Consider the following 144179-nt stretch of genomic DNA (forward strand, 5'->3'; position numbering starts at 1 on the left):
GACCTTTTGGATCAACTATGAAGTTATTGTCACGATAATACATATGACTGTATCAATTTATAATAGGTAGGAAATCTAGAACTGTTATAACATCTGCGTGGATTTGTAATATTCATTATTCCTTAAATATGAATTAAATCTCAAATCTATACAATTTTATCTTAAGTGAGAAAAAAATGCGAATGGTTTATCATAATGACAAAGATGTAAAAATATGGAACGCCTCAACTGCCTTATGTAGATAATCTTCATAGTATGATGATACTTCAACATTACATGCTGATACTTTAACATTACATGCTGATACTTTAACATTACGTGATGGTACTTTAACATTACATGCCGATACTTCAACATTACATGCTGATACTTTAACATTGCATGATGGTACTTTAACATTACGTGCTGATACTTCAACATTACATGCTGATACTTTAACATTACATGATGGTACTTTAACATTACATGCTGATACTTCAACATTACATGCTGATACTTTAACATTGCATGATGGTACTTTAACATTACGTGCTGATACTTCAACATTACATGCTGATACTTTAACATTACATGCTGATACTTTAACATTACATGCTGATACTTCATTATATGATGGTACTTCACTATGCGGTAGTTCTAAAAATAGGGTTAGGGAAGCGTCGCCTAGGGAACGAAATACGCTAAAACTCAGAACACGTGGATGCCTGTAAAGTTTTTAACACTGGGCTGTTTCTCTGTTTCGGAGATTGATCAGATTGGACTAAGGTCCACTAAAACTTGTTTAGAACGAGATACTCAACAAATGCTACTATTTGATTAAGTGTTGTCTTTTAAATGGGTCATTTTAAATTTTAAAGAATGGCTGCATTGTGAGTTCATTGGGGCTCAGCGCATAAAAATCAGGGGGTACCAAAAGTCCTTCAGGGAATTTTGGTCTAAAAATGTGCATTCAGAACCCAATCTTTTGGCGCTTAGTCAGAGCGAACAGCTAATTTTAAAAAAAAAAAAGCACCTAAACAAATACTTCTGTCATTCATGTTACATGTAGATTGGACTTATGGGGATTAATGGGTTCTCTCTGGAGATCCTCGTGAAAGAGTGGGCAATGAAAGCACTGATTTGTTCAACAGTACAGTTACTGCTAAAATCGGATTCAACAGCAATGCAATGCTTTATCCTTTGCATGATCTTATAAGTTGCATGTGTGGTTGTCGTTTGCCTAAATACATTGCACCAAAACAAATCATATGTTTCGACAATATTTTTATTCAGTAGAGATCCTCTCTCATGAGCTGTAGTGTATTGTGTACTTCTTCAGTTCCAGCTTTTTTATTTTTATTTTTTTTTTTTTGTTCACACATAAATCCACATACACACATATTTCAGACATATTTCATACATTTTAAGATTCTACATATTGTAATATCTTATTAATCTAATGGAAATAGATTATCCGTGTAGTGTGAAAACGTGTTTCTTGCAAACAAAAAATATATAGATAAAAAAAAATAGCAGTAAATGAAAAGAGAAAAAGAGAGAAATAGAAGATTAAAAAAAAATACAATAGAAAAGGGGGTACATGTATCAAAATATTTGTTCACAAGTCAATATAATTAAAAAAAAGAGAGAATAGTTTAAGCAATCACATATGTCATAAAACTTGTTATAATTTCTCACAAATTGTTTGCCAGTGGTTTTCATAATCTGAGTATCTACAGTTTTTCAATAACATATATTTTCCAAGCAGAATCCTGTTTTTTATTATTTTTAGTTCCAGCTTTTTGACATGATCCAAACTAGTCTCAGTGGACATTAGTCCTATATGATCAATCTCTGAAACAGAGAAACGGCCCGAAGTTTAAAACTTCCCTATTTTTAGAACCACCACATAGTGAAGTACCATCATATAATGAAGTATCAGCATGTAATGTTGAACTATCAGCACGTAATGTTAACGTACCATCATGTAATGTTAAAGTATCAGCATGTAATGTTAAAGTACATGTATCAGCACGTAATGTTAAAGTACCATCACGTAATGTTAAGGTACCATCACGTAATGTTGAAGTATCAGCATGTAATGTTAAAGTACCATCATGTAATGTTGAAGTATCATCATATTATGAAGATTACCTACATGAGGCAGTTGAGGCGTTCCATATAAAAAGCTTACGACGATGCAGTATGAATTACAGAGCTAGTCTAGCAGCTCTATTAAGCGGCAGACAAAAAGAGGACTTAACTCAGTCAACAGCTACAATAGTTAGATAAGTTATAAAAATTCGATAAATAATGCAGATCCGTGTACTTTCCAAATTATTTGGTATTTAAAGCATTCGACCACAGGGGCTCGTCACGAAGTTTTTTCAACCTTTTATATATACCACCTCTATACTATAAAATACACAAGGGAGGAATCAAAACTCGGAAAAATCGCTACCTCCCGATTTCGGTCGCCTCGTATTAATTCTTCTCGGACGTTAAATCCTGCACTCTAGGTATCATTAGATCGGGAAAGGACCATAGTTTTTAGGAATACCTGCAAAATTTAAACATCGGCAACAATTTCAGAAGTTTTCACGCATTTTCTTCCAGTTTACTCTCCGGTGACACTTTCTTCGATCAGATGTTGCGCACCAAATTTATTCATGCGCTCTCATTGGTTAATTTTGTTGATCAAGATAAATCGTACGTTGACTCGTATTTTAGAGGGATATTCAAATGGTGAGTGAAGAAGTTCTTATTGCGTGGTGAGTATATGTATTAATTTTTATATTTATGTAGAAATATTTTAACCATACATCGGACATTCGGTAGGACGTGACTATGTATTTCTTGCATCAAAGCAAGTTTGAATATCGTTTGAAAATCCCTCTAAAATACAAGTCCGCGTACGAGTTATCTTGAGCAACATTGAATTGACCAATGAGAGCGCAACATCTGATCGAAGAAAGTGTCACCGGAGAGTAAACTGGAAGAAAATGCGTGAAAACTTCTAAAATTGTTGCCGATGTTTAAATTTTACATGTATTCCTAAAAACTATGGTCCTTTCCCGATCTAATGATACCTAGAGTGCAGGGTTTAACGTCCGAGAAGAATTAATACGAGGCGACCGAAATCGGGAGGTAGCGATTTTTCCGAGTTTTGATTCCTCCCTTGTGTATTTTATAGTATAGAGGTGGTATATATAAAAGGTTGAAAAAACTTCGTGACGAGCCCCTGTGATTCGACGTTAAAAAAAAAATAAACGGTTCAACGCATTTGAAATCAACAATGCGGTTAGTATTCAGCACTCAGCAAGCACAATGGGGGTTTACGTCAAATAAAGCCTTTCCCCCACTGCTCATTATTTTGTCGGGCGAAGACCCACACGCCATACTTCATGTTTTAGTTGGCATACTTTGACGAGGGACCGGGGATTTTCTGTGTCAGGTAAAGGATTTTTTTGCAGATGCTTTTGTACGTATCGCCTTACGACAATCTTAATAGTTGTATATGATTGTGGATAAGGGTTACCTCAATACTTCAGCAGCAACATAAAAAACTGAATTGGAAATAGAATCGAATTTCTGCCTCTAGGACATGTTGTTATTATTTGTCAAGTCCAAAACTGGCGAAATGGTAAGATTATCAATTAATATATCAATCTATTAATCAATTCATGAATCGGTCAATGAAATAAATAAGTCCACAATAATAAGTGATACAGTAAGTATACATCTGTGATATGCTATGCATGTGACTATTGGCGCTTTATTGAATAAGTAATGGGGACGACACAAAATACAAAACAAATTGCTCTGAAAAAATCTCTCTCGAGATCGAAACATCATGCACAGAGAAAACTTAATGTATTTTCCGTCGCTACCTCAGATCGGAATGCAACACTCTAGCTAGCTCACCCCCATAAACCCAAGGGACCATTAGCATTCATCTATGTGTATCACTGTGTCCAATGCAAACTCGATTCGGGTCAACATAATTAACATTCATGATATTTTCCATAATATTGGCAGACGGAATTGATTTATTTTGTACGTTACGAAACTAGGGTTCATAAGCTTACGTTAAAATCCGTTGCGTAAACTTTTGAAAACGTTTGCTACTTTAAACTTTTCTTCACCTGAACAAGCTACCTGTCAGGTAAATCCATCAGTGTGGGCCCTTTCCCTTTTACATTATACGAACGTGATGATATAGCAAAGTAGTCAATAGAACTATGTACGAGAAACTGGTACAAAAAGACACGTGACGAGCGCTACACGTGATGATAAATAAGTCATTTACTCCTGAGCCTCCTATTTTTTGTTGCTTAAATTCTGTCCGGAATCCGATTAATGCCAGTTTTTCTTTCACGTTTTGTCAACAAATCGCAGTGTTTATAGAGTGTGACATAACACCCCCCCCCCCCTTTCTCCTATTTTTGTGTGTTACACAACTAACTCCCCAGCTAAATACATATTGCTTATATAACTTCATAACGGCGCCGAGTCCTGGGGCATGTTCTTCTGTTGCAGACGGAGCAAACACACGTGCATTTGATACACGGTAAGTGTATAGTATTTACCTACAGATGTGAATGAATGACCAGATATTCGCTCAGTATAGTCGAATTACCTTCGGCATTGTTGTGCTACGGTCTAAAAACGTTTAAGAATGCAAAAGACAAGAGATGTTCTTTTTTAAAACTTTTTTTTGGCAGTTACATAATTTTTTTAAAAAATCAATACCTTGATAAACAACTCAAAAAAAAATTATTTTGATATCATAGATATCATGTTTTACTTTGTACAAACAATTGTCGAAGCATTTAACCAGCTAAGGCTGTGTGTTGTTAGCCTCCTATTGTTTGTTTGTTTATTTGGTTTATTTATAAAGCGGTTTTTTTTTTGGAGGAGGTAGGTCATGTTATGTATTCAAAAGGCTATAGAACCAGTGACCAATTGCCAGCTGAGTTTTTTCGTTTCCATGAATGAGCCTGGGTTTTTGTTTTTCAATCTTCAAAGCAATTAGGTGCGGTATGATGGTAGTGTTAATTTTTCCAGCTGGGACGTAGTTGTGTTAAATATATATATGTACTAGTAGCATAAATGTATAAATCCCTGCTTCTTGTTGAATGCAACTTAATTGTCATGAAAATATATTTTTCTACAATTATTTCAATAACCTATTACGAAATAAAAAAAAACCCATTAAAATATGATATTTTTTAGAAAATATTATATTTAACAAAGTACAGGAATACAAATTTAACTTGATTATCATGCCTATGTTATAATTCGATTAATTTAATTTGTATAGGCCTAATATTTCCCCCCAGACAACGTTCTTCACCTTCCCTAGGATACAGGTTTTCAGATCTATGATTTGATTGGTAAATTTAGAGATATAGAATCTCGAATTTCGAAATTTGAATTTTGTATTTCGAATCTCGAATGAGCCATCCGGGCTTTCGTATCTTACACTCTTCAACTCGTCATGAAGTCTATACGGGGGCACCGAACACAAGTGTCCTTCATCAGTGCACAATCCGCGAAGCGAGCGTCTGTGTTTCGTGCAGACGTTTATATTAATATAGTGTGACATATTAAGTTACATACATGTACATGTTTATAATATTATAGGCTTAATCAAGCATCAACGGGTTTTTTTTAACGGGTCGACCATTATTTTTAACGTTTAGCAACGCTTATCACGAGTTCTTTCTTGTTATTGATTTCAACGTTACACATTAGCTCCGAACTCACAATAGTGTTAGGCCGGGAAGGACAGGGAATGGAGGGGGGGGGGGCTTTTATTTAATCGCTGTCCTTTCGGTGAACTCGGATCCACACTGTTAGTTGTGCTCTGCTCATTGAACCAAAAAAATCGTTTTGACCCTCAATTTACTAAAAAACACCCTCCTAAATAGATTTACAAATGAAAAAGCAGAAATAGGGATATCAAGGCGCCTCGACAATACAGTAGTGTCTATATCATTAGTTTGATAATTTATGCGTCGCTTGCATTCAAAAATGTGGCTCGCATAAATGTGATAGTAACAGAAACAATGCGTAGATGACATTTACCCTTTGTGTATACTATATGTTTCAAATAACTGTGTAACAGCTTGGGCATTTACACCAAATCAATTCAACATCATCTGAGAAGTCCTCCATCAATATTTAGTGTCATACGCCTGTTCTTGATGGCTACATTTTAAGGGCCATACTCTAAAACCTGGCGTGGCTTGGCCTAGGCTCATTGGCTTGGCCTGGCCCTAAGATTTGTCTGGCCTCACTTTTTGGTCTCAAATTTGGCTTGGCCCCAAATTTTTGCCTGGCCTCAAAACACTCTCACCAAAATAAGGTGTCATTTGAGAGCAAATATCGTATCTAGCTAAATCTCATCTATTCCAAGTTCAGATTTAGGATCACCCGAATTAAAAAAAAATGTACTTATATAACTCATCAGTGAGTGGGTAGTAATATATAGATCGAGTTTCTTTAAAGTTGAATGGTAAAATCAACATTCTTTTTCTTCTTTAGCGGCAACTAATTTTTAGTGTCTTTTATTCGTACCTGAAATCCTGTTGAAAATTATTTCGAGCTTGGTCGGTTCAAAGTCTGATAAAGCCATGCAATCCCGTTTTAATATTTAATTTGTTTAGCAAGTAGAAAACTGTAACTCTGCTAGAATTTCTCTTATTTCACTTTATTTTTCTAAAACATAACAAATTTCCCAGACAAGTATTATAGCGATAAATTTTCAGTCGTGAAATCTACATAAGATTCAGGACCTGTATCAATGTATGCAAACGAAAAAGAGTTCTTGAAAGCAGACAGATCAATTTTTAGAAAAAAATCTTTTTATTTTTTAATCACGTTATTTAACTCGAGCGTATAGGCACAAAGAAAACATGGAATTTGCATGCGTTAAAACACTGAATTAAATTCTTATCAGGGACGAATTCTAAAAGCCCACTAAATGCTAAGTTGTATGCTGGAGCATATATTACACTTATCTTAAACGATATCATCTAATGTTCTTTTTTTTTAATTTACGGTGACGTTTGAACCTTTATTCCTTAACTCAAAGTTTGTAACACGATGTTCACATAAAAACTGCATAGTTAATTTCGTCGTTCCTAAATCCATCGAAACATAAAATCCTAATCCAATGATTAAATTAAAGTACACTTCATAAAAACAATGAAAGATTACAGAGACAATGCATTGACAGGTGTTGAAATGAGACTCAAAAGTTCACCAACATTTCCCATCCACACCGAAGTAGTATTTAATTAAATTTAAATTTATTGAAAGTTCATTCCAGCATGAAATGCTTACTTACACAACTTCATTTCAAAACTTTGTTCTTTGAAACTTCCCAAGGACGAATTTTATAGGCGATCAAAGGTTGAACTTCAGGTATTTATCGTGTCAAAATTATAACAATTATTTAATTATAAAATATCTCCTAATCTACCTAAAGAACATCTTGATCCTGTCAGCATAAAAAGCAAGTGAAAATTGACATTTTAATCCTTTAATTCAAATGAAGAAAAACAATTCACACGTTATCCATTTAAATAACGCAAATGTCGCTTAAAACCAATGCTTTAACCCCATAGCTGTTTAATCGCTTTAAAATAACTGTTTGATAATTACCGCTTGTTTAATAATCGGTTACTCAAATAATGTTTCGATAATTCACAACCCACCAGTTTGATAATCGATTACTCAATAACTTTTTCAAAACTCATTGAGTCTATTTGTTTGATACTCTAATACGAATTAACTTATTGATAGTTGATTAATTAACGATAAATTGATAAATAAATACTCATAATAACGCTCAAAGGTAAATGATTTCTGTTAACCCTGAATGGTTTTGGAATGACAATGAATGTTCTTGCTAGTCACACACAGTGACTATAGGAATTTAACCAGTGCTGGTCTCTGAACTCAGGTTCTAGTGATAGAACAGTGTATGAAGTTTATTGCTGCTGGGTGCAACAGTTAATAAGTTAGTACTACATCATCAGTGTAGTGCCGTGTAACACATCCTGGTGGTTTCCAAATAACTTTTTAGGTCCAGGTATGCTAAGGTGTCATCAAAATACAAGTTACTAGTAAATAAGGTGGTAAGGGACAGATATCGATATTAATTAATGTGGATTAAAGTACATGAAAATATCTTGGCCGATTTAGAATTTAAATAAATATAAACAGAATACGTATTTAATTTTTTGGTAAAGGTAAAAATCTTGAAACCCTCAAGCGGGATTCGAACCCATGACTTACAGATTCGCCGAGAAACCTCTAGCCCACAGCGCTACGATAATAGCTAACAGTTTTGGAAAGAAACTATTTATAAAACTATATTTGATTGTATTGACAAGGTTATTTTGATAAATAACACGTCATAACATGGAGATGTTCCATTCCACCTTAATCTATATGCGGAGAAAGAATGTCAAAACAAAGCAGCAGTACCATTATGGGAACAAATATTTTGAGATGTCAGTTTGGTGAATAATAATGCAATTTGAATATTTACAGTGGATGTCAAACAACTTAATGTAAATCTACTATGCATAAATTCCAGAGTTAGCCAGACGAGTGGTGCTTTTTTCGCAAGAACATGTTGAAATTCTACTATTTATTGACTACTTGTGCTATGTAAAACCAAAGGGCCAAGGATAAGCGTACAAAATTTATTGTTTAAACATTCCAAATTACAAGACTGGGAATTGAACCAACATTCCTCTGCTTAATGGGCGGACCACATCCCCAATCAAGTATATTTTCGTTTCAATCTTTTTTGGTCATCCGAGCTGAAAGCTCACTTTTTGTCCGGCGTCCATCTGTCTATCTGTCCGTCCGTTATTCCGCCCGTCCGTCTGTAAACTTTTTACCACAGGGCCAATTTTGATCAAACTTGGCACAAAGCATCATTCGATGAAGGGGATTCAAGTTTGTTAAAACGGGAAATACATGTAACAATTTACTCATTGATTGAATTTTTATGTTGAAAGGATCTTTATAAGTACATTTGTATATATCTCAATGTTTTTGGCAGATTGATCCCGACATGAAGACGACAAGTGACTACCTGGAGGAAGTGATTGAGGAGATCGGGGGGTTCGGGAAGTTCCAGGTCCTCCTCCACGGCAGCATCCTCCTCAGCAAGGTCTCCATCACCTGGAGCCTCCTCATCATGGCCTTCGCGGGGGCGGCGCCGGATTGGTGGTGTGTGTACCCTAACACCACATATACCCCCGCCAGCGGCGCTATCAACTACAACACCACCGTATTACCTTCTTCTTTTCCCAACGTCACGGTCCCGGAGATGACGAAGTCGTTCCAAACTTGTACCCCTCCGTCCAATGAATCCTCTGTCTGTCAGTCCTTCGTGTTTGATGACAGTATGAGAACTATCATCAACGAGGTTAATGTCTGATTTTTTATTGAAATCAATGCTTTAACTGCTGCATGTCTTTAGCCACCATCTTAAACGGCGTAACTCTGGCTCTCGAGGTTGGAGATGATCGTTGATATTGTCCGTGGTTTGCATACATGCTTACTTGTATTTAATGATAATTTTTTGAGTAAAATGTGTTTTATGTACTGAATAAAACTGAGACAGATCCCAAAATTTAATTGAGCTTTTAACCTTACAAACGAGTTTGGTCCCTTTCTTTAGCATCTTCACCTAGGTGATGTCGTCTTTTGCAGTGGGGGTTAATTTGTGACGACAAGTGGGTCACGGCAACAGTCTCCTCGGTGCAGATGGCGGGTCTCCTGATTTCCGGTCTGCTGGGGGGACAGCTCGCCGACGTGATTGGCCGGAAGCCGACTTTCTACGTCTCCATCCTCATCCTCTCCGTCTCCAACATCGTCGCTGGATTCTCCACCTCATGGATCATGTTCGCCGTCACTCGATTTATCATTGGGCTCGGGTGCGGGGCCTACCTGACCGTGTTCTACACCTTCTCTGTGGAGTTTACGCCCACTAAATTCCGGCCGATTCAAATCGCCGTTCCTGATTGGTCCATATGGGCCGCACTCTTGGGCTTCTTTTCTTACATACTGAAGGACTGGAAAAGCCTTCACATCTTGACAGGGGGCCTAACTGGACTAAGCCTCTTTACCTGGTGGTAAGTTAGCAATCGAAAATTGATTCATAAAAAGCAAGAGGTCATTTTGAAGGAACATACAAGTGTTGTATACTTGCTTTTTCTCATGTTTTTATTTAAAACTACTTGAACCCTTTTTAAATCAAGCTGTATGGTCACTTCTCCTGGAAAATCCTGATTATGTATCGTTTACCCACTGAATTGACTGATTTGTGATAAAATGGTTCGCGATGTCACTTATTCGTAATTTCAAGTCTATGTTTGAAATCATATATAAAACAAAGAAGACATTTTTAAAGAGACTGGCTCACGAGAAATATTCACTACAACCCTTGCAAAAATTTCTTGCACGCGAATTAATTTACAGAACAACGTTTGAATATATTCTTTCTAGAATTTAGGTTTTATTATGAACATTCGACCCGGAAGTCTCATGTTGCCGTTTAATATTGTTAGGAAGGGATGATTGTAATAAAGACATCCTTCTACATTTATTTGAGAGGTTCCCCCTTTTCTTATCTTACATGTACATGTACATTTATGTATTTGCTCATTCGGTTAAGATAAACGTTTTTCTCATGAAATGACTTAGCCGCAAAATTGAAACAACTCTACATGTACTTTGCTCAATTACGACTGTTATATCTGACATGCACGTAAAATAACATCTTGTTGCAATTATGAGGATATCATCTTTCTTTTCGTACAGAATTTAATTTTCCTCAGCTTAAATTAACAGAACAATTTTTTATCCCCAAACTGCAATTTTTTCGCTTATTTGGCATATGTACATGTATAGTTTATTTATCATTATAACTTTCATAATCAAATAAATTACTGTTAATTTGAGTGACTTTCCAGATGTGTTATTCCACCTTAATTACAATAGTGATTTGTGTTTTTCACGTAATTAAGGGGCGAGGACATGATATTAGCTTACAATTTTCAAAGTTTAAGATTTTTTTTTTTGCAGGATTGTCCCAGAGAGCTTCCGATGGTTGGTTTCCCATGACAAATTGGCGGAAGCAGATAAAGTCATCAAGAAAATAGCTCGAATGAATAATCATCCCAAACCCGATCTAAATAAGCTACGGACTGTCGTCGATTCGGACCCCTCGTTCCAAGGGAGCCGCCAATACACCTTCCTGGAACTGATCCGGGACAGATCACTGCTCAAAACCACGGCACTGGCTGGTGTTGGTTGGTAATATCATTACAGAGGGACTTTCACAATTGAACTACTTCGTATAATGAAATTCTAAGGGTTTTTTTTTTGACTTTGTTGCAATTATTGCCTCAAATTGTATATTAATATCTGTCTACGGAACTTGCATAAGAAACAAAAAAAATATTTCGCATCGTTAACATGACTCTGGTGATATGACTTTACAAGAAACAGTTTTGTACTAATAAACTGACACCTGTATGCACATAAACCCCCAAAAATTAGAAATAACGATATTAATTATATATTTTTTAGAACCTTCTTATGAACGTGTATATTTCAAGTTACACATGCGTTATGCTTCCCGTGTTATACAGTGTTGTTTCGTTTTCCTCATAGGCTGTTAGTGTGTTTTTGTGTCTTACTCTATACCATAGCATTCCATGTATAACATCAAATCTTATTTATATATCACGTGTATCATATATTTAATTTTGATATGATTCTGCGTATAACGTCAGATCTATTTTCCCTAGGTTTTCGTGTGGTTACGCGTATTACGCCATTTCGTACAGCGTGGATCAACTCTCAGGAGACCTCTACCTCAACATGTTTCTACTCAGTGTTATAGACATACCGGCTCTGATGAGCATCTGGTACCTCAGTAACCGGTAAGTACTAAACCTGTTGAACAGTAAACCGGTAAGTTCTAAAGCTGTTGAACAGTAACCAGTAAGTTCTAAAGCTGTTGAACAGTAACCGGTAAATGCTGAAGCTGTTGAATAGTAACCGGTAAATATTAAAACTGTTGAACAGTACCCAGTAAATAAATACTAAAGCTACTGAACAGTAACCAGTATTAAGTTCTGTTACTACTGAACAGTAACCAGTAAGTTCTGTTACTACTGAACAGTAACCAATAAGTTCTGTTACTACTTAACAGTAACCAGTAAGTTCTGTCACTACTGAACAGTAACCGGTTAGTTCTGTCACTACTGAACAGTAACCGGTAGGTTCTGTCACTACTGAACGGTAGCCGGTAAGTTCTGTTACTACTGAACAGTAACCAGTATAAGTTCTGTAACTACTGAACAGTAACCACTTTAAGTTCTGTTACTACTGAACAGTAACCAGTAAGTTCTGTTACTACTGAACAGTAACCAGTAAGTTCTGTTCCTACTGAACCGTAACCAGTAAGTTCTAAAGCTGTTGAACAGTAACTGGGCCACTGGTAAGTTCTGTCACTACTGAACAGTAACTGGTAAGTTCTGTTACTACTTAACCGTAACCAGTATAAGTTCTGTTACTACTGAACAGTAACCGGTATAAGTTCTGTTACTACTGAACAGTAGCTGGTAAGTTCTGTTACTACTGAACAGTAACCAGTAAGTTCTGTTACTACTGAACAGTAACCACTATAAGTTCTGTTACTCCTGAATAGTAGCTGGTAAGTTCTGTTACTACTTAACAGTAACCAATAAGTTCTGTTACTACTGAACAGTAACCAGTATAAGTTCTGTGACTACTGAACAGTAACCACTATAAGTTCTGTTACTACTGAACAGTAGCTTGTAAGTTCTGTTACTACTGAACAGTAACCAGTAAGTTTTGTTACTACTGAAAAGTAACCAGTAAGTTCTGTCACTACTGAACAGTAACCACTATAAGTTCTGTTACTACTGAACAGTAACCGGTAAGTTCTGTTACTACTGAAGAGTAACCAGTAAGTTCTGTTACTACTGAAAAGTAACCAGTAAGTTCTGTCACTTCTGAACAGTAACCACTATAAGTTCTGTTACAACTGAACAGTAACCGGTATAAGTTCTGTTACTGCTGAACAGTAACTGGTAAGTTCTGTTACAACTAAACAGTAACCGGTATAAGTTCTGTTACTACTGAACAGTAACCGGTAAGTTCTGTTACTACTTAACCGTAACCAGTATAAGTTCTGTTACTACTGAACAGTAACCGGTATAAGTTCTGTTACTACTGAACAGTAACCAGTAAGTTCTGTCACTACTGAAGAGTAATCGCTAAGTTCTGTTACTACTGAACAGTTTACGGTATAAGTTCTGTTACTACTTAACCGTAACCAATATAAGTTTTGTCATTACTGAACAGTAATCGGTAAGTTCTGTTACTTCTGAACAGTAACCAGTAAGTTCTGTCACTACTGAACAGTAACCAGTAATTTCTGTTACTACTGAACAGTAACCAGTAAGTTCTGTTACTACTGAAGAGTAACCAGTATCAATTCTGTTACTTCTGAACAGTAACCGGTAAGTTCTGTTACTACTGAACAGTAACCAGTAAGTTCTACTCCTATACCGATTTGTATGTAACTTGTAAAGTTCTATCAGCTACCGAAAAGTAACCGATAATTGCTTTTCTGTAGGTTGGGGCGGCGCTGGACTTGCCTGGGGTATTTTATGATTGGATCGGCGGCCTGTCTCGGAGTTGCTGTATCTCAGATGATTGGTGAGATAGCTCACTAACCCTTGTATGTACTAAAACAACACTATGTGCTTACATGTATAATCTGGTACGCATTTACTATATATGTATTTAACAAAAAGCCCGATAATGGAATATGAAAAGCTAAGTTATGATCATAATCTCCTGCAATGTCTAAATGAGATGGGAGATAATTTTCACGCATGTTTTGCGATTTCAGTTTCGTGCTGTATTGCAAACAATGCGCGTTTATTCCATGAAGTTACGCTTTTCTGCGTGAACGATTTGCGTTTTATCACGAAAGTTTGGCATTTATTCGTGACCGTTTGGCGGTTGTTCTCAAAGTTATATCGTGAAAGTTTTGCATAATATCGCCATAATTTCATTTTTTTTACCTACGTAAATGAACTCAATTGGTTTAGTAGAATATAAAAAAGGAGGAGAGTTTTTGAAATTTTTAATCGGCGAACCCTTGGTTCGAACCCGCCTACTAAAAAAAAAGAAAAAAAAGGACTGATGTGCATGGCAATTGCTATCATGTAACAGAAATTATTACGAACATAAATGTATCTTTAAACAAAGTTGCCGACTTCTGTAATTATACTACACACTAAAACTTCCTGAGGATCGGAAAACATTTGATATAATAATCATATTCTGTTCTTACATAAATCTGTCATCATGTAACGTTTATATTGTGTATGACTTTTTTGCATGTTTTGTAGATGTGGACTCTGGCCTTCAAAAAACTTTGATTAATGGCTTCGCGCTCGCCGCTAAGTTTGGAGTTTCCGCCTCATGGGCTGCCATTATGGCTTTTACAACGGAAGTATATCCAACTGTCGTAAGGTACAATGTACATGTACATTCACTGAAATATTTATAATTGTCGATGCACTAGTTCGTACATGTATAGTCTACGGTAGTTTTCCGCTTTTAATAAAAGTTACATTCAATTTTCAATTTACTTTCTAAATTCTGCAGCGTTTAATTTTTTATTTCTGAACAGGAACATCGGCTATGGAACTCAGAACTCCATTTCAAGAATCGGTGCTCTCATAGCACCTCAGCTTGTTTTGGTGGTTAGTGAAAGAATCTCTCTCTCTCTCTCTCTCTCTCTCTCTCTCTCTCATAATTGTACTTACAAGAAAAGATACATGTACGCATGCGTTGCAACGCAAAATAACAGTCTTTTGCTTGTCTGCATTTCAGAACAAAGTAACACCAGGAGTGATGTACATCATCTGCTTTGTTGTGACCTTAACCTCAGCCATCACGTGCCTTCTACTGAAAGAAACTAAAGACAAAACAATTTCTGACAACCTGGAGGTTCGTGTTGCGGGGAACCGAAAGTGATCAAGGCAGCTGCATGGCTTTATATACCTTAGTATCCCAAATGGGTGACCATAGATATTAGTAGAAAAAGTATTAGAATATATAGTATTTTAATAAATATATTTTGGAAAAAAAAAATTGAAATGTCGATGTTATATATACATCCAGTGAATCAGATCCAGTGGCGTTGGCATGTTCTTCAAGTGCTTGACCAGTAAAGTTCGATGGTTGACAGCGAATCTCCACAATGCCTGATGCATCACATACCTAAAGGCCCTTTAACAATTATATTTGCACACAAGCAGAAGCGACAAAATATTCGTGCGATCGAAAAATTTAGATTTGGATCGTAAGGTGCATGATTATTATTGCACGATTTATTAGTTTCAATTTGCCATGCTTTGCCACTATAGTATATATACACTAGCTGAATAAGCATCTCTGTTTCAGACCACAATTGACCATGGATATACATAATTATGTATATACCCAATCTGGCTCTCACGAGCATTCGTACGTCAATCACATTGGTGAACGTTCAATCGTCCGATCACCTGATCACTGGTGCGATCCAATCGCATTCATTGTACAACTGTCCGTCGCATATGGACGCAAGATACCGTATATCGCAAGATTTAGCGTTTTGATTGCACAACGGTTGCTTTAGATCGTGCGAATTTCATACGAACACTTTTTCATATGTGCTTATTTTGGCAACAATTTACGATCGAATTTTTCAGCCGCACGAATATTTTATAGCTTCTGCTCGTGCACCACTTGTGAAAGGGCCTTTACGAAGATATTCAACATTTAAAATAAAGATGCAAGGTGAATGATTGGTTCCTATATTTGAAAAACGAGACAGTAATTATGTAAGGTCCACGAATCTCTCAAAAGCTGTGTTTGCTTTGCAAACGAAAGAGTGTTGTGTTTTATATTCTATTTATACTGGAATGAAAAAAAAAAACTCAACATTTAATTATTGAGAAGATTAAATTTACTTGACTCACTTTCAACAATTGAAAGTTTTTATAGCACTCTAAAAAAAGAGAACTTAATATAATAAAGTTAAGCTTATTTGAATGGAGAAACCAAACTTGGTCTTGTCTAATATACACAAAACTTGAACAATAATTTACAAATTATTTATATTGTATTTTATTTTGCACAAGAAAAAAAATTCTCTAGGAAACGATAGGTCCATGGGCCGTATCACTCACCTGAACAACGAACGTATAACTTCGACACCAGAGACTATTATGCTTTGACACAAGTTAAAGACTATACATGTAGCTTTACTATTTATATATCAAAAATATGTAATAGTGCTGTCTTTGTTTAATTATTTAATACTCGTTTAGTACCTAACTCATGTACTCATTTCACATTTCATATCCCCATGTTTTATTAGAAGATAGTCTCCAACATAAATACCGATATCCGTTTTGAATTATTGAATTACATGTACAAATATGGACAATTTAGGTTCTACACAGGCCATGGTACAAAGTATGCGTTAAGTGGATACTTAGTACATCTTTATACTAGTTTGCTGTCATTTTATTTTCACAAACTTAGAGCTTAAGTTTTCCTCATATAATAATTCTTAGCATATGAACGTTACAAATTTTGGTCACAATTTTTCTTTATCATAATTTTCTGTATGCATATCTCAAAAGGAACTGATTCAAAATAGTGATTAAACAAGTTGTTAATAACGTTTGACACAAGTGGTAAATTTAGAGGAGAATTAAGACAAATATTATAGACTATGATCTTAAAATAATTAGCCAACTAAACAAAAATTCAAAAACATCACTTATATTTTTCTTAGAAACTTTATTTTTAAAAGAATTAGCTTTAATGCCATGAACATTGAAATATGCAAAAAAAAATTAATTCATAATTTTGATCATGCCCAAAAAGGTTGTTAAAAATTTGCATTTATTGACCTTCTTTCATCTACGAACTCGCCATGGAGTTAATATGAAAAAAAAATACATATATTCATTTTAACACACATTAATTTTGTTCATCATCTACCAAGTAAAATCATTCATTCAAGCCCAATGATCACTGTCCAATCAGAATAGCCGTCACAGAATTATTGTGTAAAGCCTTTGTGTGCTTTGTTTCACATATCATGATTGGCTAGAATCATTGGGGGAATCAAAGATGGAATTATGATTGTCTTGAATGATGTCATTATCTACAGGATGTGATAAATGCATTTACAATAATGAATTAACATAATCCCAGTGCATCGCCACATCTCCCATTCACACATTTGTCTGAGCAGAAAAAGAAACAGAGATTCCTGACAGAAATTGAGTATTACATCATCACTATTTTTAGTAATTGAAGCAAAGCGCAAGAAACAGTGACAGGCATAAAACTGCTACAATTTTAAAATTCATCCCTTCTCTTCGGTGCCTGTAATATTTCTTATCTGATAATACTTAATTTGATATATATAAAAGCAGTTCATAAAACAAAATACAGAAAAAAACATGGATTCCATACAACCTCTTGTATATATAGACACACAAGGACATGAAACGGTGCAATCATTTACATCCTAGACAGGAGACAGATACAAAGATACATAATTATATATATAAAAAACATTTATCATTGCATAGTAAACATGGCTTAATTGCACAGTTCTGTATAAGGCACTTTGTGGTTAGCCAATGCTTGTTAATTCTACAACATAACTTTTTTCATTGCACACTTAACATGACCCTTAAAAATCAGGTCAAAAAAAGAGATTACAACAAAGCTGCTCATAAAATGTCATCATGAGAAAAAAAAATTGATAAAATAAAGGTTTTTTTAAAATTCGTTAGAGAGTTTGTATTGAGAATTAAGGTCTTGTGGTCTTCATGCAGACCTGGCATCTAGACACTCTCGTCCTCTGGTTGCCAGCCTTCAGTGTTTCTTGAACCGGAGTTGCAAACTGGTTCTGGCTCTGATCAATGGTAGTCAGCCAGAAGCTGTACTTGTTGGCATAGAAGTGGCAGGTACCGCCACTGCCGTTGCACTCAATGAAGGGTGTGGCCCTGAAGTCTTCCAGACAGCTTCCAGGGCTGGACAGGGACTGTCCCCCACCGCTTGGACCAGCACCGGTATGCTAAAAATAGACACAGCAAGAATTATTATATTAAATTAATACTTTAAACGTACTTAGTAGGTTTAGTATTTGGCTGAAAATGATTTTTCAACAGGTTTCCATGGATTTTATTTAGTGCATTCCTGAATGTACCTATTTATCAATATGTGTGTTTGATATTTGGCAATGTACTTGGTTTAGCCAAAGCTGCATTCTGCCAAAAACGCTAATAAGAATACACAGCCAAATGTAATAAGAAAATCTCAAAAGGTAATGAATAAAAATGTCATATATGTATTTGAAGTTTTGAATATTCTTGCTGTAAATATAAGTGCTGATATCAAGAAAAATTCTCTACAAATACACCAATATTAAGATTCAGTGGCCATGCACTCGTAGTCCAAGATATAATTCTTTCTCTACAGTCCAACAGATTTTGATAAGTAATATTTTTAATAATAATTATTTATGCAGTAACTGACCATAGCAAAACTGTATCCAATCCAGAGTCCCTTCCAGCCAATCGGACACTCAGGGATAGACATTTCCTGACTGTGGACAGCGATGACATTAGCTGGGGCATCGCAGACCACACAACGACTGATGAATCGCCTCAGTTCTGGGTCGCGGACTGGCATCATGGGCATGGGTTCGTTGGTGGAGAGCCAATAGGATTTGTCGTTTCGACTTGCGTAATTACAAACATTGTTGGAGTTACAGAAGAGGAATGGCATTGTACTAAATCTCTGCATACAGGAGCCAGCCCAGCCTAAAACATGGAATGTAAATGTCAAACCTGACCTGTTGGTAATAACTACAACTGCCTCATCTGCTGGTAATTTGAGTTTACGGGGGTGAGGTGGGGGGGAAGACATATTTTTGGTAATTTTATAAAGTACAGCTTTTCCATTTTTTTTTTTATATGGTGCAATTCTTTTAATAAAATTAATTAAATCTATAGGATTTCATATGTCAGTTTTGTGATTTTGAAAAAAATGATATTGCACACACACACACAAAAAAAAACACCAGAATTTTTGCATTATTAATTGGGACATAAATTGATCTTCTAAAAAAATGTGACAAATATATCATTGTGAAAAATACCAGATACGCATCATATTTATTGTCTGAAATGAGCAACCTTACCCAAGTCTTGATGGTGAGATCTCTCATTTCCTTCAATATACAGCAAGCTGTAACCAGTCCAGAGGCGACTTGTACTGTCAGGGCACTCTGGTTCCGACTCGGTCTGACTGTGGCGCACGACCAAGAAACCTGAGGGTGGGGTCCTGCCTGGGGGCCCGGGGAATCCTGGGTCTCCAGTAGCTCCCTGGGCACCTGGAAAATAAGTCCTTTGTTTAAAACAGGATACAGGTGTCTTACAGTTGTTTAGTTTAACTGAAATTCTGCCATCATCTTTAAGCTGAGTTTGTATATCAAAAAAGTCATACAAATTGCCTGGATTTTAAAGGAGCAATTTTTTATATACACTGTACTGGTACATGTACTACATGTAAATAAATCAATACAAGTCAAAGCGAGTTGCTGAAATAAATGCATCTTTTATTCAGCTATCTCTTACTCAGCTTGCATATATTTTACTTAGTCACAGTGGTGCAAATTCACCTTGCTATATCCATAAATGTCAATCAAAATTGTTATACACGTATTACTTTAAATCTAGACAATTTTCACAAAAATCTGAACTGTTTTTGCATAATTTTCTGCTAAAATCATCTAAAAAAAACACAACTTGAATTTAACCTTTCAAATGAAAAATAACATCAGCATTTTGAAATTAGAATGTTACCTGGGAAACCATCTTCTCCGGGAATGCCTGGCTGTCCGGGGAATCCTGACTCTCCCTTCATTCCTGGGAATCCTTGCACACCCCTCTCTCCAGGAATACCAGGGAAACCCTTAGGACCTAGAATTCATTTAATGTTATTAAAATTATGAAATGCTAGTTATATACCTGATTTTATTTTCTTTTCTATCTAACCAGCACAAAAGTAATACAACTAAACATTTACATTTTAAATGCCAATTTTACATTTGAGAATATTGTTCAGTCTCTTGAACCGTTGAATGAACCCAAATCAACAGTCTGATCCATTAACCACAATTGGCCTACAGACTGTTTGCTTTGATTTCATTGGCTAATGCAAGTCATGTGTTCTTTTGTAATATTATTAACTGTTTATATTGAAGATATTTTTAACATAAAAGCAATAAATTGCCTTCAGCTGGCTTCCAGCAATAGATTCATTCTCTTTCAATCAAAACATCCTCTGACTAAGCCAGTAACTGTATAGTGTTAAACATAAGTTTTCTGATGCACCTTTTTTTCTTCTCAATAACTGTGCTTAAATAAAAATGATCATTTTATACAGCTGACTGTAGGAAATATCTACCTGGGAAACCTGCATCACCCTTGCTTCCAGGAAGTCCGGGGAATCCCGCTCTGCCTCTATCCCCAGTCTCGCCCTTCTCTCCCTTTATTCTCATGCCCTCAGTGCTTGCTTGTGGTCCAGTTGAACCTTTCTCTCCAGGGAAACCTCTATCACCTACAAACAAAACAAAACTGTGTGAAATTTCTTTGAAGATTTTCTGTTTTATATAAAATACTTGGCTGGCTGTTTTATTTATCTGTAACTGATCATTGAACAAATTGACCAATATAATTATTCTTTATAATGGATGGGGGCAAAGATATTAAGACTAGAGTTGTAGGACTATCAACAGGCTCAGCTAGGCCTTAAATTTTCTGCCCGACAGGATAATTCCCATAATCCATGACTATATGTTAAACATCAGTGTCACTTGTTGGAGATTATTTACAAAAACTCAATCAGAAATTTAGTCATGGTGAATCAGTTTATTGCCTTTTAATTGTAAACTAAAGTTGGAGTTGGTTAACCAGTGTGCTCCACAACTGGAATTCATTCTTACCTTTAAATCCCATTGCTCCAGGTAATCCAGATGGTCCTCTCTCTCCCTTTATTCCCTCAAATCCATCACGTCCTGGGAGTCCAGCATCTCCCTTAAGACCTGGCAATCCAGGTGATCCTGGGACGCCTGGCTCACCTGAAAATCATGTCAAAATTGTAAAAAAAATTTAAAAGCCTTCACACTTAAAGAAAACAGATATGTTACTCAATACTCAATGTTTATAAAATTCCCAGTATTCATTTATTCTTCATTTTTCACTGTCTAATTCAATTTTCAAGTTTTGAGATAGTCCCTGAAGTACACACCTGGAGGTCCTTCAGGACCTGGCATGCCTTGTAATCCTGGAAGACCGGGCACACCTCTATCTCCAGAATCTCCCTTTAGACCAGGGAATCCAGGTTGTCCTGGTTCTCCAGGAACACCAGTCAATCCCTGTTCACCTGGAAACAAATAGATATCAAAGTCAGGAAATCATTCAAAAGTATGACTCATACATGTAGCAGTACAAAACATACTGCATGAAACGAACATGCAAGATCAATCTTCATAGATTTTGCACTTCCCATGCATTTGACTAAAGAAAGGTAAATTTATTTCCACTATTAACATAATTGCTTTTGGTTTTACCTGGGATTCCGTTAAATCCACTGTCTCCCTTTGGACCCTGAGGCCCAGGGTATCCTAGTCCTTGGTCTCCTTTCATTCCTGGTAATCCTGGCTGTCCAGGCAAACCAGCATTTCCCTTCATTCCTGGGAATCCATCCCGACCCTGTTCTCCAGGTATTCCTGGTTCTCCCTTGATTCCTTGAATGGAACGACCTGGCTCTCCCTTCACTCCAAATGGTCCCTCAGGTCCTGAAATTGACAGGGTATAAAACTTTTTTTAAGTCATGGCTATTAATTTTAACTGACAACTTTTTCAACGTTTTCCAAAATTTTGAAAAATAACTTTTGACACTGAAATAATGTACAATTGTAAATACTAGTACCAGGTAAATACTGTACATTCCTTTTGTTTTTTTAGAGCTGAATCTTTCAAACATTCATATTAACTTTTCATGTGAGCCAATGAAATATTGGTACAAACTCTGTAAAGAAAAAAAACTGACCTCTTTCTCCTTTCATGCCCGGCAAGCCCTCTCTTCCCTCTGGGCCTGGGAAACCAGGGGATCCCCGTTCACCTAAAAAGAAAAACAAGAGGATGTGATCTCCACAAATTATAAATAAAAAAGATTTATGAAAGCTAGCTAGAAATGAAGTTTTTGTTCTGTGGAATAAAAAAAATAGTATAAAAAAAGTATGTTACCCTTAATGCCGCCTCTTCCAGGCAATCCAGAATCTCCCTTAGGTCCAGGTAAGCCGTTCACTCCATCCCTGCCACGATCTCCCTTCATTCCAGGTAATCCAGCTACGCCTATAATAGAAATAGCATACATGTTTAGGTGAAAAAAGAGGAAGATTTAGGAACCAAAAGAAGAAGTATTGCGCAACCCCCTTTTTTTGCGTTTAATGTTAAGGCACACATTTTTTATATATACTCTACATGTAGATTGGGTTTCAAACAGAAAAAAGATCATGATTATTCCCCAGATGGATTGAGCCTGTAATGGTACATGTATAATGATAATGATTAATTCTGTCATAGTCGAATGATCATGATTTAGCCGGTTATGGTATAATGATCATGACTTCCCAAATTGCAGCCATGTAATCATAATTATGCTGGTCACAGTCAAATGATCATGATCACCCCCAGCTGTTGCTGTCTATGCATGATTACACAACCCAGTATACCCTGTAGGTTTTTACTTACCGGGTGAGCCTGGCAGGCCATTGAGACCTGGTTCTCCCTTCAGACCCTCAAGGCCGCGTTCACCGGGCACACCAGGTAACCCTGCCTCACCCTTAGGCCCTTCACGGCCCGGGATTCCATTAAGACCCGGTTCACCCTTCAATCCAGCTCTACCTGGATTACCATTAAAACCAGGATTTCCTGAAAGACAAAAAGGAATTTTATCAAGAGCAAAGCAATGATAGTTAATGACTCATCTCTCTTTCTGCTATGTAAAAAAAATTTGCATTCCTCTGCTTAAATCAAAAGAAAATATACTGCTAACATCCTAATATTAAATCTTTACCCAACTGAATACAATTAGACATCAGGGCAATAACAATTTAAAAAGCTATAAAATACATTTTAACAGTTAATTCCCCTTATTGTGGCTCATTGTATTTGTCTGAAGACCCTCTCCTCTTTTTTTGTTTAAAGAACCCAGGATAGATTTTTAGGTCAATATAACAAAGGCAGGTTTTATTATAGAAAAAACAAAAATCCTTCAATATCGTAAAAAAAAAAATTTTTCAATACATTGCTTGATTGTTTTTTTTTCTTCAAATGATTCACAATAGATTAACATTGAATTTTTAGGAGGGGTGGAGGTGGTTAAAGAGTTAATAATACAAACCTTTCATTCCTGGGAGTCCGTCATTTCCTGGAATACCATTCTGTCCTGCAGGTCCAGGGAAACCCTAGGAAGATGAAAAAATACACCAAAATCAGACATCGCACTGTATTCAATCACCTTATGTTTCAGAATTTTTTTAATTATTGAATTTTGAGACATACCCTCTCTCCCTTCATGCCAGGGAATCCTGGGAGTCCTTGCTGTCCTAGTTCTCCCTTCATTCCAGGTAAACCAGGGGCTCCATCACGTCCTCTCTCACCTGGGATACCTGACTCACCGGGGATACCCACACCTGTGGGCCCTTGATCTCCCTTCATTCCAGGTAGTCCAGGGAGTCCTGTATATAAAAAAAGACAACATTACATTCTTTAAATCAAAATTACTTATTGTTCCCTATGCAATATTAGGAATTTTTAAAATATCCACAATCTGAGAAGCAAATCTCGTAGATTTTAAAATTTTAATTTAATTTTTCCTGACAGTTGGGAATGATATGAAATTACAATAAAAGTTTAGTGCTCTCAATATTATATATTTTCACAGTGATCAAATTATCAAAACGGTAGAACTGCTGAAGTAAGTACTTGTGTAAAATAAGTGATCGTAGTTCAGTACACAATGTCTCTAATTTCATATCTATTGTGGTAGTTGCTACTGATTATACCATATATATCTGTTGTTTTCTCTGTGTCACAAAATTTGCGAAAAAGTGGTGTAAAATTGTTACCTTTTTCATTTATATCAATCATTTTTTGTGATTTTAAAAGTTTCTTATCGCAAACTATGCCGTTTAACATTTCATCATATTGTATATTTTGTAATGTAAAAATGATAAAAAAAAAAATAAGAAGCAATATAAAAATTAGATTATCATATAAATAACCAGATACTAGTACTGTGGTTTCATCAATATTCCATGAATACCAATTTTTTGTGGATTTCGTTATTAAGTTGATCCACAATTTAAAGTGTTCATTGAAGTGCAATTTCTATTAACATTTTGTATTGATAGGATCATTGGCCACGAATTTACATATCCTTGAAACTGTGATTTTCACTTTATCCACAAAAATTGATACCCTTGAATATTAATAAAACCACAGTATACAGTAATACCAGTAATGGAGTAGACTCACCGTCCTGTCCTGGTTGTCCTGGAGATCCTGGTGATCCCGGGCGACCAGACTCTCCTTTAACTCCGGGAAGTCCGTCATTTCCGGGGACACCTTGTAATCCAGGCAGACCGCTGGGGCCAGTGTCACCCTTTTGTCCTAAATAATCCAAAGTACAGAGCTGAGTATCTCTGGTCTCACAATGTGTTTTTTTTTTTTGTGCAAACTATTCCCCTTTTATTTCATGAATTTATTTTCATCAAAGTCAAACACTGCTTCACGTATTGAATACACATGTACTTGAATAAACCGAAGAATTCTATGGAATCAGCACAATTATTTGTTACAATTTTCCTACTGACCTGGTTCACCACTACGTCCCTGCTCGCCAGGGATCCCTGGGAATCCCCTCTCACCCTTCATTCCTTGCAGCCCAGGAAGTCCATCATTTCCATCTCGTCCAGGCTCTCCTGGAATTCCCACAAAGCCTGGTTCTCCCTTAGGACCTGAAATGTTTATAAAATTAAGATGAGAAAACATAAAAAAAACCAACATATTCTTAATGGTACATAATTATTAATAAAGTGAATAAGCCATAAATTTTACAGAAAACTTCCAGTACAGTAGTATCAGAATATCTCAACCTGCGTAAACTAACTCTGTGAGTTTTTGGCGACTTTGGTAGGGATTTACAATTTTAGGAATATTCAAGCAGCTGGTCCGCTCCAACACAACGTTTCCTTCCCAAACGATAAAGGAATGGAAAGGTTTCACAGTGATAGCCCATAACTTTCCACAGAGAACACCTTGACCTACCTGGGGATCCGTCTCTGCCTCGCTCCCCTGGGAGTCCGGGAGGTCCCTGGGGACCGTCCAGTCCAGGGGCACCGGGTTGTCCGGGGAAGCCTGCCTCTCCTCTCTCTCCTGGAATACCTGATAAGCCATCTGCTCCAGGGAGCCCAGGTGTTCCTTTAGCTCCAACCACACCTTTTAAAGGAAAGAAGATAGTTTACAATGTTCAAATTTATAATGGAAGACAGTTATTGGTTCAAAATTTTATTTTTACATGCTTTTAGTGTACGAAAACATGTATATGTATATGAGGAGCATTGTATAAATGTAAAAACCAAAGAAAAACATACTTATTAAAATCTTTCAGAGAGACACTGTGTTAAAAAGGTTATTTGGGATTTCAAGTCAGATTAAGGTGTCTCTCTACCTATTTTCCTGTCTAACTTTCTCTTACTTTATTTGTTTGATCTAATCAGGTCTGCTAGACTGATTCAGGTTTCCCTGTTGTCTTCATTGTCAAAGATAGTTAAATATGTGCAAAGGATAATTTTAACTAACTTATGTCAGTACCAATATATCATTACCAATTTTATTCTATACGATTGATCTAAATTATGTAAGTTTAGTATAGACAAAGTGATAAAATGGAAAAAAAACCAATCTTTTAAAATTCTAAATATGCCAAAGATGACAACAACTTTTGAAGAAAATAAGGATTGATGCTTATTTTTAAAATTCTTGTCAACACGATAACCTTTGACTCTTTACCTGGTAGTCCGGGACGACCGTCCTCTCCAGGGGCTCCCCTGGTTCCTTCAGGTCCCTCAACTCCTGGTTCACCCTTTAATCCTGGGGATCCAGGCAGGCCTGGAAGTCCAGAGGGACCAGTGTCTCCCTTCATTCCTGGCAGACCATCTTGTCCGGGAACCCCATCCTGTCCGGGGAGACCTGGCTGACCTTGAAGTCCGGGGCGCCCAGGTAATCCTGAATCTCCTTTCTCTCCACGTGAAGAACGTCCGTCTCTTCCTGGCTGTCCAGACTCTCCTGCAATCAGTATTATAGTCATGTTCTGAATTAAATTCTGGGTTTTTTTAAAGTGCAAAAAAATTTTGTCTTAAAGTTTGGATCAAAAACGACAATTTATGAATTAGCAGACTGGCCTTTTTATTTCAAATTCATTGCATTATTTGCTATTGCAAATAACTCAATTTAAAGTGTATAACTTATTTAACTAAAATTTAGTTATATCCTATAATTTTAAAGAGAGAGAGAACAAAAATTAAAATGTGGTAGCATTTGACCTCTTCTGCAGTGCCTGATCATGAGAAACAAAACATTAATTTTTACTGTCCTATGAAGATAATATTTGTTCATTATAAAGAATCCTTCCACTTCTTTGGTTGCATGGCTGTGTACCTTTGACTCCAGGTAATCCTTGAGGTCCTGGTTCTCCAGGTCGTCCGTCAAACCCTGGAGATCCTGATGGTCCGTCAGAGCCTCTATCACCTCTCGGACCAGGAAGTCCTGCAAATCATTCAAAAATATAATTAAGTGACAAAAACATATATATTAATATTCAAATATAAAAGCTAAAATATTTTGATTTTCTCTTTACTTAATATTTTATGGCTAGAGAAATCATTTCTAAAATTTTAAAGTACTGCTCTGATGGATACTTTGTTGACCTTTCAGGAACCTTAAAGTTCACTCTTTTTTTTTGGAGGGGGGGGGGGGTAAAACAAAATAATGTGGAGGCTTATATTGATCTTCATAATATATAATGATTAACAAATATTGATATTTGTTGATAATGTTAATGTAGGTATGAGAGTACTTTCAATAATGAGGTTCTTATTTATCAATTTGTTGATAATACTATTGCTGGTAATAAGTACCTCTTGGTCCTGCCTCCCCAGGAATACCATCAAATCCTCGCTCGCCCTTCATTCCAGGTAGACCATTAACTCCTGGTAGGCCAGGCTCACCTGTTGAGAGAAAAAAAATCTCTTGAGAACAACAAACCAAGCAACCATGAGTTCATGCTTATAGTGAATTCAGCTTCATTACCCCTAGTTCTAAAACATTTTATTTAATATGGTATTGAAGGATATGATAAATAACGTTTACAATGAATCAATTGAAAATGGTTCATCCCTTGCACTTCGTTGTACATATTTTTATTTGGTGTGTACGATATTTGGCAGAAATTAGTTTTTAAACAAGTTGGCGTAGATTTGAATTAGCGTATTCCTGAATATGACTATTCTTATACATATATCAATGCATGGGATTTAGCGATGTACATGTACTTGATTTAGCGGAAGCTGTATTCTGCCAAAAGCACTAAATAGAATACACAGCCATATGTAGTGCCTTTACAGTATGTAAGAGTGTTTTATTGTGCAGCAAAGACAGAAAAAATTCTCTTACAGAATTTGAATGAAAAAGTCAAACTGTGTACAACACTCTGAATACAATTTTTTTGTTGGATTGCTGAGATGTCAATATTTTTTACCTCTGTCTCCTTTAAGTCCAGGTAGTCCGTCTCTTCCAGGAATTCCGGGGTTTCCAGGGAATCCAGGCTCACCCTTGGTTCCCTTCAGAAGATCGACATTAACGTTGATGGTCTCACCTGTGGAAAGAAACAAGTCATGAAAAATAAATGTAGGGCTATAAGCCCTCTATAGGGGATATCACCTTTAATTCAATTCCATTTTGAAAATATCTTTCCAATTCCTGGCTTTTCAGTTTTCAAGAAGTTTACAGGAAAGAGTCTTCCAAAACTTATTACTGGTAACCTTATACAACAGAATTCAAGTCAAACTCTAAACAAGAGGTCATTTAATGTTGAAAGCATACAGAAGTATTTGTCAAGAATTTGATTTTGTTGATTTTTAAACAAACATTTATTTCTGCAATTCCTGATTTTTTTTTTTGATTTATGGTTAGAGTCTTCCAAAAATTCTAAATAAGATGTCATTTAATGTTGATAGAAAACAGAAAAATTTAATTTGATTTTGCTGACAAAGAAGAAAACCCTTAGCTTACCAGGTATACCCTTATCTCCCTTCATGCCGTTCAATCCAGGAAGTCCATTATCTCCAGGTATGCCTCTTTCTCCAGGAATTCCAGGAAGACCAATTCCTGGGTTTCCTTTGGGACCAATGAGTCCCGGGAGTCCAGGGTTTCCAGGGAGTCCGTCTCTTCCGTCAACACCTCTGTCTCCCTAAAATAAGATTTAAAAAAAAAACTTTATTAATCCGGCCTTTCATGTTAAGCACTCTACATTAAGAATACATTGTCAGTAGTTATAATTTTATTATGTTCCGTGCTGGGATCATTTCCTTAAAATTTCAACACTGTTATTCATTAAATAATGTATCGACTTGTGTTAAACTAGTGGGTATTGTTTTTTTTACAAAAAAACACATGTCTCCCCTTCTCCCCAAGGATTGTAATATGGGGCAAATTTAACAATTGAAAAAGAATGATGTCAGCTATATGTTACCCAGACCCAGACAAAATTTTATTATCTTTTTCTTAATTTGACCTTGAGGAAAACAAGGTCAAGGTCATATATAAATCAGTAGTACACCTAAGTGTATTATTATTGTTCTTTGTTTAAAGTTTGAAGTCCTTTTGTCAAAGTTTATTCAGGAGTTGAACAATGAAGTTTTTTCTAATTTGACCTTGAAATAACATTTTTAGGTCAAGGTCAAAAATTTTGGTAAGGTTCAACTAGGTTATATACCATCTATCTATGATACAAGTTAAAAGTCTGTATGATAAAGGAGTCTTGTGTTATGGTCCGGACAATATTTTTTATGAAAAGCTTGACCTTGAAGAACAAAATAAGTCAAGGTCAAAACTTTTGGTGGCGTGCACTCCTTCTGAATACATCTACCTATGTTCCAAGTTTGAAGTCTTAATGTCAAAGGGTATTTAAGTTACGGCCTGGACAAATTTGGATGAAAAAGAATAAGATAAGAAAGTCGACAAAAACAATATGTCTCCACTTTGAAAGGGGAGACATAATAAATATAGATTTGAATAAATTTATAATCCCTGTGACCTTCTTTTAAGTTTAACAAAAAATTGTGACTGAAATTGTGAAATAAACCAATTCTGTATCTCTGTCAAAAAAATTGTCATAATTAACGGATTGTTATAATGTCAATGCTTGGAACCAATGTGACCTTATTAGTTTATCAAGAAACTGTAATAGTGGTTCAAAAATGTAGAATTTAAGAGAGCTGGGTGGTCGTGACCATTTTTAGACAATATTTATCCCCTTTAGATGAAGAGCTCTTATATAAATAAAAGTAGAAAAACATTCAAATTCTATATCTAAAATATTTGGATTTTTTTTTATAAATTATTCATACTTTATGGTAAAAATATAACATTCTAAAATTTGAAAAATCTGATGGATAATTTTATAACCATACAGCCTCCCTATCCAATATCAGTAACTAACGTAAAGAATAGTCAAAATCAAACTCAATGTCTACCTTTTGTCCTGGTAGTCCTGGTGAACCATCTATTCCACGAGGTCCCTGGGGACCTGGAAGTCCGTTAAGGCCCTGCTCACCTGCAGGTCCAGGTAGACCTGGCTCACCTTTCCTACCTGTGCAGGAGATATATAAATACATGTACTTATTTATTTTTGATCAGAGAGTTTTCTTTAAAATTTAAAAATTCTTTAAAATTAAGTGTGTTATAATCACAATTTTCTCACGTATCATATAAATTATGCTAGTTTAGATGATATTAGTTTACCAAGTTTACACATGTATGGTATAACGTGAAAGTTGATGTCTCCAATTTACACCTTGTTCATAATACTGATCTGCACATCAGCAATGCAAAATAACATCAGCAAATTCAACCCTTCATAAATTTTTGCACACAAAACCTAAAACCATATACTTTATTTCAGCGTAATCATGTAAATAAACATGTTTAATCATTGTACATATTACATACAGATAGCTGGGTCAGATACATGTATATTTCTAAAGTTGGCTAAATTTATTCAATCAAGTTACAAAATATTATCAGTTATAATTACTATAAGTACCCCTTTAAAATCAAAGCTACCTGATACCTGATACAGATTTATAGGGAGAAAATTATCCCAAATGACAGTTCACACCTTCTCACGTGGCGGTGTGTACACTCGCAAGAATCGGATGGTTGCGTGTTAAACAAATGATGCTTTTCAGTGTCTCACGAGCGAGAATTAGGGGAAAATGGCGTCATTTAGGAAGAAATTCAAAATACTGTACAAATTTTCATATTCAGTAAATTTAAGCTTCCCGTTGGGACTCCATGAATGGGGATGAAAACCTGTACATTTTGTGTACTGCCGGTACATATAACATGTATGGTATTTATAAGGTTCAAAACACCAAACAATGCACAGTTTAAGTAAAAGCAATTATATCACTTACACATATCTTTAATATTTTGGGACTCCAGCTTGTATGGTTCTCCCTTGTCTCCTTTAAATCCATCACGACCGGGTACACCAGGAAGACCCTGATATTAAAACAAAAGGACACTTTAAATTCAAGTCTTTTAAAAAAATATTATCCTGTTTCCTCCTGAGAAATGAATAAAAGTTACCAGTATTTATCCAGGTGAATGGCTTGGCCAAAATGTTTCGTAAATACCGTTAATTTATACTGAGCACAATCGATTGCCGTAATATGATGTCAATGTAGTACATCTAGGCCCCGTCGTCACCAAGTTTCCTCAAGTGAATTCTCAGTCTCAAGTCTGAGTTTTGATCTCAAGTATGTGTACATGTTTTTTGAGAATTTAAGTTGAGGACTGAGTTGAGGAATTGGAAAATTTGGTGACGGTGGCACCTGTTAACAAATATTCTCAAGCTACAGTTTACAGTAATTCAGACTGTTGGTTTTCAGTGCAGCCATTAGTCTTGAATTTGCCCAGGTTCTTACCGGTTCTCCTCGCTGTCCACTGAATCCAGGTATACCATCGTCTCCACGAAGTCCGGGTTCACCCTTAGCCCCAGTGCGCCCAATCTCCCCAGGGATTCCAGGGGTACCGGGCTGTCCAGATGTTCCTTTCTCTCCTTTGAGTCCAGGTAAACAATCCCTACAGGAGCCTCCTCTATCACCTGTATCATCATGAAATCATTCAAAATTTGTGGACGGGGGGGGGGGGGGGGGGTAGAGGGCAATTTTCATTTTTTTTAAAGCTTTTCTGGGATGCGAGTTCTTTGCTTATATGAGCAATGAATCAAAATCGACTATGTCTCATAATTCTCTTGGGATGTCAATTCATGGGCTAGGAGCACAAAAAAATGAGCTGCAGCCACAGCCAGGTTAGAATTTAAGATTCAACAGTGTAAGAGAAACTGACTTACCGGTAATTCAAGTAAAACAAAAAATAAAATTCACTCCAAAAAACTTGCCTTTCGCTCCAGGAAGACCTGGGAGACCCTCACGACCGCTCACCCCAGGAAATCCAGGATTCCCTTTACTTCCTTTTGGTCCAGGAAGTCCAGGGCGCCCCCTGGTGGAGTTTCCTGGAATTCCAGGAAGTCCTGTAAATCCGGTCTCTCCTTTCCTTCCGGGTAATCCATCACGACCAGGCAGACCATTAGCTCCTTTTACACCTGGGATTGACACTCCAGCGTTTCCTTTCGGTCCGGGATTACCCTTTTCTCCAGGTAAGCCAGGCTGGCCTGATAAGCCATCAATTCCAGGTAAACCTTGAGTTTAAACCAAAGGCTGATATCACACATTTGTTCAGACTCTTTATCAAATAGTTATTTCATGAATTTTACTAAAATAATTCTGACCAAAGAATGTTATTTCTTAAAGTTTTATCTCTTGTAGTTTTGAACTCAGCAAAAATCTTATTTCCTTTTTGAAACCAGTGTTTTGGAAACTCAACTTCAAAAAATAAAGTTATTCCTCAACAACATAAAGTACAATGAAGATTCCACCTATAAAAAGAGAATTTAACAAACTTTGCAGTTGATCTTTCTTCTTCTTTTTTTTCATGTTGAAAATATATACTGCAATATACTTTAGTGATCAGCAACAAAAATTCCTACCAGAATTTCCTTTATCTCCTTTGTTTCCCTTGGGTCCGGGTGGTCCTTCCGGTCCAGGAAGTCCCTGAGTTCCTGGACCTCCTTGAGGTCCGGGTCGTCCAGGGGATCCAGGCAATCCCATAAGTCCATCCAGCCCAGGGTAACCTCTTTCTCCGGAGGGACCTCGTTCACCCTTGGGACCTTCAGGACCATCTCCACCTTCTCCCTGCATGAGAAAAAGACACCATGCAATATTTCATTCCTACAGCTCTACCAGACCATGGCTTTTTAAAATCACTACTTTCTCAGTTTAAACAAAAATCAAAATACATGTGTTTTGCCTATTAACACATAGATACTGAGTAATATATTGATGAATGCATTTGACATGTTTTAATTGGGCTTACCCCACTAGGTCCCGGGGGGCCTTGGTATCCCTTCTCTCCTTTCACACCAGGTACACCAGGGTTGCCCTTTTCACCTTGAATTCCATTTAATCCAGGTAGCCCATCCATTCCACGGTCACCCTGAAAGAACCAATCAAGAGAGATGTTTAAAATGAACAAATCTTTGTTATCTCATTGTCATTTATTTAAAAATTCAATAAGGCATAAATGATTGTAAATTTATGATCCAGACAGCCTCTCACCTTTAATCCAGGTAATCCAGGTAGACCAGGTAATCCTTGTTTTCCCTAAATCACAAAGTTGTATTCAAAGCAAAGTCATTTTCATGTATAATTTCTACTGAAGAAAAACAAATAAACCCCAATTAAGTACACTGAGGAACCATTGGCTAACTGCATAAGGAGTTTATTGTTATTGTTAGTTTATTGGTACAAGTTTTCACAGATTTATGGGGCTTATTATTTTATGGATTTACATCATATGTTTGATAATTTATTAAGGATGTATATTTGTTAGTAAGGGAGGGAGCACAAAAATATACAAATTTTCAGCCATTATGAATTCTATAAATTTCAGAGAGATAGTTTTTTTTTTCCTGGTCGGATTTGAGGTTTATATACAGAAATAGTACATACTCTTGGACCAGCGATACCAGGCACACCCTTCTCTCCATCCATTCCTGGGGGTCCTTTCATACCCTGTAAGTGGTTAGACACAGAATCAAGACCAGAAACAATTGAAACTAATACAATGTATATGTATGTCATAATCACAGTTCAAAGAAGGCAGATTTTATTTCTGTTATATATATGTAAAAAAATATTTCACATCTTGAACCACCATACAGTAAAACTCGGTTGTAGCAAAGTCCTAGGGACTAATGGAATTACTTCATTTTATCTGTAATTTGTTATATCCGTATAACGAATTCATAATAAAATCTACTGCGAATTCACTGTATACATGTTTTCTTTCACCAGACTATATTTTTTGCTAACTGAAGCTTCAAATAAAAATACATTACTTTGATACCAATAAAAATCAGATTGTGAATTGGAAAAATTATATGAAAAATAAATTCATTCAAACTATTTTGTTAATGGTAGTACAAACTTTTTAAACTGTAAAGAAATTCGCTATAAAGGTGTTAAATTTCGTTATTATTCACCTCTCCGGGACTGAAAATCAGTTCCCTATATCTGCGAATTCGTTATATCCGAATTCATTATAACAGTAAAATTTTGCAAAGTTTTGTTAAGAATTTAACTGGGAACTAAAAAAAACTTCGCTATATCCGAGAATTCGCTATATTCGGTTGTTGCTATGGCAATATTTTTTTTAAGACTCACAGGAAATCCTTGCTCTCCCTTTTGACCTTCGGATCCTGGTAATCCATCTCGTCCCTGCAAAATGAAAACATGTGAACAATTTTGGACATGGTAAACCAACATTTATCCACCTTTCAAGAAAATTTCCCTGGACTTCTTATAAATGAGAAAGCAGAAGTTTCAAATATTTCTCACAAAAAACCCATCCTTTAAATACTGTTGATTCCTGATTAAAAGTGAAGAATTAATATCCGCGTAAAATCGCAAAAAGCATATCTTGTGAATTTTAAAATCTTGCTTTTATTTTTCGGACATATGTAAACTAAATTAGAGGAAAGCTGACAATGTGACAGGAAACCAGGTTTTTTGTTGTTGTGTGAACAGTATCCATAATCCAGTCAACCCTAAATTGATAAACACTACCTATCCAGAGAAATGGAGTACTCTGTATGGAATATTTTGCCAAAAATTACTTAGTTCAACAGGTGGTATTTTTTTCATAAATTATAAAAAATCAAAATCTAAGTAATAAGTCCATCTCTGCTATATGTACAATTAATCTGCAAAACAATTTCCAGTCTTGAAAACTGTGGGAGAAGTTATCAATACAATAGGGGTACTTTTTTGGCATCCACTCGCCCGCCCACCCGACTACACTACTTTAAATAAGGAATCTACCGTAAATGCATCTTGTATTTGTTAAGTTCATCTACATTAAGGCTCTGTCATAAAAATCAGTAGCCACATATGAATGAGAAATAAAGTTGCCCTAAAGTTATCGACAAATTCGCTAGAACATTTGGAGGGTCATTTTCAAACCCCCCCCCAATAATTGATGTATTTTTCTAATGCATTTTACTTTGTGATTAAGAAAGATAAGTATCATCTTCGCTAGCCAAGAGTTTTCGGTCCACTTTGCTCCCCATAAACAAAGTGGACCAAAAACCCTTGGCTAGCGAAGATGGATATGTATAGATATCTTACAGAATAACCCCTCTCTCCTTTGTTTCCTTTGGGTCCTGTTTGGGTCAAGTTGCCTTGTTGCAGCTCCTCCTTGGTAGAATCACAGGGGGGGCCGGGGGGACCTGGACTTCCTATTTCACCTTGGTCTCCTTTTTGTCCGTTTTTGCCAAGACCAGGATTTCCTGCCTCTCCCTTCATACCAATCAGTCCATCGTATCCCTAGAAAATGGAGGTTGCTCAAGATTTTTAATAATGGAAAAGACAAAAAGAAATGAAAACTACTGCATAGGTTAAGCCCGAAATGGACAAATTAATGGTTAGGTTAAGAAAGTATGTTCTTACCCTTGGGCCTTCAGGACCAGTTAGTCCAGGTAATCCAGATGGTCCATCTCTTCCAGGGGGACCCTTAAAGACAGAAATTATTTTTTTTATATTAACGTTATATCCTTCAGCAATGTGGCTTTATTATCCACTTAATCAATTTCTAAAGGTTATATTTTTAGTGCAATCTTACCTGCAAACCTTGAAATCCTTCAATTCCAGGTTCTCCCTACAGAAATTAAAAAAATAAATAGAAAGCAAATCATAAGATAACTTTGAAAACAAATTGAAGGGAAAAAATTAGACTGTGGAGTATGCTGTATAATCCTGACCTTTTGACCTTTGATGGCGACTCCTACAGAGGGTTCTCCTTTTTCACCTTTGGTACCGGGGAGACCAGGAGGTCCTATTGCACCAGGCTGACCGTTAAACCCAGAAATACCGGGTTCTCCCTGTAAATAGCAGAAACAAGCATCAGTCAGTTATCAATATGACCTCTTCAAATTGATTCTTCAATGTTTATGAATTAAATCTATAATACATGTAAGTAAGGACAGTAATTAAACTATGTCATATAGATTTCCTATGACCTTTGAAATCTTAATGCACTTAATATAAATTTTAGTTAATTTTAACATCCAAATAGCAAAAAAAAAATATATATATAATGTTATAAATTCACAATAATGGCTTTTTTAATCAAAGATTCTGAATTTGCGCATATATGTAAACTAAATAAGTTTCACACTAGTTTGAAATATATATTTCTTTTTATTTTCTTCATGATATATATAAAGTTAATTTTAACATCCAAATTTAATAGCAAAAAAAAAAATCTATATAATGTTAATTCACAATGAATGGCTTTTTTAATCAAAGATTCTGAATTTGCACATATACGTAAACTAAATAAGTTATGGTAGTTGGAAACTTTTCTTTATATTTTCTTCATGATACATGTATATAACTTAATTAAATTAAATGAAATTGGGCCATGCACATCAATAAATCTAATTTAATATTTTTTCTTGTGAAATTAGAATATGTATGCCATAATTATAGTTATGTAGAAACATTTGTAATACATGTATAACAGTATATTCCATATATTTCAGGGATGGAAAATGGACAAATCTTTCAATACTAGCAAAAATAATGTGATGGGCAGATGCCCATCAAATCATATCTACACATTGAAGAGTTCTCTTTCTTTGGTACTGATCTAGATCACACAGCATCTGTCAGCAGTGGCAGTGTTATGCTGTGTGAGTGGGTCAGCAGCTAGCAGAAGCTGGGCAATGTGGGAAAGATTGTTTGAAAGATGTGGCATACCACTCATGTATGTAGGTCAGTTTGGAATGGAGGCTCGATCTGCCAGACTTCCGAGCCCCTGACTGCATGATATTCCTTTCTAAATATGCTTGAGGGCATGTGAATTTGATAATTATTATTCTTTACATTTAAAATCAAATTTTTGGTGATCTAACAGACATAGGTCAAAGGTCACAAGCACCTTAAAATTCTCTCATAGCCATCCTTTTTTTGTTGGGGTGGGGGGGGGGGGGTGGGAGCAGGGGGCCCAGAGGGTTTTGTTCTTGAAATTCATGTTCAGGTAATATAGGAGGGTGACAAAGCTGAAGTCTCTACCAACAGAAAAAGTAGCAACCAACAGAAGTATATAAGTACTTTGAATGGTGTCAAAACCCCTGCTGTGATAAGTAATGGAGTTTATCAGACCCCATAATAGGAACCTATCACCCAGCCTCCCTCATGTGTGTGGGTGAACACAGAATCCCTGCCGAGTCTTTAGTAATGAGATTATCTTATCTGACCAGATAAAGCAGCTCTACCCCCTCTAAGTGTTCCTGCTCTGGACTTATCTCAGCATGATGCCCCCCAAAATTTGCACACTGTTAAACAATAAATGTGTCTTCTGACCTAAAGATAATCAGTCATTTTGTTCAGGCATTTTGGATCAGCCATTCTCCGGAAGCATCAATTGAATTTTATACATATACTAAGAGTTGCTTTTTTACAATTTTACACAGATATTAATTCCTTGCATTTAATTAATAAGGAATTTACAGTATATCTTTAAATGAATATTTTTTTTAGAATTTTACAACATGAGATTGTCAAAAGGAGATTCAAAATCGTGGGAATAAAATTCTGAAACTGATGGTGATTATAAAGAACAGAAAATTAAGCTAGCAGCATTATGTTAAAAAATCAAATCCCAACAATTTATCATCCTAAATGTGTAAATGAAAATTTTTTTAAACAATTTGTCTAAAAGTTCGTTTAAACTAGCAAATGACAATCATGTGTTTTGTGCGTAGTAATTGCATTTACGTCAGATATTTTATTGAGATATCTCGATCTCTGCAAGTCTGAGATGGGGTTATTTTTGAAATTCCCAGACAACAAAACATAAAAACTTGCTAAGTATATAACACTCGCAGAAAAACATAAAAATGATAACATTATTGGTTTCAAATGTTTTTTCAACATTTCTGCTTTAATATAATTATAAACATGTGCCTATCATATCTCCTTTCATGAATTTGATCTCGCTTCATGTGTACTATCATTATATGCATCAGTGTATTTCTAGCAGACCTTTGATTTTCACAAGATAATAGTATGAAAGGGAGGTCATGGATAGTCTCTTACAATAGTTTTTTTCAGTTTATCATGGTTCATGTTCAGGATTAATTAATTTCAGTGATAAACTGCTCCCTAATTGCACAGTAAAACATATTTGCAATGGTAGTAAGAAATGTACATATATATTAATGTGTCACTTATATAGATCTTATCTGTAGATGAGTCAACCTATACAGTTCACAGAACAAGTCAGAGTTTGACATTATAAGAAACAGAAGACAAGACAGGTCGGTTTTCTTTGTCAGCAGACCGAGAGACTTATAACTTTGGAACCTCAGCTTGTGCACTGCCAGCCACTGATCCTCGGTTATTTTCTTCTCATAGAAATGAAGTATGACAGGACAGGAGGCTGTGAATCATTATCTCAAGTGATTCATTCAGAAAAGATATAAGGTTTTTGGTATTTTGAAAGAGCTTGCGAAAAACACACATACCGTACAAAAAAAAAAAATCAGAAAAAAACAGTGTGGATCATTAAAACTGCTCTTATCACATGAAAATGAAGACGCTGTATTTAAATATTGGTTTTAGTTGGGCTAGCTGACAATGTTCAGCTGTTTCTAGGAATTTCTAGGCTGTTCTGTCTACTGCGTAAATATACTGGTAAATAAAGATTGCTGAAGGTTGCTACATACAATAAAACCCAGACCAAGGCAATTTTTCTACTTATTTGACCTGCAAGGGACTTTCTTGTAGACATGTGCACAGGTGTAGTTTAATTGACCAAGGCACTTTTTTGTAGACATATGTACAGGTGTAGATATATACCAAGGCACTTTTCTGTACACATATGTTGACCAAGGCACTTTTTGTAGACATATGTACAGGTGTATAGGTATGGACCAAGGTACTTTTTTGTAGACATACGATATATGGACTAAGGCACTTTTTGTAGACATATATATGGACCAAGGCACTTTTTGTAGACATATGTACAGGTATAGATACGGACCAATTAAGGCACTTTTTGTGTAGAGATACTCGTATTTGTTGGAAACTTTGAGCTTATATACAACCACAGCACTTTCTGCTAATTTGTTTGAATGGATATGTTTTTGTAGGTATACGCACTGTTTGAATATTGAGGTACATATATCAATATAATTACCTGTGTTCCATTGCATCCATCCATACCAGCAGGTCCTCTAGGTCCAGCGGGTCCAGGGATACCCTACAAGCAAATAACACTCATTTACTGACAACACTAACCTAAATATTATTTTTATGATACAGTTAAATTTGAGAAAGCTTAAGGTTTTTGAACATAAGTCCATGAAACTTTTCTAAAAATCTAAAAAAAAAAATAAAAAAATAATAAAATTCTTACCGGAATTCCATTGATACCAGGAAACCCAGGCATTCCCATTTTTCCCTAAAGAAAGAAAAGACACATTTCATGTTTTACATGTATAATCTTGATTTTTAGTACAATTTTCTCTTATGACTGTAGATGATACTGAATCAAAATATCTTTCAAAATACTGACACATGATTTTTCAAAAAAATTAGAAATGGATAAGCAAATGGTTTTGTTATTTAACTGTAAAAGAAGTTCTTTCCATTGAAAGATTTCAATTTAGGTCAAACAGTAAATTCAGCGAATTATTTATCATATAACCTAGAGGGTTGGTGATGAGTCAATGGACAGGTATTCATGAAACCACTTACTCTGTCTCCCTTTGGTCCAAGAGGTCCTAATGGGCCTGATTCACCTTTCTGACCTTTTTGTCCGGGAAGTCCTTCCATGCCGGGGTAACCCCTGAGACCCTGAGGTCCTGGGGGTCCCAGTGCTCCGGGAACACCCTACAAAAGTAAGTGAGTGATTATAGCATGCCTTGACATGACGCTAAAGAATTAGTTTGACAGCAAAACAAGGTTAATGCCATTGCACTTATATTAAGGAATTCATGCTTTAAAGTGACATCAGTTTCATTTTGCCCAAGTCTTGAAATGTATTTAAAAAAAGCTGAAATTGCCACACATTTTAAGTTGTTGATCTTAACCTATCTTATCAATTTAATCATCTAGGGATGCTGATTTCACAATTTGACACTTTTTTATTTATTGGGTTGAAGAGAACCTCTTTTTGGCTTGTCATGCATTTTTGGTTGGTAATTTTTAGCTCACATTTCATCTCACTTTTGAGTAAAAGTTGTGATTACACTACTCATCTATTTATATGAATATATGAATGCTAACTGTATTTCATATTTTACTTAGGTTCTATAAAAATGTATATACTACAATGACCATTTCAACTAACTCTCTGTCTCTCTCTGTCTCTCTCTCTGAGGGTTTCACAGCAATAAGTTTTTTCCCTGGGAAAGTCTTCTTGCATGATTCTGAGGTGGTGCCTGCAAGGCTAATACTGGTTTTCCAAACATCTTTTGATGAAACCACAGCATCTAAAAGCAGTTGTTTATTTCCCTAAGTCGTATCTCATCTACCACAACCTAATCAAATCTGCTGAGAGAAAAAGCTCCCTAAAACATCCCTTGCTGTCTCTGTTTTGGCTTGTCTTGGGTCGGATGGTTGGATGCAGTGGGTATTTGATGATGACGGTGATGACTTTTACAGAAGTTATTGCTAGGTAGTTGCTCACAATTGCAGAGAGTTTATGATAGATACAGTTCTTGGAGAGGAATTCAACAGGTTTCTGTGGAGGTCAATGACCACGGCCTCTATCTACTTCTACCCACATACCTCCTGCTTACATCAGCAATAATAGGGCAACGTTTTCTTTATTCGAATTTAATGAGTGCTTTGCTCTGGAGAAAAGATTTTCTGTTCGGTCACCATGATTGTGATGAGCTGTTAATTTTTCAAGAACTATACCCTGTATTATCAGCACTTATCACTAAGATTGGGAAAATTAAGAACTAAAGAGAATGCTTTCTGTTGATTCAAATCAAAATCAAATGTTTGGTAGCTTTTAAGATTTTGTAGATGTGAATAAATTTTCATCCATGCACACATCACACATGGGAAAGAGTGCCCTCATGGATTTTTACTTGCTATGCTTGTTCTTTTTAACTCTACTTTTCCAAAATCTAAACTCCAAGTCGTTTTTTTTTTTAATTTTCCTCTTCTTTATCAGATATTTAATTGGTTTTCAACTCCCTTTTGCTTTTTTTTGTTCCTTCGAATTCTCATTCTCAACTCTTAACAAAAACATACTAAAGACCGATTTTTTACCCTCACATTTACATTCATTATTATTTGTATTCCCAAGGTCTCTATCAAAGATTTGAGTCTAATGGACTCCCTTTTTCTTTAATGTTTTATCTTTTCTTATTCTCTACAGTGAACATGCAATATACTTACCCTAGACCCCTTTTCACCCACACATTTACATCCATTATTTGTCTGGCAGTTGGCTCCACATTCTTTTAAGTCTTGCTGCAAAAAAGAATAAAGAGTCTATGAATATGGATATTGATATACAATATACACATGTATATAAAAGTTGTTGCTATACATGAACTATTATGCACACTGAATGAACTTTACACAGGGAAATATTCACCCCCGGTTCAAACCGTTTTATTCTCCTCTTTTTGCCCTTATTGTCAGCGGGCAAACCTTAGACTGGCCGAAATCAGAACAGTTTTTTAAATAACTGTTTTAATTTGAAAGAATACGGTAGCTATCATATACTAGTACATGTACATGTATTTCACTTTCTGTGCGAGTTCAAGACTGAACAAAACTGTTCGTCAAATTAGAAGGCCAAGAAAAAAGAAAACTCAATATACAGTAAATATTGGTTTAAATTTTGAAGGAGTTAGACAAAGATATTGCAAAAACACATACCGGTAATTATAAGTTGCCTGAATTATATATACTGTGGTTTCATATCAATATTCGTTAATAACAATTTTCGTGGATTTCGTTGTTAAGTTGATCCACAAAATTATATGTTCATCGAAGTGCAATTTGTTTTTTGTATTGATATGGTCATATAGGCCATGAATTTACGCATCCTGTTTTTTTTTTATTGAATTCACAAAAATTGACACTCTTTAATATTAATGAAACCACAGTAACAATCTCTCTTTCCTTCTTTCTCTGTTTCTTTCTCTCATTTTCATCTCAATCACAATGAATCTCTCTCTCTCTCTCTCTCTCTCTCTCTCTCTCCCTCTCTCTCTTTCATTAGTCACTAGAAGAATCAATTGACGGATTCTCTCTGAATCATCGCATTTTGCTTTGTTCAGCAAAATTTGAAGAAAAAAAAAGGTAGCGTGATTAAAGAGTAAACACAGACCAGATATATCAGACCCTAAAGAAATATTTATGTAAAATCTCCATGGAAACTTGTACAAAGTGCAAGTGGTGTTTACAGAATTGTAATGGATGGAGTTTTTCTTATCTGGTGAAGTATCTAGGAAAATAGCCACTCAGCAAAGTTCTCCCCCTGGTCTGGCTAGTTTCTGATCTCTGCCATGTTTATTCCACAGCCCTAATGACCTCCTAAAAACTATTTATAAAAACTGCACAAATCAGATAGAAAATTGGCAACTCTGTGGTTGGAGGAATTTAGCCTACTTTCTTTTTTTTGTTTAAACTGTGTTAATCTCCATTAAACATAGATCCTACATTATCTACCTAAGGTAAGGAAAGGATATCTGTTGGCAAGGGCCCATAGTACTATACAGAATAACAAAATATACCCATTTTGACAGTCAGATTTTAAGAGACTTCAAGAAAATTGTAGATCTAGCCAAGGAAATTTTGAAATTTCCTGAGACAGGTGTCCTTGATTAGCATGTTGAAATGTCAGAAGAGAACTTTTCATGTAAGCATGCAAGAAATGTGCTCTAGTGGGCTTGTCTACAGTTCTTATTTCCTCATTCTACAGTGAACTAGAAAGACCCTTGTGAACCTTTAGTGAGTTCCAGACCCCTTTATCAGACATTTTCTGCTCATCACACACATGGAGTTGTGAGTTTTGCAATCTATGCGTCAGTTTCTTTGTTACAGCTTCCAGAATTACACAAGAGGGGGGTTGCGTAGTTAACCCCCCACTGTTCTCCGACTCTCTCCCTCAGTAGTCTGACTTTTATGTTGATCAACCCTGACATTTGAGTTCATAACGATGTAGTGAGCTTGTAGTGAGCTGGTAGTCTGTTGACAACCCCCGAGTCCTAAAAGCAATGTAACTGTTGATGTATGCATAGTGTTTGGTAGCGTGGACCTCTTGTGTAATAAGAATTGCCCTACTTATATATACACTCAGAACTCCACTTCGTCTGAAGAGGATTAAGACAATGAGCTGTATTATTGCCTGTTTTATTCACAATGAAGTATTGCATTCAACGCATGCACTGATAGATTTTTTGTGACTCATTGCAACAGAACGTATGTCAACATTCATATATGCTGATTATTTTTTTTCCGAATTGATGCCAGTATAATATTATTTTTGCTTTCGGAAAAAAACCTAGAATATATAGTTTGGTAATAAATTTTTATGCTGAAGATCATTCCATGCGATATTTGAAAGACAAAGATCCTATTGTAAAATCCACCGCAGTAGCGTAACAGCTGACAACTTATCAAACAATGGTTACACAGCCAACAGCTATCTTTCCATCTGAAGTAGGTTATAATTTCACCTTCTGGATAGCAGTAATTGACCTCAGGGAAACCATCATTAACTGTAGGTAATTAACCCAGCTTTCACCCTCTCTACCATTGCTCTCTTATCATTGTGTGTGTGGTGGGGGGGGGGGGGGGGGGATGGAGGGTTTACAAAATATACAGTTTTCATATCATATACCATGTCTATTAACAGTGTTCAACATGCACCCCCTTATTTATAATTTTTTGATATATTATATATGATAATGTCAGAATATACATATATATGGGCTTGTATATAAGTCTCTGCCAATAAATTGCAGTAAATTTCGGTAAAACTGAGCCCAAGACATCGATTTATTTTTTTGCTGTATCCTTTACCCCTGTTGCTCTGGGCCAGGAAGGATTTCCTGAGAACTGCTGGTGATGGGTAAATGGGGGTGACCTATATAAATTGAGAGAAACCTGTCTGTTAAACCATCCTGCCACGAAATGAATGGCAAACATCTGTACCCATTTACCATTCATGTCTGCAAACCATCAAACAAAAAGTCTCTAGTACACTTAAAAGCATTTCTTAGTTTATCATTTTGACTGAATGGACCGGACGTTATAAGCATACTATATGTATGGGTACTGATTTATGATTTTTTTAACATTAACAATTTTTAAATTCATTGGCTGATTTTAAACAAGACCAAAAAAGCAAAGTAATAATTCTTCATTACATAATGCAAACAAACAAAAAAAATATACAGCTCATCAGTTGTGAAATGTTTTTCTTAAAATTTCAAAATTACAGTGGAATCAGAACCCTGAATCATTCTTCAATATATTTTGCGTATTACTCAATGAATGCAGCCAAAATAACTTCCCTATGTTCATGTACTTTTTTTTGACATCTGCTTGTTGATTATTTGTGTGTTTTTCCAGACAGTCAGTCAGAATTGGTTGAAATAAAACCCCCACCAAAAAAGATAAGTGGTAATTAATCACCCACTAGTACCCAGGCACCTCCTGCTTGAGGAATTGGCCATCTCTGTCAGGTGGTACTTTGCCAACTCAGCATCAAAAGCTGGATATACTTCTCGTCTGTATGACACATAATGCTGGTATAACCAGAAGGGGTGTGGCTCCAATAGCAACAACACGATGCTAATTATATCCCAAATCAAACATCTTCATGAGCATACGCGCCATCTTTTCCAAACATGAATAATGACCATCGATACTGGTAAATCATGAAAAGGCAAAAATTATTTAGAAAAAATTTCTAGTCTGAATCTCATTTATATTTGACTATAATACAGATGATGTTGAAGACAGACCCATAAAACACTGTACAGCTGTGAAATGACCCAATGTTACAGAATGATTATAACCAGTTGCACCCTACAAATAGGTCATCTGGTCTGTTTCCAGGATAAAGCAACTATACTGAGAGATACCTTGTTTAAAAAAACTTAAAGTTTGTAGGTATTTGTCTCAGAGAGAGAGAGAGAGAGAGAGAGAGAGAGAGAGAGATGAGTCATCCTGTGTAGGAGTTTAGATATGAAAGACATTTCAAACTACTTGAAAGCATTAAAAGCCACATTGAGCATGAAAGAGCCTTCCTTAATGCACCAAAGTGAACACACACATTCCTCCTAGAGCATGTAAATGCGCATCAAATGTGTTCAATCCAAAAAAACCCACAAGTGCCCTAGCTTATTTCCTTTTGCAATTTATCAAAATCAAGTTTCAGAATTTTATATATTTTTTGTCTACATGTACAACCATCTTGCTTTACAGATAATGCTGAAGCAATTAATTTTGAAATCTCCTCCAATCTGCTTAGGTTGGGTCTGCAAGAAGACAGTGTATATTTATGTGTGTATATACTGACTTTCACTCTACTCTTGTCATCATCGAGATTATCATGAAAAATCATCAGAAAACATTATCAGATGCTGGAAAACTCTGACTTGAATGAATGCCAAACTATATATCCAGAAAGGAGGGGCTATGTGTTTCTGGGTTTTGAAAACAAGCACACAAAAAAACCCACCAACCTGTTATGTCCAGTAAGTAGGAATACATGTATACAGAACTGAACCATCAATGTCTCAGTAAACTAAAATGGGTAACTAACTTTCAGGAAATATTTTTTTTTACGGAACTTTTTCATGAATTTTAAAGATTACCGGTATGCCGAATTCTTTATCATTTTCAGTTCCTGCTTAGACTTCCAAATGATCAAATATAGATTCCAAAAGCAGAGCAGTTTTATAATACTTCAGTTGTTACAGGATGGGAGAAATAACGACAAACTAGACCAGGATTCAAACCTGGGCCCCCTGAATCTATAGTCAGGTGCTTTACCAATTGAGCTATCTAGCACTGGTATTTTAACTGGTCTGACCATCACTTTCCTCCCCTTTAAATGATCTTCCCCTTCAAAGATCACCCCAGGCTCTTCCCCTGGCAGGAGTTAAACTGTCCACTCCAGGGGATGGTCATGGCACCAAATGTAATGGGATGGGAGAAATAGTGACGGATCATACCGGATTCGAACCTGGGCCCCCTGAATCTCTAGTCAGGTGCTCTACCAACAAAGCTACTGATATTCAAACAGGCCTGACAGTCAGACAGTAAACAAAATTCGGAAACATCATTGGTAAGAATCACTTTCTGAGGCCATTGTTAGTAAAGTATTAAGTACCGGTAATAAATGTTTAACTAGTAAGACCTAAGATGAACCTTTAAATATCTATATTATAAATTTATACAGAATCTTTTCTAAGATTCAACACTAGCCCACTATAAACTTAATTCTTTATAGCCTCATATCTGAGGTTTTACCTCAAATTGAGGCACTTGCATCCCTAAGGATTTTAGATGAGAACCAAGTTGAGTAATTTCTGAGGAGGGTGATAGTTTGACCTGAAAAGTCATATGTATTCTTAGGGCAAATTTCATTTTTTAGGGGACTGAGTTTAAAAAAGACAAAACAAATGCATAGATTATAATTTTTACCTCCATGAATCTACCGGGGGTACTCATTTGTTTATTGCCAAAGCATCAGAATAACTGTAAAGATCCTATCATAGAATACGGTAACTTAATATGATAAATGTCTTAGCTATTGCTTTCCTTTATATATTAAAGACCATATTCTCCATTGAAAAAAGTTGATTGCATTTCATCTTATGTATGAAGAGCAAAAAGTGTGCAACAATTGAAGAGTTTTTTTGTTTTAATTAAAGCATTATCTAATTCTAGGGTTCCAGTAGGATGCTGTTTAATTAACCATTCTGATTGCAATTTCAAGCATCAACAAACTTTTGATTTCAGGATATCATTTTTGTGACAAAACATGTCTTTTGTTCATTTGGAATGACATTTTGATTTAAAGACAAAAAACTCCATTTTTTTTGACACTTTTTTGTTTTAAGGAGAGAGTTTGTACATGTATACTTATCATGCCAGGATGACAACCCACAATTATCTATGTGATATTTACATGTAATTATAATACTTTTAAAAGGGTAATAACTGACTGCGTAAAGTTTAAATGCATAATTTAAAAGACATGTTAAAAAGAATTAAGTTACAAGCATATACCAATACATGTACATCATTAAGACTGTATTTGCAAAGTTATTGTACCGGTACTAACCAAACTTGAAGATGGTTTGAAAATTGTGCCACACTTATTGTTTTAATGCTTCTGGTTTTGTTTGACTAATAATACTCATGAAAATACCATTTCTACTGTTTGGTTCATTCTTAGATCTGTAAATAGTCATAAGCAATGATTATCATGCCCGGATTTTAAAGAGAGGAACCTTAGGTAATTCTTGAATTTCTTTAAAGATTAGTTCTGGTAGTTTAATTGGGTTAAATGGACCATGGATATTTCGGACTGGAAAACCTCAATGACAGCTAGTGCCACTTGACTTGATTACCAAAGATACCAGGATCAAACCCCACAAACTCATTCCTATACCGATGTTGACTTGCCCCTGGAATTGCAGGAACTGCTTTAGCCAGGGATATAGAACCTGGTTGGGTTGTGTTAAGCATTAAAGGCATAGTTTTGGGGGGCTAAATGGACCATGCATACCAGCTTAAAGAATATCAGTGGGTGTGAAACTGATAAAATTACAGGAGTCCTGGGCTCAATTCCCAGCTCAGACACAAACTTTTCCCCTTCTAAAAAAAATGCAGCAAAGAATGTTTACCCCAAATTTCCTTGTTTTGTTTATCAAAGTAATTCCACCGGCCCACCTCTGGGATTCACATCTGATTACAGCAAACTGCCTCATTTATAAGAGTGTATGGTAGATCGATAAAAGATATATTTGTTTTTTATGAAATTACTTAATAGAAACTTTTTAATATCAGGAGTACTTTATCGATCTTCGATCCTCAGCAATGTTCTATAACTTTATTCGTACTATAAATCTGCCTTTTAAATAGACAAATTTAAATAGTCTTGAAGTGTTAATATAACGCTAAGCAATTCAATCAACTGCTTAGATTAGTGGCTTCACGGAGACCTACTACAGTAAAACATGCTTATAAGGAAGTACCAGGGAACGGAGATTTTCCTTTGCTACAAGCGTTATTTGTTATATCCACCAAGTTTACAACACGTTATTATGTCATGGGGAATGAAAATCACTTCGCTGAAAGTGTTAATTCATTATAAGCATGTTTGCTATTAAACTGTGTTTTACTGTACCTAGGGGTAAAGGGGTTCGAGCCACCAATACAACAGTTTTTCCTAATTTGATCTCAACTTGTAAACGTTATTTTTCCATTAGTATTTATCATGGCTAAAATTGCAATAACTAATTCATAAAATGCATGCATGGATATCATCACCAAAAAAATTCATTTTAATTTATTTTATTTATAAAGTTTGAAAGACAGATAACATTTCAATGCTGAAATGAATACTTTGAGGCTGAGGATCGCAGAACTATGATTGTTTTAGTAAAAATCGATCCATTTTCCCCTCTGCACAAACACTACAAACAGTTAATATTGAAAACTGTCAATATACCTCAGACTATTATAGATGATACAGCTGTTGGCAATGGCAGTGTTTATTACATGCATGAGGAATCTTGAAACTGAGTTCAGCCTACGCAAACCAAAGTTTTACAGCATTTACTTATTTATAGGCAATCAGTCGGGGATTTAATTATCAAGCTACTCTTAACTACAATAGTATCTTTCCCTTCTTAGAAAATTTTACCTTTTTCATATAGAAATTTCCCTCAATTGTTACAATAAAACATGTATTTCTGAAATCTTATGTTTTTCTCCACTAATTTTAACTTTTGCCAACGACTTCATTTTTCTGCTTATACATGTATATGAGAATAGATGTAGAACAAAAAACATGAATCTCAGGATGTAAAAGTTGCAGAACCTGGGGATAAATATGTATTTGGTGTAAAAGTAGTTCTACATATAAATTTAGGATAGACCACTTTCTGGTCAATGGCTACAAATGCAAAATTCTAATCCTCTAAATTGACATTGTGTCATCTTGCATAAGTGCACGAAAATATTCTTGATTGGACAGTAAACAATGGAAATTGGTTGGTTTCTTTCTAGAATGTTGCACGAATGGAAATACGGTATCCAATACATGTATTATCACAAAAAACAGAGGGAAACCGTGATTCAATCTTACACTTATTAAAATGAAACTGCAAACTTTTTTTACCCTCATGGATGCAGCTTCAGTTAAGTCTCTTATACCTATGTTTTACAGTTGCATAAACCAAGAAAGAGATCAGTCAAGGCAACACTGTATGTGGCCCAGAGCAAAATGATTTCCCATCAACCTGAGGGGGGTATACCAGTACTGTGATGCTAATCTTAAGGCTGCTGCATGACCAAACAAAATTAATTCCTTCAATATACAAAACCTACAAGGGAAGATGATAAAATTTTGGACAAAAATTTTTTCCTGAAAGTATCTAATTTTTATTCATTTACATGAAAACAAATACTGTAAGCATTCAGTGGCATGTTTCATGCAAACTGTAATCTTCAGGTGACTGTTTTTGTTTGTTGAAATTACAAGTAAAACCAATTTGGACTGGATATGGTTTTTTTGTTTGTTTGTTTGTTCAAAAATGACAATTTGTCCAAAATATATTCCAACATAGAATAAAATTTGGACAGCCTTTTGTGTCAATTATTCCAGGGTAATACTGGGAGTATCAGTTCATCAAGAGCATGCATCATGGCCATCTACTCTTTATATACATTTTAGCTTCCCAAAAATTTCTAATGTGAGAGACTTAAATTGTACGTTTTTCCTACATACAAAATATACAACAGAATGGAATTGTATTAATACAATCCCATTCTGTTGTATATTTTGTATGTGAACAATAATTCTTCTTTACTTTCTTTATATTTCATAAGATTTGTTGATGAACATTTGAAATAAACAGGTTTGCGGATACTGTATAGGGGTTATTTTCGCCCCGTGTAATTTTCGTATATCTACACTTCCATACAATTTCGCCCCGTCTTGAATTTGCCAACACACATTTGTGTTTAAAAAGATATAATATTTGAGACGTTAGAATTCGCCCAGTCTAAAATCTGCCCACTGACATAAAGGGCGAAAGGGGTGAAAATAAAACGGGGGCGAATATTTCCATGTATTTTAAGTTCTATATACAAGGAAATTTTGGTCCCATTCACCTTCAATGTTGACAGTAGGTAAAATTAACACAAAGCCAAAAGAAATCACTTGTAACATTACTGCAACTGTGTTAGAGCAAATGTCTAATTAATAGGACAACATCTTATGAAAATGTTACAGATGCTGTAAGATATATAAATGCATGGTAACTCTGAATATCAGAATTACAAGTGGTACTCTGTTCGATTGTGAGTATTATATACAACCAACATCACCTACATGTATTATGGATGTTTGTATTGAATTTGTGATCTCATTAAAGTATAAATATTATCTAAAAATTCAATCTGGACAATGAACTCTCTCTCTCTCTCTCTCTCTCTCTCTCTCTCTCTCTCTCTCTCTCTCTCTCTCTCTCTCAAAATAACTACTGAAAGCTTTTCATGTCTATACCTTTCAATATTACTTCTTATATATACCGGTAATTATTTAACAATTTCTATATTCAGCTATTTAAAACAATAAAATAATGAAATGTACTTACGGCATGAACTTGAACTGAGCTTGATATAAATACGCTAACTACACAGAGTAAGAGCCTACAAATAGAAAGTGGAAACAGACTATAGTCGATTTCAGAGCAGGTTGTAGATTTGCCAATATCGCAAAAATAAAGAAATTGTTACAAGAACACAAAAAACTTTTAAATAAAATCGAAAAACAACCTCTCAAAATATCGTTAGAACTTACCATGACTTCATGGCTTTGTGATTTCTGTAAGTTTTGAAAGCACTACGGTTTTTCACGTCTTGTTTCTCGGCGCACGGCGCACAACTGCAATCCCCCTTGCGTTCTGACGGCATCGGGACGAATTTCTCGCTGACGTCGGTTAGTTTTTGGTCACAGAACGGCCGTTATGCCGTCCTATCCTCCACCGCTGAGAGGGTCTCAGCTAGAGTTGGACAATTCACCTCTCTGAATCCGTTAAAATGTCCACAGCAACATCAGAGTTGGCGACATACACCGATCCTCTAACTCTATTCTCTTCGGATGAAGACAGGCTCCAAGAAATGCCCAAGATTCCGATTTGGAGAAAAGAGGCGGAGTTTGCATATCACGTTTCAGCGACCCGTTAGGTTAGGAGAATTTCTCAAACATTTCTCACGTTAAAAACTTTGACGGAAATGACTCGAATACCACCAAACTGAGTTTAAAACAAAGCTAGTCTGTTATATAAATTGCAGAGAATTTTTACGTCGTCTGATGATAAGGGGGTTTGGGATTACAAACAGATTTTATTCTTTTATGATGGGATACAGATGATAAAGCGCATGCATAATAATCTGTCGTTAATCGGATTAGCACAAAAGATTATCAAACTACAGACTCTTATCTCAACCTGGTACTTAGCGCCTCTGTCTTTATGCAAATAAAATACGATCAAGAAGAAAAAAGAAACTTTTAGTCAGCATGAGAAGTCTGTAGGTAGCAAATTCTCCCAAAGAGGGGGTAACGTTTTGGGGGAATTCGTCAGAAAATTTACATTGATTGACGTCCAAGAACTTTGGAAACTAGTGTGAGATACAGCAGCATCTTGCGAACGCTTCCGCGCAACGAAAATAGTGCACCAAGATTTCAGCAATTTTGTGGTCACAAACCTCTTTTCTGTATTGTTAAATAGAGAGGACCTCTTGACAACAGTCAAAAGTGACTCACCGGGGGATAATAGTGCTATAGTTGTAGATTTGAAGTGTCTAAAAATTTGGGATTTTTTTGGCAAAAAGTGGGCGGATCACTCTGGCGACTGAGGCAGCTACCGTGCTCCGCTGAGAAGTAAGGAATTGCAAGATGGTCGCAATGTCCCGCTAAACTTCTATGAAGCTTCTTTTTTTTGGTCAAGACAGATAGATTGGTGACGGAAGCGAAGTGTATTGTACACTGTCCCTTGGCGGACTAAGGGGGACGAAGCGAAGAACCATGGGACCGCGGGATGTGATTTTATTCCTGGTGGTTCTTGGACTTTCTCTTGATCTATCTCTTGGAGCAGTAAGTATAGTCTGTTTCTAAATTCGACGCCATGCAGTGGCTAATGCGATCGGGTTGGTTTTTTTTTTTCATCCACGACAATATTCGTTCTAACTTTATTGAGACGACATTTACTGTTTATGAATATCTTATAGGTTGATAATAATGATTTCTTGTTTTGAATCATAACCCCCCCCCCCCCTAAAAAAAAGAACAAAAGAAAAAACCTGTGTTTTCTAAAATCGCAGATGAGAGAAAAAGCTTTGATTGCAGAAATGTCGGATATATTTTCATGGGTCGTAATTTACGTTTAAGACGACCGTCAGCAATGAATCTGAAACAAGTAGAATTCATATACAAACCGTAGTTTGTTGTTTATCATCCGTTTATTTTAAACTGGTGTGTTAAATTGTTTTACATGAAGGATTTATTTAAAAGCAAATGCTCTTTCCTTTGACAATTGAAACCTTTTGTGATAGTGCTGTTTATATGTTTTCTTCTAAGGAACAAATTCTGTATACTTAGGTTTATTATGTAAACTTTGTTTCTTCAAAAAGGCATACTTTAATTACATGTTGATTATGCAAATCATGTTTGATAGCTATACTTTTTTAAATGTATAAATTCTTTTCTATTAAAGTATAAACACATGTATAATTCTTTTTCTCAAAACTTAACAACTGATTTGTTGAGGTTTTTTTTTCATTTTTAATTTTTTTTCTCTCATAAGGAATATTTATTTGTGCTAACTCATGAGATTTATAAGCCCAACCTCCAAGAAATAGAGAAATATCTGCCATGTTATTGGATCTCTGTCTAAATTAAGATAAAACTGTGCAGGTTGTAATTAATTTATTAATGATTATCTAAATTATCTGATATAATGATTTAAGTATAAGAACACCCAACACCCCCACCCCACCCCTCGGTCACCCCTTCATGATCGAGAGTAGTGTAATTCAAACCAATGACTCATTGCGGGATTGGTAATGTTAGTTTTTAAAAAAAAAATAGTAGCATTTATTAATTAATTTCATTTAATTTATAATTATGCTATTTAAATGATGTGTTTGTAAACTGAAGTTTATTGAGAAATTTAATGTTTAGCATAACTGCGTGGGAAATAAAATGAGTTTGCTCCCTTGCTTTGAAAATCTGCAAGCAATAAACATGAAGTTTTCATGTCTCATTACAAAATCAAAAATTTTTTTTTTTTAAAACTTGGGCTTCATGAAAACCAACCAAAAGAAATATGAGAAATTTGGCAATACCTTTCTATATCTCACAAAACTATGAGCTCTTATTATTTTTTTTTTAGAGTTAAGCTGTAAATTTTCAACATATTAATTCATTTCATAATCAATTTTTCTTGGATTAGGTTTACAGAGCACCTATTAAAAATCTTCTCAAATGAAACAGTAAAAATTTATGGATAACAATTATGGTGTTTTTGCAATATAAAATAATTTGATGAAGACAGAAGAAAAGAAATAAGGGCAAAAAGACACAATTAAAAAAAATTTAGCAAATCAATTCTTTATTTCTCTCAAGACCAGTTCACTGGTATATGAGGTTCAACATAAGTACATGTACATACAAATGATCACAAAAAACAGGCTAAAACCACTAGTACATGCATATATCTATGAAGATAAAAAAAAAAAAAATGAGTAGCACAATACAGTAGGTAATTGTTTGGGGTGGAATTTTTTTTCAGAGACGTACAGCATGACAATGAGAATTTTCTTGATAAATTTTGACAATGTTTTTAGTTTTTCTTCATCATGTATAAGTACTCATCAGCTCGTTAAATTTTAAAATATTTGGATTTTTGTAGTGCATATACATGTATCTCTTTTTAGAAATGCAAATTTAGTCAGATCGAATCATTGTCTGTGTAAGTCGTATGATTTATCCACTGAGTTACACACTTATTTATCCAATCATAAACGTGTTCATGTTTTCTTCTCCGATAGGCTTGTAAAGGATGTAGTTCCACCGTGTGTTTATGTGCCGGCCAGAAAGGAGTGAGGGTGAGACAAACACTTTCATAATTTTAAAACAAGTCATAAATAAACATTGATGTAAACATGAATCATAATTATTCTTTTGTTTATATTTCACTTGATCTTCTGCATCCCAGTATATGTGCAGAATTCAACAAGATATGACTCTATGTGTGTGTCTTTTAGGGAGCACCTGGTTTACCTGGATTGGGAGGCTCCCAAGGGTTACCTGGATTTATCGGAAATGAAGGTCCCCCAGGACCTCAAGGATTCAGAGGAGATGGAGGAGATCGAGGAGGCGTCGGTGAAATAGGAAACAGAGTAAGTGCTGCTAGGCACTATATCATATTACACATATTGTCAAGTTCTGCTTGAAACATTTATTTTTTGAATAATCAGCATCTTAACTTCATTGTTATGCAAGTGAATTTAGTTGATGTGATATTTTCTTGATTTTTTTGTTTCCAGGGCGACGTTGGTCCACAGGGAATGACAGGAATTCCTGGGATTCCAGTAAGTCATTCACAAGTTGTCTCTCTTCCATCCAATATTGCTAGATAATGATGTGGTGTTCCTATATCTTCCCACTAGATATCTAATTTGCATGCCCCAAAATTTTGAAATCTTGAAGTCAGAAATTCAATTAAATTCTGGAATAAGTTTGGAAGCTTTCTGTAATGCTAGATATTTTTTCTCAGAACAGGCAATACTACTGCTTAGCCACTAGTTCCAGATGAGTTTTAAGATGATGATATTCGATATACAATGTATTGTTTTGTAGGGTTATGAGGGCTTAGAAGGCCCTGTAGGACCTCAAGGTTACCCAGGATGCAATGGTACAAAGGTAGGTGTTCTGCTATTCTTATATAAGTTCTTAATATAGAATGTTTAAAATGAAATTTGTTTAATGTGACTCAATATGCACGGTACCCATAAAGTTGTTTTCAGCATGGTCTGCCCTGTATAAACAGTACCTTTTTTGTGGTCTTTTTTCAGGGTTTGCCCGGTGTTCCAGGAGTGAGTGGGTTGCCAGGGATACAGGGTCCAAGAGGAGAGCCAGGATTTTATGGTACCAAGGTACAGACTACTAAATATATTCCACTCAGTTCTTCAACTTGTTGACCACTAAGGGCTCTCAGGGGCAACAAAATGGTTGTTCATTTACATTTACTGATTACATAATATTGCTTACAACCATTGAGCCCTCTTAAATGAATTGCATAATCTAACTCCATTGACACCTGTTTTACCAGTGAGTACAATGTAGTTCAGTATGTTCCACTTTCTTTGTAGGGAGATCCTGGAGATGGATTTTATGGCTTTGGTCCAAAGGGTGATCCAGGAGACGCCGGGAGACGGGGACCCTCCGTAAGTTACATGATCGGACACATTCATTGGATGAATAATATTCCATATCTGATTGATCATGTCTATTTTCTTGCTTTGACACACCTGTTTGATGTTCTGATCATGTATCTATATATATATATATCTTCAGGGTGACCCCGGTATTCCAGGTAGACCAGGTCCCCCGGGACCTCAGGGACCAGAGGGACGCAGGGTAAGGGCACTTTAATTCTGAAACAAATTTCATGTGGGATTTATTATCATCAGATATATGTAACACATATTGATGCAAAGTACTTTAAAGATCTGGATGCCTTCTCTTTAGACTGGACCACACTTTGGTTTTGTTGAAGTTTAACATACTGTATAAAATGTAATTGATGAAATTGTAATTGATTTTCAAATGCATTTTTTCAGGGACAACCTGGAACTCCTGGAGTCAAAGGCCCAAAAGGTCAAATGGGAGACCCAGCCAGAAACCCAGCCAAAGGTCAAAAGGTCAGTTTAAATTTCATGAGTGTTTTAGGTGCCCAAGAAACTGAGCAGCAAAATTTCATTATCTCTTGCAGATTATAAAAATGATTTAATTGAGTCCGTTACTAAATTGACATAATATTATGATAACATCATACCATACATCCATTTTGTTTTCGCATGTCACAAAATTCACAAAACAAGAGAAAATGTGTACCATTTTTTATTTGTGCCAGTTATATTTTCCGATTAAAAAAGTTTCTTATACCAAACATACCGGATATGATTTCTTCATATTGAATATTTTGCGATTTAAAAGTGATCGCAGAAAAAGTGAAAATTAGATCACCGCTAAAATTACCAGATATATGGTACTTCCATATTATTTTGTGTTTTGTTTGTTTTTCTAAGGGAGAGAAAGGATTTGATGGATTGAGAGGCCCCAAGGGAATTATTACAACTCTTCCTGGCAACAAGCCCAACCAGATTAGTGCGGGGCCCGTAGGGGATCGAGGAGATGACGGTTACGACGGACGTCCTGGAGTGCCTGGTTATCCTGGACAGAGGGGAGAAAATGTTAGTTAATACCTTAGATTCCTTATTTTACATGGGTACTTAATTCCGCGAGGACATAAAATTGCAAATGCCAAATTTTAATCATAGTTTCATGTTGTTTACATGTCCCAAAAAATAAAAGCGAGATTTTAATATTCGCGAGATGTGCTTCTCACAATTTTACGCGGATATCAATTCCTCGCTTTTAATTAGGAATCTATACAGTAACATCCCTCATAGAAATAAGTGACAGATATCTTGTGACATTGCTGCCCACTCTGGAGCAATCACTATTGTTATACCCCAAGCATCTTGTTGAGGAAGGTATAATGTTTTTGACCTGCCAGTCAGTTAGTCCTGTTCTTTCTTATAAGCGCAACTCCTCTTAAAGCGCTGCAGAGAATTTCTGGAAGCCTTAGGGAATTAGGACACTGTAGATGTCCTTGATATGAAGAAATTCTGGTTCCATTAATTTTCCGGGAATTTCGGCTCTTTTGCACTTGAATTTGTGGTGTTTGATTGAATGTAGAAGTGAACAGTTTGTAAGCGTTACTCCTCTTTAATGAAAGCTAAATTGAGTACTTTTACGGTGTAATTTTCAAAGTCAGCTTTTAAAAAACAATTCCTCTTTTAGGGCTTGCCCGGGATGGCAGGTGATAAAGGCCCATTTGGAATGCCAGGAATGCAAGGAATGAGGGTAAGCTGCAAAGAACCCAGAAGAGCATATTTTTCAGCAAAAATTACTAGGCTGATATCTCTCAGTAGATACGGTAATAGTGATAATTGATTATGATGTCTTGATATCTGCTGTTTTGTTTAGGGAAAACGTGGAAAAGATGGTCCGCCAGGACCTTTTGGATTCAAAGGAGACAAGGGATCAAACGGAAACCCTGGCTACGATGGATTACCAGGCGAAATAGTGAGTTATTCTGTAATCAAGCTGTTCCTTTTCTTGTTTAGTAATGGAACAAATTTTAACTGCAGGTGATATTTCTCCAAAGAAGTGAGTAAAAAATGTCAGTATTACGTTTTTCTCATATCTTAAATGTAATTAGCTAGATTTCAAAAGAAAATGCTAGTCTTAGTAAAACACGTTTAGGGATGTGACGATCTGACTGATACAAATACTGGTGCCAGATAGCTCAGTTTGTAATGCATGTCTTTAGAGATTCAGGGGGCCCAGGTTTGAGTCCCGGTCTGGTTCGTCAATATTTCTCGCATCCCGTTACAGGGAAATAGTAAAAATAAAAATTGTAATATTTCTCTTTGTAGGGCCGAACTGGAGACCCTGGAAGACAGGGAATGAGGGGAGCTTTGGGAGACCGGGTAAGTGTTGGTTCAACAGGGTTTGGGTTCAACTGGGAGCTGCAGATTCAAATGATGGGTTTGGGTTCAACTGGTGGGGGAGAGAACATGTATAGACATTGTGCCTGCTGTTCGATCCAATGCATGTATTCTTATATACTTGAATAAAATATTTATTTGATTTACTGATGGGCTTCGGTTTGACTAATGGATGTAGAATCAAGTGATAGGTCTAGGATCAACTGGTGGGTTTGGGTTTAACTTGTAAGTTTGGGTTTTCAAAATACCGATATTTACCTGCATTTAGTAAATGTATCTTTAACTGGTGGGTTTTGGTTCAACTTTGTAAGTTTGGGTCTAACTGATAGGTTTGGTTTTACTAATATGGGTCAGTGTCATTTTGTAGATTTATCTTTAACTGCTGGGTTTGGGTTCAACTTGTAAGTTGGGGTCTTATTGATAGGTTTCGTTTAACTATTATGGGTCTGTGTCATTTTGTAGATTTATCTTTTAACTTCTTGGTTTGGGTTCAACTGGTAAGTTTTGGTCTAACTGATAGGTTTGGTTTAAGTATCATGGGTTTTGGTTTACCGGTATTTAGTAGATGAATCTTTAACTAATGACTTTGGATTCATGGTATGGGTACTGTGGTTTCATTAATATTCAAGGGTATCAATTTTCGTTGATAAAGTAAAAATCACAGTTTCAAGGATATGTAAATTCGTGGCCAATGACCCTACGCAACAAAATGTTAATAGAAATTGCATTTCAATGAACATTTAATTTCATGGGTTAAATTAACAACGAAATCCACGAAAATTGGTATTCAACGAATATTGATGAAACCACAGTATATGTTCAACTGGTACATGTCGGTGCAGATTTAATTGGTACTGATGCAATAAGCTCAACTGTTATATATATATAGGTTCAACTTGTGACCTGGTTGAATTTTTCACAAACATCTTAAATCTTTCAGTTGAATCTAGATGTTGTTTAAATGTTTAAAAATATAGTTTTTATTTTTAGGAAGCATACATATAGATGAATACTTATTTGAAAACCCAATTTTTTGATATTCTCCTTATTCTCAATGTAACCATGATTTTATTCCAGTAGTTCTTCATCTTGAAAATATTAGCAAATTATATAAAATAAAAATTTCATGATTTTCATATTTTTGAAGGAATTTAATCTTCATTTTTTTTGTGCCTCTTGTAATTTCAGGGCCCTCGTGGAGATCCTGAAGGAGGAGGTCAAGGTCGGCCTGGTCCTAGAGGTCGTCCAGGAGACCCAGGTCCCGAGGGACCTCAAGGATATCCTGGTGAGTCTATTATTACAGTACCGGTAAATTGGACAATGGAATTGTATAAAAGTTTGCTATGAAGCTTCATTAACAATTAATGAAAGAAAACCTGATGTAACACTATTTAACTTAAAATTCCTTTTTCAAGCAGTAAGCAAAGCATTTATTGGATTAAAAATTTTCGGTTTTGTTTGAAAAAGACTCAAAAGAAATTTAAAAGATACAGTTAACAGATTTTTAAAAAAATTATAGAATTTTGGGACAACCTGCACATACCTCATTGCTTTAAAAATGAATTTATAGATGAATGATAAATTTGAAATCCATCTCTTTAGGTTTGGATGGTGTTGATGGTCCTATCGGAAGAGATGGACCTCCAGGTCTCCCAGGTCCTGATGGAATTCCAGGAAACAGAGGACTCCCAGGGTTTTCCTATCCTGGAGATCGGGGAGATATAGGTACGTATACTTTGGAGGAGTTTTTCTTTTTAAATCCTTATCTTTTATCTATTAATCCGAAACATGATTTCTTATTATCTTTTTTTTTATTAGGTGATTTTGGTGTGGACGGAGTTCCAGGGTTGCCTGGACTTCCTGGACTCAAAGGTAGAGAAGGAGAGCAGGGACCATTCGGAGACACAGTACAGGGATATCCCGGGGAATCAGGACAAGTTGGGCGTCCTGGACTGGATGGACTTCCTGGAATGCGGGGAGAGCCGGGTCCTCGGGGATTTGATGGTGTCCCGGGTCTAGGATTTGATGTAACAGGTCCAGAAGGCCCAGTGGGATTTCCTGGAGAAGAGGGAGATCCAGGAATTCCAGGAGAAGATGGAAGGGACGGAATTCCAGGGGAAAGAGGTTCATAATTTAATCAATGGCATACTCATAATTTTTATCATTTTGAACTTGTATTCTTGGAAAATGCTTAGTTTAAGAAGTATTTTATTCAGAAATATACACAGAAGTATATAAATGAATATGGATTGAACAGCAGGCAAACAGTTCTCTCCATTAAAGAGAAGAAGAAAATACTTACATTGATAATGGCTGCTAATTAATCCAGCTATGTTTATGCATTAAAAATTATGTTCAAATAAACTTGTATTCTTTAAACAGAGAACTTTTCTTTGTAAACCTTAAAGTAGAAACTAATTGACTTGAAGTGTTTAAGACATTGAATTGATTTGTAGGTCCAAGGGGAGATGACTGTGGAGTGTGTCCAGGGGGGGAGCCCGGTTTCCGTGGTGACCCTGGTGAACCAGGTCTGTTTGGTCTTCCCGGACAACCAGGACAGTCAGGTTTCCAAGGACAACCAGGTGACCCTGGCGTGCCAGGATTCCCCGGAATACCAGGTGCTAAAGGTCAACCGGTAAGTAGGTTCATTTTTATACTTCCGCAAACGAAGTTAAGAGGTTTATTGGAATCACCCTCTCCGTCTGTCCACTTTTCTGTATGTATGTTTGTCTGTAAAAACAATTTTTGTCCACCCTATAAACTTATTTAATACTGCATGGAATAGTCTGAAAATTTGTACATATGTATTATATTCATATTTGTCTCATTTGAAATTAGCCTTGCAGTGGTATTAGTCCCATTAGGACAGTTTTTAATTAATTTCCCTGCAGATTGATGAGGTAACTAAATTCTGTAAAACATATATGATACATATGTCAATTAAAGGCAATTTCAGCCCAGGAAAATGTGTTAAAAGAATAAAAATATAATTTTTCAGGAGTTGTTTTTGTTCTTTTGGGAATTAACTATTAATTTAAAATTTGATTTTGCTATTTCAGGGTCCAGCAGGTATCCCTGGAGAAATAGGTCGAGTTGGAATGAAAGGAGAGCCTGGAGAATTTCAGATGCCACCTGGAGAAATCCTTACAGGGCTTAAGGGAGAGAATGGTATTCCAGGTCCAGTAGGAAGGGCCGGGCAACCCGGAGCCGTAGGTCCTAGAGGACCTAAAGGTTACGCTGGTGTACCGGGAGAAAGAGTAAGAATCCCACCACCAACACACATAGCGTAGGAATACTGTAGAGATCAAGGATTGATGGACCTCTAAATAAATCATGCTCACTTGTGTCCTTTTCGGCATGCTTTTATACATAGGATAAATTTTTTTGGGGGGGGGGGTGTCTGTGTGGGCACATATTTATTCAAGGATAAAATAAAGAGAACTTAAAATAGCTCGTAGCATCGAATTTCCAAAATTATGAATTTGTTGATAGTTCTGACATTTTTGTGATTTGATTTAACACAAAACATCAATATCACAGAATGAAGTAATGGCATAAAATAAAGAATCTACAGTTTATCAATAGATAGAAGAAGACAGATTTCAAACCCATTTCTATCCATTTTTTTAAAATGTGTTTGACCTTAATAGGGTCAAGTAGGAGATCCAGGTTTGGAGGGTCTGGATGGCTTACCTGGAATGCAGGGAGAAAACGGCCTTCCTGGAATGCCTGGAGATTCCATTCCAGGTGAACTGGGTCGAACTGGACTTAAGGGATTTCCCGGAATAGAAGGTTACCCAGGCTTAAAAGGACTCAGAGGTATGGATTTTCGTTAGAGAAAATTCAGAGTAAATATGGCTAGGAGATTTGTCTATCTATAAACATTATGTGCAGTAGAAATCCATAGTGTAAATTCCTTATTAAACAAAATGAAATAATGTCCGCATAAAATCACGAGAAACACATCTCACGGATTTTAAAATCTTGTTATTATTTTTGGGACAGATGTAAACTTTATGGAATTATGATAAAAATTAAGCATTCGCAATTTCATATTCTGCTGTTTGATGCAAAATCGTTAAGTCGCTGAATTAAATACTCATGTAAAATAAGGAATCTACTTATTCATTTGTTGTATTTATGTAAAATAAGGAATCTACTTATTCATTTGTTGTGTGACATGTTTGAATTCTTTTTTTCTTCAGGAGAGAAAGGTGAACCCTCCCGAATCAACATTCCGCCTGGAAAGAAGGGAGAACCTGGATTTATGGGAATTCCTGGAGAAGATGGCCAAGATGGACTTCCAGGAATATTTGGTGAGATCTTGATGCTGTGTGTATGACAAAATTTGTGTGTTTTTTGGTTTTTTTTTTAAGGAATATAGCAATTGATTGCAGAATCATAAATACTATAGATAGCATGATAGATTTATCTGAACTTTTTAAATTAATAATATACCATAAAACATGCTTTAAGCGAAGTACCAGGGGGATAACAATTTTGCTTTGTTATAATTAAGCGTAATTTGGTATATATCCACCATTTGTTCGATATATTTTTTAAGTTTAGGGGAATGAAAATCACCTCACTATTTAAGTGTCAACTCATTATAAGCTTGTTTGTCGTGTGTTTTTTTGTATTGATCTGTTATAATGGTTAAATTTATTATTTTTTGTTCAGGAATGAAAGGGGAGGATGGCTTTCCCGGCATACCTGGAGAAATGGGGCGAGTTGGTATGAAGGGTGATGACGGTCAGCCAGGTATCCCCGGGGAGAGAGGCCGCGTGGGTGAAAAGGGTTACCCTGGGGTGCCAGGATTCGCTGGATTACCTGGTCTACCTGGAAACGGGGGTCTACCTGGAGAATCAGGTGTGGTCGGACTGCCTGGATTATCGGTAAGTAAGCAAGAGCCTCATTGTCACGTATATTTCTCGCAGGGACCAGTGTTTGCCATATATATTTGTAGTAAAAAATCAGGTCTGGGGTAAGGCTTGGTCTCAAAAATTAATTGCCTCGAACCAGTTCATCTCACAGGTAAATCATAAAATAAAGTTGTAGAGAATGATAGTTGGTTTACAGTAATTGTATGATGTTATTTTAAGTAATCTGACAGAAATCAATACAAGTTTGCTGGTCTTTTCTGTAGGGAGACCCTGGGATTCCTGGACTTGATGCACCCCCCATGGAACTTCTCAAGGGCGAACCGGGAGACCCAGGCTTGCCCGGATTGAATGGGGAGAGGGGATACCCTGGAGAGATAGGGCGTGTGGGAAGACCTGGATTCTCTGGACCAAAGGGAATTAGAGGTTAGATACTAATTCCTTCAAAATGGGGATTTCTCCTTAAACTTATCAATCTACTGGGAAAAAATATGTACCACTGTTGGCAATAGTTGTCAAGTTCAGGAATTTTCTGTTTAAATGAAAAAAAAATCAAGCTCTTGATTGAATAATTACAATGTACTGTATATTAGTGTCTCTATGAGGAAAAAGGGAAATTACCAATTAATTTATTCAATTTCTTTATTTAGTGGTAAAAGGGTCAAGACAATTTCTTCATTTTAGAATTTTATAGGTTTACATTCTTACAGAAATTTCCACTTTTCCTCATGTTTTTCTATTTTAAATTTTCAAGAAAATTAGACAGCAATTTTTGCCTTATCTTTGTATAACATCTTGATAGCTTAAAATACAAAAAATTCTCTTGATTTAGTTTTACACATGAACTTAAGTATGAACCATGATGAGTTTAAAGTTAAAAGACTGAGGGTCAGCTCAGACAATCTTGAATACAAAGTATTTGATGAATGCTTGTACATTTCCTATTTAGAACTTTATCTTACTTTATGAAGGTGGAGGTTGAGAATTCATTATGTAATATTTGATTTCAGGTGACTCTGGAGAGTATGGATCCCCTGGATTCCCAGGATTAAAGGGGGAAAAGGGGATCATAGGATTCAGAGGATTTCCTGGCCTGAAGGGATTTAGAGGGAGAGACGGAATCCCAGGTAAATCCAGGACACTTTTTCCTTTGTTTTGAAAAATCACTGATTATATACATGTGTACCTTTCAGTACTTGCATTTGAAATTCTATGGTGCCACCATAGAATTTCAAGAAACTTGACAATGTGGGTCTTTTTCTCTCCAATGTTCTATCTTTTAATGACTTTGGGTTGTTTTTAGATGATAAAACAGTGATGCATGTAAGGCTTTGGGTGGTTCCGTTAAATTTGATTAATTTTCAGCAGATTGTACAACTTGTCAGATTTTGTTATCACAATATTAGAATTCTTCTAGTTTTATTGTATATTGCATAAGTCCTACTTTTTTATGGTCTTCCACATCCTGTGGTGTCCTAATGTTTAAGAGATTTGGATAGTTATATACACAGCTAGTGGCATATGGAGAAGGCTTACATAGGCATTGCCTGCTGCCTATCCATTTATGTAAATGTATATTTGCATAATAAAATATGTTCAAATCAAAAACAGCTAGTGGCTATTTTCATACTACATGGATATTAATCTTCTATAGAAAAAGAGCTCTGAATAACAAATATAGGATAATATTCAGATATGAAATGTACAATATTTGGAATTATTCAATACATTTACTTGAAAAAATAGTTTATAGCTAAAAAAAAAAAAATGATTTCTAAAATGCATGGTTAAATGGTGGATGATACATATAAAGTTTTTGATTCTCCAGCCTCCTAAATCACAGAGTTGTCTTTGTTTTAGGTGAGGTAGGCTTAACTGGTGCCCCAGGGGATCCTGGTCTACCAGGGTTACCTGGTCAAGATGGGCTTAAAGGTCAGCGTGGATTGGATGGTGCACCTGGATTGGACGGAACTCCTGGCCGTGAGGGCCCAGCGGGAGAGCCCGGGCTCTCAGGACTGCCCGGTTATGATGGTGAGTAAGAATAAGAGTCTACCATCAAAGATTAAGCCAGTGTCATTTTTTTGGAATCAACTGCAGTTGAAACAAAGATTCTTAATTCTTATTGTTAATTCTTGATGCTGTTAGAAAAAGAAATGTTGAAATTTAATTTTTCTTTAGCAAAATTCATTGGCTACTTATTTGTCCTAAAACTTGTCGTTCTTTAGTATTTAAATTACAAATCTTTGAGTTAGGTGTAATATACGCCACACCTTCAACACCTGAAGGTAATGCAGGTGATAAGTAAAATGTTTGTTTTGTCATATTTCTTTCAACTCTGTGCCTATATAGGACTGCCTGGAATGAAGGGAGCCACTGGATTTCAGGGACGATCAGGTGAACCAGGTTTACCTGGACAATCAGGAGTTCCAGGTGTGAAAGGTAAGCCTGAAGGTGCTAAAACATGTCACAAAAAGGGAAGTGGCAGGGTCAGTTTTTGCATGTTCAATTTACTTTGGTGTTATTTATAATAGAAATTGTTTTTTTCTAATAGGTAAAATATGCCTGTTTTTTCTAATATGTAAAACATGCCTGTTTTTTCCAATATGTAAAATATGCCTGAGACGTGTTATTTTTATAGTTATCGTCTCTTTTTCTGTGTGAAATATACCTGAGTGTTAACTTTGCCTCTTTTTGGACTTGTACAGGTTCTAGAGGTGAGTCTGGCCTTCCCGGATTTCCCGGTTCATTCGGATTGCCGGGATTAAAGGGAGAACCTGGTGAAGTTGGATTCCCGGGGCCAGAGGGTGACATTGGTCAACCTGGGTTACCAGGGCTCCAAGGGCTTCCCGGAGACAACGGAATTCCAGGTAAAAAGAGAGGCAACAAGAAGTTAGATATGACGAATGAGATAAGTTTATAAAATGGTGTTCATTTGTTGGAGACATAACTCATTAACCAGCTTCACACAGATTCAATTCAACATGGGTTTTTTTTAGGATAAAAGGTTTTTCAGATAAAGTATATACACTCTTAGATGTAAGGGAGATAACTCTCATATGAAGTTGGGATTTCATCAATTTTGTTTGCTTATGCAGGAGAAGTAGGAGTTGTTGGAAGACCTGGACAAGATGGTTTCCCAGGCCGGAAAGGAGAAAGGGGAGAGGTTGGAAATTCCATTCCTGGAGAGCCGGGTATGAGATCTTATTTCTGTTATTAAATAGAAACCACCCTTTGATTAAGCTTAACCTTGTGGAGGTGTAGTAGTTGGGATAGAGATTCAGGGGGCCCTGGTTGGAATCCCGGACTGGTCCGTCACGATCAAACATATACAAATACATTTAGATATACCACATTTTGTTGAAATTCATTGGTAAAAATGTCAAATTTCTACTAATTGGATTTTAGGACGAAATGGTAGACCTGGAGGTGATGGTTTCCCTGGATTGAATGGATTGAAAGGAGAGAAAGGGGGTCCCGGACTTGGCGGAATTCCAGGTGAGAATTTTACTATAACAGGCATTGTTGAGGAGGTATACTATACTAGCTCTGTCCCAAGATATTTTTGCAGCACGTTTTTTTTAAAATTATTTGATATTTATAAATACCCCAGAGTTCAAATGGCCTTAATTCAACAGTATGAAAAATTCCCAACATTTCTTCTTTGAACCACCCCCTCCAGCATGTTAGGTTTCAATAAAGGACTAATAATAAAAAGTCTAGGGGAAATTTGCATATAGCAACATAATGATAATGTTTAAAAATTGCCAAGGTACTTCCAAGTGACTTCCAAAAGGAGAAAAGATGTCAACATTACCCATTTTAAATCTCCGTTAAAAAAACTTTCTGTTCCTGTGAATTACTGGTATGATAATGTGTCAATAAAGATATCTTGGATATTTTCCCTTTTATCAATTTTAATTGCAATTCTTTCACAGCTAGGTATGTTTATTTTAAAAAAAATAAAAGTCCAAATGTGCATAAATATCTTAATTGGCACATACTTTAACATGACAGGTATAATGGGGCTTCATGTAAGAAGTTTGATATTTGCAAAGAGATTTACCTACTTCATAGTTTGTACAATATGATTTACAAAAGAATGAATTTGAATCCTGCTTTCGAAGTAAAATAGTCTTTTATGACATGTACCATGAAAATATTCCTATTTTGACTGTTCTTTTATTCATACATAAATGTAAACACAAAATATCATATTTTAGTTATCATTAGCTGTAGAGACTTGTTAATTTATTACATAAATGGCTTGCTTTTGTGTACGAAAAGCTTAATTAGAAATCAATTATTGTTTACATTATGAAAGCTGTTAAATTTCCACAATAAATTAAGTTATGTAAGATAGATTAGAAAGATGCTTCTACAGATTATCGTTCATTTAATATCTTCTAGAACCGCATGGTCATCTCATTGAATGAATTGTAATTAACTACCTTGCTTTGTGTGAAATGAGCAAAACACAACACCTGTCATACAGACAAGGAGTGGTCCTTAATAAATCAGCATTAAAACTGTTGCAATATCATGAGGGCTATAATTGTTATTGTAAAACAAGAATTCAGACAGCATAATTTATCTTAATTGGGCAGTGCAAGCTTTTAATTGTTATCTTTCACAAAGTCATATATGAACACTGACTTAAATTAACAAAGAAAAATGAATTTTTAAAAAAAAAACATGAGTCGCTGAAAATATGGTATAATATTAATAAATAAAAACTTCATATCCATGATGCATGTAAATAAATAACTGAACAATTGTAATTTCTAAAAAATTTGTTGAAATTAAGGTCCCAGAATGTTGGGATAAAATGTATGTTCATGTACCAGACACACTTTATATACTGTCATACTAATGAGACTTTGGTCCCATTAATTATGCAAGATTTCAAAATTTAAGTACACAATTTCATCATACCAAAAAATATACAAAATATCATATTTCTCCTAAACAATATTTTATTATATATAGTCAATTGTTGTTACTCTAATATATGGTATACATTCTGTGAAAAAAAACTAACTTTACTTGTCATAGAAATAAAAAAAAAAAAGTTAACCTTAAAATACTGTAGAAAGGTTTTTATTACATAAAAGATATCATAACAGACCTTAGACTTGATAGGTCTGGAGTATATTAATTAATACTTAAGGAGTATATCAATTACAGGTAATATCGAAGTAGTATATCAATTAACATCGAAGGAGGTATCAATTAATATCGAAGTAGTATATCAATTAACATCGAAGGAGTATATCAATTAATATCGAAGGAGTATATCAATTAATATCGAAGGAGTATATCAATTAATATCGAAGGAGTATATCAATTAATATCAAAGGAGTATATCAATTAACATCTGACATTGTCCTCGGCCATTACACTCTCAACAGCTCTATGGAAACAATTTTTTAGACCTCATCAAAAGGCTACAATTGTATTATATTACTTACATGTATATGTAAGGAGAATAAATTGATTGAATATCATAAATTCAAAGTATGCACTTAACAAATATATAAAAAAAAAAAAATACAGATCAAACAGATTTTTTGTGTGAGTTCCAAATTCTGCCAAAATGAGATATAAATCAATTTGATAAAAAAAATATTTGTGTAAGACATTTTTAAATGTGTTTTATAGTACACAAAATCTGCCATCCTCTTTTTGCAAAATAAAAATGACTGAAAAATAGCAAAAAATAGATCACTATAATATAAAATACATATATACAGTACAATATACCAAACCGGAGTCAGACAATATGAGCGGTGCCACCAGGAGTGTCCGTGTCTCTCTGGTCACTTGTATTTATCAAGAGGTCCACTTGCGATTGGTCAGAGCTTTCTTTTATCTCATCAGCTGGCTCGATATCGTAGACGAAGGCGTACTCTACATATTCGTGGAGAATCTTATTGAAAGCATTTTGGAAATTTGGACTGCTGGTATCCAAATCAAAATCAGGAGGGCTTTTGAAAAGGATTTTTTGAAAGACGAAAGGCAAAATTCCTCCCACTGCCGCAAGTACAGACTGGTTAATGCCCGATACTTCGTATTTTTCACCGAATGCTGCAATGACCAAAAGAACGAAAAGCAGGAACAGCAGAATAACCATAAACTGGGACAAAGCGGAAAACAGGTTGGTCATGAGACTACCGGGACATCCAGCATTTGGCATATTAGAGACCTTAAAGAACAGGTGTTTAGTGATGTATGTCACATCAGTGTTGTCAAGGAAGAGTACCACACGGGGCATGTGCCATTCTAAATGGGAATCTTCAACAGACAGTTCAAATTGCTGTTCCGAGTTGGACTCATCGTCAATTTGAAATGCATTGTTTCCCTGTTCATTTGGTTCTTGAATTATGAACAATTTCATATCTTCCTCGGCTTTTGACTTGACAAATGCTATCAGTTTTTCGCTGAACACTAGATATTTTTTGGTGACACTTCCGAAGCAGTCTTTGGCATATATGACTAAGATGAACGCTAGTGTAGCATACTTGAACCAAACCCCCCAGTTCAGTACCAGACCAATGAGCTGATGGATGATATATTCCACAACAACAATCAGAAACTCTAGTGCTAGCACTGTGAAGGAGACAATGGAAATAATCAGCAGCAGTGTTATCACCATGTTGACAATTTTGTCTATCGCAGTGCTGGGTCTCTTTGGCATCCCTACATGGTCCTCTACAAAGATGGGTATAGAAATGGAATAGTCCTCTTTGTACAGGCGATGGTAAGCACGAATTATGGGAGAGAAGCACTTTTGTAATGGAAAAATTGTGTCAAGGTAGTTAAAAAGGAGACGACACATTATATTCACGATTGGCATGAAGTAGAATGCAATGACTAGAAGCAGGATGGGGATAGCTATCAGCCAGTAGACCCAGGCAATGAGAAGGAAGAAGATCCCATATTTCTTAATGGGGATCAGGAGTGTGAATATACAGTATCCCAGTGCCCGAGATCGGTTCATGCTTCGCATATCCCTGAAACATGTTCGGATAATGTATCGCGACCTCTCTGTCACTTTCTTCTGAAGAACTCTGAACAAGAGAATATCAATGGCCAATGCAGCATAGCAGAATAAGAATATTCCATGGACGGGATTGAAGTACACCAGAAGGTTTCCTGGATAGTTCATGTCCAGGTTTCGTGTTTCTGCAGCCATGTTTTCCTGTGCTCTGTGGGTGTCTTCATAGATATAATAGAAGTAGAGTCGGATTATCCAAGGTGCAGCAAGCACAGGGAGGAGACACAGGAGCATGAATTTCTGCAAGCATTCATGCCACAAGACAGATTTTTTACATGGTTTCTTAAAAGTGCCAAAAATGTTGCTATGGCAGCAGTCTTTGACTGCATCGCGTTCACGAATTTGACACTTTACTATCGTATCATACAATGTCTTGAATACCCCTACTGGAACATCATTAGATTGAACAAGGCGATCTGCTTTCATTTTGAACATGAGTTTGGATATTGCAATGGTGTATGTTTGATCTTCTTTTAGGTTAGCCACTATACCTTTGAATTTTGGCATGTCAGGATCATCTTCAATGCTACTCACTTTGATTGTGTTTTTACTTGAGACATTCATTTCCTTTGGAAGTTTAGCTGATTTTAAGATCCGTAACTTGACGTGCTCTTTCAGTTCATGATTGTACACTAGATTAACATAGATCTCGCGGTACCATGCTTGCGGAACCAACAGCGGGCTGTACAGTACCACAAGAATGTTGATAACCACCACAATATAAAAGAAGACTGTGAGCCACAGGTCTTCGGATAACTCGGAGCATATCACTCTGCCCTCATCATCTCTGTAGCAGCAGACATAGTAAAACTCTGCCACCCCATTCCCATTGTCTCTAATGTGTTGATTACATACACGCTGCTCCTCTGGCGTTTCATCCTTTTTTGTCAGATCGAGATTGCCTAGCACCAAGTCCCTCAACAACGTCTGAAGGTGTGTGACATCTAGGTTCTGGGTAACAAAGCAGTTAGGAGGACTCTCAGCTATACTCACGTCGAAGCTCTCCACTCCATAACGCAAGGCCGAAAAAGGCATAGAAACCATCTCATCCTTCAGGAGGAGCAAACCTCTTCCTTCCGATCCTTTCGTCTTGATCATTATTAAGGGGAGAAAAATATCTGTGTTGGCAAGGCCGGAGAGAACCCCTCCTGATGAAGTTTGAAAACTGAACTTGATCTTCACCATTTTTGTGGCACCATTGTTGAATAGACTTTCAAAGTTTTGTTTGGTTTTCTTGCCAAGGACGACAATGCTGCAGGCTTGATTGACAGAACCAGTAGAGGGAGTTGCTGTGGTATCATTTTGAGTAAAAATGTCCGATACACAAAGACAGAGTAGAAACAAACGTAATAATAAAAACATCATTCTGCAGGAAATACCTGTTAATTATCACTGATGTATATAAATCCTGAGGCTTCCAGTTTGGTGGAATATTCAATGTCAATTAAGTCCGGATCGAACACACACCAGTTTTATGAAAATCCTTCACTTCTTTTGATTTATTTTGCATGAGTCAATTAAGAGTTACGTACAGTACTACGCAGAAAAATCTCTTCATCTTTACCTGTACAGCAGAGCCAGTGCAAACCAGTGTTGAGACACTGCGACAAATGTTTGGGCCCAATTGATTTTATGTGCATTCGTTACCATACCTGCTTATTTCCTTTGTTAAGTTTATTACCATCCTTGCTTATATCTTTCCTAAATTCTGTTTTTTTTATAAATATATACAGACATGCATGAATACACAATCTGTGTTGTTTACTATTTTTATATGACATGTGACCTTGATAGAGTGGTTTTCCCTCTATATACAAAACGTCAATGGAGTGAAAACACCTAGCTTATATATTGATTTTGCTATAACTGTCTAATGTAGGTAAAGAAAAAATGTGGTATATTTTTGAATCAGACACTGTCAGTGGTATTGGGTCTTGATGATAGGGAATATTATTTGTCAGCAGTTAAAAAAAGTAATTGGTTCTTGAGGACGTTATTTAAGGGTTTTTCATGGTCCAGGTAAAAATGATGACCTGTGTGTTAACAAAGGATATTATCAAGTTGGTTGGGTGTAAGGTCTATGGAGAAAATATCCACAGATTTTAGCCAAGATTTTGACAGAAAATTAAACAGATTGGCATGATTCATAATCATTCCAGGAATATATGTGCACTTGAATTAAAGAAAGGAAGATAGAATTAAATCAAAAACTTTTATTATTTTCATGTGACTGTGTGTGTTTTTTTTCTTTTATTTATTTTTTTTTGGGGGGGGGGGGGCAGAATTGAATTGAAACTAGCATTTTATGGAAAAGGCTTAAAATGTTCAAATATATAACAAAAAATCTAAGGTTGTTAATAACTATAACTCAGAGGTTTTCAATTTCTGCAAAAAAGTTTGAAACAATTGCTCTTTATAACCAAATCAGCAAAAGCATCTAGAAGCACTTACAATGAATAAATATATTTGATAAGAATTATTTAGAATTCTTCCGTACACTGTATGTATATTTTGCTTTGATTGTTATAGGCAATGATGGAGAGCGAGGTGTGATAGGGTTACCTGGAATACCGGGAGAACAAGGTCGATCCGGACTGCCTGGATTCAAGGGAGAGAATGGAGAGCCGGGACGTCAAGGACTGGATGGATTCCCAGGAGAAAGGGTGGGTAGTAGAAAAAAATGGGTGGGGGAAGGGGGGACAAAGCAAGGAACTCTAGTTCGGTTTAGTCTTTTTGGAAAACATAAGAGAGAAAGGAAGTAAAGTTAGGAACAGTGATAGAGGGACTGTGTATACATTAAAAAGGTTTTTATAGACCTGGTCAGCATTTTTGTAAACAAGAATTGAATTGGCATCCTTAACAAGATTTACTGAAAAGAGAATGTTGTTGAGAAAACAAAAGATGGAAAGGCACTATGTTGGAATATGTTCCATCCCAGATATTTGGAGAAATTGCTGCTGATCAGACAAGATTTTGCAAAATTCAACTCAAAGTGTATAAATTAAACATTTGAGATGTTTTATTTAAAATTGAAAAAGTTAATTTTTTTTGTTCAGGGTGTGAGTGGTTTACCAGGTGCTGATGGCTTCCCCGGAGCCCCAGGTGATCGGGGTGCGTTTGGTTACCCAGGAGAACGGGGCGTGGTTGGTGCCCCAGGAGAGCAAGGATTTGACGGAACGCCCGGACGTTCTGGTCCCGACGGACTTAAAGGATTCCCAGGTGATCTCGGTCAGGACGGACTCCCGGGATTCCCAGGAATGCTTGGAGAAGATGGTCTGCCTGGATTCGAAGGACTGAAGGGAGACGATGGAATCCCAGGGGAGGAGGGTAGGGCTGGCCGTCCAGGAAGGAAGGGAGATCAGGGTAAGTAAAGAGGATTAAAGGCAATCTGGGGAAAATTGGGGGAATTAATCGTTTTAAAAATGTTTTCAGATGTTCTATTTTAGCAATATATTGAACAAGTAACATATATAAAGATACTGTAGAAACACATATTATTCGTTCGGTTAAAATTTCGGAAATAGAATTTAACTGGGATATAATTTTGTCATATCGTAATCTCTAAAATAAATTACGCAATAACTCTGACTATATTAATACTTAGGTTAAAAATTTGTCACGGATTTGTTTTCGTTGATTAAGACTACCAACGAAAATAAGGAAATTAAATCCCCAACAAATGTTTCTGCTCCTACATTCTTTAAATTTCTCAAACTGAGTTCAAATTTTCTTCCAGGTGATTTTGGATTTGTGGGTCGTCCCGGACCTCCAGGAGAGGACGCTTTTGGTGAGTACATTGAGTACTTGATAAGTATGCACTTACTACAATTTAAACACTATGATTTTGAAAGTTTCTAGTAGCAAACAATACCTGATAAATAAAATTTTGTGTTTTGTATTTTTTTTAATGTTAAAGTGATCAAGAATATAGTTAAAATAATGTATTTAATTGTGAAAATTACTTAATTTTAATATGTAATATAATTAAAATTATATATTAAATCGTGAAAATTGCTAAATTATAATATAAACGGTATTTTTTCCTTATACTATTTGTTGTGTGCATTTTTTATATTCAACGCAATTGTAGGTGTGATCGGAGAGCCCGGAGACTTTGGAATTCCCGGACAGCCAGGTCGTCCCGGTGAGAAAGGAATGGAAGGTGAAGACGGTTTCCCAGGATTCCCCGGTCTGAAGGGAATGGCAGGCGAGGCTGGTTACGGTCCTCAAGGGTTCAAAGGAGAGAGAGGAGATAATGGTTTCCCCGGAGAACGAGGTACAGAAAGAAATTTGGTTCAAGAGCCATTTTTCAAAGTAAAACAAACTTTTGCACCCTCACGCAATTGCTTTTTAACTTGACAGCATTGTATCAATAGGAATTTTTGAGTAAGCATGTTGAAAAGTACTCTACTTTCTATCAACTCACATGTGAGAAAATCGTTTTAGGGCGTGTTGGGCTTAAGGGATTCCCTGGAGAGCCTGGATTAAATGGAATCCCCGGACAGAAAGGAGAACAGGGTTTTGCAGGATTCCCCGGAGAGGAGGGACCTGTGGGTAATCAAGGATTCCGTGGACGAAGGGTAATAGTTACTAAACAGGAAAGTCTGAATTGAGTCTCAGTTATATCTTGAGCAGCATAATGGTATGCATGTTATTCCAAGTTTGTAAAAAATGCAAATATTTTTGTAAGCTATAGGCTTCAGTGGTAACTTTATATACAGGAACTCTTGATTTAGCAGTGTTTTGTATGCTGAAGTCTTTAACTTTCATGATTATAATGGCTTGCAGATACCAAAACAATACTTTGTAAATAAATATGCTACTCTATTCACCAATAATACCTGGTATCAAAACAAAACTTGAGAAATAGAATTATTGCCATGTTCATTTAGTTGGATTGAAGAGAATTTGAGTGTCTCTTTTGAAATTCTTGGGAGTTGAAACAGATTATAAAGCAATGGTTCTTTCCTGGTCTGTAGGGTGAAAGGGGTCTGGATGGCATTCCGGGCGAACAAGGACGAACAGGAGAGATGGGGTTCCCTGGAGAGAATGGGCGTGTCGGTGTCCCTGGTGATCGAGGGCCAGATGGTCTGGATGGATTTAAGGGCGAGCAAGGAGATTTCGGTATGTCTTCCCTCGTTTCCTTTTGATATCTTTATCTATATTTGAGGTAGCTTAATTTTTATGGACTTTTTGGGTCAATAGTAGATGCTGTATCCATATAGGGGTGAGAGTCTTATCAATAAATCCTGCATTTTAGGAATGACAATAAAAAAATAAAATATTGTTTGGTCTCTATTCATTTCTCTTTGATTATCAACTTGGTAGGTACTGTATCCAAGTAGTGGTTGGAATCTTTTGTTGATTCAAAACACCTGAATTTAAAATATGACATAAGAAATGAAATATTAGCAATTTTCTTTTTTTCATTTTGCCTTCAATTTCTATTTGATGGATTCACTCTATTTAAAAGTGTTAATCCCTTCTTCCATTGCCCACCCACAGATAAGTAACCTTGTAGTACTTTATATGTATTTTTATATGTATTTTTAAGGGTTTTAAATCAGAGGTCTTTTTTAAAGTTAAACTTTTTAAAGTATTCCCTGGCTTGCCTGGAGATATTGTTAAGGGTTTTACAAATATGGTTCTTTTTTTTAAGGATTGCCTGGCTTGCCTGGAGATCCTGGACCTATGCCTACAAACTTTGAGGCTCTGCCCTGGCAGAAAGGAGAGAAAGGAAACCCCGGTCCAGAGGGAGAACCAGGCCGGAATGGACTGGCCGGAGAGAGAGGTAGGTCATTGACACACTGGACCATGTAAAGTTACATGGCTTGTTTAAAACTTAACTCTACTCTTTAGAGGCATTGTCCGCCTTTTTTCCCTCTCATTGCCTGCTATCCCTACAACCCCTCTGTAAAGTATTCGTTTGAAGGGTTCTCGTTTGTGTAGACATACCCAATACCTTTTACATTGCAGTGAGACTAGGTTGAAATGAAATTATAAAATTTTCCGAACTTTTTAACAGCCAGGAGAAAAGTAACATGAAGGACCGGTATACAGGTCAATGCATCTTTTACAAACAGAAAATGCACATAAAACAAGAAATAAAAACCAAAAATATAATCAACTTAGAATATACTACAAGTTGGCCACGAGTTTCAGGTTTGCAGTCGTATGTGGTGGTGCCAATTTATGAGTAGTGTTCAGCTTTAATGAGAGAGAGAGAGAGAGAGAGAGTAGGTAATGGAAATAACAGATTATGTTGAATGCAAGGACTTGAGAAGGGAGTAGGTAAGAGATAGAAGCAATAGATAAAAGTAGTCATGAAAACCCCAGATTTACATGCACATGTACTTTGCATTAACAGGTGATGATGGAATCAGAGGCTTTACCGGTGATCCAGGCCGAAATGGAGATATAGGTGAACCAGGAGTAAAGGGCCCCCCAGGAAACAACGGCCTATCCGGAATTCCAGGGGAGCGGGGCAGACAAGGGTTACCTGGAGCAAAGGGATTCGCAGGACTACCCGGATTATCTGGAGCAGTGGGAGAGGGATACGGAATCTACTTTGCCAGGTAAGACACCCAACAGTTGTTAAAGCTAGAAATATGTTTTCTGTGTGTCCTTAATATAATTTGGAAGTGCAACTGGCATAATTATTTTGTTTTTTAGAATATTAATTATTTTGCATTATAACTATGAATGAATGTGACTATAAGATGTTGATTCGCTCCACAGGCACAGTCAGACAACTGTTGTACCTCAATGTCCAGCAGGAACTGCCAAATTATGGGATGGCTTCTCATTGGTTCATGTCATAGGAAACGGCCGAAGTCATGGACAAGATTTAGGTGTGTAACTCTGAGTAACTTTACTGCTTTATTTCAAACCTGGCACCTTGGATACATTTCCAGCCTGCATGGTTTAAAGATGTTTCTGTGCAAACACAAGACATCTACTGTATATATGCATCCATTTATCAATAGAATGAATTATATTCCATCATAGTTTCAAAGAAAAAAATAATAAATTTTGTTTCTACAGTTATTACAGTACTGATAACCCTTTAGTCCTTAGTATCTATTATGTATAATATGATATGCAGGGACTTCTGTATGACAGGAAATTCTTCTGATAAATTGTTTTAAAACCATTTTGTTATGAACCATTTGTTTTCCAGGAACCTCTGGAAGCTGTCTGAGGCGATTCAGCACCATGCCCATCATGTTTTGTAACATCAATACCGTCTGTAACGTGGCCTGGAGAAACGACTACAGCTATTGGCTGTCCACTAGAGAACCCATGCTGCCAATGATGAATCCTGTGGAAGGCCCCGCACTCCAGCGGTACATCAGTCGATGCTCCGTCTGTGAAGCTGTGTCAGAGGTTAGCATTAGACAACTTCTTTCACATGCCAGTAGATACTTAGAGTCATAATTTACGTTTGGAAAATTTTGCATTTTTAGCGAAAAGCAGCTTCCTCTAAAATAATTTTATCACTTAATGTTTTGCATATACATGTATCAATTCTCTGTAATTAGGAAAATTAAAAAATATGTTAATCAGTACCTACCCAATATCATACATCCTATACAACATAGGTTAACACTATATCTTATATCCTAAAGAACTGAAAAACTGTATTTGATACCATTAAAACATTTGATTGTACAAGCACTCCATTTTGTATAAGATATTTTTAAAAGTGGTTGCCAATAAGTAAAAGAAAAAGTGTGAAGATTTCAAATTCTCTTTTGGGCGGTAAATCAATTATATATCTGTATGTTGCTGTCATGTTTATGTTTTAAATTTGATTTGTAGGTCGTGGCTGTTCACAGTCAGGAAACCAGAATTCCAGATTGTCCCAGTGGATTCCGTAGTATGTGGACAGGATTCAGTTTTATGATGGTAAAATCATCTCTCTTCTTTCTTTTATTGGGAAATCAAAAAAAAATTTCAACAGAATTGAAGATAAAACTTATTCAGTTGTGTTTCATTAGTGAAGTAAAAATTTAATTATTTATTTCTACAGACATATTATTTTCAAAATGTTAAAAACTTATCCATTGTCTTTCAGTCATCTGGAGCAGGAGGAAGGGGTGCTGGCCAGGCATTAGAGTCACCCGGATCTTGTCTGGAGGATTTCCGGGCCACTCCTTTCATTGAATGCCACGGCAATGGTCGTTGCAACCACTACGCCACATCCTACAGCTTCTGGCTGGCAACACTGAGAGCATACGAAGAGTTCCGAACCCCGATATCGGAGACATTGAAGGCTGGCTCTCAGGAGCAGCGCATCAGTCGTTGCAGAGTGTGTGCACGCCAGTAGCGGGCTTCCATTGAATACTCATTGCTTTTTCAGCAGTATTACTGTCATCTACTCAAGGTGACCCAAGACTATGCAACAGTTGTCTTTTACTTTAATTATCTCAGCAGGTACTGTCAACAACGATTTGCTTATTTGTCTTAATCAATTAATTAATTAATGGGGTGTGTGTACGGAGTATGAACTATAGTTTGAGCTTGGTTGTAAATGGTCATGAAATATTATACATGTATTTGTCCCATTTTTTATCTGTGTTTAAGTATTATATTTCTATGTGATTCAATTTTTAATGTCTGTCTGATTTCACATGGTGCTATAAAGAAGTGTAGATATTTTCCTGCTCAAGTTTTGAGTACTGAGTATTTGAAATTGTACATGTACGTTATGTGCCTTTTATGTACCTGAGATTTTGTACTTTATCATATGACATTGTTCGCCTGTGTTGGTTAGCTACGATACTCAGGTGGGCTGCTTTGAAGAGATTCACGAGTTCATCTGTAGATACTCATGACTTCTGATTTAACCATGACGAATGACTGTCATGGTTGAGTGCATGTTATGGTTCGACTGAGCTGTTCCCGTGAATTTCTTTATAGCAGCCTACATGTATTTCTATGTGTCCTAAGTTTTATATATATCTTAAAATGATATTTCGTGATCGTAAATTTTTCTGAAGAGTTCGAGAATTTAATGTATTTTACTTTTTATTTCCAGATTTATGCATGTTGCATGAGTATGTCATGCACAAATTTTTTAATTATACTAACAAATTCGATGATCAATTTTACGTTTAGCAAATTTTTTTGTCAAAGAAATGCTTTAAATAAAAGTTACAATAATAATATGTTTTAATGTTTACTTTTTTCTCTTTTTATTAACAGGGTTTTTCAACGGAAAAATCTTATTAAAATGGTGAAAATGGCATGCGGGTGGGCGGCTGCCAAAAGGGTAGCCTCATTGTACGGATAATTCCTCCTACAGTTTTAAAGATAGGAGGTTGTTCTTTTGCAGATCAATTGTACATATATCCGATGTGTGCATATTGCTAGGATTTTGATTTCTGGTAAAATATGAAAAAATACCAGCTTTTGAACTTAGTCATTTTTTGGCAAAATATTGCATATAGGGTACCCTCATTGTACGGATAACACCTCCTACTGTTTTTAAGATAGGAAGTTGTTCTTTTGCAGATTAAATATACATATATCAGAGGTGTGCATATTGCTAGGATTTTGATTTCTGATTATTTATGAAAAAATACCAGCTTTTGAACTTTTTTGGCAAAATATTGCATATAGGGTACTCCATTTCACTGGATACGGGTTGACATGGATTATGGATATAGTTCACATAAAAGAAAACCCGGTTTGCTGTCACATTGACAGCTTTTCACTTGTTTACAATTTGGTATTGATAAAGGGCAACATTAAACAAGGACGCTCACTGAGAAGATGAGTTTTTTGGAAGCTGTGAAATCACTTATTTGTATACATACATGCACACCTGGCCAATTTCATAAAGTAACCAAATTCTGCTGATAAAAAAAGGCAGATATGTAATTCCAAAATTTGGATTTTTTTGTATCATATGCTAATTTCTGGAAGTGTCATGAAGATTTCGATTCATCGGCGATGATTTCAATAACTGGGCAAATGTTCAGCGTGTCACGTGGCACATGCATCTGTAAAGGATAGGTCTCTTGAATATTTATGAGTTTTAAAATTTCCTAATCGATGAGCTCGAATAAAGAACAACCTCACACTTTGTAAAAGACAAACGTCTATAAGCAATTGATTAACAACGCCCTTGAAGTTAGAGCCGTTTTTACAAGAGCGTGGACTTTGGGCAGCTGATATTCGTCCAGCTATTGGCATGAATGCATTGAACGCAAGGACACTAGTCAAACTTCATTCAGATCTATGTATATTTCAGTTGAAACTTCGTCAAGTTTGCACACAGAGCAGATCTTGGGGAAAATACCTATCTGACTTTGACAGTTTATGAATATTAAGGTAAATATTTGACATCTTGTTTTGATAAGCAAACTAGATAGTAACATCCCACCGAAAGTCCAAGCTATTGTTAAAACAGCTCCATCTTGTCAGAAGAAAAGGACGACCATGAATAATCACCAGCTTTAAAAGTGTCTGTAAAACTGCATAAATTATTACTGTCTCACAAGACTAAAATAAGACAAAGCAGAAAATTCAGAGTGACTATTGAGCAGCAAAACCTTTCATTTATTATATTCGGTGATAAGAATTCAAATAAAAACCACAAATCAAAGTAGCATGATGTCATTGATAAAATTAATTTGAACATTTCTGGCATTTATATTATTGATTTATGATCATTGATGATAAAGATATGATTTCAGAAGGTGCAAATTCATTGCATTTAATATCTGACGCTATTTACGAATATATATTTAGTTGTGTAAAATTGCAAATTTTATCAAAATTTATTGAGAAAAAAATTATATAAAAACACTAGAATCACAAAAATAAAACATTCTTGAATTTACAAAAATGACTGCTCATTTATTTTCTCATTTATTAGCGCTTAGAAAATAGCTGAAAAGATTTAGAATAGATGACAAATATTTAGATTTCACCAAAAAAAAATCATGATTTAAGAAACGATTAAATCAAAAGTAAAAACGATTTGGCTATTAATATTTAAACTCTCATTGAGTCATTTACGAAATTCTCCTGGTTTAATCTGTCTCAAAAGAAAACTAGAACATTATCCACAGACTCTTATTTTGATGTTAGATAACGATACTATAAAATGTGCATGCAATTCATATAAACCATGAACACGTATTGCATCATCAAAATGTTTTAATGGTTTACATTTACACGAATAAAACACGTAAAATAGGCAAAGACACTGGAAAATGTAAATATCATACAGTAAAAGCATACATGTCCATAGATTGATCATACATAAATATTCAGATCAGAAGTTCAGATCAAAATAAAGTAAAAATTAAAAATTAATTCCCTGCTGATATACATTGCATCACTTTGGTATTGTATTGTATTGTTTATTACCAAGAACCATACGATTCATAGGTTTACAAGAGAGTCACACAATTTTCTCCAGAAGGAGAGAGCTCCCGTCCTTCTGTTTAGTGGTATTTATCAGGAGATCCACTTGAGAACCGTCGGAGCATTCTTCTACATCAGCCGCTGGTTCGATGTCAAAGACAAAGGCATACTCGTTGTATTCACGAAGAAGCTTATTAAAAGCGTTTTGGAAATGAGGACTGCTAGTATCCAAATCAAAAGCAGGAGGACTTTTGAAGAGGATTTTTTGAAAGACAAAAGGCAGGATTCCTCCTACTGCTGCCAGTACGGTTTGATTAATGCCAGAAACTGCGTACCTTTCTCCAAACGCCGCAATGACCAAGAGTACGAAAAGCAGGAACAGCAGAATAACCATAAACTGGGACAAAGCGGAAAACAGGTTGGTCATGAGACTACCAGGACATCCAGCATTTGGCATATTAGAGGCCTCAAAGAACAAGTGTTTAGTGATGTAGGTCACGTCGGCATTGTCAAGGAAAAGTACCAGCTGAGGCATATGCCACTGTAAGCGGGAGTTTTGGACAGCCAATTCAAATTGTTGTTTTGAGTCAGACTCATCATCAATTTGAAATGCATTGTTTCCCTGTTCATTTGGATCTTTCAATATGAACGATTTTATATCTTCCTCGGCTTTTGATTTCACAAATGCTATCAGTTTTTCATTGAACACTTGATATTTATTGGTGACACTTCCGAAGCAGTCTTTGGCATATATGACTAAGATGAACGCTAGTGTAGCATACTTGAACCAAACCCCCCAGTTCAGTACCAGACCAATGAGCTGATAGACGATGTATTCTACCACAACAATCAGAAACTCCAGTGCTAGCACTGTGAAGGAGACAATGGAAATAATCAGCAGCAGTGTGATCACCATATTAAAAACTTTATCTTTAGCAGTGGTGGGTTTCCTTGGTATCACATCATGGTCCTCTACAAAGATGAGTAAAGGAATTGAATAATCTTCTTTGTACAGGCGACGGTAAGTGCGAACTAGAGGATTGAAACATTTATGTACGGGAAATATAGTCTCAAGGTAGGTGAAAAGGAGACGACACATGATGTTAACGATCGGCATGAAGTAGAACGCAATAACCAAAAGCAAGACGGGAAAAGCAATAAGCCAGTAGACCCAGGCAACGAGAAGGAAGAAGATCCCATATTTCTTAATGGGGATCAGGAGTGTGAATATACAGTATCCGAATGCCTGCGATCGGTTCATGCCTCGCATATCCCTAAAACATCTTCTGATAACATATCGAGACCTTTCTGCCACTTTCTTTTGAAGAACTCCGAACAAAAGAATATCAATAGCAAGTACAGCATAACAAAACACGAATATTCCATGGACTGGGTTAAAGTAGGCAAGTAAATTTCCTGGATAGTCTGGATCCAAATTTCGGGATTCTGCTGCCACGCTTTTTTGTGTTCGCTGGATATCTTCGTATATGTAATAGAAGTAGAGCCGGATTATCCAAGGTGCAGCAAGCAAAGGAAGAAAACAGACGAGCATGAATTTTTGCAGGCATTCATGCCACAAAACAGTTTTCTGACATGGTTTAAAAATACCAAACATGTTGCTGTGGCAGCAATCTCTGACAGCATAACGTTGTCGAACTTCACATTTAATGATGGTATCATACAGTGTCTTGAACACCCCTACAGGGACATGATTTGCGGGGACAAGGCGATCGGCTTTCATTTTAAACATGAGCTGGGAAATAGTCAGTTTGTATACTTGATCGTCCCTAAGATCAGCGATTATGTCCTTGAACTTTGGCATACCGGGTTCAGCATCAATGTCATTCAGTTTGATTGTGCTTTTACTTGAAACATTCACTTCCTTTGGCAGTTTGGCTGATTTTAGTATTCTTAGTTGAATTTGCTCTTTTAACTTATGTTTGTACACTACATTAATGTATTTCTCACGGTACCATCGTTCTGGAACCAACAGTGGGCTATACAACACTACTATAACGTTAATAACTATCATTACGTGAAAGAACACAGTGAGCCACAAATCTTCTGACAGTTCGGAGCATATCATTCTACCCTCATCGTTTCTGTAACAACAGACAAAGAAAAACTCCGCCACCCCATTCCCGTTGTTTCTAATGTGCTGATTACACACACGCTGACCCTCGGGACTTTCCTCCTTGTTCAACAGATCGAGATTACCTAACACCAAGTCCCTTAGCACGGTCTGAAAGTGTGTCACGTTTAGGTTCTGAGTGACAAAGCAGTTAGGAGGACTCTCAGCTATACTCACAGCTAAACTTTCCACTCCATAATTCAGGGCCGAAAAAGGTAAAGATATCAACTCCTCCTTCAGAAGAAGCAAACCTCTTCCTTCGGATCCTTTCGTTTTTGTCCAGGAGAGAGGTAGGAAAATGTCCGTGTTAGCGAGGTCCGAGAGAACCCCTCCTGATGAGTTTTGAAACTTGAACTTGATCTTCACCATTTTTGTGGCGCCATTGTTAAATAGACTATCAAAGTTTTGTTTGGTTTTCTTACCAAGGACGACGATGCTGCAGGCTTGATTGACAGAAGTAGTGGAGGGAGAATCCGTGGTATTATTATCGGCAAAAATATCCGACACATATACTAAGAATAGAATCAATCGCGCAAAAAACTTCATACTGAAGCGTTCACCGTATGAATATCACTACAATCTACAGACTTCCTGTCGGTGGTTTTAAACTGTGTCCTTAAAAATACGATCGGCAAACTCCTACTTTTCCTTTTTTTGGTACACATACGAGTCAAATATTACGCAGTAACAAATTTACTCAATGGTAGCTATAAGCATACTTTGCACACTGCAGTACTTGCAACAGTCGTTTGAACTATGAATGTAGGTCGCCGTAGTTGTTTACTTCCTTTAACTTCCCGTTGCAATTTCTGCATGAATACACATGATCGAGGCGGTATATCAATAGGTGAGACAAATATAAAACCCACCCCACATTATTCAAAGCAAAATATTTTATTTTCTAGTGTACTGATAAAAAAGAGGCTATTATAGAATATTTAAAAACAAAAACAAAAAAAGTATGTGTAGTGAAATATTTCGAATAAAATAGCTTTAGTTGAATAGTGTATGTCTCGTGACCTGAAATCTACATTTTTTTATAAAGAGAATTGCCTTAAACCTCAGTTTTCAATGTTAATTACTTTCCTTTCCCTTCAATTATATACATGCTTCCCAAAAAGTTGGGGGGGGGGGGGCAAAACCCATCTTTAATCATTTTTGATAAGTAAATTCAAGAAAATGTTTGCTGCGAGAAAAAAGAATGTGGGCGCAGATTCGGCAGGAATCTGGGCGCACAAGGAGAGTGAAAATTTCATCAATTAATTTTGAATATTTTTCGAATTATAACCGTTATTTGGTTTCTGTTGGATGTGGAATGAGTGGAAAAATATTTGAAATGCTAAAGGTTTTATTATAATATGGGTCTAAATATAGCAACACGATGCAATTCATGCAAAATCCTACTTATTTACAACTGTTTTTAAATGATTTTGTTGTCTCTGGGTCTTCTCTCCACAAATTTGAAACGTGTAAAGGTAACATATTTCAACATTAAAAATGTCGCATTTTAAAAAAAGATGGAGAGATGACCCAGAGATGACTTATTATGTACTTTTCAAATTATTTTTTGAAGGATAAAAAACAAAGTCCATTGATATGACAGTGGTGTTTCAAACAGTACTTTATAGAGCATATATTGACAAGTCTCCGTGGCTCAGTGGTTTCGTCCTGGATTTAGTGAATACATACATTCAGTGTTTTGGGTTCAAATCCAACTGGTGGTCTTTTTAAAAAAAATTAAACTTTTTTGTTTTAAATGTATGTTATTATAACATGTTGAATTATAATATACCGGTATATTTTAATTTGTTTTTATTGATTTCTAGATCTGCTGTATGAACACTATAAAAAAATTCTTTTCTTATTACTAGTTTTTTAGGATAACACAATATAACTTCATTAAATAATGTTTTCATTAACATTTCCAACTAGTTATCGGTTTACCTCTCATTGCCATTTTTTGAAAGCTTTGTGAGTTTTTTAATAACCGGAATAGCCATGTACTTCGACTCTCAACATAATATATTTTTGTTGAAACCTGTACATAGCCTTTCGAGGTTATAGACATTTAAATCCCAATTGATTCGTGTCGAGGATTCCTGCAAACTTACAATCTTGTGCGCTCACTTTCTTTAGGGAATATACATACATGCTGTATAATTCAAGTTGATCATGTGCAAGGAAAAACCATGCAAGATGTCTAATACATCCCATGTGTCTTTAAAGGTTTGTTCTTTTTCCATAGTACTATGGTGACTATGGTCAAGTGAGATTAAAATAATACATATGACGCGGAGGTCCACCGATTTCAAAGTTAGACATCATCAAACCCACTCCGCTTTTTTTTTTCTTCATGAAGAAAGAAAAATCGTTCTTTATGCATTCCCAGATAATAATTGGCGTTCTATGGCCACAATTTATTTGTTTTAATTTGATTTTGAACCATTTCCTAACTTCATACTCTAAAATATTTGAAATAAGGAAATGCTTTTGTTATGAAAAGTGATGTCTGTAGGGATTGAGTATCGGGATTTTTGTTTTGGATCGAAATGTAATGTTTGCATAAGAGGTTTGTTGCATTTTGAATTTGATATTTTATACAAAAGTCTCAGGTGTATTTCATATTTAAATCTTCAATAATATATGGCATTAATATCTATAAATATATTAAAATCAAAAAACTTTAGTTCAAGTGAGTCAACTTTCGTAAATTTCGTGTTAATTGTACGCAATGAATTAAAGACAATTAGTCTACTTTAAGGTATTGTTTCGCAGATTTAGATTATCCATTTTAAGATGTATATATTTCCCTCGTTTTCTTCACATCAATAAATATTGATCAATGACTCGCCTATTTTTTCACATCGATTTAATGTTTACGTATTTTAACAGCTATTTTTGAATTAACAGGCTTGATTTTGTATTCTTTTTTTTTAACTTTAACTTACATGTATAACTTTATAACTTTTTTTTCAATCTACATGTTTATTTAAAACAAAAATGTTTATTTATGCAACCAGATTATATATTGATTATTTTACCATTAGACAGGCTAAGCCTGTAGATATTAATGGCGAATTTATTGAGCAAAAACTAGTTCGAGTTTGGGTTTATGGTCTAAATAATAGTTTCATACCTGTTTGAAACCAGTTGGGTGGTTTAAAGGTTTGGCACTAAATGGAAAGATAGTTTAGAAAAATGGCTGTCATTGCACTCGCATACCTACTGGACTTGTTCTTGGAGTTTGAAGAAGATAATTTTTGAACTCATATGCATTTGCATGAAAGTCTTTAGTTCACTAATAAACAGCGCAGACAATTTTTCCCTGGCAATGCCCACATATTAGGATATTCTGCGAACGCATTGCAAAATTGGCTTTGAACACCACATCAATATTATGGAAAAGTGAATGCTACTATGAAAAACTATTAATATTCATTTTTCTACACACACAAACACACACACACACACACACATACGCGTAAGAACCTTCAAGTTGGGTCCTCTAACGTAACACAGGCGAATGGGAACCCCCTTTTCTAGCTGGTATTTTGCAATGGTTTTTCTGCTACGTATTTATTTTACTATTACTATTGACATGTGCTATTTGAAATTTTGATTTCACAAGTATTTAATAATAAGACAAAACACCTGCAAGTGAGGATTTCCGGTTCAGATACACCCTGCCTACTAAAGACCACAAGATACACAAGATCAATTGAGGACACCTTATACACAGTGGTAACTGAGAACATTACAGGAACGAGACTTTCTGTGGAGTTATTTGGCCTTTTATTAGTTGTACTTTTAATATTGGTCATGTCTTATAAATGAGACAAAGTGCGAGCATCGTATCTGTCATTGAGCAAAATAAACAAACAAATAAAAATTAAATGCGTTGCTTTCCGTGAAATGCTAACACTTTTAAATAAAACCAATGGTTTTATATACAGCTAGTGTATGTCAATGAAATGACTTAAGTTTTCTCGGTTTGACCTCTATTTTCGCAAAGGTAATCATAGTCAAAATGCATAATTTTGATCTGTCATGATATCCGAGTTTTAAATATTCTATGAAAAATAAAAATAAAAACAATAGAATTTTACCGGCCTTCCAGTATTTTTACTTATAAACGCAAATTTTAAAAACATTATATATATGTATATTTTGACAGAACAATTGATACCTATTCTTGATAAAATCATTTCTTTCTAAATAATGATATGTAAACACCTATGTCATTTACTAAGATTGCATTGGATCATGTTTGTCGTATAAATAGGACTTTATTCGTACGCACAAACTGCAATCTATCAACGTTGTTTTACAATAATGTAAAATAATACTTTCATCAGTTATTGTAATAAAAACAAAATAATATATAGACAGTTGACTAATACAGTGCAAGAAAAGTAACAAATACGCCGTAAATCATCTACTAATGAGTACTGTAATTACATAGTCAAACTAATACACATCAAATGAGGACTTTGATACACACTGTCAACATAGGCCATATTGATATACATACCGTCAAATGGGGACTTTAATATACACACTGTCAACCGAGGTCATATTGATACACATACCGTCAAATGGGGACTTTGATATACACACCGTCAACAGAGGTCATTTGATACACATACCTTCAAATGGGGACTTTAATATACACACCGTCAAATGAGGACTTTGTTACACACACTGTCAACCGAGATCATATTGATACACACACCGTCAAATGGGGACTTTGATATACACACTGTCAACAGAGGTCAAATTGATACACACACCGTCAAATGGGGACTAAAACAAACGAATGCTGAACGAATGAAGAACGAACAGACTGTGAACGGTATATTAATGCTTAACGGAATTTGGTGAGCGCTTAGTGAACAATGAGTATACGGAGCGCGCGAACGAAGGACAGACTCTAGCGCTAGGGACGGTGAACGTACGATAAACGCTAGATGAGCGATTGATTTGGAATACATCGGGCGTTTTAATTGATTGTACATATGTTATAATTATGAAAAGATAGATAAATCGCATTTAAGAGGGCTGGATGGTAGTGGCCATTTTTAGACTTTATTAATCTTCTAGGAAGAAGAGCTATGTATAAAGATATAGAAAAATATTAAAATTTTAAAGCTAAAATATATGGATTTTTGTTTTACTTAATGATAGTTTACAATAGAACAAATCATATCTAAAAACTAAAGGAAGATCTGACCACCCAGCCTCTACTGAAATCATATGCAAGCGTATTAGCCAGTCAACAAACGGAAACCCTCACTCCATCCTCACCATTCAGAGTAGACACAAATAGTGCACCTCAGACTACATCAAGTCCAACCTCGTTTAACCAAAGCACTCTACCGAGTACCCTCCACATTTGCCCAATGGTGACGATAAATTCAAACGTATTAAAACTGCCGAAATGCGCAAAAATCCCAAAATCCCCACGAGTAATAGTAAACCATGCACTGATCACGGAAATCAGTTAAAGCATCCACCCAAGACTGAAAAACACGGTACCCGAAAAACACAAACACAGCCACAGCAACATCAAGTTCGCAGTGCTCTGTCAGCTGATGTTAGCCTGCATTCCGTTCATCTTAATGATAGTGTTCAATCTAGCAATAAAAACGACGTATTTAAAGGAATCAACTACAAACGAAATGCGAGGTATTTCCTCTCCGTTATTAATAGTGAATCAACAAAGGATGGAATATTTAACTACATTGAAAGCAAATGTGTCAAAGTTACGCACATGATTCTATTCAAACCCCGATCTACCCGATCACAGCTGACCGCTAAGATCAACGTTTTACTTGGCCAGGCAGACAGAATAGAGACATTTTGCAATCGGGGGTAAGGTGTCGCAAGTGGCTCAGTAACCGAGACTGGGAAGCCCGTTGGAACGCGCGCGATTGTGATGATGACGAGTCAAACTCTCGGAGTAAAAACCGACGTGAAATGCGCGACCGTGATTGGTCCGCCAGTCGTTACGGAAAAAACGATTATCGAGACTAACTGTTATAAAACAATCTCCTTAGACATTGTTATATTACAACTATGGGTAGATATTTAGTAACACTTGTGTTTCCTGCATTACTTCTTTGCCTGTATATTGTATCCTCTCATACTATCACCGTGCAAAATTCACTGTTTAATTATAACTTTATTTTGGACTTTTCTTTTAAAATTCAACATCTGTTTCGTAATATTTTCTCACAGTTTATTTCTTACAAAGTTACTTATTTATTTAGTGATTGACACTTTTCGGACTCTATATGTGATTTCAAAGAGACGGAGTGCCATGTCTCAAGGACTGTTAATCTCTTAAAACAACATTGTGCAATTATCAGTTTTTCATGTCTTGGACATCAAAGACTCATTGAGTTTATTTAATTATTTTATATATGTGAACCTTTCACTCAGCTTACTTATGTCATCACCTGTCAATTTATACTCATTGTTCAGATTCATATAAATAATTATGTACAATTGTCAATCGGCAGTCTGGAATACGGCGGCCAGTCTCGGCCACGTCCGACTCACCCAGAGTCTTGAGTCCGGAGGCCACTTCTGGCCATATCCGACTTGTTTGTAATATGTCTGTCTGTTAAATTGTTATAATGTTGCCATCGTTGAATCTCGTCCAATAAATACGGAATCCTTCATCACTTGGTTTATTTCTCTGGAACTGTATACTGGTGGACCTTCGGGAATACGGCAAACCTACCCTTCGTTTTTACCTTACGGCCCACAGCGCGCCTCAACCTTATACCTTTTACCATCGACGCCAACATTCCCTCACCCCGTCCGTACTGCACACGGCGGATATACAGCTCCAGACGAATTCCCTGGCACCGTAAAAACTACGCGGTCACAATTGGTGGATGAATCCTAAGGGTAACAACAACGCCCGGGGCTGCTGCATACATTTTGCAGTAGTCAGATCCTGGACCTCTTCAGCCAGCGAGTTCCCCCATTGAACATCAACTCAGTCTCAACGTAACAACGATGGACAACAAAAGTTCCAGCCGCCATGAACTATGCAGACAGTTTTCTCTGTTCATCACCAGGAAACAACGGTCAACTGTAGAAACTTCAGCTGTCCTCAAACGTCCGTCACCGGTGGAAGAAAATCAAAGAACAGAGGAAAAAATGTGATATTCCATTCAAAACACGAGGACGTGTTTTCCCCGGAGCGGTGAGAAACTATCACCGTGCAAAATTCACTGTTTAATTATAACTTTATTTTGGACTTTTCTTTTAAAATTCAACATCTGTTTCGTAATATTTTCTCACAGTTTATTTCTTACAAAGTTACTTATTTATTTAGTGATTGACACTTTTCGGACTCTATATGTGATTTCAAAGAGACGGAGTGCCATGTCTCAAGGACTGTTAATCTCTTAAAACAACATTGTGCAATTATCAGTTTTTCATGTCTTGGACATCAAAGACTCATTGAGTTTATTTAATTATTTTATATATGTGAACCTTTCACTCAGCTTACTTATGTCATCACCTGTCAATTTATACTCATTGTTCAGATTCATATAAATAATTATGTACAATTGTCAATCGGCAGTCTGGAATACGGCGGCCAGTCTCGGCCACGTCCGACTCACCCAGAGTCTTGAGTCCGGAGGCCACTTCTGGCCATATCCGACTTGTTTGTAATATGTCTGTCTGTTAAATTGTTATAATGTTGCCATCGTTGAATCTCGTCCAATAAATACGGAATCCTTCATCACTTGGTTTATTTCTCTGGAACTGTATACTGGTGGACCTTCGGGAATACGGCAAACCTACCCTTCGTTTTTACCTTACGGCCCACAGCGCGCCTCAACCTTATACCTTTTACCATCGACGCCAACATTCCCTCACCCCGTCCGTACTGCACACGGCGGATATACAGCTCCAGACGAATTCCCTGGCACCGTAAAAACTACGCGGTCACAATACTATGCGCATTATGTCTTGGAATGTAAGGGGCGCTATGTCGTCTACAATATGTCAAATCTCTTAGATGACACACAGTGTGATGTTGCTATTGTAACAGAACACAAGTTGAAAGACATTCAAAATGTCAAAATGTATTTAGATTCAATACACAAAAACGATTCAATACACAAAAACAATTTTAGTATTGTAAAAGTGGATAACAATACTGATAGCACTGCTTACAACATTTGTTTCATTGGTAAGGAAGGTGTTGCATTTTTAATTTTAAAAAAACCCATCTCATGTATTCAGTCAAAGAAATACCTTGTCTTGAATCAAATCGTTTCATTGGTGTCGAGGTTAAAATCTCCGGTGGTAATTTGCATATTTTTGGTGTATATATGCCTGCTGACAACAATATTGATGCTTAATATATGTATAAGCTGACTACTGTAGAATCATTGTATAATTACTATAGTACATATGGTGATGTACTAATAGCTGGTGACTTAAATAGTAGTTGTATTAGCAGAAACCATACAAACGCTATGAAAGCACAGGCCTTGACGGCCTTTATCACAAGATGTTGTATTTGTATGCCTAGTGTAGATTTTAACATCCAAGGTGAAAAACATACTTTTATTCCCAAATGTACAATGCTAGATTATATCTTGTTTAGCAAAATTTTTGTAAGTAATCTTATTAGGTACAATATTTTCGAAGAGGGTCTGATACCAATTACATCAGATCACTTGCCAGTGCTTGCTGAATTTAGATTCTCATGTACACATCCGTTTTTGAACCGCTCGAACGCAAAATTCCCAGCTTGGCACAAAGCTTCTGCAGACGCTATTGTAGCCTACAGGACAAGTATGCACCACGTGTTAGAGAAATTACTGTCCCGTCAAGTACACACACTGGCCGACATGAACACTTTGTAGACGATCTCGTCTCAACACTTACAAAGTCAGCCACACATAACATTCCGCATTCTGACTACAATCCCCATACCCGTCCTGGTTGGACAAAAGATGTAAAGCATCTCCACACTAAAGAGCGAGAAATGCGCCGGATTTGGCTGGCGGAAGGTAGACCAAGGGGCATGATATTCGAATTCTACCGGAACTACAAGCGCGCATAAGAGACACTTTAGAGTTGCGCTAGACAACAAATTTAACAACTATATGAAATCCGTATACCATGACCTTGACACACGCAGCCGAATGTGATATTAGGCTTTTCTGGAAGTTAGTAAAACGACAGAAGAATAGAACCTCTCGCACCTATCCGGAAATTCGCGACGACAATGGAAATAACTACAACGACCCTTCGGGAGTTGCAGAAGCATTCGCTTTATACTTCGAAAATATATATTCTCTTTCGGACCACGATTCGTTTGATGACGCATTTCGGTGTCGCGTTGAAACTAAATTCTCATAAATCGAAAAAGACTGCTCTGAGCTGAAAGGAGAACTTCTAGGCGGACCATTAACAACCGACGAACTGCCACCAATCATCCGGAACCTCAAACGAATGAAAGCACCTGGCCTAAACAAGATCACGTACGAACATATCATCTTCGATGGAGAATTAGCAACCCAGGTCGTTGTCAAACTATTTAACGAAATCGTCATCCAAGGTAGTGTGACCCAGGGAAAAAGTATAAGTCGATCGGTATTCGTTTTACAAGATTTATTAAAACTCCGCAAACTTATTACACTATTCCGCGAGGTCGGGAGTCGGTGGTACGAGCGCCTTGACCGTCGCTCTCCAACTGCCGAATAATTGAACATGGCAACCAATTACATATAGATAACAAAACATTTTTAACAATAGATAATAACAGAAAAGTAAATATAGAGCGTTACTTCAATTAACGGATTACTAAGATAAACTGTGAGTAAATTAAGGGTGTCCGGATCAAAGTCACTCAACGCCAGTGACAGGGGAAAAGGTGTCATGTCTAAGGGTGAACATTTCACACGGTGATAGTAGAATCCCTTTTTCTTGGAAGAAGGGCTTTATAGTCCCCTTATTCAAAGGAGGAGAGAAACCAAAAACTTCATGTAATAGTTACAGACCGGTCGCTTTATTATCGTGTTTCCTCAAAATATTCGAAAGTGTTCTCAACAACAGTATAAAACAACATATTATTGACTCCAGTCTGTTTCCTTGTACGCAACAACAGGGATTCCAGGGAAAACTCAGCTGCTTAACAGCCTCCTTTAATTTACATGAAACTATTTATCATGACCTGGAACAAGGAAATAGTGTGTATGTCATCTTTCTGGACATTACCAAAGCTTTCGATACTGTATGGAGGCATGGGCTCCTAGTTAAGCTCTTTAACATGGGTACATGTATAAAGGGACAATTGTGGTCTATTCTACATGACTGTAATATGGACACTTGTGAATCAAACACAGTCTAGATGGTTTCCAGTGCAACAAGGTGTTAGATAAGGGGGTATTTTGTCGACCTTTTTCTATCTAGTATACATTAACGACTTGATTTTAGCTCTTGAGCAGTCATCTAAGAACACAGGGATACCTAATATTACAAGTAACTGTCCTTAATTGGCTAATGACATCTCGTGCATTGGTTTAACGCCACGATCACTACAGAACATGCTTAATATCGCTTATGAATACTCTACAAAGTGGCGGTTTAACTAAAACGCGTCAAAATCGTGCGTCCTCGAATTTCACCCCAACAAACGGAAACCAAATTCGGATCATTTGTGGTATTTAGTCAATGACACGAACTGATATTTGCGAAAGCCTCTTTGGTGTGTACCCATCAGTTCTGAAATTGACAAAAGAAAGCTCATCTTCTTGGGATGACTTTGTCTTCTAAACTACGAGATTCTAGCAAACAGGATTTTCTTAACCCGCCGTTTCTCCTTCCTAGAAAACCTATCTAAATATCAACTTGGATTTATACCGACATTCTGATTTTGCTGACAGAATATAACCTCCTAGAATTTTTACAACAGTGGTTGGATACTGGAACATTTCCAAATAAGCAAACCTGGAAAAAAATCGTGAATCAAGCATTTAATCAACGTCACAGAACTCTCCGACAATCCCGCATTTCCGCTGATCCCGGATTCTTACGAATTTTAGTTTTATTCCAAGACAAGGATCCAGCTAAGTTTTCAAATTGGCGTTTTCCTACAAAATGCTACGAAATCTCTCAGTGTAAATTTATCTGCAAATTAATTTCGGATCAACCTTACAAAAACCTAGATACATGTCAATTATGTGGCGCCATACTTTATGATTTCTTCACTCATGTAACATGTTCCTGTTCTGTAACCTACGCAATCCGTAATGCCTGGTGGTCAGAGATCTCGAACTTATTTAGTGTCTATCTCTGCAGCAAACTCTGTGCTCTCTCATACGATGACCTTTTTTTGATACTCCTCGGTCGCAAAACGTGTGCGCATTTAGATGAAAATAACAGAAGCAATTTCCAAAAACTCAATTATCATCTAGTGCTAGATTGTGCCTCGCTCTACTATCGAACCCTATCACGAGTCGTCCGCTGACAACGTCAGCAACTCGAACAAATCTCAGAAATGGATTTATTTATTTATTTACATACTGTGTGTAGATATATATATAATAGTTGTATATAGATTAACCTAATATATTGTATGATGTTATATCACTAATATATTTTTGATATGCATGTGTTTACAATCTCTGGAAAGAGGAAATAAAGAATGAATGAATTTACTAAGATTGCATTGGATCATGTTTGTCGTATAAATAGGACTTTATTCGTACGCACAAACTGCAAACTATTTACAATAAAGTAAAATAATACTTTCATCAGTCATTGTAATAAAAACAAAATAATATATAGACAGTTGATTAATACAGTGCAAGAAAAGTAACAAATACGCCGTAAATCGTCTACTAACGAGTACTGTAATTACATAGTCAAACTAATACACATCAAATGAGGACTTTGATACACACTGTCAACAGAGGTCAAATTGATACACACACCGTCGAATGGGGACTAAAATTAACGAATGCTTAACGAACGGAGAACGAACAGACTGTGAACGGTATATTAATGCTAAACGGAATTTGGTGAGCGCTTAGTGAACAATGATTATACAGAGCGCGCGAACGAAGGACAGACTCTAGCGCTAGGGACGGTGAACGTACGATAAACGCTAGATGAACGTACATCGGGCCTTTTAATTGATTGTACATATGTTATAATTATGAAAAGATAGATAAATCGCATTTAAGAGGGCTGGATGGTAGTGGCCATTTTTAGACTTTATTAATCTTCTAGGAAGAAGAGCTATGTATAAAGATATAGAAAAATATTAAAATTTTAAAGCTAAAATATATGGATTTTTTTTTACTAAATGATAGTTTACAACAGAACAAATCATATTTAAAAACTAGAGCAGAGCTCGTGGCAAAGCCACGAGTAGGTCTTCCGTTGTTGCTGTGAGTTGAAAATATATGTGATATGGTGTCAAACGATTATAATTACTTAACTTTCAGTTCTGCTTTTGTTATAAAAACGTGTTGTGATTGAAAGCCTGCATATAAAACGTGTTTTGAAAAAGAAAATGTTTTAGGAAAACTATTTGTCGCACACAGTTTATGTAATCGTAACAAACATTATTTAAAAAATGAGATATTTAAAGGCGAGTTACATTTTCAGAGAATAGCAAGCATTGTTATAAACAGTATGTACTCATGTGTCATGTCAGGAATTGTGGGTTTTTTTTAAACCGAGCCCGTTTACAAAACACGTAACCTTTACTCTAAGATAACTTCTTTATTTAAATATTTCTAAATTTATGAAGACAATGTGCAATTTAGAATTGTTGCGTGCTGACAAAATTTACAGACCCTGAAACGTACTACTACACCAAAAAAGCGTGCGACTTACGTGCGAGAAACGTTTCGTGTTTAACCGTTTAGCGTTTCGTGTGAATCGTGAAGCGATTCGTGTAAACCGTTTAGCGTTTCGGACAAAGCGTGCAGAGTTTCGGTCAAAGCGTGTAAATCGTTTCGAGCAAAGCGTGCGAGAACCATGTGAAACGTTCATCAGATTTTATTCGGAACTCTCTGACAATTTGTTTCAAAATGGCGCCCGTGTTTTACATTACATGTACTTTAAACTGTTTGTGATTGGCAAAACTCTTTTGTAGGTATTTTCATGAAAAAAAATCTAGAAGAAATGATATACTTATCATTTTACAAAATTTAATTTATTTTTAACAAACAAAAGAAAGGTATATGTATTAAAAGACGACTAGTTACAGAGTACATGTATATATAACGTTTTTATACGATGTTTCAGTACTGGTACATGTACAGTCGTTTTACCGGTAACGAATATTTGCCAATATCGAATAATTTTTAGAAAAATTATTGGTTGAAGACGAAGTTGAGGTTTTAAAAAATCCTAGCTAGGTAATTATAAAACAGAAATAAATATTCTATCAGTGCGTGAAGTTGTTTGCCATTTGTACGATTATTTACCGAATTGTTTACAAATTAAAAATGTGACCCACATATGAGCTGCCGGAAGTTCAAAGCAGAAAAAACGAAAGTGTGAAAACAATTAAGCCTTACTATGAAAATAAGTGTGTTATTGATCCCTATTTAGTACATAATTAGTAAATATAATTAATTTAAAAAGATAATGCATCATATCAAATTATAATGGAGCTTTGAATGAAATTACGACTTCAAATAGAACCACGTGTAGTTTTCCTATATAGTTTCGGTTCTTTGCGACAGAAGTATTATTTGGCTGCATATATTGATAGATATACGGGAAAAACAAAGGAAAATGGCAACTACTTATCATCAATTACTATTATAAAGTGTTTTTATGAAAATTCAATATTATAAAGTAACACAAATGAAAACTGTTCAAGTCCGGTTTCAATGTTTGACGGGAAAACGGTATGATGAAAATAACGATCATGTTATTTGTTTAAATGACATATTCCCACAATTGTTTTCCTTCTTCATTTATAAGTCCATTAACATGTACCTCTAGTATATTTTGGAAATTAATTCGCCTCAAAATATTCGGCCAGAAGTGATAAAGGGCGCTTAATTCGATACTGGGAAATTAATTCGAAACTAGGAAAATGGAGGGGGTGTTGAAATTACTGTCTCCGTAATTCATCCTTTATATTTTTGGAAGTTTTATACTACAATTTAGAAGGACAAAGAAACGCGATTTAAACAAAAAATAAAAACATTTGTAATTCCGATAATAATAGTTGCATGCACGACGAAACCGCATGCTGATTCGTTACCGGTAAAATGACTGTACAATATTAAAATTCGCTCTATTAAAAAATATTATATACGGTTAGCAAAACATGATTTCTGTTGGAACAAGCCGTAATCAACTTTAACTTACACGAGCATGGTTTGATAAGCATGTATTTTTTTTTTTATTTATTGACATCGATAACTCTTACTGAGACCATTCGGCATTGCGCAAGCGGCACACATAACCTCGGACATCGGGTGAGACCTGCACCTGGCTGAACCTGTCAATCAAACTCTGTGTATTTGTTTTCATTGGATGGTCAAGCGTCTCTTTTTTTGTCAATAGCCAATGGAAAATTTATGACTTCAAGGTATTCGGAATCAGCATTTGATGAAGCACACAATTTAAATGATAGTAAATTTATTAATTATTTGAACAAAATTAAATGTAAACATAGAATTAACATACTGATCATTTCTATGAATTGCGGGAAGTAAGTTCTTTGGAATCCCGATTATAGATATTTTTATAAGTAATCATTTTAATTATTTAAACCACTGTTGACGGAAAACAAGAGGTCTTAAAAGTAATTAACGCACAGGGATTTGCCTACAATGTACACAGTCATGCAATTAATTATTATGGGAATCTTTACGTATGGTACTTAATTCAAATAGATCATGATAATCTATACACTGTACGCCGTTATACATGTAAGGAGCGCCGGTAATATATACGAAGATTGAGTCAAAAATTTAAATCATTTTTATTTCTTGTTCTTTTCAATACAATGTTAAATTACTTTGAAAAAAAATCCGAAATAGTAATTACAACTTTCTTTTTTGTTTAATCATTTGAATTTTTTCTGAGGTACATGAGTATGTAAAGGACATATTTATTTACGCGAATGATACGACATATAAAAGAAATTATCGGATGTTTGTATAACATTGTTTCCTAACGAATGTGACTAATTTAATTTTAAATATTTTTTAACATTATGAATGTTAATAATATCAGATTTTTTTACTGTTTGTATTTTTACATCGTTACCTCTAAAACCAATAAAAATACTAATGTTAGAAGAAAAACCAAATCCCGCCGAATACTGAAAAACCGATTTCAGTTTGTAATCATACGGATTTTATTTTTGGTATTGACTATTGAGTTACGGTAACATTTTTTGTGGATGATTTTTTTTATTTATTATTTTATGTAGTAAAAGCACCATTCCAACTGTTACTCAATTACATAAGAATTGATGACCCGGGGCTATATATGTTCTGAGCTGTAGCGACACAAGATTCTCGGTCGCACGTGGCGATTCAATTTTAAACACAGACTGACCGAATGAACAAACGGTTGGGAAAGTGAAACAAAATGTTACACATAAGAAGAAGCCACTAAAAATGGTTTTCGACAGATCTTGATATCGTTTCGCCAATCAAAAAAAAAAAAAAAAATACCAGCGCGAGCTCCTGTCAGCGGGCCGGGAGGAGGGGGGGGGGGGGGGCAGCAATGAGTTCGCTTCCACAATGAAACGTATACATGTAGAAAAACTACAGAAGTGATTAATATGTGACCGATAGAATCTAATCCAAAGTTGTTTAAAACTCATGTGAATATTCTTTTAAATATTCATCGAATGCCTCAACTCTGGACATTCTTTTATCGTGCTAGCACATACCGCAAACATGTAACATGGAACTTTGATTATAATTTGATTTGATTTTTAAACCACCTTGTACGCTCTCGTATACATCAATGCTTAATCAACTGTACAAGTAAAATAAATTTATCTTTCCATCTTAAACCAATATAATAGTTGAAAACATAATAATCCGTGCAAAATATGAAACATGAACGCGTGATAAGGTACATGTAGAAGATCACGAACCGACCGCGGATCACTTGTCCACTCGCGCCGGATCTCCTCAGCCATGTGCGATGGATGATCATCATTTAAATGTTTAATATTTGGGGGGGGGGGGGGTTGTTGTTGTTGATTTAAAACATTATTTGAACAGTTTATAAAATATTTTACATAAACAAACCAACCATTAATTTATGCCTGACGATGTTTCCGATTTGGAGTAATATCGTTCATTAATATTCATTTACACTCAAATTTAATTAAATACAAAATGGACAAGCTTTTATAACATAAAATTAAAACAGTTCTTGTATTTACGGCTATATTTACTCAAACACGTTCATATGCATGGAAGTGTGCGTCTCGGTGTGCGAATCTTGTGTATTAAATAACCGCTCTGTAGTGCAGCCGTGGCTGAGATCCTCGGCCGTGGGCGAACGATAGATTACGTAAAGGTACAACGCACAGACCCGCACAGCTCATAACCCAGGAAGCTTTGAAAAGATTGCAGTATAATGACCTTACTCTATCAAATAGAAGTTATTTATTTTAAACTTAAAACCCACAATTGATCTATGTCTATTATTGCTTTAGATTGAGAATGCCATTGCTTTTATTAAATATTATTAAAACTGAACGATTTCTTAATTGACACCCAATCGTTTAATCCATAAATATGTGTAATCAAAACGAAAACAATTCTTGAGTTTGCGGATACATAAACACATATATGAGAGACGCAACTCTCGTGTATTAGATAACCGCTGACCGCTAGGTAGTCCAGCCGCGACCATGGTGACCGATTTTCTCGGCCGCTGGCGAGGGAGAGCTTACGTAATGGTACACACACACAGCTCTGATTCAAGGTAGATTTTAAATGCATGGAGTTTATAACTAAAATGTAATGCATATATAGATGTTTTTAATTCCATATTTTGTGGTTTACTAGAAAAGAAAAAGTTAACAATGATTTGTTTTCCAAATCCCGTTTTTAAGGATTGTGCATTATAAAAACTTAACAACAATGACTTAAACTCCTAAAAAAAAAGCACGTATTCTTAAAAAAAAAAATTCTTATGAATTAATGCCGTTTGTATAAACCAGCATACTTTCTGCAGTAACTTTATGCCAGTTGTACGCGCAAAGACTTTCGTTAACTTGTCAAATGAAAACAGGTACATGTTAACATGTAAAGCTTGTTACACTCAAACTACACAAATCACTTACAAAATAACATTGTAACGACCTTTATGAGATCCCAACAAACAACTTTTCTAGCGACAGCCATATCAAAATCCTAACCGTTTTTGAGTTATTAAGCAAAAACTTTTAGGGGCCATTGGTCCTTAATTTAAGGGGCCAGCCCTTTTTAATTGGTGTCAAATGAGAGCCCTTGATATTCTGCACAACTTTTATTCTACATGTTTTAACAAATTATTTTTTGTTTAAAAGATACAAAGGAAAATATGACTAAATTTTCGCACTCTTCCGAATCCTGTTTTTTAACCCCCTACCTTATCCTAAATAAGGAACGTAATCAAAAAACAAAAACCGATGTATACAACTTCAATGTCTTTGTTATTCAAATTCGTTGGATTCCCATTCCCTGCTATCATAGTCTCGGAGCCTTTGTCTGGAAACCAAAGGCCCCAAAAAATTTTAAAAGGGGAATAACTCGTTAACGGAAAGGGAATTCTAACTTTTATGAACTGATGAAGATAGTGTTTTGTAAGTCCATTAGCCCTGAAAATTTGAGCAAAAACCGTTCAGAAATGAGCACGATATGAAGCCTCAAAGTTCGCGTCTAGGAAGAAAAAAAAAAAAAAGAAAAATAAGAATAATCTTAACCCGCACAATAATAGAAAGGTCTTCCGTTGGAAACGGAAGACCTTAATTAAGGAAGATCTGACCACCCACCCTCCTTGATAAGACGTACAAGAACACTTCTATGTAAATATATCGTTGAAATATAGGACTGGCATTGGTCTCAGTCTTTACAAAAAGCATGTCAGTTTCTGTTCCGGTCAATGACTTCAAGCCACTTGTTATTTGTTTCTCATGCATTGCTTTGGTTATGTAGTCATATTATGAAATGAAATTTAAGAAATAAAGTGTCGTTACTGAAATGTAGCCCCACAGCTGAAAACCATGATCAGGGTATATGGTATTGTCTTATAAAGAAATAGCTGCATCTTCTATGCAGCATCTTCCTCAAGTATTATTTCCAAGTAATGTTCTTAAAAGACAAATTCAACAGTTTTGCTCGGCACGAGTTGTTGCATTAACATCTTTAGATGTAACTTAGTGTACCCCCTCCTTCCGGTTCGTTGGTTTGTGGCAACGCACTTTGAAAAAATTAAGGACAATGAATTTTTATTTTCAAAGTGCGTTAAATTTGGGACGAAATCAACGCACTTATTTTTCAAACTGCGTTTTTAAGGCCATTTTTCATGCAAAAACCTTTGAAGGTCAATTTAAAAATTGCTAATATGGAAGTTTACGTTCAAAATACAAATTTGAAAAATTTAGAAATATGCACAGTAGATAATACCAAAATAACATACATTTGAGAATCGACTTCTGATTATATGTGTATGTTGGTGGATAAATTGCACACAGCGACATTTTCTACGTATTTTTTTTAGTGTCTCTCGTACTTCAAACAGCACGTGGTAATTTGTTGTGGAATGAACAACTGATTTTGATTGACTGGAGTACGTAGACTCGCCTGTAACTAATTGATTGAATTTAAGCATTATCATTAAACGATTAATTTTATGTAAACTGAAATTTTATGAATTGTGATGAGATTGAAAATATCTTAAAACTGCATCGCATATTATTGTATATGAAAATATACTTAAACATATATCATTCTTTAATATGAATTATAAAAATATTGTATATTTTTCAAGGCTTTTTATTTTACGTGTTCTTTATTGCGTCATATTTATTAAAAATTAACAACACGCTGCGATCTTGGACATACTGGAAAACTTGATTCATTTTACATTCATTTGTATTGCAGATGATAAAGTAAATAAAGCATTATGAAGATAAAAACAAAACAATGTAACTCGTCAATCGTGTAACGAATTCCCAGATACATGTGCTTTTAGCGTATTTTGAAGGCAGGTTTGATGTTATATGACATCGGCACAATTCGTAGTAGGTTTAAGTTTTTAGTTTTTACAATAGTTACTCCAGCTTCTGATGATCTCGCTGAATCAATTCAATTTGATTTCATCGCGTGCATACAACTGTTTTCATATCTTCTTTTTTTTCTGAGAACGATCTTTTCACTTTGGAGTTCCGAATGACAATGACTAATGAACTTTGAGTGAACGATTTGAGAACACAAGTTGAACGCACGGTGAGCGAATGGTTAACGCCTTATGAACGGTAAGCGCGAGCGCTTTGTGAACGGAGAGCGCACAGTTAGCGACGCTCGACTGAACGCACGGAAATCGAACGTAATTTGTTAGGGAATGTACCGTCAAAATGAAAACTCTTATATATGCACTCTCAAATGAGTTCAAATTGATACATATACTGTCAAATGAGGACTTTAATATACGTACACACACTGCCAACTGAGAATCAGTTTGTCTCAAATTTAGTAACCAAAGTCCACTACCAATCGCTTCCTGAGTACATAACTGAAAAACACATTAAATTACGGTAAAAAAAAAATACACACAGCTCAGGCACGTAGCATCGTTTTTGAAATTGTGTGGAATGGGGGAGCAGACTTCACAATTCACAAGCAAAAAAACCTAATTCGCCAATCGGGTCTGAAAGATACTCAAACTTGCATTATAGTGCTTATTTTGCTCATTTCCAAATGCATACCATTTTTTACAAAGTATGTGTGTGGGGGGGGGGGGGGGGGGCAGATGCCTCCAAATTCAAATTTATATATTTCTCAAAAAATCTCTGTTGCCCCTGCCTACCCCCCCCCCCCCCCCTCCCCGCTATATGCCTGCGGCTGATTATTATCACTTCCATTTCATCGGTACTTTTCGCACAACTTTGATAACTGCAACCTATCAGTGAATGATGCACGGATTTCACCAGTGATTAAGTTTATGGTCATGGGGCGGCTATTATAATCGTCGCAGCTGTCAAAATAGATTGTGTCGCTGTGCATTAATAGTGAAAACATTTATTTATTATTTTCACTTAAACAATATAATGCTGTCTTTGATGATTTACGCGGGAATGAAGGAAGCGACATTGGAGAAAAATACATAACCCGCGTGGTTATATTTACATCTTTCTTTTAAGGTGGTAAGGAACACCTCCATATTGCGACGTGTTCCTATCGAAATAAACAAAAAATTCAGTTTAATTCTATATAATTTTTCTTTCAAAAGTATGTACCTAACAGCTCAGCGCAATCAATTAAAGCGTCGGTTGCGAATCTGTACGTCATGCATGCGCGGATCCAGAAATTTTTTCCAAGGGGGGGGGGGTCCGAAGGATAATTGTGTTTGCCAGGGGGGTCCGAGGCATATTTTCGCGATAATTTTACTATGTAAATTTAATAAATTTTCATTTTCCAGGGGGGGTCGGGACCCCCCCGACCCCCCCTCTAGATCCGCGCATGTCATGAGTTCGCATCCTTCGGGGCTTTTACAATTTTTACCTTTCCAAAAAAATTTAATTAACGTATTGGCAAATATTGTAAAATTTAAAAATTCTAAACCGATGAAAGCATTTTGATTATATTGTACTTTCATTCACATTAATATCGCCAGGTGCCCCATACCAACTTAACTTAAACAATAAAATGCTTACTTTGGTGATTCGTGCAGGTATGAATTTGCGATATTGCAAAGATGCGACCGCAAAGCTCAAGTATACAAGAAAGAGTGAAAGTCGAAGGCAGAAGAGCGATCCTCCTTCCTTTGGATTCATGTTGTTTTTTTTAATCTTATTCTTATTTTGAACTTAGTGTCTTATAAAAGAATTATTAATGAAAACCATGCGGCTTAAATGTTATGCTGTATAATAACATAACAAAAATCATAGTTTTCTTACAATGTTTTTCCATACACGAATTTCTTTGCAAAGAATGAATCCTCTAAACACTGCGATCTTTTCCCTGTTTTAAACACCAATATTTTTTATATTTTTTTTGGGGGGGGGGGGGGGGGAGGGGGTCCGAAATAGCAAGGTCGTCCTTCGGCTTACGCATGGAAAGAAATATAAACATTTAGTGAATCATTGTGTATAACTTGATAAATGTTTTGTGTAAATTGATAAATGTTTAAATGTCAAGATAAATGCATCAAAATAATGTTCCTTAGTTATAAAAGTATCGAATAAGGATTAATACGAAGCTGGCATAGCATAGTTAATAAAGTAGCGCGAGACGTTATGTATGCGCAGATAGTTAAGTTTGCCGGATGCACTGTGATCGACCGAAGCCGACCATAAAAATTGTATACTTCAGTGCAAACTTAGCCGTTACGGCTATGTAGGTCATTGTATTATTTGAATAAAAAGGCGGGGCGTCATTCAAGCGTGCGAATAGTATGCATGAGTATACTAGTATTAGCGTGTGTTCGAGATGTATATCATTTTTTTAAGTGATACCAAAGAAAGCAATCTAAAAACCACCTCACCTTTTTCAAGCTTGAGACCGACAGAGTATAATATAAATTTAGATTTAGTTTTTACTGCTTGACTTACGATATGTCTTTGAAATTATTTAATGGCAAATAATTCGTTGGATTAAAATATACGCTTAAAATGCAAATCGAATATGTAAACAGAACGCCTGACAATGGATACAATATTTTCCATTATTTACAGAACCCTTTTTTCTTAAGAGATAATTAGATCTTATTATATTTCCGTGAATTTCTAGAATTTATTTTATTAAGCATATAATTTTGAAAACTCTGAGTGTTCCGACAAATATGCGGTTAAATTGAACTACGCTCTTTGTACAGGGAATAAATCGTTTTAAAAAATTGTAATTAAATATCAGTATTATCACTTCTAAAAAAAATCAGTGTAGGTACAGTCCAGAAAACTAACGGGCATAATTTGACTCTGCAGTACATTGCATGTCTCTGAATTTCTGTGTACCACAGTACTGATGCAACATGCGTACTTATGCAACATGCGCACAGCTGCTCACTAAGCGTGCTCCAAACTTGAACTGGCAGTGGCAATCGGTTTTTAGAACGCAGTTCGCAGTTCGCAGTTCGCAATTGAATAGTGAACTGCGTTCTATAGAACGCAGTTCGCAATTCAAAATTTAGTGCGATTGAATAGTGAACTGCGTTCTATAGAACGCAGTTCGCAATTCAAAATTTAGAATTCATATTTGGTGCCCGCTTGCCTTATATGCAATTGAATAGTGAACTGCGTTCTATAGAACGCAGTTCGCAATTCAAAATTTAGAATTCATATTTGGTGCCCGCTTGCCTTATATGCAATTGAATAGTGAACTGCGTTCTATAAAACGCAGTTCGCAATTCAAAATTTAGAATTCATACTTGGGGCCCGCTTGCCTTATATGCAATTGAATAGTGAACTGCGCTCTATAGAACGCAGTTCGCAATTCAAAATTTAGAATTCATACTTGGGGCCCGCTTGCCTTATATGCAATTGAATAGTGAACTGCGTTCTATAGAACGCAGTTCGCAATTCAAAATTTAGAATTCATACTTGGGGCCCGCTTGCCTTATATGCAATTGAATAGTGAACTGCGTTCTATAGAACGCAGTTCGCAATTCAAAATTTAGAATTCATACTTGGGGCCCGCTTGCCTTATATGCAATTGAATAGTGAACTGCGTTCTATAGAACGCAGTTCGCAATTCAAAATTTAGAATTCATTCTTGGGGCCCGCTTGCCTTATATGCAATTGAATAGTGAACTGCGTTCTATAGAACGCAGTTCGCAATTCAAAATTTAGAATTCATATTTGGGGCCCGCTTGCCTTATATGCAATTGAATAGTGAACTGCGTTCTATAAAACGCAGTTCGCAATTCAAAATTTAGAATTCATACTTGGGGCCCGCTTGCCTTATATGCAATTGAATAGTGAACTGCGTTCTATAGAACGCAGTTCGCAATTCAAAATTTAGAATTCATACTTGGGGCCCGCTTGCCTTATATGCAATTGAATAGTGAACTGCGTTCTATAGAACGCAGTTCGCAATTCAAAATTTAGAATTCATACTTGGGGCCCGCTTGCCTTATATGCAATTGAATAGTGAACTGCGTTCTATAGAACGCAGTTCGCAATTCAAAATTTAGAATTCATATTTGGGGCCCGCTTGCCTTATATGCAATTGAATAGTGAACTGCGTTTTATCTAGAACGCAGTTCGCAATTCAAAATTTAGAATTCATATTTGGGGCCCGACATTTTCAGGGGCATCTACTATACCCCCGGCGTCGGCGTCCGGACCTGGTTAAAGTTTTTGTTGCAGGTCCTCTATCTATATAAGTTATTACTTGTCCTATCTTCACCAAACTTGCATGGATGATGCATCTGGACCTACTTGTGGACTTGAAAGACTTGGATGCTGAATTTTGATCCTAAATTTCAGATGCTGAAGGAGGTTAGGGTTTTTGGAGCAGGTTAAAGTTTTTGTTGCAGGTGCCCTTTGATAGCAATATCTAAGTTACTCCTGGTCCTAACTTGACCAAACTTGCATGGATGGTGTGTCTTATGATACTGATCCACCAGGCAGACTTGAGTGCTGAATCTGAGCTATAGGTTTCGGATGCTGGAGGAGGTTAAGGTTTTAAGAGCTGGTTAAAGTTTTTGTTGCAGGTGCCCTTTGATAGCAATATCTAAGTTACTGCTGGTCCGTACTTGACCAAAATTGCATGGATGGTGTGTCTTATGATGCACAAGACAAGCTTGAATGCTGAATATGAGCTATAGGTTTCGGATGCTGGAGGTGGTTAAGGTTTTAAGAGCTGGTTAAAGTTTTTGTTGCAGGTGCCCTCTGATGATAATATCTTATTTACTACTGGACCTTACTTCACCAAACTTGTATGGTTGGTGCGTCTTATGATACTGATGCACCTGACAGGCTTGAATGCTGAATCTGAGCCATAGGTTTCGGATGCTGGAGGAGGTTTAGGTTTTTGGAGCTGGTTAAAGTTTTTTAAGTAGGTGCCCTCTAATGATTATATCTTAGCTACTCCTGGTCCAAACTTCATCAAACTTGTGTGGATGGTGCGTCTTATTATATTGATGCACCTGAACGGCTTGAATAATGAATCTGAGCCATAGGTTTCGGATGCTGGAGGAGGTTATGGTTTTAAGACCTGGTCAAAGTTTTTGAAACAGGTGCCCTTTGATGATGATATCTTAGTTATTACTTGTCCTAACTTCACCAGGTGGTGCGTTTTATTATATTGATGCACCTGACAGGCTTGAATGCTGAATTTGATCCATAGGTTTCGGATGCTGGATAAGGTTAAGTTTTTTTAACAGGTCACATGTTACATAGATATTAGTACTATTTCAAACTTGCATAGTTGATTAAACTGTAATATGAATGAATCGCAGAGGAAGCTTCAGATGCAGAGCTTGATCTTCATTATCAAGGATGATAAAAAAATATTTTAGTTATTACAGGTCCTAACTTCACCAAACTTGAATGGATGGTGTGTCTTATGATACAGATGCACATGATAGGCATGGATGCTGAATCTCAGCCATAGGTTGCGGATGCTGGAGGTGGTTAAGGTTTTAATTGGTGGTGCCCTCTGATGATGATATTTTAGTTATAACTGGTCCTAACTTCACCAAACTTGCATGGGTGATGCGTCTTATGATACTGATGCACCTGACAGGCTTGAATGCTAAATCTGAGCCATTGGTTACGGATACTGGATGAGGTTTAGATTTTTGGAACAGGTCACATGTTTTATAGATGATAGCTTGCAAAGTTGATTTAACTATATTATAAATGAAACGCAGAGGTTGCTTCAGATGCAGAGCCTGATCTCCATTATCAAGGATGCTAAAGAAATCTCCTGCCTCACTTAAACCTGCTTGATGTGGTTGTTGTTAAATGATATAACATGATTCCTATGATAAAGTATTGTATGATATGAAACACTTTTGTTTAATATGATACAATATAATATCATATGTTATATTGTAAAAAGTTATATGATACGATATGATATGTATCAAATTTTTTTTATATTTTATGATATGATATTGTATCATGATAGTGTTCTGTATAGTATTGTATATAATGATACAATATTATATGATATTATATTGTATCTATAATATTGTATCATATAATATAATATAATATAATATAATATTGGTTTCTGTAATAAACAATTATATCACATGAAATTGTATTAAATGATATTGTTATATAATATTTTATCGTATCATACGATATTGTACAATATGATATTGGTTTATATGATATATAATTGTATCATATGATACAATATGTATTATATAAATAGTGCCTGTTTGGGAGGGTAACAGTTGAAATTGACACCCCTTCAAAAAACCATTGTCAACCTCCGCTTTGCGTCGGTTGACAATGGTTTTCAGGGGGTGTCAATTTCAACTGTTATCCTCCCAAACAGGCACTATTTATTTTGTTATACTGAATGTCTTAATTTTAAAGAAAACCTAACTGCTTTTACATAGGAATAACGTGAATTCTACGGCGAACGTAGTTCACTTTTCAATTGTATATAAGCCCGATTCTTAAAAACTAGAGATAGCTGCATCACCGTATGTTCACAGTGGAAGTGAAATACCACTAGTAGATGCCCTTGAAAATTTCGGGCCCCAAAAATGAATTCTAAATTTAATTAAATTTAAATCTAAATTTAAATTTAATGCAGTTCACTATTCAATTGCATATAAGGCAAGCGGGCCCCAAGTATGAATTCTAAATTTTGAATTGCGAACTGCGTTCTAGATAGAACGCAGTTCGCTATTCAACAATTTGAATTGCGAACTGCGTTCTAGATAGAACGCAGTTTACTATTCAATTGCATATAAGGCAAGCGGGCCCCAAGTATGAATTCTAAATTTTGAATTGCGAACTGCGTTCTGTAGAACGCAGATCACTATTCAATTGCATATAAGGCAAGCGGGCCCCAAGTATGAATTCTAAATTTTGAATTTCGAACTGCGTTCTGTAGAACGCAGTTCACTATTCAATTGCATATAAGGCAAGCGGGCCCCAAGTATGAATTCTAAATTTTGAATTGCGAACTGCGTTCTATAGAACGCAGTTCACTATTCAATTGCATATAAGGCAAGCGGGCCCCAAGTATGAATTCTAAATTTTGAATTGCGAACTGCGTTCTATAGAACGCAGTTCACTATTCAATTGCATATAAGGCAAGCGGGCCCCAAGTATGAATTCTAAATTTTGAATTGCGAACTGCGTTCTATAGAACGCAGATCTCTATTCAATTGCATATAAGGCAAGCGGGCCCCAAGTATGAATTCTAAATTTTGAATCGCGAACTGCGTTCTATAGAACGCAGTTCACTATTCAATTGCATATAAGGCAAGCGGGCCCCAAGTATGAATTCTAAATTTTGAATTGCGAACTGCGTTCTGTAGAACGCAGTTCACTATTCAATTGCATATAAGGCAAGCGGGCCCCAAGTATGAATTCTAAATTTTGAATTGCGAACTGCGTTCTATAGAACGCAGATCTCTATTCAATTGCATATAAGGCAAGCGGGCCCCAAGTATGAATTCTAAATTTTGAATCGCGAACTGCGTTCTATAGAACGCAGTTCACTATTCAATTGCATATAAGGCAAGCGGGCCCCAAGTATGAATTCTAAATTTTGAATTGCGAACTGCGTTCTGTAGAACGCAGTTCACTATTCAATTGCATATAAGGCAAGCGGGCCCCAAGTATGAATTCTAAATTTTGAATCGCGAACTGCGTTCTGTAGAACGCAGTTCACTATTCAATTGCATATAAGGCAAGCGGGCCCCAAGTATGAATTCTAAATTTTGAATTGCGAACTGCGTTCTATAGAACGCAGTTCACTATTCAATTGCATATAAGGCAAGCGGGCCCCAAGTATGAATTCTAAATTTTGAATTGCGAACTGCGTTCTATAGAACGCAGTTCACTATTCAATTGCATATAAGGCAAGCGGGCCCCAACTATAAATTCTAAATTTTGAATTGCGAACTGCGTTCTATAGAACGCAGATCTCTATTCAATTGCATATAAGGCAAGCGGGCCCCAAGTATGAATTCTAAATTTTGAATTGCGAACTGCGTTCTATAGAACGCAGTTCACTATTCAATTGCATATAAGGCAAGCGGGCCCCAAGTATGAATTCTAAATTTTGAATCGCGAACTGCGTTCTATAGAACGCAGTTCACTATTCAATTGCATATAAGGCAAGCGGGCCCCAAGTATGAATTCTAAATTTTGAATTGCGAACTGCGTTCTATAGAACGCAGTTCACTATTCAATTGCATATAAGGCAAGCGGGCCCCAAGTATGAATTCTAAATTTTGAATTGCGAACTGCGTTCTATAGAACGCAGTTCACTATTCAATTGCATATAAGGCAAGCGGGCCCCAAGTATGAATTCTAAATTTTGAATTGCGAACTTCGTTCTATAGAACGCAGTTCACTATTCAATTGCGAACTGCGAACTGCGAACTGCGTTCTAAAAACCGATTGCCACTGGCAGTACCAATATTTGATAGGGTCCTCCTTGTCCAATGCATCAAACTGCACCCACAAAAAGGATTTTGACGAGACATGATGTGATTTGATTTTCGATCACGATGTGGAATAGGTATGCTAAAAGCGTGATTGTGATTAGAGTTGAATCACGTGCACGTGATTGTTATTCATGAGGGCAAGACGGGTTGAAATTCGTAAACAAAGCACCTAATAGAGACACGCACACAAGATTTTGCACTTTTTAAATAAAAAACAAATGAACGCACGGCTTTTTCAATTTATTCCATGGATGTGAATGATTAATGTAACTGTTTTCATTAACCATATTTACGAAAACTTGAAACATTAAAATAAATGCGCTCATATAGAAAACAGGCTCTCAAAATGAGCAATGAGAAATCGATGTAAACAACATACCCCTGCTATATTAATCAAGGCAATGTATTATTACACTGCGTGGAAGTAAGAAATTAAAAACCTCAATGTGTAGAAAATCTTTAAATTCTTTTGCAAATTACGGGGGGGGGGGGTGGTTGTTGACGTTTAGAAGATTTTTCTTATTATACATGTAATTTTATTACGCAAAGCTGAATCAAACCATGGCTTATCTTTTGGTCCTATAGTTAACTTATTTTTCCGGAATAGTTTTTCTATTGTGTGCTGGAAAAATACAAGTACAACATGTACATGCATTTTAAGTACCGGTTTGATCGACAGCGTCGATTTAATTCGTTTGACATAAACATGCGTAACTTTATGATCACTCATGGAGTCATGCGTGGAGCTCAAATTGATACACAAATTGTCAAATGGGGACTTTAATATACTCACAGTCAAATAAGGTCAATTTGATACACACGCGGACAAATGAGGACTTCATTGCACATACAACATAGAATTTTGCCTAAAAAGTGGTTACTTGTTCTTTACCCAGCCGAGCTGTGACCATGCACATTAAAATGTGGTTATTATACTGTTACAATTTTTAATCCACTGAAGAGCCTAGAGGTTTGCAATTGAATTTATAGAAGTAAATCTAAATAGAAATTTAAAAATTGCATTTTGTGATTAAACCAATGGGCATCTGCACTATCTTGTAAGCCCAAGTACTTTTTTTCATAATACATGTACATGTATGTAAATATATATATTTTCATAAAAGATTTCCTTTAACTTAGATTAAAACGTGGGGCAAAACTTACGAGACTAGAGTCTGTCATCTGCCTATAAACAATAAAAAAATTATTACGTTATCTATAAATTTCTTGTAATTTACGCATTGATATATAGTTGATCGCATGACAGTTTCATGTTAAATTAGCGATACTTTGAGCAAGCTCACAAATGATAACCCCCGCTATGAATTTTTTTTTGCTGTTCTACACAGAAATATAAAAGGCCGCGCTTAACAAAAGAACTTTAAAAATATGACCAAAATTAAAAATGCACATAATGCAAAATTTATTTAGAATTTTAAGTTAATGCCAGAAAAAAATACCTAAAATTGAAACTGTTTGACAGGAGTGTTAACGTAACAATTCCATTTGTTGAGATTCATTTTGTGAGACTTAACAGATTTACGACTTAGTCGCTAGTTCTGTAGTAAAACGCACCCCTGGGGTATAGTAACAAAAGCAGGACATTTTAGGCAATCATATAATATTATGAAATAGTAACGGCAGTTTCAATATGGGAAGGAACTCGGTAAATATGATTTACCAAAGTTGGAGGGTATTAAAAGCCTAATGTAATGTAGAATTTACTCGTCTTGATCAAAAAGTTTTAATTAATGGATACACCATTTTCCTTCCAGTAACCTTGAAGCACAAATGACAAAATCTCATGGTCATGACATATTTTCAGTTCACAGGCAATCCATGTGTCAAGTTTCAGCTTCTAATCATTATCCATTACAAAATATATGGCCTAGACATGAATTATGCAATTTTTTGGAGTGACCTTCAACTTGCACAAACGACCTTGGGTCAAGATCATGACACACCCTCAGGTCATATGCAATCTTTTTATGGAGTAGGAACTTCCCTTGTTTTTCCATAAGAAAGATAAAGAGCAGACACAAATTATACAATTTTCTTTCCAGTGATCTTGTACTTGCACAAATGACCTTGGATCAAGATCACAACACACCCTCAGGTTGTAAGCAATCTTTGTGTGAAGTGGGAAATTGTAATGTTCCTCCATTAAAAAGATATGGACCGTACATGATTGCACAGACAGACGGACAGACAATGTGATTCCTATATCCCCAAAACTTTATTATACCTAAACATTATTATAAATAAATGCATTTCTTTACTAGTTTTAAAAAGAATGACCTAAAAAGAAATCAAAAAGAAAATCACACTAAATGGCAAAATACAACTTTAATAACATTTCTTTTATCAACAAGAGCTAATTGAACACTAAGCATAGCAAATTCATTCTTAATATAAAATAGATAACATTGACTGAATTCATTTACCGTAATTAACAATAGCTTAGCCAACTACACTCTTGCTGTAGATCTTTATCATTCCAAATTCACCTTCATTTCAACTTCATGTACATGCAAAACAGAGCATGAAATGGTTAAATCCTTAAGGATATAGTACATATAAGTAGTAAAGATTTCATATGGAAAGATCATTAAATACATGTATATAACAGCTAAGATCTGGCATTATTTTCATCAATTTTTTAGCATTCATGTCACTAGGCAGTCCAACATGATATACAAGAGACACCAAGTCTGTCACTATAAAAAGGCTTATGTGTATCATGCATGAAGGCTAACAGGAGCTTACAGCTTTATTTTACTTGTCATAAAAATTTTTTCATAAGACAACCACTATTACAATGAATATTCAAAATCATTATAAAGATACTAAAAATTACTTTTAAAGCAAAAGCAAGATCTCTCTCTCTCTCTCTCTCTCTCTCAAGAAAACTAACAAGTAAATCAATGCACATATACTACATTTCTGATCTGTCTCTAGTTCTGAATATTATAAAATTTCTTTGCATTATAGAAACAAGTTTACACTAAACACTTCATACATTTCATTTTTGAATCCTACTGTTTAAGTAGCTTCAAGTTTGTATTTCTAACAAAGTCTTTGACTTGTTTCCAGGTTCGATTTTTCAAACTCTCTTCTTTTTGAAGAGCCAGGTCAGAGTTGTGTTTTTGGCAGGGTCCTTAGATTTAAAAACTGGCCCATTCGCCTCTTAACTGCTGCTTTCTCAGCTACTGTCCAAGGTTTTCTTTTCCCACTTATTCTTTTAAAACCTGGAAGTAACACAACAAATTACAACTTACAAGTTCAACTGCCTTAATCAAATAGCATATTGACATAAAATCCAGCTTCAAAAATACATAAACATGCATTACTCTTGCGTGGCTATTTTGTATGGCAGAAGCTTATACTTTAGTTTTTTGTTTACTTTCTGTTTTAATTCAGACAAATACCTCTTTGCTTTTTTAGTTCTTTGCTTGGGGGATCTTATTTATCTTCAGTTCCAAACACCATTTCTAGACAATCATAAAACAAAATCATAAGAAACAGTAGCTGGTGATGTCTGGGGTCACTTTGGTGACTGCAGACCAAGATCCATTATTAGGGTCCCTCATTTCAATATAGTAAGCTGTTAGAGGAGATCTGCCATCATTCTTGCTGGGTTTCCAGGCTAACACCAAAGAGGTTTTCTGAATGTCTGAGGGTATGACTGGACCATCTGGTGGCAATGGTTTTTCTGAAAATGCACATAAAATACACTACAGAAAAAAATCAAAGTACTCAAAATACATGATGTGTATTGAAAACGTTTTCATGAAATGGCATTGTTACAGACTAAATAAACCCAGTGCTTTCGATGGCAGACCTAATCAAAGATCATGTAAATACAAAAATTTGGTTAGCCTCATTCATACACCAAGCTTTGTAAATACAGTGTATGAAGTGCTTAATCAGTGAGTTTTAGCTCAAGTTTACCTGGAGGTCTATTTGGAACAACAAACGTGTCCAGTTCACAGGTTTCTTCTTGTCCTTTCCGGTTCAGGACAGTTATAGAAAAGAAATACTCTTGGTCTTCATCAAGTTTGGGGACCTTGTAAGACGTCTCAATGGCCTTTAGAGTGGCCACCTCCTCCCAGTCACCATCAGAGCCTCTCTTCTGCTTCGATCACCACATACCCTGTCACCTTGGAGCCTCCATCTGAAGACAGGGATTTCCAATCCAGTGTCACAAAATCGGGACCAAGTTTAGACACTTTGATTTGTCTTGGTGAAGATAGAACATCTAAAGAGAAACAAAGATATTTAACCAGTAATCATACATTATCTTACACACATAAGCATACATTTCAACATATGTAGGCTCTTACCTATCTTCCTCTTAAGTCTCACAGATTCTTTGGTCTCTAGTGGTGAGACTTGTCCCTCCTCATTAACAGCAGACACTCTGAACAGATAGTCAATGAGGTCTTTGGGAGAGTATTTGGTGGTGTTGTAATCCACATTGGCCACTTTGCTCCATCTTGCTCTGGTGCTAGGTCTGGACTCAATATCATAGCCTGTGACTGGAGAACCGTTATCTTTTGTTGTTGGCTTCCATTCTAAGTCAGCAGATGAAGCAGTGAGATTGGACACACTGAATGGTCCCTTAGGGGCAGATGGTTTGTCTGAAACAACAAGAAATCTGTGAGTCAATACTCACTAGTTATACCCCACCCTGATGTGAATATACGAAATAAACACAGTTGTAATGTAACAGAAAGTGGATATTAGATGTGCTAAAAAATGAATCCAATTAAATGGAATGCCTACCACTAAACAAAGAGTACGTGTGTTAAAATCTCTAGCAGCTGCGATGAGCAATTGCTGAGAAAACTAACGACAATTTATTTTGAATTCAAGTCTAAAAATACATAGGAAAGTGACATCAAATTTGTACAAAAATGAATCCCACCATATGTCATATGCCTATACAATGTTTTAAAATCTCAAGCAACTGTATAAATAATAGTTGCCAATTTAAGAAGAATGTGACAGAAATTTGTTACCAACATACAGACAGATGAACAAACAGACCCAGATGGATAAAACAGTATATCCCCCTCTCGTTTGGAGTAGGGGTAAAATAAAAATCTCACTGGTTAGAAAATAAATTTAAAAGTAAAACAATACGAAACAAGAGGCCCGTGGGCCACATCGCTCACCTGAGGAACAATAGGTATGATAAAATCAGCTTAATGGAGTCATAATACAAACAATCTGGACAATGTACAATAATACATGTAGATCCTGTATAAATAAAATCCATTTTTCCCCCTGGATATTCTTATGTTTATAATCATTAGTCCCTTTTCTAACAGGATGATTTTATAGTCATATCACATGATGAGTATTGCAGTTCTCAAAAAGATCCTTAATAATTGTTTATATATGGGATATAAAGCTACATCAAACTCTGAACCTTCTTGTAAGACCGAAGAATTGTCCTTGAGCCAAAGTCTTAACAATTATAAAGAATCATCTGGCTGATTAGTAAGATTTTTAAAGATTTACTCTATATATTCCTATGTAAAACTTTAACACGACACCCCCCCCCCAATGTGGCCCCACCCTACCCCTAGGGATCATGATTTTCACAACTTACAATCTACACTACCTGAGGATGCTTCCACACAAGTTTCAGATTTCCTGGCTGATTAGTTTCTGAGAAGAAGATTTTTAAAGATTTACTATATATATTCCTATGTAAAACTTCAACCCCATTGTGGCCCCACCTTACCCCCAGGGGTCATTATTTTCACTACTTGGAATCTACACTACCTGAGGATGCTTCCACTCAAGTATCAGCTTTCCTGGGTGATTAGTTTCTGAGAAGAAGATTTTTAAAGATTTACTCTATATATTCCTATGTAAAACTTCGACCCCCCATTGTGGCCCCACCCTACCCCCAGGGGTCATGAATTTCACAACTTTGAATCTACACTACCTGAGGATGCTTCCACACAAGTTTCAGCTTTCCTGGCTTTATGGTTCTTGAGAGGTGATTTTTGAAAAATTCTCGAAATTTTTCATTAATTTCTAATTATCACCCCTTGAAAACAGGTGTGACCCTTAATTTTCACAACTTTGAATCCCCATTGCCCAAGGATGATTTGTGCTAAGTTTGGTTGAAATTGACCCAGTAGTTCTTGAGAAGATGCTGAAAATGTGAAAAGTTTACGGACAGACGGAGGACAGACAAAATGTGATCAGAATAGCTCACTTGAGCTTTCAGCTCAGGTGAGCTAATTAAAAACCAATAATTCTGCAAAAATGCATATGTTCTTAGAATTTAAAAACATAGGTAATCACAGATTACAAAGCTCACCATACGAGACATCACCCTTATGAGACTTCACCTTTATGAGACCACCTTTATCATATTAAATGAAAATCATACTTTATGATCTTGGATATTCATGGATTCTGTTTTGACACAATATCGTATATCATCTGTTGTATTGTATTATAATCATATGTTCATATGTTAATCAATACAATAATATAAAATTAAATATTGCATCATATCATATATACAATATATATCATATAATACAATAGAATACCATAAAAAACAATGATGAGATATGATATTGTAACGTATGATATGACATTGTATTGTGTTAAACGTTATTGTATTTGATCACATAATACAATATCATAATATATAAAACAATATAGTATTATATTACAATATCATATTACATAATACATCATAACATTAAAACAAATGATATTATATTGTATAATATGGTATGACATTGTATGATACTGTATCATTTTTGAAACATAATATGATATTGTATCATATGATACAATTTAATTTGATACAACATTGTATCATATCAAATGATACAATATTATGTGATAAAGTAAAATATTATATAATACAATATTATATTATACATATTGTATCATATGATACAATAATATATTTTACAATATCATGCAATACAATTTCATGTGATGTGATAATATATCATATTATAAACCTATATCATATTATACAATATTGTATGATACGATATAATATAATATTACAGATCATATTATACAATTTCATGTGATATAATTCTATATAACAGAAACTTATATCATACTATACTATATCGTATGATTCTGTAACAATATTATAGAAAATACAATATTGTAGCATAGGATACAATATTATATTTTGCAATATCTTCTGTAACAGTATCATGTGATAAAATAATAAATTAATAATACAATAAAATATTATACAATATTGTATCATAATATACAATACTATACATAATGATATCATGATACAATATCATAACATAAAATATCAAAAAAATTGATACAATATCATATCATATAACTTTTATAATATTACATACGATATTATATTGTATCATATTAAACAATATTGTTTCATTCCATACAATACTATATCATAGGAATCATGTTATATCATTTATCAACAACCACATCTATCTATCGAGCAGGTTTGAGTGAGGTAGATTTCTTTAGCATCCTTGATAATGGAGATCTGGCTCTGCATCTGAAGCAACCTCTGTGTTTCATTTATAATATAGTTAAATCAACTATGCAAGCTTTCATCTATAAAACATGTGACCTGTTCCAAAAAAACTAAACCTCATCCAGCATCCGAAACCTATGGCTCAGATTCAGCATTCAAGCCTGTCAGGTGCATCAGTATACATAAGATGCATCTCCATGCAAGTTTGGTGAAGTTCAGACCAGTAATAACTAAGATATCATCATCAAAGAGCACTAGCAATTAAAACCTTAACCTGCTCCAGCATCCGCAACCTTTGGCTCAGATTCAACATTTATGCCTGTCAGGTGCATCTGTATCATAAGACACACCATCCGTTCAAGTTTGGTGAAGTTAGGACCTGTAATAACTAAGATATATTTTTTAGCATCCTTGATAATGGAGATCAAGCTCTGCATCTGAAGCTTCCTCTGTGATTCATTCATATTACAGTTTAATCAACTATGCAAGTTTGAAAAAGTACTATTATCTATTAAACATGTGACCTGTTCCAATAAACTTAACCATTTCCAGCATCTGAAACCTATGGCTCAGACTCAGCATTCAAGCCTGTCCGGTGCATCAGTATCATAAGACGCACCATCCATGGAAGTCTGGTGAAGTTAGGACAATTGTAATAACTAAGATATAATCATCAGAGGGCACCTGTTTCAAAAACTTTAACCAGCTCTAAAAACCTTAACCTCCTCCAGCATCCGAAACCTATGGCTCAGATTCTGCATTCAAGCCTGTCTGGTGCATCAGTATCATAAGACGCACCATCCATGCAAGTCTGGTGAAGTTAGGACAAGTAGTAACTAAGATATAATCATTAGAGGGCACCTGCAACAAAAACTTTAACCAGCTCTAAAAACCTTAACCTCCTTCAGCATATGTAGCCTATAGCTCAGATTCAGCACCCAAGCCTGACTGGTGCATCATTATCATAAGACACACCATCAATGCAAGTTTGGTGAAGTACGGACAAGTAGTAACTAAGATATAATCATTAGAGGGCACCTGCAACAAAAACTATAACCAGCTCTAAAAACCTTAACCTCCTTCAGCATCTGTAGCCTATAGCTCAGATTCAACACCCAAGCCTGACTGGTGCATCATTATCATAAGACACACCATCAATGCAAGTTTGGTGAAGTATGGACCAGCAGTAACTTAGATATTGCTATCAAAGGGCACCTGCAACAAAAACTTTAACCTGCTCTAAAAACCTTAACCTCCTCCAGCATCCGAAACCTATAACTCAGATTCAGCACTCAAGCCTGTCTGGTGCATCAGTATCATAAGACACACCATCCATGCAAGTTTGGTGAAGTACGGACCAGTAGTAACTTAGATATTGCTATCAAAGGGCACCTGCAACAAAAACTTTAACCTGGTCCAACAACCTTAACCTCCCCCAGCATCTGAAATTTAGGACTGAGATTCAGCATCCAAGTCTTTCAAGTCCATACGTAGGTCCAGATGCATCATCCATGCAAGTTTGGTGAAGATAGGACAAGTAATAGCTTAGATACAGGACCTGCAACAAAAACTTTAACCAGGTCCGGAACCGACGCCGACGGTATAGCATAAGCTCCCCCTGACTTCGTCTCGGTGAGCTAAAAAGGAATGTTGTCAGTAATAAAGACCACTGTAATATTACAATTTAAGCTAGACTTACCAGGTTTTGTTTTCTTCTAAATAAATTGATTTGCATTCAATGAATAATACTGTACAAAATCTGACTATTTATTTTTAAAGAATACGCCGGCCACCAGCCTCCTTGTGATGGAGGGTATATCTATAAGTTAATTATCAAAATCTAACTTTTAAAAGCAAATTTTCACTGTCCCTTAGAATTCCATGGATAAGACTTGAGCCCATAGTCATATATAATAGCTCTTCTACCTCATGTATATCTCTGTTGTGAATAATAGTAAAATTTGATAGTCAACTAAAGTTTTGTAACCAATTACTTTTATTTATTTAAACAAGTACATTTCATTATACACTTGTTGACAGGGTATAACATGTATAAGGACAATAGGGGTGAAATATCAAAAATTTTGATTTAATTCAATTCAAAATTAGTGAACATATTTCTGTATAAGACATTCATTATGATTGGTTACTGTTTGTGAAATAATACAATCTAAATTCATGCGACATAATGCCCCTTTAGAATGGACATCAATGTTACTACACGTACTATAATTTACCGGTAAAAAAATTGAGTTGATATATTGTTAACATTTCAATTGTTACCACATTGGACCAGTTTGAAATGATATCAAAATACCATTACATGGAAGACATAGCATCTTCGCTAGCCAAATGTCCGATTCATTATTCTCATCTCCCCCTGGGCAGATTTAGCCTTCCCAATCTCCCATCTTCTTCTGATGCATCAACACTATAAATGATCGAGTTAAATAAATTGCTTCCATTAATAAAAGATTCATCCCAAAATATATATGTATATAATACTAGAAGAACTCATTTAGTAAAAAGTTGGATAGAGCCTTTGTTTAAATCAAAGAAATCAAAATAATATAGGCTTGTGTAAACTATTATAGATTTTTTTAAGACATGTTAAACATGACAAGACAAAATAAAAATATACATCTATCAGAAATGCATGTTAGGCCTTAACAGTACTTGACAATGTTTTCATATATTCATATTTTTTCTTTCTCTGTCACACAAACAAGAAGCAAATGCATGCAATCAATTCCTGGTTATTATATATAAGCAATAGTACTGCACAACACAACACAACACAACACTCTCATTATTATAATATTATGCAGACTGTTGTATACTAATATGCTTTGCTAAGTAGTTGTGATGTTTGTTCATGTACATGTGATGAGGAGTAAATTTTAGTGTATTAGTTGTAATTATTATAGTGATTTTAGAATGCGTTATTCAGGCAATTCAAGCTGTACGTGTTAGGGTAATTAAGAATGAAGCAAATTAACGTCTAGAGTGGTCAAGTTTTATGAGTTAGCTTTTGATTATCGGAGCCTTGGGTGCTATTGTTTGCAGAATGTCCTGCCATTTTTAATTTCAAGCGTTTTTTCAACGTTGATGTAATTAACAGATATGTCCAAACGTTTCTCTGCCTAAATTTTAAATAAAAAGATGATCTGAAGAAAAAAAAACGAAAATTGAACACCCTCGCTAATAAAATGGCAAAAAAAAAAGTTTTGAGATGGCAGTATTTTTCAGGGTCGGTTCGGAAAGCAGAAACAAACCTATTTTTTTTTTTTAGGCCTTTAAGATTTTTATAGAGTTAGAGTGATGTAGAAATGGAACTAGTTTATCAATAGATTGAAGCTAATGATCTGAGATAGTCATCAATTGGAGCCAGAGTAGTATAACAGAGAGGGGATTTTTATTTGGGATTTAAACAGTGCACGGGAATAAATAAAGTATGTAATTTGACTACCCCCTGGGATGATGTAAATAAAGTTGTTAATAGATTCATTTGTCTTTGCGAGATTCAGTGATGGAAAAATATGTTTTAAATTAATTACCGTAAGAGAAATGACAGCTATCTCTGTGACAACATTATGTAGTCCATAAAAATAATTAGTACAAGGTGTTCACTTTTCTAAAATCTTTGAATGTAGAATTTTCCAACTGCTGGAACCCTTGACTATATACCGCCATAAAACCAGACAAATATGTTTAGCTATACTTGATTAAGCCATGGCCTGGCATTAAACCAATATCCATATATTTCGGTAAGAAAACAAAAAAGTATTTCATGAGAATCTATATATACTACCACAAATCTCTGTAAAAAAATCTGTAGCCAGAGAGAACCCTTCTTCCAAGTTCTCACCTTCCTTCTTTGTTATAACCTTTCCTGTATACACTAACAAAAAGTCGCCTGCATTTCTGCGGACAGTTGTTCTGACTCCTCTGCCTATAATACATAATATCAGCGTACAGGAAGCTACATGGAAATTATAAAGTAGTTGTTGATTTCAATTTATATGTTATTGTCATATGTACATGTATATACTATTAGATGAATTGCACTGATATCATGTCAAAGAATTTGTACAAAAGAAATTTTTTGTATTTTTGCAGAACAATAGCTCCACGTGAAATTCAGGTTGACGGACCGTAAAGCTACAGTTCCACCCATGCAAAAATTGTATATTTATTGCACACAAAAAGTTCCACATGGTTTTGAACTAATTAAACTAATTTAGGAACATATTCTGTGAAAATTTTAATACCGAAAATGGTCTTCCACAATGATGAATCCACAGAAGTCACTAGTCAACTTAATTTTTTATTCAATATTACATGTACTTCCTTGGAAGTTTTAAATTTAATGTATGTATATTTGTGCAGCTATCAGCGGGCCATGTAGCAGAATTTATTGATATGGAGTAATACCTGTTTATAACCATGAAGCACGCAAAAGTAATTGTAGGATTCATGAAATATTTAACTCACAATAGAGGAATAATACCAACTAAATTGGTCTCCAAACAAAATTCAGAGTTATAATTTAGGGCAATTCAAAAATTTTTCCTTACCTTTGTTCTCAAATAAACTTATATTAAATCCTGGTGGATCAATATTCTTTTCACTCCATATCCTTGACTCTTCATGGGAATAACTCTTTTTCGATCTTTTCTTGACATGGTTTTCAATATGCTAAAGCACATTCATTTTTTGGTTTGTTTACTGTTTTCCACACTGCAAAGATTGAGAGATTATAGTATTAAATCCCTGTAGTTTATAAAACAGTTTTCTCTGTGTATAATCACAAATTTTAAACTGGTGATCATAAAAGTAAACAGAAAAAAACCTTATCATTCTGTCGAATAACAAGAAACTGTTAGATAACTTTTATAGATGAGTCTAAATAGTAGTTATGGGTGTGGGAACATAATAATGTTTATACCATTTGACTGTCCTTAAAGGCCGAACATTTTTACCGTGTGGTAAATCTCAGGTGAGGGCGGGGCTTAATTTCTAGAGGTGTAAAAGCCTCCGGGGCTTGCAGTCTACCCGCGGTCGTGAACGCTGCTAATCATTATGTACACAAGAAGCGAATTAATACACAGGAAACAAGCATTCTGAGAGTATTGCATAAGCAATACACGTCCCCTACCGGTTTGTGGAAATTGTGAAAACAATGCACTTTTATGCAGAATATCGAACCCGAACATTAAAAAATTGGAATATAAAAAATTATTTTTCTCAAAAATATGTCAACCAGACGCTACAAAAGTGTAAACTTGATCTGTAGTTTGACATTTTGAAGCTGTTAAGCAAATTTCATATTATTCCTCAAAAGCATTAAGAAAAAAAGTATGGAAAACTGAAGTGGGACAGACAGACAGACGGACGCAGAGGAAAGCTATAGTCCCCTCCGGTGAAAACCAGTAGGGGACTAATAAATAATCAGTTAGAATTGGTCTTAGTTTGAATATGTTATTGTTCTAATGACCATACGAAGCAATTTTTTTACGGAAATGTTATGCATTGTCCGAATTACACGTGTATAAAGTACAATTTAAAAAAATCATTTAATTAATTCTGCTCTAAAAATGTGACTCAGTACATTGTGTTTAGCACTTGACATATTGTTTAGGAAGTCAATTTTAATAAATATATAATTGTATAAGAAAACCACTATATAGTAGGAATATGGAATGTAAAGGCAGCCTTTTTACGATGACAGTATTATTGGAGTTCGTTTTCCATGTAGTGACGTTTTCGTGCAAAAAGTTCTAGTTGAGTGTATTTCCAGTAAATACATGCAGCTCTAATAGCTCATAAGATTGTTTAATTTTTTTTTTTTTTTACATGTTTTGGAGCTGCTCATGCATCTTTGTGGAATTTAGTAGGTCACATACATTCAACATGATTCAAATATAAATTGCGTATTTTCAAGCGGCATCATTTTGAAGTCTGTACACTGTACAGGTAAAAAAGGGGGCGTTTGTAAAATCGGCCTTTAAACTTTAACAATGTAAAGAACAAATAGACGCTGCGATTTCAATGGGTGTTTTATTTTTAATGATATTGTAATGTGTCTCATGAGCGCAACTTTTGTCAAGGGTTTGTGCAAGAAATAACAATAAGCCTCATTATTGTGAAAATGGGTTTCTTCTTTAGCTAACAATAAAGTTTTTTCAAACATTATTTTTTAATTTAAACCAAAATTGTGTATAATAAATCCTGACGGTTAGAGCATCACAACATTCAATGTTTCAATGTGTCAAGTGGGAGCTTCGTCAAAAGCAGGAGAGAGAGAGAGAGAGAGAGAGAGAGAGAGAGAGAGAGAGAGTTTAAAAACGACGAAGGATTGGGCACATCCTCTCAACGTCAACGATAATCCGAGATTCCTCTGACTCTCCCCCGCAAGTCATAATATAAAAGCGGGGTTAGAGTCAGAGGAATCTCGGATTACGTCAACGAGTGGACTTCATGCAGGACCCATGACGGGATGGTACCCCTAACGAATCGATCGTTTCGGCAAAAATAGATTAAACCCCCCTTCACACAGGCAAACATAAGGATAAATACCTTCCGACGGCTCTAGCTGCAAAAGATGTTGTAAGGTGTTTCGTATCTAGTGTTTACTAGTGGGAAAGATAGACATGCATTCAATTTTCGCCATTTTGATGATCCTTAACGCAGGCGCAAAAAGGTATCGGGTTCGTTCGCCCCATCTACCTGTTCGCCCGACCGAGTCCGTTCGCCATAATTGGAACGTAGCATCGGGGGGGGGGGGGGGGATGCAAATCAACAAAATAGGCATAATAACGATTGATGAATTACGTCTTTTTTTTAGCTTGTCAATGTTGAAATAATTACGTCTTAAACATTTAAAAAAAAAAGAATACTGTGATTTCAATTAAAGTCAGTTAAAGAAAATAAAGAAGTTTTCATTTTTTTGTCTTTTTCATCCAACATTTATCACCGATGTTATATTTTTAATTCCGTTAACAATGTTTACAATTGTTCAATAAAACTAAATTTTCTTTAAATAACTGACTTTAACCGAAATCAAAGTATTCTTTTTTTATTTAAACTGAAAATTATGGAAAGCTTTTTTCTATATGTTCGCTTTGTTTTGAAAACAGTTTAATCCAATGAGGATACGAGCAGCGGATTTTTTTTATTCAGAATAATAGTTTTTATAGCCCAAATTTTATCAAAAGAATCTTATTTATAATTTATAATTAATCTTCTAAGTTGGCCATGCAGCTACATGTAGGTCAATCTGGACACTAGAATATATGTGTTGAATCCACTGAATGCGGTTTTTTGTCTTATGTAATTTGAAACTTTATTCAGTTCAGAAACCCGGTATCTTATTAAACCGACATATTTTGTTAATTTCAAGCGGAAATATAACGTACAGTACAAGTTAAAATTCAAAATAATTTATCATATGAACTAAATATAACTAAATAGGATAAATATCATGTTTGGTACAAAGTGGTAACTAAGGTAGCAATTTCGAGTTTGATGCTTAGCATTAAAATTGTAGGCTAGGTATATCTACGTAGCGGCTTGGCTAGCTTTCTGTTCAACAGCGTAGCTGCTACGTATCCCCACGTAGCCACTACGATCCTGAACGCAGCCCTGTTTTTTTCTCTTTTAGATTTCATGGCCTTATTTTTTTAGTGGAATCCGCGCCTGGCATAATATAATTTATTAAAGCAGATGATATTATATTTATGCAAATGTTTAGACAGATAAAAATGAAAACAGCAATATTATTAAACGTAATACAAATTAAACTGTAACATTAAAGGTAAGTCTTATGATTTATTTAAATTGTATTTTTAAAAAAAACTCTACGCATTAAAAACCATAGTTAATGCCTCAGACGAGAAGATACACCACAAATAACCAATCACAAAAATGAAAATCATAAACAACGATATATTTCACAAAAAATATAATGATGGATACTTATTGTCATTACATAATTAAATTTTGATAATTGACGCTAATTGTAATGCATTCATTTTTTCCCAATTGCCAGCAGTTACAATGTGTGTGGGTTTTTTTTGTTGAGTCTTTATATTTATATGTGTGTATTAAATTCGTTGGTATCTTTTCACTTAATAATCTTTTATGCCTTGCAATTGGTATGTTATATTGATTGTGCATTTATAGCTTAAATTGGTTCGTTGATATCTTTTCATTTAAAAAAGGACAAATTTCTAGGATATCATATAAATTCATATATAAGTTGTATGATGTAATGATATGCAAACAGGCGCGGATCTAAAATTTACTTAAGGGAGGGGTGTTGGGGGAAAATGATGTTGATATATTGTGTTTACATAGTACATTAAACTACTTCAAAATCAACAATGTACAAACCATAATGGTTATAACACGTTTTTATGTCATGATAGCTAGGTTAGCAACTTCTAAAAATGAAATTATTGCTTTTATTTTCCTCTACACGTCCCCAGTACTTGCTGATTTCATGTTTACATGCATGGATATTTTCTTTAACGCCATGCAATTTGTATGGCATATTTATTGTGCATATCTAGCTTTTTGTTTGATAACATATTAATTCATATTGCTTTGAAAATTGCACATCGTCCGTATGTAATATATGAATACAATGATCATCCTGCAAAGACAATGGCTGTTAATGTGGATGCCTTTAAAGTATAATGAGCAATTTTTGTTGTGACGTCTTTAGTTAGTTGTATGAAATTGTATGTGATGGTTTATGTTCATGTATACTATTAACGATTTTAAGTAAACACTGACTTACACTGTTGGAAATAATTTACCATTATACCAGTTTGTATCGATTATACACGGCTTCTTGCACTGTATTTGTATCTGAATGTATGATTCAATTTAATCGATAAAACAAGTATGGATGTAAATTTCCGTTTGTTGAATAAATTCCTTAACAAATCTATAACACACACGCGGGTAGGTTAAGGCAACTTTTAGTTTGATGACCGTCAAAATTATGATCTATTTGAAAACTGTTTATTTTTATGAAAACAGTGCGGTATATTAATACCAAGTGAATGTGTTCACCAAGATATTATTTTTCTACTTCGGAATAGACTGGATCTTTGAAGCTGCCGTGCCATGGTATCACGTGACAGTTATAAATAGATCAATGTTTTACCTTAACAAAAAATCAAAAAGTGTAACACTACCCCGAAGTTCATTTGTCTGTTTGTTACAATAATTCGATCGGCAATTAGTTCAGGTTTATTAGTATTACTGCTAGAATCCTATTGTTAATCGCATAAAATAGATATTGTAAATATTTATCGGAAACCCCCTCAACTTCTATAATTTCATTGAAAATATTACGTATTTTTCATTTAAAACAACAATTCACAGGATTCTAGCAGCACTTTTCAAGTAGTTTAGGTCATACACCGTTGATATTTAACAAAGTCATCTTTCATAATATCCGGGGTAGTGTTACACTTTTGCCTTTTTCTGTACACACTGACAGAGGAAAGGCTGGTCAAGCCATATAAATGTCGATCTGCTTACCTTATAACACTCGCTGATTAAACAAAATATCCATGCCTGTATTATCCTGATTATATCCTAACTGACACTCATCTAAATCTTAGGTATCTGTATTAAATAAATCTTATTTCGGCATTGTTTACACTGCATTCCGATGATTTGTCTCCCGACATGATCTTCTCTATTAAACATGCTTGTGACGTCATCAATGATAATTATACGTAATAGAGAAAAATCAATACTCAGTTAGAAGAGTTTTTAGTGATATTTTATGCCTGTAGTTTTTATAATTTAAACCAGAGATAAAGGTAAAATCGACATGTTTCTGAGTAAAATATGACATCATGCTGCTTATTGTGACGTCATTTCGATCAGAGGAATTTGATCGCTGAGAGTTGCCTTATCATACCCGCGCACTATGTGATAAAATATTTTTTAAAAACCAAAACAAATAATACTTACCTTTATCTTTTTACGCGAGATTGATCGTCCTTGATATCTGTATGTTTTCAAGCGCTTATATGATCCAGATAGAATGTAAACTTCCGTTTTAACCCGCGCATGCGTGTTACACTTTGTGGTGTGTATACCGCCATGCTGACGAGCTGATAATTTTATACACACAACATACACAAAACGGAAAAATACTTCCAACTGGTCCATGCACCAATTTTCACATATATGGTTTATAGCATGATTTTAAGCATTTCTAAGGTGAAATTCAAGTGAGGACCAGATTTTTGTCCTCACTTGAATTTTGTGTTCTCAGTTGTTGCTGTGTAACTTGACGTCGGCTCTCAGTTGGCAGTGTTTACGAACGCACACACACACACACACACACACACACACACACACACACACACACACACACACACACACACACACACACACACACACACACACACACACACACACATATATATATATATATATATATATATATATATATATATATATATATATATATATATATATATATATATATATATCGTTTGGTTCACTCAAGGCGTTTAAAACAAGAAAACCATGACACTAGAGTCAAGTGAAATATGCAGTAATTACGTGGTCTTAGCTCAAAAGCCAGACAAATCTTGTTGATTTCAATGAGCCATGGTTGAGTGGCCAGCAATGAAATAGACAGGCAAACTTATTTCATGCATTACAATGTGTACTAAAATAAAATTGTTATGAGCAGATCTTTCAATGAATTCTTTTTTTTTCATGAGCACACGTGTGCCACACTTGAGTATCAACAACTCTCTTTCGGGCACCATCTTGAACGGATTTCAAAACCCCGAAACGCACTCGGATGTGGTTTTAGGTTTCCTGGAAACTTGTTTCAGTTCAAAGCCAATAAATACAAAACTAGTTTTAGTTTAAAACTAGTTCAAAACCAGTTTTGCAAATAAATGAAAAGTTTGCAAAACCGAATTAAAACCATAACTAGTTTTTTTATCATTAAATTTGCCCAATATATTACGTAGAAGGATGTAAGTAAATGTAACTGAAATGAATTGAAAACAATCCTACTCGGTGATACGGACAGCCAAGTGTGAACGACTTCCGTAAATAAGTGTGTAAACGTGACAAGTCTCTTAAGGAATGGTCACTCCTTTGCTAGTTATACATTGTTTACCGGGCTTTGAAATATAACAAAGATTACAACAAGGATTTATTATCGTACACAAGGTTGTCAGCGCTACGATCCCAAATTATTATGTACATATGCATATAAACATATTATATTTTCTAATTAGACATGTAAGCATATGAAACATTTCACTTTATTGACTACATATATTTTTTTTATTATAATATAACTCAAAGCTTTACTTCCATCTTTTGACAGATACACATACATAACATTGAATCGAAAAATCATGTACATTTGTTATTTGTTTTTTATATATAATTATTTATAAGCATTGCATGAATAATATACCGGCAATTGCATAATTATCTATTGTTCAAAATAAATGCATAAAAGTATTTGAGTCTGTAAATGTAATCAAACACCCATGAAAGCATTAGAAAAATTGTTTCAAGACTCGTGTTAACTAACTAACTGTAAAAAGAAAACACTGCAAATCATGAAACAGTAAGCAGTTATTCAATTTTAAAAACTTAACTTGTTTTATGAACCTTACAAAAAAGAGTCAAACAATATTTGCCAAGAGAAGCGATGTTCTTTCTTTCTTTTCAGCTGTGAGAATAAGAAGATCCACTTGAGATTGGTCTGGGCTTTCTTTTATCTCATCAGCAGGTTCGATATCATAGACAAAGGCGTGTTCGATATGGTCATCGACAAGTTTATCAAGGGCGTTTTTAAATTTTGGACTCTTAGTATCCAAATCAAAATCAGGATGCTTTTTGAAGAGGATTTCTTAAAAGACATATGGCAAAATTCCTGCAGCTGCTGCAAATATCGCCTGATTAATGTGCGACACTTCATACTTATCACCAAACGCCACAATAACCAAGAGAACGAAAAGCAGAAAAAGGAGAATAACAATGAAGTCGCAGAATGCGGAAAACAGGTTTGCCATTAGACTACCAGGACATCCAGCGTTTGGCATGTTGGAGGCCTTAAAGAAAAATTTCTCAGTGATGTACGTTCTATCAGTGTTGTCTAGGAAGAGTACAACTCGAGGCATGTTCCATTGTAAATGTGAGTTCTGAACAGACAACTGAGGCTTATATTTAGAATCGGACTTTTCATCGATCTGAAATGCACAGTTTCCCTGTTCATTTGGGGTTTTCTTTTCGACTGATTCAATATCTTTTCCAGCTTTTGATTTTAGATATGGTATCAATTTTTTATTAAGAGCAAGATACTGTATAGTTACGCTTTTAAAGCACCTTATGGCATATAGTACCGAGATGAGAGCTAGTCCAACAAGCGCAGACAAGGGGCCCCAGTTCAATACCAGTCCAACCAGTTGATACAAGATGTATTCCACATACACAATCAGAAACTCTAGAGCTAGTGTTGTGAACGAGACCAGTGAAATAATCAGCAGCAGTATGATTAACATGTCCAGGACTTTATCACTGTCCAGGATGGGCTTTTTGGGTGTACCTGGATGATCTTCTACAAATATGGGCATAGGAAAAGAAAACTCCTCTTTGTACAGGCGGTGGTAAGCATCTACTAATGGTAAGAAGTACTTTTGCAATGGAAGTAAAGTCTCAAGGAAAGTGAAAAGATCTATGTATGTTTTTAAGGAAACTTCATTAATATGTTAATCAGTATCCAACCAACATCATATATCCAATACAACATAGGTTAACACTATATCTTATTTCCTAAAGAACTGAAAAAACTGTATTTGATACCATTTAAAAAATTTGATTGTACAAGCACTCCATTTTGTATATAAAGATATTTTTAAAAGTGGTTGCCAATAAGAAAAAATAAAGTGTGAAGGTTTCAAATTCTCTTTTGGGCGGTATATCAATTACATGTATGTATGTTGCTGTCATGTTTATGTTATAAATTTGATTTGTAGGTTGTGGTTGTTCACAGTCAGGAAACCAGAGTTCCAGATTGTCCCAGTGGATTCCATAGTATGTGGACAGGATTCAGTTTTATGATGGTAAAGTTATTTCCCTTATCTCTTTTATTGGGAAATCAAAAACATTTTTTAAAAAGAATTGAAAATAAAACTCATTCAAATGTGTTGCATTAGTAAAGTAAAAATTGAAATATATGTTTTTCAGACATTATTAACAAAATGTTATAAACTTATCCATTGTCTTTCAGACATCTGGATCAGGAGGAAGGAGTGCTGGCCAGGCATTAGAGTCACCCGGATCTTGTCTGGAGGATTTCCGGGCCACTTCTTTCATTGAATGCCACGGCAATGGTCGTTGCAACCACTACGCCACATCCTACAGCTTCTGGCTGGCAACACTAAGAGTTCCGAACCCCGATATCGGACACGTTGGTGGCTGGCTCTCAGGAGCAGCGCATCAGTCGTTGCAGAGTGTGTGCACGCCAGTAGCGGGCTTACGTTGTATACTCATTGCTCTTTCAACAGTATTACTGTCATCTACTCAAGGTGACCCAAGACTATGCAACAGTTGTCTTTTTCTTTAATTATCTCAGCAGGTACTGTCAACAACGATTTGCTTATTTGTCTTTATTAATTAATTAATTGATTAATTAATGGGGTGTGTGTACGGAGTATGAACTATAGTTGAGCTTGGTTGTAAATGGTCATGAAATATTATACATGTATTCGTCCCATTTTTATCTGTGTTTAAGTATTATATCTCTATGTGATTCAATTTAAATATCTGTCTGATTTCACATGGTGCTTTAAAGAAGTGTAGATATTTTCTTGCTCAAGTTTTGAGTATTTTAAATTGTACATGTACATTATGTGCCTTTTACGTACCTGAGATTTTGTACTTTATTATGTGACATTGTTCGCCTGTGTTGGTTAGCTACAATACTCAGGTGGGCTGCTTTGAAGAGATTCACGAGTTCATCTGTAGATATTCATAACTTCTGTTTTGACCATGACGAATGATTGTCGAGGCTGAGTGCATGTTATGGTTCGACTGAGCTGTTCCCGTGAATTTCTTTATAGCAGCCTACATGTATTTCTATATGTCCTAAGTTTTATATATATCTTAAAATGATATTTCGTGATCGTAATTTTTTCTGAAGAGTTCGAGAATTTAATGTATTTTACTTTTTATTTCCAAATTTATGCATGTTGCATGAGTATGTCATGCACAATTTTTTTAATTATACTAACAAATTCGATGATCAATTTTACGTTTAACAAATTTTTATTGTCAAAGAAATGCTTTAAATAAAAGTTACAATAATAATATGTTTTAATGTTTACTTTTTTCTCGTTTTATTAACTGGGTTTTCCAACGGAAAAATCCGGTTATTAAAATGATGAACATGGCGGGCGGCTGCAAAAAGGGTATAGTCTCATTGTACGGATAACTCCTCCTACAGTTTTCAAGACATGAAGTTTGCAGATCAATTGTACATATATCAGAGGTGTGCATATTGCTAGGATTTTGATTTCTGATTATTTATGAAAAAATACCAGCTTTTGAACTTAGTCATTTTTTGGCAAAATATTGCATATAGGGTACTCCATTTCACTGGATACGGGTTGACATGGATTATGGATAGTCATACAGTTCACATAAAAGAAAACCCGGTTTGCTGTCATATTGACAGCTTTTCACTTGTTTACAATTTGGTATTGATAAAGGACGACATCAAACAAGGACACTCACTGAGAAGATGATTTTTTTGGAAGCTGCGAAATTATTTATATGTATACATGCACACCTGGCCAATTTCATACACTAACCAAATTCTGGTGATCAAAAAAGGTTTACATATGTGGTTCTGAAATTTTGATATTTTATTTGGGGTATGTAAAATTGTGGGAGTGTCATGAGGATTTTGATTCATTTGTGATGATTCCCAGATATTTTTTAACAACTGGGCAAACGTTGCGTCTGTAAAGGATAGGTCACATGAATATTATGAGTTTTAAATTTCCTAATCGATGAGCTCGAGATGAATCAAGAACAACCTCGCACTTTGTAAAAGACAAACGTCTATAAGCAATTGATTAACAACGTCAATCAAGTTAGAGCCGTTTTTACAAGAGCGTGGACTTTGGGCAGCTGATATTCGTCCAGCTATTGGCATGAATGCATTGAACGCAAGGACACTAGTCCAACTTCATTCAGATCTATGTATATTTCAGTTGAAACTTCGTCAAGTTTGCACACAGAGCAGATCTTGGGGTTAAATACCTATCTGACTTTGACAGTTTATGAATACTAAGGTAAATATTTGACATCTTGTTTTGATGAGCAAACTAGATAGTAACATCCCACCGAAAGTCCAAGCTATTGCTAAAACAGCTCCATCTTGTCAGAAGAAAAGGACGACCATGAATAATCACCAGCTTTGAAAGTGTCTGTGAAACTGCATAAGTTATTACTATCTCACAAGACTAAAATAAGACAAAGCAGAAAATTCAGAATGACTATTGAGCAGCAAAACCTTTCATTTATTATATTCGGTGATAAGAATTCAAATAAAAACCACAAATCAAAGAAAGTAGCATGATGTCATTGATAAAACTAATTTGAACATTTCTGGCATTTATATTTTCTGTTTATGATCATTGATGATAAAGATATGATTTCAGACGGTGCAAATTCATTGCATTTAATATCTGACGCTATTTACTAATATATGTTTAGTTGTTTTAAATTGCAAATTTTATCAAAATTTATTGAGAAAAAATTAAATAAAAACACTAAAATCACAAAAATAAAACATTCTTGAATTTTCAAAAATGACTGCTCATTTATTTTCTCATTTATTAGCGCTTAGAAAATAGCTGATAAGATTTAGAATAGATGACAAATATTTAGATCTCACCAAAAATAAAGAAACGATTAAATCAAAAGTAAAAACGATTTAGCTATTAATATTTAAACTCTTATTCAGTCATTCACGAATTTCTCATGGGGTAATCTTTCTCAAAAGAAAATTATATCATTATCCACAGACTTTTATTTTGAAGTTAGATAACGATACTACAAAATGTGCAATTCATAAAAACCATGACCACGTATTGCATCATCAAAATGTTTTAATGGTTTACATTTACACGAATAAAACACGTAAAAATTACCTTTTTTTTAAATATGAAAAGACAGCTTAAGTAAAAACTACACCTTCAAATAACACATAAAAAAAAACTTTCATTAAGGAATAAGGAATCATTCTTTGAGTATTATGAGGTGATAATTTTGGTCAGGGCGTAATCAAATCCAATAAGCCCGAAGGGCTTTATGATAGATTTGATCACGCCCCGGCCAAAATTTTCACCCCATAATATTTAAAGAATGATTTCTTATTACTTATATTTATATAATTTTAAGCCATCGTATGATTAAATATTTAAATATAGATAAGCAAAATCCGCTGGCGCCTCAATTTGGCGTCATTTGAAGTTATGGGTTATATAGTACAAAATCGTTACGTATGTTTTCACAGGCAAAAACATTGGTAAATGTAAATATTATAAAGTAAAAGCATACATGTCCATAGATTGATCATACATAAATATTCAGATCAGAAGTTCAGATCAAAATAAAGTAAAAATTAAAAATAAATTCCCTGCTGATATACATTGCAACACTTTGGTATTGAATTGTATTGTTTAATTGTTTATTACCAAGAACCATACGATTCATAGGTTTACAAGAGAGTCACACAATTTTCGCCAGAAGGAGAGAGTTCCCGTCCTTCTGTTTAGTGGTATCTATCAGGAGATCCACTTGAGAACCGTCGGAGCATTCTTCTACATCAGCCGCTGGTTCGATATCAAAGACAAAGGCATACTCGTTGTATTCACGAAGAAGCTTATTAAAAGCGTTTTGGAAATGAGGACTGCTAGTATCCAAATCAAATGCAGGAGGACTTTTGAAGAGGATTTTTTGAAAGACAAAAGGCAGGATTCCTCCTACTGCTGCCAGTACGGTTTGATTAATGCCAGAAACTGCGTACCTTTCTCCAAACGCCGCAATGACCAAGAGAACGAAAAGCAGGAACAGCAGAATAACCATAAACTGGGACAAAGCAGAAAACAGGTTGGTCATGAGACTACCAGGACATCCAGCATTTGGCATATTAGAGGCCTCAAAAAACAAGTGCTTGGTGATGTAGGTCACGTCGGCGTTGTCAAGGAAAAGTACCAGCTGAGGCATATGCCACTGTAAGCGGGAGTTTTGGACAGCCAATTCAAATCGTTGTTTTGAGTCAGACTCATCATCAATTTGAAATGCATTGTTTCCCTGTTCATTTGGATCTTTCAATATGAACGATTTTATATCTTCCTCGGCCTTTGATTTCACTAATGCTATCAGTTTTTCATTGAACACTTGATATTTATTGGTGACACTTCCGAAGCAATTTTTGGCATATATTGCTAAGATGAATGCTAGTGTAGCGTACTTGAACCAAACCCCCCAGTTCAGTACCAGGCCAATGAGCTGATAGACGACGTATTCTACCACAACAATCAGAAACTCCAGTGCTAACACTGTGAAGGAGACAATGGAAATAATCAGCAGCAGTGTTATCACCATATTAAAAACTTTTTCTTTAGCAGTGATGGGTCTCTTTGGTATCCCATCATGGTCCTCTACAAAGATGGGTAAAGGAATTGAAAAATCTTCTTTGTACAGGCGACGGTAAGTGCGAACTAGGGGACTGAAACATTTTTGTACGGGAAATATAGACTCAAGGTAAGTGAAAAGGAGACGACACATGATGTTAACGATCGGCATGAAGTAGAACGCAATGACCAAAAGCAAGACGGGAAAAGCAATCAGCCAGTAGACCCAGGCAACGAGAAGGAAGAAGATCCCATATTTCTTAATGGGGATCAGGAGTGTGAATAAACAGTATCCGAATGCCTGCGATCGGTTCATGCCTCGCATATCCCTAAAACACCTTCTGATTACATATCGAGACCTTTCTGCCACTTTCTTTTGAAGAACTCCGAACAAAAGAATATCAATAGCAAGTACAGCATAACAAAACACGAATATTCCATGGACTGGGTTAAAGTAGGCAAGTAAATTTCCTGGATAGTCTGGATCCAAATTTCGGGATTCTGATGCCACGTTTTTTTGTGTTCGCTGGATATCTTCGTATATGTAATAGAAGTAGAGCCGGATTATCCAAGGTGCAGCAAGCAAAGGAAGAAAAAAGACGAGCATGAATTTTTGCAGGCATTCATGCCACAAAACAGTTTTCCGACATGGTCTAAAAATACCAAACATGTTGCTGTGGCAGCAATCTCTGACAGCATAACGTTGTCGAACTTCACATTTAATAATGGTATCATACAGTGTCTTGAACACCCCTACAGGGACATGATTTGCGGGGACAAGCCGACCTGCTTTCATTTTAAACATAAGCTGTGAAATAGTCAGTTTGTATACTTGATCTTCCCTAAGATCAGAGAGTATGTCCTTGAACTTTGGCATACCAGGTTCAGCTTCAATGTCAGTCAGTTTGATTGTGCTTTTACTTGAAACGTTCACTTCCTTTGACAGTTTGGCTGATTTTAGGATTCTTAGTTGAATTTGCTCTTTTAACTTATGTTTGTACACTACATTAATGTATTTCTCACGGTACCATCGTTCTGGAACCAATAGCGGGCTATACAACACTACTATAACGTTAATAACTATCATTACGTGAAAGAACACAGTGAGCCACAAATCTTCTGACAGTTCGGAGCATATCATTTTACCCTCATCGTTTCTGTAACAACAGACATAGAAAAACTCCGCCACCCCATTCCCGTTGTTTCTAATGTGCTGATTACACACACGCTGACCCTCGGGACTTTCCTCCTTGTTCGACAGATCGAGATTACCTAACACCAAGTCCCTTAGCACGGTCTGAAGGTGTGTCACGTCTAGGTTCTGGGTGACAAAGCAGTTAGGAGGACTCTCAGCTATACTCACAGCTAAACTCTCAACTCCATAATTCAGGGCCGAAAAAGGTAAAGATATCAACGCCTCCTTAAGAAGGAGCAAACCTCTTCCTTCGGATCCTTTCGTTTTGGTCCAGGAGATGGGTAGGAAAATGTCCGTGTTCGCGAGGTCCGAGAGGACCCCTCCTGATGAATTTTGAAAATTGAACTTGATCTTCACCATTTTTGTGGCGCCATTGTTAAATAGACTATCAAAGTTTTGTTTGGTTTTCTTACCAAGGACGACGATGCTGCAGGCTTGATTGACAGAAGTAGTGGAGTGAGAATCCGTGGTAGTATTATCGGCAAAAATATCCGACACATATACTAAGAATAGAATCAATCGCGCAAAAAACTTCATACTGAAGCATTCACCTTATGAAATAAATCTAGAGACTTCCTGTCGGCGGTTTTATACTGTGTCCTTAAAAATGCGATCGGCAAACTCCTACTTTTCCTTTTTTGTTTTACGCAGCAACAAATTTACTCAATGGTCGCCGTAATTGTTTACTTCATTTAACTTCCCGTTGCAATTTCTGCATGAATACACATAATCGAGGCGGTATATCAATTTTCAGCAATAAATAATAATATTCAGACGTGTAAGGTGATGCTTTGTATTATTTATTTGTTATTATATCGTCATTTTACAAACTAGTCTTAATTTAAAGCAAAGATATTTGGAAATTTGAGGGCAATACACCCCCTTGACGACGGGCTGAGACAGAGAAATATCAGCCCCGAGGGCGATACAGCCCTAGCTTGCAGTTGCTGTCTCACCTAGTCCAAAACGCGTGTATCAGGGCTGATACACTACTAGGTATATGATATAAGAATATAACCCGCCCAACATTATTTATTGATTTTTCTATAAGGTAAAATAATTTATTTTCTAGTGTACTGATAAAAAAGAGGCTATTATAGAATATTTAAAAAAAAACAAAAAAAAGTATGTGTAGTGAAATATTTCGAATAAAATAGCTTTAGTTAAATAGTGTATGTCTCTTGACCTGCAATCTAAATAAGTTTTGTTTATAGAGAGAATTGTCTTAAAATTCAGTTTTCAATGTTAATTTCTTTCCTTTCCCTTCAATTATATACATGCTCCCCAAAAAGTTGGGGAATGGGTCGGCAAAACGCATCTTTATTCATTTTTTTGATATGTAAATTCAAGATAATGTTCGCTGCGAGAAAAAATTGGAGAATATGATACGTGCTGTAATCCAAGTTGATCATGTGCAAGGAAAAAACATGCAAAATGTCTTTTAAATCCCACGCTGTCTTTAAATGTTCATTCTTTTCCAATAGTACTATAGTCAAGTAAGAATAAATAATACATATGACGCGGAGGTTCCCCGATTTCAAAGTTAACTATCATCAAGTCCACCCCACCCCCCCCCCCCTTTTTTTTCCCTCCTGACGAAAAACAAATCGTACTTTATGCATTCCCAGATAATAAATGGCATTTTATGGCCACAATTTCTCTGGTTTGATATGATTTTGAACCATTCACCTACCTCATACGCTAAAAAATTTGAAATATTAAGGAAATGCTTTTGTTATTAAAATTCATGTCTGTAGGGATTGAGTATCGGGATTTTTGTTTTGGAAATATAATGTTTGCATAAGAGGTTTGTTGCATTTTATATTTGATATCTCATACAAACGTCTCAGGTGTATTTAATATTGAAATCTTCAATAATATATTGCGTTACTATTAATAAATATATTTAAAATACAAAACTTTAGTTCAAGTGAGTCAGCTTTCGTAAATTCCGTGTTAATTGTACGAAATGAATCAAAAACACTTAATTAGTTTACTTTAAGGTATTGTTTTGCAGATTTAAATAATCCATTTTAAGATGTACAAGTGTATATGTTTCCCTCATTTTCTTTATAGCAATAAATATTGATGAATGTCTCGCCTATTTTCTACATATTAGATTTAATGTTATCATATGGTTGCAGCTATTTTTGAATTAACCATGCTTGATTTTGTATTCTTTTTTTTTAACTTTAACTTGCTGTAGACGTATTTTTTTCCACGGGGTCATAATTCCGCGGAATCACAATATCAATTTAATCCGCAGGTAAAAATTTACGCGGATTCTTTGAATGAAAAAAAAAATCATTTGAATAATTATTATTAGATTTAGTCCTGAGCGATTTTCATTACCTAGAATTTGTCCAACTTTGGACTTAAATTGTAAGAACTGTTCACAGTGAACAGTAATTATCGGTTGTGCACTGGTCGGTAGTCATTAATTAGCCGTCAAGATGTTACGACGCTGGCTAAAATTGTCTTGTGAAACACCACATGATAAATATTTACCCAACCCATCCGTTTATATGCATGTCGTATTTTTAAAGCCAAATAAATTGAATTTATGGGTTCACATGTCGTTTAAATTATGAGTTGATCAGTTTTATCAATTAAAAGTCAGAACACAAAGGAATCTAAAAATTGCAGTAAAAACACGGATCTTAGCGTGTAGTTAATTGGGTCTTTGAAAGACAGACCCGCTTGGGGCTATTTGTCGTCTGACATGCGCCGTTATCTCAAGCTGGGAGATGTTTAAATTTCATACAAGTAAATTTACAGGAAATTCAAATCTTTAGGAGATTAAATTATTTATTATTTGAATTCTCAATACAAATTTGTTTGACAGTTTGCAAAGATAAAAACGATATACATTGGGTACACGCAATATGATGGTATATGCAAGTGTTATATAATGTAGTAATTTCCGATTATCCTTATTCATGTAATGCAATTTCAAAATTTCATTCCAAAATGCACTTTAAGTACGCTGGGAAAAAATTCCGCGGAAAATTTGTGCCCGCGTTCATAGCGTAAATTAATACCACGCGGACAAAAGTACGTCTACAGTATAACTTTATAACTTTTTTTCAATCTACACGCTAAATAAATTGTGTTTATATATGCAGCGTAAATACATATTGATTATTTTACTATTAGACAGGCTAAGCCTGTTGATATTCAATTTCTTTCTACAGTGTATGAAGTATAGTATACAGGGAAATATTCGCCCCCGTTTTATTTTCGCCCTTTTCGCCCTCGTTGTCAGCGGGCTAATTTAAGACTGGGCGAATTCCCAGGTCTTAAGTTATCTCCCTTTAAAGAAACCTTTGTCTGGGCGAATTCAAGACGGGGTGAAACCGTTTGCAAGTGAAGTCGGGCGAAAATAACACAGGGCGAAAATAACCCTGTATACAGTACTTATCAAATAGCAATACGTACTCGCTATACATATCGAACCCGTTGAAATGAATTGAAAACAATCCTACTCGGTGATACGGATAGCCAAGTGTGAACGACTTCCGTAAATAAGTGTGTAAACGTGACACGTCTGTTAAGGAATGGTCACTCCTTTGCTAGTAATACTTTGTTTACCGGAATGATTTGAAATAAGACAAGGATTACAACACAGATTTAATATCGTACACAAGGTTGTCAGCGCTACGATCCCAAATAATTGGGAATATCATAAATGTACATCTGCATATAAACATATTATAATTTCTAATAAGACTCACATGTAAGCATATGAAACGTGATTTCACTTAATTGACTACACATATTTTTTATTATAATATACTTCCATCTTTTGAAAGATACACATACATTACATTGAATCGAAAAATCATGTACATTTGTCATTAATTAATTTATATACATATAATTATATATAAGCATTGCGTGAATGATATACCGGCAATTGCATAATTATCTATTGTTCAAAATAAATGCATAATAGTATTTGAGTCTGTAAATGTAATCAAACACCCATAAAAGCTAAAGCACGAAACTATTAGAAAATTGTTTCAAGACTCGTAAAAAGGAAACACTGCAAACCATGAAACAGTAAACAGTTATTCAATTTTAAAAATTTAACATGTTTTATGTACCTTACCAAACAAAGAGTCAAACAATATGTGCCAAGAGAAGCGATGCCCTTTCTTTCTTTTCAGCTGTGAGAATAAGAAGATCCACTTGAGGTTGGTCGGAGCTTTCTTTTATCTCATCAGCAGGTTCGATATCATAGACAAAAGCGTGTTCGATATGGTCATCGACAAGTTCATCAAGAGCGTTTTTAAATTTTGGACTGGTAGTATCCAACTCAAAATCAGGACGCCTTTTGAAGAGAATGTTGTCAAAGACATATGGCAAAATTCCTGCAGCTGCTGCAAATATCGCCTGATTAATGTGCGACACTTCATACTTATCACCAAACGCCACAATAACCAAGAGAACGAAAAGCAGAAAAAGGAGAATAACAATGAAGTCGCAGAATGCGGAAAACAGGTTTGCCATTAGACTACCAGGACATCCAGCATTTGGCATTTTGGAGGCCTTAAAGAAAAATTTCTCAGTGATGTACGTTCTATCAGTTTTGTCTAGGAAGAGTACAACTCGAGGCATGTTCCATTGTAAATGTGAGTTCTGTACAGACAACTGAAGCTTATATTTAGAATTGGACTTTTCATCGATCTGAAATGCACAGTTTCCCTGTTCATTTGGGGTTTTCTTTTCGACTGATTCAATATCTTTTCCAGCTTTTGATTTTAGATATGGAATCAGTTTTTCATTAAAAGCAAGATACTTTTTAGTTACGCTTCTAAAGCACCTTATGGCATATAGTACCGAGATGAAAGCTAGTCCAACAAGCGCAGACAAGGGGCCCCAGTTCAATACCAGTCCAACCAGTTGATACAAGATGTACTCCACAAACACAATCAGGAACTCTAGAGCTAGTGTTGTGAACGAGACCAGTGAAATAATCAGCAGCAGTGTGATTAACATGTCCAGGACTTTATCACTGGCCAGGATGGGCTTTTTGGGTGTACCTGGATGATCTTCTACAAATATGGGCATAGGAAAAGAAAACTCCTCTTTGTACAGGCGGTGGTAAGCATCTACTAATGGTAAGAAGCACTTTTGCAATGGAAGTATAGTCTCAAGGAAAGTGAAAAGAAGGCGACATATTATGTTGACCATCGGCATGAAGTAGAAGGCAATGACCAGCAACAGGACCGGAAAAGCAATCAGCCAGTAGATCCAGGCAACGAAAAGGGAAAATATCCCGAATTTCTTGATGGGAATAAGGAGCGTGAATATGCTGTATCCGAAGGCTTTCGATCGGTTCGTGCCTCGCATATCCCTGAAGCACTGCCTTATTATGTATCGAGATCGCTCTGTCAATTTCTTCTGAAGAATCCCAAATAAGAGAGCATCAATAGCTAATACAGCATAGCAGAACACGAATAGTCCATGAACTGGATTTAAGTAAGCCAAAAGGTTGCCTGGATAATTTGGCTCTAGATTTTTAGACCCTGCTGCAGCGGTTTTCTGTGTTCGTTGGATATCTTCATATACGTAATAAAAGTAGATTCGGAGTATCCAAGGGGCTGCAAACACAGGCAGGATACAGAGCAGCATTAACTTTTGCAGGCATTCATGCCACTGTACAGTTTTCTGACAAGGCTTAAACGTACCAAACATGTTGCTGTTGCAGCAATCTCTGACTGCATAACGTTGTCGAACTTGGCAATGGACTATTGTGTCATATAATGTCTTGAATACTCCTACGGGGGCATAGTTGGCAGAGACTAGGCGATCCGCTTTTATTTTGAACAGTAGTTTGGAAATTGCAATTGTGTATACATGGTTTTCTTCTAACTTGTCAATTTTCTCTTTGAATATTGGTATATCAGGATCATCTTTAATATCTTTAAGAATGATTATTTTCTCACTTCGAATATTGACATCCGTCGGCGGTTTAGCTGATATTAGGATTTTAAGTTTGAATTGTTCTTTAAGCTCATGTTTGTACACTAGATTTGTGTATTTCTCACGGTACCAGTGTTCTGGAACCAACAGTGGACTGTATAGCACAACTATGACGCTAATAAATACCATAACGTGAAAGAATAGAGTGAGCCACACATCTTCTGACAACTCAGAGCAACTTACTTCGCCATTATCATCTTTCTGACAGCAAACATAGTCAAACTCCGCCA

General features: G+C 35.6%; 4 protein-coding genes, 2 long non-coding RNA genes and 1 other non-coding gene across 9 annotated transcripts; 3 read left to right on the forward strand and 4 right to left on the reverse strand.

The window, feature by feature from the left end:
- The first annotated feature begins 3274 nt into the window (after positions 1–3274).
- Positions 3275–17487, forward strand: LOC105329197 (organic cation transporter protein). 3 transcript variants are annotated; one of them, XM_066070158.1, is made up of 9 exons: positions 3275–3433; positions 9065–9433; positions 9721–10142; positions 11095–11325; positions 11823–11957; positions 13682–13764; positions 14466–14589; positions 14750–14822; positions 14953–17487. In XM_066070158.1, exons 2-9 carry the CDS (start codon positions 9077–9079, stop codon positions 15094–15096), a joined length of 1569 nt encoding a protein of 522 aa, XP_065926230.1. In that variant the 5' UTR covers positions 3275–3433; positions 9065–9076; the 3' UTR covers positions 15097–17487. The 3 variants fall into 3 exon arrangements, with proteins under 3 accessions (XP_065926230.1, XP_065926228.1, XP_065926229.1); XM_066070156.1 differs by lacking the exon at positions 3275–3433 and adding an exon at positions 3569–3622; XM_066070157.1 differs by lacking the exon at positions 3275–3433 and adding an exon at positions 4393–4549.
- A 428-nt stretch (positions 17488–17915) lies between these two features.
- Positions 17916–51642, reverse strand: LOC105329214 (collagen alpha-2(IV) chain). Its single transcript, XM_066070152.1, has 40 exons — positions 51258–51642; positions 51052–51106; positions 41591–41665; positions 39935–40069; positions 39594–39638; positions 39375–39437; positions 35932–36051; positions 35793–35828; positions 35621–35683; positions 35300–35497; positions 34337–34390; positions 33623–33685; positions 33230–33274; positions 32988–33107; positions 32602–32806; positions 31954–32253; positions 31478–31656; positions 30965–31052; positions 30023–30138; positions 28560–28737; positions 28027–28143; positions 27407–27496; positions 26928–27035; positions 26280–26555; positions 25536–25706; positions 25082–25225; positions 24744–24878; positions 23769–23944; positions 23608–23671; positions 22956–23135; positions 22449–22556; positions 22252–22323; positions 21770–21997; positions 21448–21582; positions 21143–21277; positions 20605–20757; positions 20001–20117; positions 19337–19528; positions 18670–18956; positions 17916–18208 (listed from the first exon to the last, which is right to left on the reverse strand). Exons 1-40 carry the CDS (start codon positions 51368–51370, stop codon positions 17942–17944), a joined length of 5406 nt encoding a protein of 1801 aa, XP_065926224.1. The 5' UTR covers positions 51371–51642; the 3' UTR covers positions 17916–17941.
- A 136-nt stretch (positions 51643–51778) lies between these two features.
- On the forward strand, positions 51779–79360 carry LOC105329196 (collagen alpha-1(IV) chain). Its single transcript, XM_034472300.2, has 40 exons — positions 51779–52553; positions 54509–54565; positions 54725–54859; positions 55007–55051; positions 55320–55382; positions 55535–55615; positions 55832–55906; positions 56037–56099; positions 56303–56383; positions 56771–56935; positions 57549–57611; positions 57735–57833; positions 58187–58240; positions 59447–59543; positions 59861–59983; positions 60077–60382; positions 60715–60893; positions 61318–61515; positions 61909–62077; positions 62464–62574; positions 62939–63153; positions 63405–63564; positions 64149–64265; positions 64999–65169; positions 65488–65577; positions 65844–66005; positions 66234–66329; positions 66544–66633; positions 72722–72855; positions 73249–73555; positions 73929–73979; positions 74283–74468; positions 74639–74772; positions 75172–75316; positions 75852–75983; positions 76560–76767; positions 76931–77043; positions 77373–77578; positions 78014–78100; positions 78270–79360. The coding sequence occupies exons 1-40, from the start codon at positions 52485–52487 to the stop codon at positions 78519–78521; spliced, it is 5289 nt and encodes a 1762-aa protein (XP_034328191.2). The 5' UTR covers positions 51779–52484; the 3' UTR covers positions 78522–79360.
- A 1875-nt stretch (positions 79361–81235) lies between these two features.
- LOC136271056 (uncharacterized) lies at positions 81236–84487 on the reverse strand. The gene has a single exon (XM_066070153.1). It carries the CDS (start codon positions 84246–84248, stop codon positions 81609–81611), a length of 2640 nt encoding a protein of 879 aa, XP_065926225.1. The 5' UTR covers positions 84249–84487; the 3' UTR covers positions 81236–81608.
- A 29381-nt stretch (positions 84488–113868) lies between these two features.
- LOC136271057 (uncharacterized) lies at positions 113869–117076 on the reverse strand. Its single transcript, XR_010708848.1, has 4 exons — positions 115880–117076; positions 115488–115794; positions 114965–115248; positions 113869–114784 (listed from the first exon to the last, which is right to left on the reverse strand). It is a non-coding gene; the product is annotated as an uncharacterized lncRNA (long non-coding RNA).
- Positions 117077–120128: 3052 nt separating this feature from the next.
- On the reverse strand, positions 120129–125780 carry LOC109619531 (uncharacterized). The gene is made up of 4 exons (XR_010708849.1): positions 125632–125780; positions 123630–123792; positions 122864–123004; positions 120129–121483 (listed from the first exon to the last, which is right to left on the reverse strand). It is a non-coding gene; the product is annotated as an uncharacterized protein (transcript).
- Positions 125781–132069: 6289 nt separating this feature from the next.
- Positions 132070–133222, forward strand: LOC136271058 (uncharacterized). Its single transcript, XR_010708850.1, has 2 exons — positions 132070–132182; positions 132350–133222. It is a non-coding gene; the product is annotated as an uncharacterized lncRNA (long non-coding RNA).
- The last annotated feature ends 10957 nt before the right edge of the window (positions 133223–144179 follow it).

This window comes from Magallana gigas, chromosome 8, assembly GCF_963853765.1.
Source record: "Magallana gigas chromosome 8, xbMagGiga1.1, whole genome shotgun sequence".
Lineage (NCBI taxonomy): Eukaryota > Metazoa > Mollusca > Bivalvia > Ostreida > Ostreidae > Magallana > Magallana gigas.

What these genes read in the sequence shown, in the direction of transcription:
- LOC105329197 (XM_066070156.1), top strand. Translation starts at nt 3,584, where the DNA reads ATGTTGTTATTATTTGTCAAGTCCAAAACTGGCGAAATG. An exon ending in CTAAGCCTCTTTACCTGGTG is followed by an intron (nt 10,143 to 11,094) that starts GTAAGTTAGCAA and finishes TTTTTTTTGCAG; the next exon opens with GATTGTCCCAGAGAGCTTCC. An exon ending in TGCTGTATCTCAGATGATTG is followed by an intron (nt 13,765 to 14,465) that starts GTGAGATAGCTC and finishes CATGTTTTGTAG; the next exon opens with ATGTGGACTCTGGCCTTCAA.
- LOC105329214 (XM_066070152.1), bottom strand. Translation starts at nt 51,370, where the DNA reads ATGCCGTCAGAACGCAAGGGGGATTGCAGTTGTGCGCCGTGCGCCGAG. An exon ending in GGGAGATAAGGGTATACCTG is followed by an intron (nt 28,144 to 28,559) that starts GTAAGCTAAGGG and finishes TTCTTTCCACAG; the next exon opens with GTGAGACCATCAACGTTAAT. An exon ending in AGGCAGAGACGGATCCCCAG is followed by an intron (nt 25,226 to 25,535) that starts GTAGGTCAAGGT and finishes TAAACATTTCAG; the next exon opens with GTCCTAAGGGAGAACCAGGC.
- LOC136271056 (XM_066070153.1), bottom strand. Translation starts at nt 84,248, where the DNA reads ATGAAGTTTTTTGCGCGATTGATTCTATTCTTAGTATATGTGTCGGAT.
- LOC105329196 (XM_034472300.2), top strand. Translation starts at nt 52,485, where the DNA reads ATGGGACCGCGGGATGTGATTTTATTCCTGGTGGTTCTTGGACTTTCT. An exon ending in AGGGACCAGAGGGACGCAGG is followed by an intron (nt 56,100 to 56,302) that starts GTAAGGGCACTT and finishes GCATTTTTTCAG; the next exon opens with GGACAACCTGGAACTCCTGG. An exon ending in AGGGAGAGACGGAATCCCAG is followed by an intron (nt 64,266 to 64,998) that starts GTAAATCCAGGA and finishes TCTTTGTTTTAG; the next exon opens with GTGAGGTAGGCTTAACTGGT.